The 138,704-nt window shown below is 42.4% G+C and overlaps 1 protein-coding gene across 2 annotated transcripts; it reads right to left on the reverse strand.

Annotated features, from left to right (window-relative positions):
• Positions 1–58,209: 58,209 nt before the first annotated feature.
• Positions 58,210–121,634, reverse strand: LOC143146380 (uncharacterized). 2 transcript variants are annotated; one of them, XM_076310622.1, is made up of 3 exons: positions 119,991–121,634; positions 91,469–91,641; positions 58,210–58,467 (listed from the first exon to the last, which is right to left on the reverse strand). In XM_076310622.1, exons 1-3 carry the CDS (start codon positions 120,880–120,882, stop codon positions 58,210–58,212), a joined length of 1,323 nt encoding a protein of 440 aa, XP_076166737.1. In that variant the 5' UTR covers positions 120,883–121,634. The 2 variants fall into 2 exon arrangements, with proteins under 2 accessions (XP_076166737.1, XP_076166738.1); XM_076310623.1 differs by lacking the exon at positions 58,210–58,467 and adding an exon at positions 64,405–64,513.
• Positions 121,635–138,704: the final 17,070 nt, after the last annotated feature.

Raw genomic sequence — 138,704 nt, forward strand, 5'->3', positions numbered from 1 at the left:
CGGACTTCGTAGACTATCCCCATTCTAGATGTCTCGGTGAAATCAGGATCTGTTTACTGAGATTCTGATCTTCTAGTCTTAGCTTCAAGTTGGATTCCCGATTGTATCGATGTTTACATAAATTGACCATCCGAATTCACTGGTACCATTTTGATCATCCTCCGGACTTCGTAGACTATCCTTATTTTAGGTGTCTCGGTGAAATCAGGATCTGTTTACTGAGATTCTGATCTTCTAGTCTTAGCTTCAAGTTGGATTCCCGATTGTATCGATGTTTACATAAATTGACCGTCCCAATCCACTGGTACCATTTGCATCATCTTCCAGATCCACGGTGCCACACCGGTAACTCAGCAGTTTTATCGGCAGCGTTTGAACGCGTCGGTTGGAAACCAGGCCCCGGTAATCCGTTCGTCGAGCGATCACGCCTGAAAGGCTTGGAAACACAATCCTCCTCGCGGACGCGTTGCGTTTATTAAAAATAATGACTGGTACGGCTCGAGACACCGAGAGAAGGAATCTTGGCAATTACCGACGCTCTCTACGACACGGATTGGACGCGACGATCGCTTTTATCCACCAAGGACGACCCTCTACGGTTTACCTCGACGTGGATCCTCCGCATCCGTGAAATTTTCCGGGAAATCGCGTCGATCGAGGAAACGAAGGACGATCGTCGAGCGGATACGTTGCTCGTGCAAATCGTCGCCGTGATTAGTGCACTGACTGACCTTTCGCTGGCTATTGCTTGCGCAATCTACAGTCGAAGAAGTCTATTCCAGTCGACGTTTGTCCTCTGCATTGTTTACTCGAGTTCACCGCTCGGTACTTACGGAAAGTTGAAACTTGAAAACAGAATCCTCCTTTTTTTTATTCCTTCGCTGTCTACTTTCCAAGTTCAACGAACTCGAGGACCCGAAGCTTCAGGATTCCTGTTTATTCGAGGATCTCGACACGCTTCCCGCTGACATATCCTTATCACTGAATCCTCTTCTCTCGAGGATGACCTCTTGCTTGTTACAATTCCAGATATCCAATTTCCATTCTCAATATTTTTCCTTCTAGCAACTGAATACTGGTACCATTAAATTTCTACGTTTCGAGAACTGTACAGTATGTTCGACCATTCGTAGATCGAAACGAAATGATTTTTGAACAAGTTGTTCGTAGATTCATCAATGACGAGGATTCGAATTATCGTCAACGATCGAAAATTCCATTCGAATAGATCGGAATTTGGAATATCGAAATTGCTGATGATTCTCGATTGCAAAATATTGGTGTTTTGGATTTATGGGGGGGAAGTCAGGTTCGAGGGTGAATTTTCCAAAGGTTTTCCAAGATGGACGAAGGAATGTCGAACTTCTCGTCCGATAGTAGTCACGAGGTCCGTTGGAGAGGCAAGGAGAACTTGATTCTTAACAGGTACGACGTCCCCTTGGATTTAGATGTCTTCGCCGAGATACGTTTCCACGAAGCAGTTTCGGATGGTCCAGAACCCAGAGACCCAGTGTGACGGACTGCGTTATGCGATCCTATCCCGAGGGAGATCTCGGTGGTACCGTTGCGGCTATGGTCTCTTTAGGGACGTGTTCGGCGAACAAATTACCTTTTGTTTCGGAAACTTAACGGTTTCGTGACCGTTCCGAGCCCGACGGTCCATGCGACGTTTTCGTTTCATCTACAACCCCTGACGAGAAGTGGTGTGTCGCGTACATGTAACAAAACTTATTTGCATACCGAAGATAAAATAAACATTTGTCGTGTTCTGGATCGTAAGGTTCAAGTTTCTTGTAAATTCTGACATGAACGATAAATAGAAATTGCATTAACGTTACATCGTTTACGAACGACAAGTGACAAATGGAACCTTCTAAGATAGCCCCCCCTTCCCGCCTGGAAAAGATACAAACTACAAAGAAATATTTTGCATCGAATCCGGAGGATATAAATACAATATTGCAAGTACGCAGAGGAGAAACTATCGAAATTTTAAAGATACTCTTCGTGGTACTTTGAATTAAAAAGGTTCCGGGGGGGGGGGGGGGGGGCATGAGGCATACATCTCGATTATCTAGCCAAAATGGATAAAAAAAAAATAAAATAAAATAGAAGAAGGAAATAAATAAAAATTGTATCAACGTTGTATCGTTTACAAATGACAAATGACAAATGACAAATGACAAATAACAAATGACAAATGACAAATGACAAATGACAAATGACAAATGAAATCTCCCAAGATAGCCACGCTTGGAAAAAATAGAAACTACAAAAAAATATTTTGCATCGAATCGAAAAGATATAAATACAATAATTTTATAGAGAAGAAACTAGACAAATTCTAAAGATACTCTTCGAGATACTCCGAAATAAAAGGGGGTCCGGGGGGGGGGGGGGGGGATACATCTCGATTTTCTAACCAAAATGGATCAAAGAAAATAAAATAAAATAGAAGATAACATAGAAGAAGAAAATAAATAAAAATTGTATCAGCGTTATATCGTTTACAAATGACAAATGAAACTTCCTAAGATAGCCCCCTTTGGGTAAGATACAAACTACAAAGAACTATTTTGCATCGAATCGAGAGGATATAAATACAATATTGCAAGTACGCAGAGAAGAAACTAGAAATTTTTAAAGCACTCTTCGCGATACTCTGAAATAAAGGGGATCCGGGGGGGGGGGGCATACACTTCAATTATCTAGCTAAAATGGATAAAAAGAATAAAATAAAATAGAAGAAGAAAATAAATAAAAATTGTATCAACGTTATATCGTTTACAAATCACAAATGACAAATGAAACCTCCTAAGATGCCCCCCTCCCCCCTTTAGGAGAAATACAAACTACGAAGAAATATTTTACATCGAAACGAGAGGATATAATACAATATTGCAAGTACGCAAAGAAGAAACTATAGAAATTTTAAAGATACTCTTCACGATACTCTGAAATACACCTCGATTATCTAGCTAGAATGGATCAAAGATCTCAAATATCAAAAATAAAATAAAATAAAATAAAACAACTCACCCGAACTCGTTTACGATCAAAATATTCTTTCGTCCCCCTTGAATCCCAAGTCCCCCGATTCGGGGGGTTCTAGCCCCCCACGTTCTGTAAACACTGTCCAGAACCTATCGTTGGATACTTTTCCCTGTCCCGTCCGTAAAAAACTCTCCGCCCAGTCGTGCCCCCCGTCTCGTTCCCCCGTGGTCTAGCCCCGTTCCTCTAGCCATAGTAGACGTCCCCTTATCAGATACCATTTATTTTCGTGATTTTTCCGCGCGTCACCGAGCGAAACGAGACTGTCGACGCGGGATGATCGCGCGCAGGTGATCCTCTCCATCGTTCCACGGACGATCGAAGGTCGGTCCGGTTGGCAGGCCGGGACGTACGAATCCCCCGGCCAACAAATGGTCCCGGCGTAGCAGATTGCTATCGTCTCGAGGCTCGTGGATATATTTATACGAAGCTCGAGTTGGTAATGTACCCGAAGAAGTGCTCGGACCCGGAGGACCCGTTCCCCAGGCTCTAACTCGGGACATCGTGTCCCGTCTGATTACCCTCGATTCTGATCCCGCCACCATGGGATCGGGTTACTCTCTTCTCGCCGCTTCTCGTATACCCCCACCACCTCCCAATCCCTTGCCCCCTCGGACACCATTGGAGTCCCCGCTCCGCCTGGATAGAGACGTCTAATTTGTGAACGCGATCCACGGGCGAGGGCAATCGCGCTGCGTCGATATCCACGGAAAATTAAATCCTGGACCAGTGTCGCTGCTGGAGAACCGGATCATCGAGTCGCCGTGTCGAGTCATCGGTGGACGATAAGGTGGGTTAGAACGACGTCGAGGAACGTGATTGGTGCCCAGGGTTGGAAAATCGAGGCTGTCGTTGGACTGGCTCTCTGGGATCGTTTCGCGGGGAGTTATTAGTCCACGATTAGACCTAGGGTAGACCTTTTTTTTCCGACGGGTCCAAGTGCTTTGGGGTAAGTGCCTCGGCGTGTTTAACGCGCTTGCGAGACGTTCGCGATGGCGTTGGATCGAATTGGACAGCCACGGGAGGACGGTTTAAGTGGAATGCGAGTCGATCGCGATTAAACGATCACGGGGGAGGGTGTCTGGGGAAGACGGTTTCAGAATTTCTTCAGGTACCGGTATTGGTAGGAATCTAGAGTCGGGAATCCTGTGAGAGAGTTCTACACCGCGATGGAAAACATGGAAAGTGGTTAATTTTAAATCGAAGACATTGCAAAGGGTTTTAGAGACGACTCGTTGACAATTTCTCGAACGTGGACCAAGGAATCTAGGATTTCGGAATTCTCCAGGGTCTCCAGGTGGCTAATCCCAAATTCCTCAATTCTAGGTTTGAGTTAGGTCTCGGTTAGGTTTATGAATTCTCCAGGGTTTCCAGGTGGCTAATCCCAAATTTCTCAAGTTCTAGGTCTAGGTTAGGTCTGGATTATGTTTGTCAATTCTCCAGGGTCTCCAGGTTGCTAATCCCAAATTCCTCAAGTTCTAGGTCTGGGTTAGGTCTGGGTTAGGTTTGTGAATTCTTCAGGGTCTCCAGGTGGCTAATCCTAAATTCCTCAAATTCTAGGTCTGAGTTAGGTCTGGGTTAGGTTTGTGAATTCTCCAGGGTCTCCAGGTGGCAAATCCTAGATTCCTCAAGTTCTAGATCACAATCGATCCTAGTACACCTAATATCACGATTAATTTTAGTGTGTTCCTTGACTCGTGATTTTCTTATGTTCTCCTGTGAAGTTAAAAATATGTATTCCATACATTGGGGACACTTTCTGCCCAAAGATCTTCAGAATGCACTGAAATAGAAAAACTCACAACCCTTTTAAGGTTAGATCTGGGTTAGGATTTGTGAATTCTCCAGGGTCTCCAGGTGGCAAATCCCAAATTCCTCAAATTCTACGTCACGATCGCTCCTAGTATTCTTAATATCACGATTAATCTCAACGCGTTCCTTGACTCTCTTAGCTTCTCTTATGAATTTAATAAATACGTGTTCCATACATTCGGAACACTTCTTGCCCAAAGACCTTCAGAATACATCGAAACAGAAAAACTCGCAACCATTTTAAGGTTAACCATTGAAGTTCCAGTATTCTCGAGGATCCGAATCTCGCCTGATTCTCGACACTCGATTTTGTAGAATCCGTTGATCTCCCCAGTTCCGAATCAAGATCACCCCATAGTTCCAAGTGCCATCGAGAATCATCGATTCAGAGTCCCGAAGCTTCGAGAGCCACGGATCGATCCGAGGCTACCTCGAGACTCCGTTGAACCGATCGACTCCGTGTCACGATTCATCCCTCGAACCGTTCGAAACCGATCGCGATCTCCCTGCCACGCCACGAGGCTCGTACAAATCGGGTCCCAGTGTACCACGTAACGCGCGATATTCCCCTGAATACCGATAAAATATACCCGGGGCGGGTATATCTCTCGCCGCGGTCGCCGCTGACCTCCGCCGGATCCGCTAATTATTTATCCGCGTTCTCCAGCCGGCCGAGGGTCATTGGAAGGATTCGAAATTGAGCAAAAAGGGTTCTCACTGTGAAACGTCTCACTCCCGATGCCCTGGGAGACGAAGAAACCCTGCGATGCTCGTGCAACGGCTGGAACCAACGTGGAACAGAGAGGGGCAAAGAAGAATACGACGACGACTACGACGGTGAAGAAGAAGAAGAAGAAGAAGAGAAAGAAGAAGAAGAAGAAGAAGAAGAAGAAGAAGAAGAAGAAGAAGAAGAAGAAGTAGAGGAGGCAGTAGAAGAAGAAGAAGAAGAGGAACCAAGCGGAGGCTGGAAGGGAAAGGCACAAGTGGTATAATCGTGATAAGCAGGTGATAGATGCTCCTCAGGCTCTGCACTGCCGTGGCTCCGCGCAGACAATGGCTATTTGTTTCTGCCTCGACGAAGAAACACGTCCTTCCCTCTCCCTCCTTCCTCCCTCGCGGTGCTCCCACCCGTCCCACCTCTCGCCCTCCCCCCTCACCGTTCACGGGGCACGTCCTTCGGTTCTCGCGAGACCGTTCTCTCGGGGCCCGGGGAACGATCTTTGGGACACCACCGTCGGCTAAATCGCATCGACAGATAATCACAACTTAATTTGCCCCCCGCGGGGAGAGTCCTGCTAGCCCCCCCTCTCGTCCACGAATACGGCCGAGTCACCCGAGCCCGCGTGGTTCCGTCAGATTCCACGGCGATTGCGTTCGTGGAACCGTCTGGCCCTCCTTCTTCTGTCATTGTATGCAGATGATAGCATTACGGGGAGGGTAGGCTGATAAGGGCTGGTCGACGGGGGTTGACGTTGTTTACCTGCGGAACGGGTCGGTTATGATTGAGGAGGAAGACAGCTTACGATTGTTAAGTGAAATTTCGGAGCTAGAATTAAGGTAGCATGTGCAAAACATAAAGTTTAGGACCAACCTGGGGGAAAAGAACCTGAACCTTCGCGAGTGTTTTGCGTTTGTAGTGTGCAAGGTCTAACTTTGTACAGGGGGAAGAAACACTTCCGGAATTGACTCAGTTTTTAAAAGTGATTCAATAATCTATGCTCGTAAGGCTACGAATGTAAAGCTATGGAGGGTTTGGATAAATACTTTAATAATCCGTGTACCTTCGTGGGGTTCAAAATGGTCACTTTGTATCACTGTGCTTGTAGATATCTGAACGTGTGAAGATCACAAGGGGATCTGAACAGTTCTGGCAAATTATATTGTAGTTACTTTGATGACAGAAGTACCCACTTCTAGGTAAACTGTGGTCAAGATTCCACGTTACTATTATACAAGTAGAAGGATAGCTAAAAGTTTCACTCGCAAATGGTTGACAAGCGATCATTTTTCCAATCACGTTGCTATCCCATAGGCACTAGAAGAGCTTAAGAGTCAAAAATGTAGAGTGTACAATCCAGTAACAATTTCTTCGATCGATCATCGCCTTTTACAAGTGGAAGAAGAGCTTAAAGGTTCGATGTACAGACAACCATCTCCTGATAATTTGTTCAAAGGTGTTGCTACTACCTCTTGAAAATAAAAGAGTGGTTTAACGATTAGAAGCACCATCGATTATCTAGTGACAATTCCTTCGATCGTCCTGTTATTACTTTTCGTAAGTGGGAGGATGGCTTAAAAGTTTGACTCGCAGATGGTTGTCAAATGATTATTTTTCCATGGTATTCATGGAAAATCACATTGCTATCGTATAGGTGGTAGAAGAGCTTAAGATTCGAACGTGTACGGTGTACAATCCAGTGACATTTTCTTCGATTGTTCATCGCCTTTGGTAAGTGGGAGAGCGGCTTAAAGGTTCGACGTACAGACGACGATCTGATAATTTGTTCAAAGGTGTTGCTGCCACCTCTTGAGAGTAAGAGAGTGGTTTAACGATTAGAAGCACCATCGATTACCTAGCGACAATTCCTTCGATCGTCCTGTCATCGGCTTTCGTAAGTGGGAGAGCGGCTTAAAGGTTCGATGCACAGGCGACAGTCAGCTGTTAATTTTTCCAATCTCGTCACTGTCGTCTCTCATACAAGTGGGAGGGTAGCTTATAGATTGCAAGCAACCATCGAGCATCCAGTGACAATTTCTCCAATCGCGTCTTACAAGTGGGAGATCGGCTTAAGTCCCCCGATGGCACAATCGTTGAAAATCGGTGAATTCCGGCGGGTGGCAGTTGCGTCACTACGACGAAAATCGTGACTTCTTCGGGAGACGGTGAACGAAGTCGGCCGAGTCATCGCCTCATTAACGTTCCGGGATCGTCATTAATCATGCATGGTTCCCATTGTGCCGCGAGGTGAGGCGCGAGGGCCCCGCCACTTTAGAAGAGAGTCGTCTCTTCTACGTTCGACGATTAGCATGGAGGGAAAAATCACGGCCGAGAGAGAAGGAACCTGGCCGTGAATCGGCGGCAAATGAATTTTAATGACGACCGGCCCCGATCGAGCCATTCGAATCCACCGTGATGATTGATACATTAACTATGAGTGGCGCGAGAATCGTGCACTCGGGTTCCTTTCGTTCGAAACACGCATTCACCGCGGTTACGTTTGTTTTCGCGTGGACGAGGGTGGAATCGTTCCTGACTTTGACTCGATTCGTGAAAAAATTTTACTTCGAGAGTCTCGAACATTGTGTCTCGTTCCCTCGTTGTCCAATGGAATTATTTACACTTGTTCGAGCAATTAAAGTAGAGATTCGCGAGGATTTTCGAACGAATTTAATCCTCTTGTAACACGGTACTCCGAAAAGATGACTCGGATACAACGGTGAACGGATCGATCGTGTTATAGGAGAGTCGAGTGTACGTGCAAAGAGGAACGGAACGATAAACGAACCCGCGGATACGAGGTACGTTATTAAAAACGTTTCTTCGCATCTGTTCGATCGACGCGTGGAACAGTTTCTTAATCCTCGCCTGGAATACCATGGAAAAAAAATTTCTTCTGTCATTTCGGTTCCCGCAACCCCGAATTATCCACCGAAACGTTAATCGTTGCAACGAATTTAATATGATCGAAGATCTCCAGTTCACTGTACAAGGGGAGACACGTGTTCGTTCTGGAGCAACGGAACGCTTAAATTACATACGTTGAGCATTTAAATTACAAAATGCTGAATAAATTACAGCGGAGCTGGCGGCTCGTTGTTCTTTTTCCCCTGTCGAGACTTTTGAACAGGTACCGGTGATTTTCTCAAATAGACGGCACGACGCGGACCACGGGATCGAGATCGATGGACGTGACGAGCTAAAGTCGAGCAAGGATATATCCACGGGTGTCCCGTATGAATAATTAAAATGTATCCACCGGTAGGCTATCTTTTAAACTTATCTCTAGATGCGACGGTAAAGACGGTTCGCTTACAAGATGAATCGCGGATAAAGATATACTCGACCGCGGACCCGAGAAAATCGATCTATAGTTTTGACAACTTCATAGCGATTCCCGCTGGTCGCCGTCAACTCGGGTGTTGCACCGAAATAACGCCCGATTGTCAAATACAAGCGACAAACGTCACTCGACTTTCCTTGACAACGGTTCCTCGAATAACGAACTATTCGAATAGTTACACGCTGCTACTCGAATAATTCGGGATACTTGATAAATGAATACTTCATTTATTCGCGTAACGATACTCGAGTACCGATACATTCCAATAGTGACGTTCAAATACTTAAGTATATTAGAATGTTCAACTATTCGAGTAACGACACTCAAATTTAAAATTATTCGAGTAACGATACTCGAGTACTCGAATACTGGAATAATTCGAGCAACGTTACTAGAATACTCAAATGATCGGGTAGTAATATCCAAATACTCAAATATTCGAATAGAACTACTCGAATACTCAACTATTCGAGAAATGACACCCAAATATTAAAATTATTCGAGTAACGATACTAAAATACTCAAATAATCGAGCAGTAATACCCAAATACTCAAATATTCGAATAGAACTACTCGAATATTCAAATTTCGGGATACTCGGTCATTCGACTACTCAATTATTCGACTATTCAATTATTCGACTACTCAATTATTCGACTAGTAAATTATTCGAGTACTTGCATAATCAAATATTATTCGGAATTATCCGAATAATAAATGCCACGAGAGTCCCGGTCCTACGTTCGACGATGATCCATAGATACGTGTAGTGGAACTATTAGAATTCCGTACACTTTTCACCGGACATCGTACGAAGTCTGGAAAGCCGTCGAGTGAAATGTTAATTCGTCGTCACGTTGACGATTTAATGCCACTTCCCCAATAACGTCCGTCCCGGCGAACGACCGATGCATCCGGCACCGTTAAATTTTCCGGGTCACGCAAATCGGCGAGCCACCTCGGGGCCGAAACGCAAGTCGTACTAACGTCGGCGAGCGATAATCACGGCGATACCGCGCGCGGTAGGTGATGCATCGTCGTGTTGCTATCGCGACACGAGTTCCAGGAAGATTAGAGCAGCTAATTAATAAAGCGGGGTTATCCGCGTTACATCTTCACGGTATTAGCCGGTCGAATGGCCGCTTCACGGAATCCGATATCTCGGTGGCCGATCGAGCTTTAATAAAGTTCTCTCCGCCAAGAGGATCTCGGAATTTCGTCGGTAGAACGTGACCCCTTGTATATACGGCAAACACGGGGGAACGAGGCGAGGAACGACGCCGCGGCTACGGTTGTCATAATTCAATACCTTCGCGCGAGGTTCCCGCTTGATAAACGATTTCGTGGTAATTGCCGATTGGATCGACGATTAAATTGGGGCCTGGAAGACGATATCGTTGGGAAGAGGATGGAAATTCGGAACTTTGCGCGATCCGAAGTGAAAAGATATCGTACCCGGTTAACCGTTGGGGGAGAATTCGTTGCTCGAGGTCTGCGCCGTATATTTTGGCCGCTCGAGGCCACTAGGAGATTACCCCCACTCTTACTGTTCGAGTATCGTGGTTCCGTTTCTCGTGAAGCTCGCTCTGACCGGTACAAGGTAAAATGATATCATTTCTTCGATGAACAAAAATCTATTGGGTTGTTCGAAAAGTCATTTCGTTTTCCAAAATTGAGAATATAGGTCTAAGGATATAACCCCCACTCTTACTGTTCGAGTATCGTTTCTCGTTTGCTTATTCTGACCACTATAAGGCAGAATTGTATCATTTCTTCGATGAATAAACATCCATTGGGTTGTTCGGAAAGTCATTTCGTTTTCCAAAATGGAGAATATATAATTTAATAAAATGTTTATACACTCTTAAAAAATCGTGTTTCATTTTCACTAAAAAAAAAAAAAAAACCAAATGACTTTCCGAACAACCTAATAAATTTACATCGATCCATTATATCTACTGATGTTTTTGCCTTGTATTATTTGGGAATTTATTATACAACGCAAATGAAGCTTCGTGCGACTCGAGTTAATAAGAAAAGAATAATGCGATGGGGAGGTTCCTACAGTGACCTTGACCGGTGAATTAATCTAGCCAGTAACGATATCAGGTCCTACTTACACAAATCACGCCCTTTTGAAAGCTTAACTTTCCCAGAGTTACTCGTAACCTTAGAATTCAAATGTGGACAGTATCTCTCCGGTGTAATATATCCTCAAACTCGATTCACCTAAATTTTGTTCCAAATTTGATTTCCTATCGAAACGCGGAGCCGAATGAAAAAGAGTCATCCTCGTGTCAGCAAACCGCGGACTATTAAGGGTCGAGCGGAGGATCGAGGAGGAAATCTGTCCAGGATTGCTTCAGGAGTACACCTGGACGCAGCTGAGAGCCCCTGATTACACGGAGGCACATGACGACTCTATCAAGCCTCCGGCATCGTATGGAATACCCGTAGTGCTCTCACACATCCGCGAGCCTCTTTGCCCCGTACACGAGTGTCTCGGATGTTCTACGCGCGTACGAGCGTGTACGCCGTTGAAAAATATACGCGGAGATACGCGGATGGTGTTCCCTGCCACCTTACAGAATCACTCTCTCTCCGCCAGACAGCATTAGAAGCGAGAACCCGTTTATAAACAATACGAGGGGGTGATCGCGCGTTCCACGAAAGGCTGAAACGAGACTCCAGCAGCGATTTTATCATAACCCGATGCTCCCGCGAGGCTTGCCATTCGTCGATTGATGATTTTTAGAACCGTGTACCGCGACAGGTGACGATTACTCCTGGGAAGAGGAATGTAGGTTCGGATAGGTGAATCGAGCACGTAGATGCCCGACCGAACGAAGGATCTGGAAGGAGGGTGGTTGTGAAAAAGAAATTCCTTTGAGTAACTGCTTCTACCATGAAAAATACATTCAACTGGCCAGCATGCATCAGTTATACCTGGGCATATCCTTGCATTCTCTCGAACGAGGTATCCATTCCTAGGACATCGTTCGAGAAAATCACTAAGCCGGTGATTCTGAACATTTTTACATAGAGATTCAAATGTAATCTACGGTTGCTGTCCAGAAATGCGCCCAAGGTCTCCTAGAACACGACGTGTGGTCAAAAGTCCTACCTATGCTTTGAACAAACATTTCATTTGAGGTTTCAAGATCAGTATCCACAACTGCACACTGCGATACTTTACCCAACATCGAGAATTCCTTGATATTCCAAGCTATGGTCAAAATTGCCACTAGCCACTCCAAACTATATCCAGAATGAACAGTTGAGTTTGTCAAGAACAACAAGATTCAACGTTCCAGTTCATCGGTAAAGGGCGATATTATTCGTAAAATGAATATTTAAATCTTTAAGAGATTCGCAAGCCAAATGTCAGATAAGAGTGCAGAAAATTCTACTTGAAAGCAAGGACCAAGTTCGGATGACAGAATTCGCAAGATCGATGAAAACGGTCAGCCAGAAGGGTTGGTAGACTGCATCTTCGTTACACAGCTGATCGTCCTTAATCTTCGAGCTCTCCCAAAAACCACGAAGACTCCGTCGAATTCAGAATGCAGTCAGCGGCCAGCTTGAATGCACCCCCGGTCCGGCTGAGATGTATTATTTATGAGCTACCAGTGCAACCTTGCGCGTGGACGTTGTGGACTCGGTGAGCGCAGTTTGATTAATCTAATCGGTCCATTAATATTGAACAGTTGATTTTTGGCACCGGGTGTCATTATCGGCCGTGTAAAGACCACGTCCATCGATGAATGGGGCCTGGCGAAATTAACGCGGCGACTGCACGCCCTGAATCCTAATCGAAGGATCCTCGTCGATCGGACGACCAGCAAATTGGTTGTTTAGCTACTGACCGGCTGGCCATAATTAGACTATCAATTTCCTCGTAACGTCGTGTAATTTACCGACGTCGTTCACTCTTTGCCCTCCTCCACTCGCGAGGATCGACGTCCCGCGCGTTCAGCCGGTTCGTCCGATTCTTCTCCGAGTCTAGCTTCGGTCTAGATTAGATCTGGGTCATATCTGGCTCTCGCCAAGATTAAATCTAAGCCAGGGTCTCGTCCGAGTCTGGGCTGGGTCTGGATCAGATTTTTATCCAGGGTAGATGATACCTGAATACGGTCTCTATTAGTAATAGGATCGAGTTTTAACATTCCTTGTTTGAAGTCAAATTTAGTCTAGATTAGTTCTAAATGTTGCTCGAATTTGAATTCTCGTGGAGCTCTCCTAGAGTTCTCTCCAAGTTCGAACTAAGTTATCTATATACCTGAGAGACCATTACCTGTATACCTATAAACTATAATCTAAGTTATCTTATAATAACTAAGTTATTATAAGCTACTTCGAGTCCAAGTTATCTACTGTGTACTAGATACCGTAGATCGAGTGATCCAGATCGGGTCTAAAGTTAGCGTTATTTGGATTTGAATCCAGTTTAGACGAACATTCTGAAAAGTAAAAAAATTGCAAAATCGTTCACTCACGAGCTAGGCTAGCATTACATTTCGATAAAAGGTACCTAGATTGTCTGCGTCCGACCAGTCACCTGTTCCAGGTTTGAAACCAAGAACGTGACAACCTAGGACACGTCACGAATGAACCACTCGTTTAATTACCTGCCCTCGACACAGGAACTGTTCCAAACCAGATCACCCTCCGACAAAAGTCAAAGCGATTCGTTGGTGCGGGTACTCGTCGGTACACGGGCGAAATTGTCGTTCCACGGACAAGCGATACCAACTGTCGCAGGAAAAAAAAAAGGAATAAAGACTGTCAGCCACCCCCCTGGCGGTGCGTAAGAGAGACTACAACTGCTCGACGCGTTTTTTTCCCACAGCAACGTTACCCGATCCCGTCATTAATTTAATAATGATAATGACGGTGTAACTCGATAGACCGAGCTACGTAAAAGATTCTAAAAACGGGACACCAGAGGAGGAGAGAGCCGGTTGAGGGGGGGGGGGGGCAGCTCGCGGAACCCTGGCCGTTAAACACACATTTTAGGTACCCAAGCCGCGGTGCCCGTTTATCCGTGCTTTAGTGGAAGTTAAACCGATGATTATGTTGTCAGGACCGGGGGTGGGTGGAGAGAGAGAGAGAGAGAGAGAGAGAGAGAGAGAGAGAGAGAGAGAGAGAGAGAGAAGTGATCGCTCACCGGTCGTTCACGCACGCGGCCGGTTCACGCACACGCGAGTCCCAAGAGCGTACAGCGCCGCTCTCGTGAACCTGCTTCCTCGAGGATATCGCGTTTTTGCTCCTCGCGCAAACCTACGCTCCACGCGGGAGGAAATTGCGAAACGCCTCGGTGCGCGTCGACGTGCCAACGCGGAGAATTTCCGCGGCTGTAATCGATCGATCGGGCCGCGGAATTTTTTTTTTTCACGTCGCGGCGACGATCACTCCGCCGACGAATAATCGGGCAGGAAACGAAGAGTCGCGACGAGACTCCACCGGGCAGACGTTTTTTCTTATCGGAGAGTATAATGACAACGTTGGCGTTCTAACCACCCGTCTGGCCCGGAGAGAGCTCGGTGCTTGAATATTTTCGTTCGATACGCGACGAATATAACCTCTACGCTCGTACAGCTGCGGCCTACTATCGACGAATAGAGAATCTTTACCAATATCCTCTTAATGAAAATATTATATTAAAATATTGTTTCGTCGTTTCCTTTGGACGTTTATTTTAAGATAGAAATTACTATTTATAGGTTAGGTAACCATCGATCGAGATGAAAGTACCGTGTTGTTGACTATCTGTATATTAATTTTGTACATTACCTTTGTACGTATATTTTAAGATAGAAATTACGATTTATAGATTATGTTGGTAACTATCGATCGAGATAAGAGAAAGTATCGTACTTTTTACCATTTGTATATTAATTTTGTAGATTAACTTTATACATTAATTTTAAGATAGAAATTACGATTTATAGGTAACCACCGATCGAGATAAGAGAAAGTACCATGCTGGTGACTATTTGTATATCGAATCGATGATAGTAGTTACTATATGTAGTGTACATTTGATATTAGGTTTAATTATAATTTTGTAATCTTGTAATTTTAATAACAAAGACTTTATAATACCAGAACGAATCACTTCTTTCGACCAATATCCAATTTCAAAATTGCACTCTTTTATAAACACGGCAAGACTTCCTGAATCGAAACAAGTAAAAAACTATCTATATACCCAATCGATCGATCTTCGTAAAAGTCCAACAACGTGTATCTGGTTCATCAAGAATCCTCTCCAAGAATCCTCGCCACCCGAAGGCGTCTATTTAACTACTCGACCATTTTAACGGGACGAAAGTTCAAAGACACCCGAGGATCCCTCCTCCAATCACCACTATCCGCGTGCAACTACGTGTCGAAAAACGAGAAAAACGTCCCCCGTGGTTGCGTGTCTCGCGCCGAACGGTACCGTCGCTGACGCGCCATCGAGATCGACCAACGAACGAACCATGACAAACAGACCGCATATTAATATCGATAATGGTATCATTTGCTCCTATCCGCGTTCGCAATTTATCTATACCGCCATCCTCGGCCGTTATCATCTCGCCAATAGCGGACGCAATAGAAATCTATGAAGCCAGCGTCAACGACCAATCTACATGGCGTAATAACCCGTGATAACGTCTCGATTTGCTTCTGTTTTTTCATCGATCCTCTAACCATCGGCTCCAGGAAGAAGGTAAGCAAGACAGGGGGGGACGTAGAGAGAGGAGGCGGTGGAAAAACGGAGAAGTCAATTACCACGGATAATTTACGTCGTGGTAAGTGCGCGGTCGCATTATCCCCGCTTTCTGGTCCCTTCGTGTCGTCGTCGCTTCGAGTTGTCGCACCAGGTTTCAGCCCCGGTAATGAAATAACCGCTCGCGGCCAATTATCTCGTCGTTGATGACGAGCCAGCGACAGTCGGATGACTGGCGACTGGGAAACGATCGAACGAGGGCAAATGATAAATTGACCCGTTCAAAAGTCCAGAGGACGGGATCTTAGGCGCCATTTTCAGGTGAAATTGATTTTTAACACGGGAGTATCTTATTAGCGACGTTACCCGATATTACACACGAGATAAAATTCTTCATTTTTTTTACTCGGCTCTATAAATCTTCAAAGTTTCATAAAAATCGGAGGGATCATCGCGGACACCGTTTTTTTAATTAGAACGAATTTTTAGCGGACGAGTATCTTATTAGCGACCGTACCTGCCGTTGCGAACGAAATCGCTCATTTCTCAACACGATTTTGCACATTTTCAAAGATTTCTCGGGAACTATTCGTCCGATTCGCTTGAAATTTGAACCGTATATTTACAGTAACGTGCTCTAAATATTCGCCAAAGGATTTTTTTTTATCTCTGATACTTTTCGAAAAAACTCCAAAAAATATCAATTTTTTCTGGAAAATTGTCTTTCTTCTCGGTCTCGCTGTTCCTAAAACGATCAATATTTTTTTAAATCCGAAACCTACGACGCTCACGACGTTCGTATAGTTTCATAAACCTTCGAGTTCATTCAATTTCGACCATTAGTCCCAGAGAAATCCACCTCGCGATGCGTCCAGCGAATTCGAGTAACTCGATATACACAAACCCTGATATTTTCCGTACAGGTTAATATTGTATAACAAAAATTGGCAAGAATATACATGAAATTGTTCACTTTCGGCACAAATACAAAACATTGATATCGTACGTTCGATACGATCGTAAAAAATTCCCCTAACGATATTATTTTCCGTTGGTAAACTCTTCCCTCTTAACACCTCGTCCGCTCGTTGTAATTTCTCAAACCGTTGTTCGCGTTGACGCACGTATCGTTCCCCATCGGTGCTCGCGCTTGTTATCCGCAAATTCGGTTGGACCCCGCGTCCTAGAATCCTCCTACCGGCAATTAACATCCCGAGGCGATTTATCGAAGATTAATCAGCCGTCGACACTACACGATGGCGATAAGTCATCGAGCCAAGAGGTACCAGGAGGGGCCGATAAATCGTCGTCGGATAATAAGAACGGGCGGGTGAATTTTTTGCATAAAATTCCGCCCCGTTTTCGGTAAGCAACGAACCGCCCGGTGATCGGCGTCGCGACGAGACGCTCGTCCAATTATCGTCCCGATAGATCGGCGCCGCGAACCCGATTATTTATCACGGCTTGTCTTACACGCGTCCGGGGGGCGAGATAACGAGGTAGTCTCGCGGTAAATTGTCCTTTGTCTAATTACCAGCTGACTAATTGTTTCATCGGGCGAAAATAATGGGGGAGCGTCACGCGCGCGAGCATTCGCGGCAACGAGGCACGCACCACGCGGCGCTCGCTCGCTCGCTCGCTCGCTCGCGCGTGCGATAGCCACTCGTTCTCACCGAATCTCGCCTGTCGCGATTGTGTTATTAATTTCTACGTTGTACGGGACAATTTTTCAACAACGTGATAATACGCCGGGCGCGATCACCGGGGTCGTTCGCCGGGGAAATAATTGTCGATCAATGACGACGAATATTGAACATTGAAGAGAATTCTCGTTCACCTTTGCGAGAAACCGTTTTCGAGAGCGCGAAGTGATATTTATTTTATTTTATTCGACGAGTATACTTCGCCCGTGTCGATGCAAGGAGAATAAAATGGACGTGAGATGCAGTAGTGCTTCGCGCGATGTTCTCGAATAGGAAGGATAATTATCAATACGCGAAGCAAGGGTAGGGAAAGTAAAAAGGGGTTACGTGAAATCCAAGAGGTCTGGCTAGTCGAACCTAAGTGTGGAAGACACTGATCCTGAGATTTGTATCTGTAATGTGTACTTATCGCTAAAGGTGTACTTATACGAGATAAAAATTTCGGAAGGAGATTGAATCCCCTCTCTGAATAATTTACAACGAATCGAGATAGAAATTTCGGATCCAGGATTCTATGGATGCTAATGCGTTCGTACGTACATTAATTATTAGTAATACATTGACCATCGCGTGTAAACGTTATCAAGATTTATAGAATTTATATCTGTACGCGTATTCTCCTCTATTCGTTTGTTGAAAGCGTTCCTCCCGTTGCGAGAGTATCGAAATTGTCATCGAAACGTTCAGTCGCGCATAATTAAACGCGACTACCGCGAAACTAAACGCTTATTTAAAAACGAGCGAAGATCGAACCGCGTGATACACCGCGACACTCGATCCACGAAACACGAAAGCTTTCTACCTTTTATTCAAATCTATGACGCGATTATCTCGGCAATTTCCGTATCGTTCCGCGATACGATCGCTCAATTACGTTGCACTGACTCGTTTAAAAGTGAGCGAAGTCGATTCGGGGAAACCTACTCGCGTGTCTATCAACGTGGAAAGAGCACCCGAATCTTCGATGAACGATCGCGGAGGTGACGGTCTCGCGAAAAGAAGAAAAAAAGAAAAAAAAAAAAAAGAACCGGGACCGACGGAATTCAGATAAACCGACAATTGATCCATTAATAACGTCTGGCTCGATTCATTATTAATGGTAATTAGGCCGATATAGAAATTGATTGCAACGAGCGGCGCGCTGCGCAGCTGGACGCTGCTAAATAATACATCGCGAGCCCGTGGCCAATGACGCGTGACAAACCCTCATTACAATGTAACGGTTGTGGCCGATTGCCGTGCAAACGGTGCCCTGCATTCGCCTCGATGCACTTTATCTCCCACGCGCTCGCACGATGCACCGTTCGCGCTCCCAAGGCCCCCCATTCTTTTTTCTTTCTTTTCTGCTTTTTTTTGGAAGAAAAAGTTCCAGGTGACTGACACGAGACTCTCCTGCTCTTCTTTCGCTCCTGAATTACTACAAATATTTCCTTCCAACGCTTCCATTTTAACTTGACTGTTACCGATAGTGCATCGGTTAATGATCAAACTTATTGCTCTCTTACACAATTATTCCCTCTTTCGACTCAAATACACGTACAGTGTTTTTCTTTCTTTTTGAGTATTCGTGAACTATTTATTTTACACGTTCGTAGTTCATAAAGTATGCCAATTTTTGGAATAAATACCTCGAATGTCGATGAAATTTATTTCTTACGTTCAGTATGCTTTCCTTACTTAAACACTCTTGTATAGTCTCTAAATATTTCCTAAACATTTTCTTCTATATCCATAGAACTCCATTATGTAAAGTTACTACAGTAGTGCCCCGGTTATTGATCAAATTTACCATAGGTGATTATTCCTACCACTGTGTTTACAATAAAGAAAATTCTCTGCCATTTATAATTCAAATTATTTTCTCACCCGGTACGGGGCACTACGAGTCGAACAGCAACGACTTCAACGAAACAAAGAGATTCAAAGTGATTCCCCGTTTCGCCTAAACGCAGCTCGCGCCCCTGGCGATTCTCCGGCCGTGTTCATTTATAAATAACGAAATTCCCGGTCATCGACTAGTCCCGGTCCAAACTCGCGTCAAATAAATTAAAAAAATCCCCGTCGTCCGTGGCGCGCGTAAAACAATAAAAAAGAGAAAAAAAAAAAGGAGAGAGAAACGGCGGCAAAAAATTGATCAAGCCCCCGCTCGTCGAACGATATTTTTCCCCGGGCAGATAAAAACGACAGTATTTACGAAAGATTTATGGGAACCCCCGTCCCCCCTGTGATCATTTTTTCACCGTATACGCGCGGTACCAGTTTGCACGCGCTTCTGTCCAACCCCCTACCCCCCTCCCGTGCCCCGGATGCTCATGCGGGCATGTCAATTGCACAGCAACGTGGACCACGATTGGGTAACACGAGGTCGCGTCGCTATATCGAGCTTCGATTATTGGTTCACCATGGGGTTGGTGGGCGAGGCATTTGCAGACCGGCGTTTCCTCTGCCCCCCCCCCCCCCACGACCCCCTCGGTCGACCTGTTCACTCCACCTTCCGAGCTGCAGGACCAAAACGAGCTCCCAATTAACCAACAATCCGAAACAATTTGGTCGGTCAGATCGTATCTGCGCTTTCAGCGGAGCTCCGCTCCGCCGGGGCTACCCTTTAAGCCGCGTTCACACGTGCTCGATATGTCGGTTGGGCCCCATGGGACCGCGGGAGACCATCGGTGTTCGATGTATCCTTTTCCGGACGTTACGCGGAGAAAGGTGTTAATTGATTCTCGATTCGTCACGGTAGCGGTAATAGGTTACGTAAGTCGAAGAGAAACAATTGTGGACAACACGCGTAAAACACTACGAATCTACCACACTGTAATAGGTGGTTCGATAAGTTTCGTCGTTCGATGAAGAAAAAAGAAACATACGTCTCTGATACTTATTACACTTCGCCCAAGTTAAGTCTAGTAGATTGTTCGATAAGTTTTGCCGTTCGATAAAACGTATCGAAAAGTATTAGGTTTTTCGGTACTGCTTATTGAACAATACTACAATGAACAGTAGTACACTGAACAGTATTGGTTGTTCAGTACTGTTTATCGAACAGTGCTACATTGAACAGTACTAGATTGTCCAATACTAGGTTGTTCAGTATATTGAACAGTAGTACATTGAACAGTACGATGTTGTTCAGTACTGTTTATCGAACAGTGCTACATTGAACAGTACTAGATTGTCCAGTACTGATTATTGAACAGTACTACATTGAATAATACTAGGTTGTTCAGTATATTGAACAGTAGTACATTGAATAGTACTGTTTATTGAACAGTAGCACACTGAACAGTACTAGGTTGTTCAATACTGTTTATGGAACAGTACTAGATTGTCCAGTACTGTTTATTGAACAGTACTACATTGCACAATACTAGATTGTTCAGTACTGTTTATCGAACAGTGCTACATTGAACAGTACTAGATTGTCCAATACTAGGTTGTTCAGTATATTGAACAGTAGTACAATGAACAGTACTAGGTTGTTCAGTACTGTTTATCGAACAGTGCTACATTGAACAGTACTAGATTGTCCAGTACTGATTATTGAACAATACTACATTGAATAATATTAGGTTGTTCAGTATATTGAACAGTACTACATTGAATAGTACTGTTTATTGAACAGTAGCACACTGAACAGTAGTGGGTTGTTCAATACTGTTTATCGAACAGTACTACATTGCCCAGTACTATTTATTGAACAGTACTACATTGCACAATACTAGATTGTTCAGTATATTGAACAGTAGTACATTGAACAGTACTAGGTTGTTCAGTACTGTTTATCGAACAGTGTTACATTGAACAGTACTAGATTGTCCAGTACTGTTTATTGAACAGTACTACATTGCACAATACTAGATTGTTCAGTTCTGTTTATTGAACAGTACTACATTGAACAGTACTAGGTTCTTCAGTACTCCTTATTGAACCGTACTACATTGAACAGTACTAGATTCTTCGGTACTCTTTATTGAACCGTACTACATTGAACAGTACTAGGTTCTTCGGTACTCTTTATTGAACAGTACCAAGTTCTTAAGTACTACATTGAATTATTACTACACAGTACTGTTCAATAAGTTTGATCCAACGAAAAAACTTATCGAGCAATCTAGTACTATACTGTTCAAGAAGTTTCATCGACCGACAAAACTTATTGAACAACCTAGTACTGTTCAATAAGTTTTATCGAACGACGAAACTGATCGAACATCCTAACAGACTTGACTTGGGCGAAGTCAAAGCTTGTAAGAAGTTTCAGCGACGTGTGTTCCTTTCTTCGATAAAAATGTAATCGTATCGCACAGTTACTAACCGATTATTGATTCTTCGTTGAGAATATGAGCGAAATCCGTGCTTGTAGATCCACGTAGTCACAGTCGATTACTGTATTGGGTCGGTTCAGAGACGTCCACGCTCCAACGCGGCTGAATTACGACTGATAACAAATAACAGTTCACCCAAGCCCGAACCGCGTCCTCGACTCGACGTAATAATCAACAATCGCTGGATTTCGCTACAAGGCTCGAGTCACCTCGAAGCAACAAATACACTAACTATATATATACAATGATTGAACCTTGTTCTGAATAATGTGCTACCTATCGATAGAAATTTTCGGTTGAGGATCGACTCAACGTATCGATGCTACCGTGAATCATTTTTCAGCTTCGAATTAAGCACGTGAATCTCAATAGGAAAGAAGTTCTCAGCTCTGATCGGTTTCAGACACGAGCAAACTGATCTTTGCTCCCTCTCCCAAAGCGTAAAACGAAGGTTGAAGAGTCCCGTGAGGAAAAAGCTAGCGACTTTTTCCCGCGTATCCACGATCGATTCCCGTACCATGGAATTAGAGAATGGAAGCTCGTAGATCCCGCGTAACAAGGACGAACGAGGAAGAGATTTCAGTGGGTGGAGGCGAGCACCTACTTCTGTTCAAGCGGGCTAGACGCCGGCTAGAGGCCGTCGGCGTTCTCTTTGCACGCTTATTACCCTAATGCCAGTACTTAACACACTGTTGCCCGGCCATATTCGTTCCATGCGCCAACGAGCAGCTTACGCTGGACCCCGAGCGAACCGTGATCCTTTTATACCACCATTTTGCATTTTTACACTCGCCCAATGGCGGGGAATTCGATTCCTACCGATGAAACGAAAAAGTACACGGTGTAAAAAAGATACCTACGCGTCACCATGACTGTTTGTATACCTATCGAGACATCCTCGGACGAAGATACGAAACCTTTTAACTTCGTAAATATCGACTCTTAGAAATTACACGCTCCGAGTTTATTATACTCGTACAATGATTGCACCTGAAGGGTGAACGGTAACGACGCTAAGATTATATCGATTCGAAGGTTATAATAGGCTTCTAAATACCGAACGGGGCGAGACGTTCGACACTTTTATCCGTAATATTTGCTAAATTGCCAACACGCCACAAATTAACCCACCGGTATGCTGGGCGAAGAGTTGTATTTTATCAATTTTTGAAACAACCCCGATCAATATACGGGATGTATCGCGACGAGCGTAACCGAGATTCTATACGAGAAATAAAATCGAAAACGCGAAATAACATTTGTTTTTAGTCTCAGCTTCCAAGAAAATTGTTTCTCGGTTCGTTCGGGGCACGTGTCTCGCCGAAAAATCCGCTCGACTTTCTCGTCGTTGCTTTTCGCGTTCAATTTGGGTAATCGGAGTTTACAAACCATTCGTCCACGACACTGTACGAAAGATTACGTTAGAGCGGGGATAGCCCCACCCCTCCGGATGTTCCCCCAAAGGTTGTGGATGTAGTCGATTCGAGTTCCAAGGAACTCTCTGGTCGAAAGAACAGGAATTATCATAACGTTACTGCCAATTTCGAGCGAGACGGTAGTACGAGCAACAAACAAGGAAAAGGTAAAGAGAGACAGGCTCCGAGTGACTCGTTCTCGAGGATGGTGGGGGACACTTTCGCTCTAGGCACCCGGTATATAGATCGTTGGTACGCGATGTTGCCCCAATGGCGTGGCGTTCTCGGCAGATAATTATCACTAACCATCAGCTATTTGCGAGGAATGGCTGATAATTGCTACGTTGTTGGGCCTCCACCGACCGATAACCCGCCTAGGACTCCTTTTAGACGAGCTCCACGCAGTCACTGCAATCTCCAGGGCACCTACAGTGAATCTTCGTCCTTTTACTCATTTTTTCGAGCTCGGGCTCCCTTCGGTCACTTTTCCTTCGCGCGGCCTATCTCGGACTCGATGGAAATTCTGTTTCGAGATTTTTGCGGGCGACCTGCACTCTCCAGAGTAGATTTCTACCGACCTTTAACCTCACCAACAACCAATATTTAGTTTACGAATAATATTACCCAATTACATTAAATACATTCACCACTGGATGAAATATTATATAATTGTACACTTTGGGATGCTTCCATCGATTGTACAATTTTGTAAATTATTCTTTCAAACGTATTGGGTTGTTCGCAAAGTCATTTCGTTTTACAAAATGGAGAATATATAATTTAATAAAATGTTTGTACAGTCTACAAAAATCGTGTTTCATTTTCACCAAAAAAAAACGAAACGACCTTCCGAACAACCCAATACTTTTTCATCGAGGGGTAGAAATTTTTATAAAATTGATATTACAACAAATATTTGGCACGGAGATTTTAGAGGGATGATAAAGTATTCTTACCCAACAATTTTCTTTTCAAGAACATATTTTTACAAAACAGTGACCGTATTTATGTATATACATACATTTTTATCGACTACTTTTGCGTGTTAGTTTATTTAAAACAATTCAAAACCAAACACGTAAGCGTATCTTACACCGCCCGGTTAACTGTAACTTAATTTTTCGTTCTACAACAAGTGCACAATCTCGGGGTATAAATTAATAGATTATCGATAGAGAATAACTCTGTTTTTACTTAGACTTGGAACGATCCGTGAATAAAGAAAAACTTGCAACTTGATTTCTACCGATCTTTAACCTCATCAACAACGAATATTTAGTTTACGAATAATATTACCTAATTACATTTACCACTGGATGAAACATATAATTTATTTGTATTATAACGATTATACACTTTGGGATGCTTCTATCGATTATACAATTTTGTAAATTATTCTTTCAAACGTACCCAACAAGAAAATTGTTGGGTAAGAATATTTTATCATCCCTCTAAAATCACCGTGCCAAATATCTCTTGTAATATCAATTGTGTCAAAATTTCTTCCCCTCGATGAAAAAGTACGTTTGAAAGAATAATTTACAAAATTGTACAATCGATAGAAACATTCCAGAGTATATAATTATGTTTCGTTCAGGGGTAAATGTAATTAATGCAATAGGTAATATCATTAGACTTCTCTCTGTGAAGATCGTTCATTGGACTCGACCAGTGCTCGAAAAGTTCTCGTTAATGATCTCGGTCTATAAATTATTAGATTATCGTTAGAGAATAACTCTGTCCCATTCCTTCAATATTGGTTTCTTTATCAGTGTTCGCAACGATGCAATCTTGTCAGATGCATTGTCTCGCTTCTTCCGTTCGTGGTTCTAAATTCGAGCAGTCAGGACACTCAACGACGGAAACTGAAATCCAACGTCACCTGTCGGCAAAGGAAAATTGACATTCGATCGAACACTTCGAGGTCAATACACCACTACAAACTTTGTTCGTTCCTTGCTCGATAAAGTTTCACTTTCTTCGTGTTTCCTCGAGTTTTCCCATCATCGATAATTACACTCTTCACCGGTGAACGATCCTAGAAAATTTCCATCCTCTTCGATTTTCCGTGTGTTCTCTATCGGATCTCTGGTCGAACTCGCGCGCGAAACTCTTCTTCTTTCCTTTACCGATCCGGCCACACCTTCTTCGAATGTGTGCAGAAGGGCGTTCCCGAAAATAAAAACAAGTTCCCCGTTAGTTGGACGATACTTCGAAAAGTAAGTATCCATCGATCGCGATTAATTTTCGAGTATCGGTTAGCGTTGAGTTATCGCTCGGTATCGGGTTACATTATTCTAAGCGTGGTCCCTAATGACCGGACACGCGGTCGCGATTATTCGACAGAAAAGAGATCCCCGATCTCTACGTGCCCACGGCACGCTGAACACCCTATAGCGCAGAGACACGCAACGTTAACGCGCGTGTACACTCGCGAGCCACTGGTTGGATAACTCTCTTATTGCCCTGTAAATCGTAATGTTACACCAGCAATTTAATAAGCCGGCCGCGTTCACTTATCCCCGCTGACGAGCGCTGGCTCACATAATAATGTTAATGGTAGCGAGTATATCTTCTGGGACAGCTTGGAGAAGCCGGGGTAGAGCGGTACGCGCCCGCGCATGCGCGTTCGTCCGCGTTCGCGATAGCGGCACCGGGGGATACGGTGAGCCCGTACACGTTCCCGTTTCGCGATACACCCGCGCCACCGACCATCTTTTTTAACTTATGGAAATTGAAGGAGCGTGACAGAGTTACACTCTACCGGTACGTGATAATTCACACCGGTGAGATTTATTGGGATTTTCGGCTCGTGAAAATCGAAGGAATTGGACAGAGTTATTCTCTAACGATAATCTAATAATTTATACACCGAGATTATTAACGATTATTAAACACCGGCCCGGTGCTCGTATAATTTCTTCGTTGTACGCGCTTGTTGTGCAACGAAAGAATTAAGTTACCGTTGACCGGGCGTAAGATACGCTTACGTGTTTGCTTTTGAATTGTTTTAAATAAACTAACACGCGAAAGTGGTCGATAAAAATGTGTGTATATAGATATATACGGTCACTGTTTTGTAAGAATGTGTTCTTGAAAAAAAAATTGTTGGGTAAGAATATTTTATCATCCCCCTAAAATCTCCGTGCCAAATATCTCTTGTAATATCGATTTTGGAAAAATTTCTTCTCCTCGATGAAAAAGTACGTTTGAGAGAATAATTTACAAAATTGTATAATCGATAGAAACATCCCCGAGTATATAATTATGTTTCATCCAGTGGTAAATGTAATTAATGCAATTAGGTATATTTCATCCAATGGTAAATGTAATTAATATGACTAGGTAATATTATTCGTAAACTAAATATTTGTCGTCGGTGAGGTTAAAGGTCGGTAGAAATCGAGTGGTAAATATTTCTTTATTCACGGATCGTTCCAAGTCTAAATAAAGACGCATCGATGGGCTCGTAGATCTCAGATTCACGGATCGTTACCCCCTCCCCCCCTCTCTCTCGATCGAGGATCCTCGAGGGAATCACGTCTCGGAGCACATTTCTGCGATCACTGGCGCCCGTTCGACGTTACAATGTCGTGGTAACGATTATAACGCATTCGATCGAGTTGTACGGACCCGGGACAAGCATTCTCGATAAAACACGATTGGATGTGCGCGTATGCACGGTCACGTAGCCGCGTCGAATACTTCCACGCGTTCATTATCGATCGATCGGACGCGCGTGTAGTTCAGTATCCGGCCAGAAGTCACTAGAAGTCCCCCGATTCCAGCCGCGACCCGTTCGATCTTCCAACAGGGAACTCGATCGCGATTACGTTTTAATAACGTTCTGCTTCACCTCAAAGAAGAATCGTATGCTTCGTGATCGATTGACTCGATCACGGACGAAATAATGGAGACATTAAACGAGATAAAATCAGTGGGGCGAAAACAGATGGGGGAGCAACAAGGTAACAAACCCCCGGTGAGAAAATTAAATAAATTCTATCGTCCTCTTGCGCGTTCGTAAAACATCCGTAGACACGAAAATTTAATTTGAAATTTAGGGAAGAATTATAGTTTCGAATAGGGATGAGAGATCGGTTTCAGCGATCAGGAAGGTGTCCTCTTGTGAAGGATAAAAATAATTTTTTTTTTGGTTCTTTGATATAGTTATAGAATATTAGATAATATTGATATTGGTAGAAATTGGGCTTGGAATTGTTTTTATAAATTACGAATGAGAGATCGATACCCCACGCCCTATGAACAAATAACAAAAATTTTCCAGCCTTTATACTCATTCACACGACACGATTTAGCATTATAAGAGAATGATTATTCTTATTTATAAATTCGGTTACGAACAAATCCCTCCTTTTACTCTCGTCATATGAAATTTCTAACGGGAGTTGGCATTGTTTTTATAAATTACGAACGAGAGATCGATAGCACACCCCCTATGAACAAATGACAAAAATATTCCAGCCCTTTTACTGGACGAGATGATATTGGTATTAGTAGAAATTGAGCTTGGAATTGTTTTTATAAATTACGAACGAGAGATCGATAGCACACTCCCTATGAACAAATGACAAAAATATTCCAGCCCTTTTACTGGACGAGATGATATTGATATTAGTAGAAATTGAGCTTGGAATTGTTTTTATGAATTTCGAACGAGAGATCGATACCACACCCCCTATGAACAAATAACAAAAATTTTCCAGCCTTTATACTCATTCACACGACACGATTTAGCGTTATAAGAGAATGATTATTCTCATTTATAAATTCGGTTACGAACAAATCTCCCCTTCTACTCTCCTCATATGAAATTTCTAGCTGGAGTTGATATTGTTTTTATAAATTACAAACGAGAGATCTATAGCACACCCCCTATGAACAAAATGACAAAAATATTCCAGCCTTTTTACACATTCACGAGACACGATTCAGCGTCATAAGAGAATGATTATCCTCGTTTATAAATTCGGTTACGAACAAATCTCCCCTTCTACTCTCCTTATACGAAATTTCTAGCTGGAGTTGATATTGTTTTTATAAATTACAAACGAGAGATCTATAGCACACCCCCTATGAACAAAATGACAAAAATATTCCAGCCTTTTTACACATTCACGAGACACGATTCAGCGTTACAAGAGAATGATTATCCTCGTTTATAAATTCGGTTGCGAACAAATCTCCCGTTCCACTCTCCTCGTATGAAATTTCTCGCGAAGAGGAAGGCAATTTTATCTCCAACGAGAGAACCATTTCCGAAAAACGCTCGTCGATTCCAGTTGGTTCTTTTCGCGATTTGTCACGAATCCACGCTTCACCATCGACGAGTTAAAAAGACCATACGAAAGACTCACTGACCTATGGCTCCACGGTTGCGAATCCCACTCGTAGCCCCCTCTTTCCACGAGAAAAGAGTTCCCCCATCTCGCGGTAATAATATCCCGAACGATGAAACGGTGTTCCGCGATCCCTCATCGAGATTAACGTTCCCGCGAATCAACGGGTGTCCCATAAAAATCCCACCGGCTGTATTCGGTATTAAATCGATGCATAGAAGTGCATCTAGCGTGCGCATGCGGTCGGTTATGGCCGCGGAACGGTCGTGGATCGGTCGAGTTTGCGCGAACAGCGGGCGATAAGTTCTCCAGAAGGAATGGAAACAGGAACGGGGTAACAAGGATCGTGGAAGGGAGGTCCAGGGGGGGAAGGGAGGGGGAGAATGTGTAATCAGTTTAATGAATAGTCGCCCCGCGTAATTACGGCCGAGCTCACAGTACACCGAGTGTACTCACGTTCGACAGAGCTCCTGGGGGAGGATCAACCAGAGGAAGAATTCGAACACGGTCGAGGAACTTTGATTCTAGATAGATGGTTTTCTTCTTTTTTATTTGGGTGTTGGCTGCTGATTGAGGTGTTCATTGCAGCGAAGAAAAAATTCCGCTCAAGGCTACGCGAGATCTAGGATGAGACCAATGTTGGTCCGGAATAAGTCTAGCTTGAAAAAGTAGGTCGAGTCTGGATGTGCATCATTTCTAAGTTGGGTTCTTACTTGTTCAAAGTGTATTGGCTAGAGATAAAAGTGGGCTTAGGATTATGCGAGATACAGGGTGAAACCAGTGTTGATCCAGAGCAGGTCTAGTTTAGAAGGCTAAGTCGAGTCTAGATGTATATCATTTCTAAGTACGATCTCTATCTCTTTTATCTCTATCTTGACTAGAGATAAAATTGAGTTTAGAACTACGTGAGATACAGAATGAAACCAGTGTTTCTAGAGTAGGTATAATTTACAAGGCTAAGTCGAAACTAGGTGTAATCTTAGCTGTGAAAAAGATGGAGCTAAAATCTGACCTGATAAGAGTCTGATAGATGTCCAGACCGAGACTGGAATGAAACCTTCGATTTGTGAATCAATCTCCAGCATTGTACAACGCGAAGGGAACGTCGAACGATCGAAATAATGCCGATTGCTACCTCCAATAAACGTATCTCATTCGCCGATAAACATACGGTGCCATACCAGATTCGAAATAGTTCCTCGTACGGCGCGTCGGTAAAAGTTACATCGTTAATGGAAAAATAACCGAAGGTGTTAAATCACGATAAGAATGTGCTCGAAACTGGCGAACTGACGACGAATCGGAATTAAACGCGCGCAATCTTCCGAGGAAAATTAAAACGAAAACGTAGAAAAGGGAAGCTGTTACCTCTAAGCGAGGCCTCGCGTTATTTTTCCCTTCTCTTTCTTTTTCGTTCAACGGATAACCATGTAGACTCAAATATGCGAGGAACTGGCATCGGTTCGAGCGGAATCCAGAGATGTTTAGCATCGGAATGTGGAATTCGACGATCGTTTTGCTGCCCGGAAGGTATTTATGCAACACACGCCACCGTATCCGCGAAGAATTTAATTCACCTGGTTTCTGATTCACAAGGAAGGAGGGGGGCAAGACGAGGCGGAAGAAAGAAAGAAAGAAAGAGAAAAGAACGAAAAAATACTTACAATCTTGCACTCGCATCGTTCCCCCCGATAGTACAAAAGCGTCGAAAATAAAATCCGCGCGATACTTCCCGTCGTTCGCTTCGTCAGGATCTCGCGTTGAAATAAAACGAGCATTACGTTTTCGTAATCGGGGAAAAAAATAAGTAAATGAATAAAAATGATGGACCATCGAACGACGATATCCATCGGTCTAATGGAAAATCTCTTCTAAGGTTGTAACGTCGTTTCCATTTTACCCTGAAGGAAGGACACGCTCGCTAAACTTCGAAGCGACTCTTCCGCGGTGGTAATCGGTAGGTTTCGAGTCAATTAGAACATGACCGTATTACGTCGTTGTAACGGTGTCCATTAGCCAGGTATCCAGGCATTCAATTACGTTCAACGTCGTTCACAGTAACTCACGGCTTTATGTAACCCCATAAGCGCGGTTTTAGTGGCGCCCGTTCGCCGCCGAGAAGTTTATGTTAATTTATGGGAACGATCCCCGCGTGTGTGCCCGCGGACGTCGGCGTAAACTAAAGTCGATCAGCTGCCGGGTGCCCGGCATTTTTATTGCACCTCGTTGCACTCCTCGATTCCGCTCGAGCGTTCGTCCCTCGGTGCGGCTCGCGCGGAACCGGTGTGCCCCGTAAATACAATCAAACGAAAGTCGACGATCGAGTCGACGATGAAACTCGCGAAATTCCATACGCGATTGTTCTACGTGAGCTGGGCCACGAATCGGGGGAAGATGACGCCCCGCCTCTGAGAAATTGTCGCTGGCACGGGTGATCATTACTCAGGGTAGGTAGCGACAGTTTGATGCTGGATGTACAAGGTGTGCCACGGTTTTCCGATGGAGTGTTTTTCACGAGTGGAAGTGACGAGTGTTTGATTTCTCGAGTATCCTCTTTAGGATCTGATCAAGTTTGGACCGATGGAGAAGATTCTGTTCGAGTGGGGGTATGTACTGTGAGTAGCTGGAGTATAGTCACCTGGATTAAGGAGAATGTGATATCGTGTGTAGGATAAATGTGAAGAGAAAAATGTCACAGTGGAAGGGACAAGTGTTTGATTTCTTTCTCGAGTTTTCTCTTTAGGATCTGATCAGGTTTGGACCGATAGAGAAGATTCTGTGCGAGTGGAGGTATGTACTGTGAGTAGCTGGAGTATAGTCACCTGGATTAAGGAGAGTGTGATATCGTGTGTAGGATAAATGTAAAGAGAAAAATGTCATAGTGGAAGGGACCAGTGTTTCATTTCTTTCTTGAGTATCCTTTTTAGGATCTGATCAGGTTTGGATCGATGGAGAAGATTCTGTTCGAGTGGGGGTATGTACTGTGAGTAGCTGGAGTATAGTTACCTGGATTAAGGAGAGTGTGATATGGTATGTAAGATAAATGTAAAGAGAAAGATATCACATGGATTGAGGAAAGTGTAGTGCTATATGTAAGGTGAAAGTGGAATTTTTCAGCTCATCATGGTATATATAGTCCGAGATTGGAAAGATTGCAGCTAAAGTAAAATCTCGTGGTGAACAGTAAACGATCAAGACACTCGCCTCGAGGAAGTCTTCTCTTACCAGCTGGGGACTTTCTGCTGGCGTGGAAAGAGTTCACGTGTCTCAACTGCATTCTTTACAAATGCGTACTATACATACGCGTGCCTATTAACGCGACAGCGTCTGAACGATCAAATATACTTCAAAGAAACTATCCTCGCTTCGATATCCGATTAAACTATGAACAAAATCAAACCTCGGATACCGATGGTTACCTCTTGCGGTTGTTGAAGTTCTTTCGATGTACATTGATTATTTGTAAAAATTCTGAAAAGTATCCCCGCGGAATCTTAAAGGAGATAGAATTTCGCACGAAACGATCAAGTGAACTTTTTCTCATTGATTAAATTTTACGATCGAAAAGCACGAATAAAATCTTTCTTAGTCTCTTCGTTGGATCACCGAGTTCTTCGTGGCTTCCACAACAGGGAGAATCATCGGTCCAACGAACCGATGACTTCTCAGGAGACAAGAGGAACATGACTCCCCCACCCTCTGGCGAATTAAGCGGACGATCGAGACCCCGTCCTCGGATCGATCCGGAAAGGAATCGGGGGCCCAAGTGGGTAGGTGTCCCGCAATTTTCCCCTACCGATCCATCGGAATCGAAGAATCGAACGAGTTGGAATTACACGCTGAAAAACGATCCTCCGTGCACGAGCAGCCCCGTGCTCCGAGCGGGTCGTCGTCGGCGACTCCGGGTCGCTTGTACGACGCCCAGGACGACCGTGTAGAAAGCACGGAAAAGGAAAGCCTGGAACGGGCGCGTAACGCCTAATAACCGAGTATCATCCGTACAGGGAGGGATTTCTACGATTCCAGATCTCGATTCGCGGATCTGTCTAATGTGGCCCAACCACGCGAACCTATCATAACCCGGGCCAACCTCGGCCACCTAACCACATGTTTGCCCAGCTAACCTCTTCTCTCCCCTCGATTTCCCTCTGATTTGCATTTCTACGAGTGCTACGTTCCCGCGAGAGCAACGCTCTCACTTGGATACCACCACCCCTCCCAACCGATCGAATCCTTTTTTAAAGGAAATAACAGGACGAGAATCGGTCTGATTGTCCGCTCGAATGTTCCCTGGGCGTGCGGAGACCGACTTGTTGCCGTTTTGTGGCTATTAAAGCAGTTCCCTGTTGCACCGTTCCTTTCCTCGCTGGAAATAGAGGTAATGAGGGTCGTCGAGCTGAGTCTCGTTGAAGCGTGCGTGTACCACTCGTTCGTAGCTCCGTGTCTCGGTTCATGGGAGATGATCGATGAAGGGAGGATTAATTGCTACCCCGAGACACGGAGGATTTGGTCTAATGCGACGTAGGATCGAACCGAGAGCCAACGAAGAGGCAACTTGGAAACGATTCGCTGGGCGGTTGAGGGTTCATTGTTGGGGTCTGCATTAACGATGGATTCAACACTGGTGAACAACGCGGTTCGTCCAAGTCTGTGCTATTTTTACCTCGGTTAGTGGAGTACTACTTACGCGAGCCTTGTAGGTAGTCATCAGCGCCTTTTAAGTAATAGTTGCCACAAATCGCAAAGGAAGTGCCTAGGTACCTCTCGGCATCATAGTTCTCGCGATACAAAGTATAGACTATTCAGAACTAGTTCTGAGGTTCGGATTAGAAATATCTCAACCAGGTTCCCAGGGAGCAGTTCTTAGAATCGCAACTGTTCTTCTTAGGACTATCGAGATCTGGATTCGTGAAGATCCGAACGTCTTCTCGACCGGAGAGGAAGGTACTTGAGTGGTATCACTCGGTATAGGTTTCTAAGATACAAACTAGACCATTCGGGACCAGTTCTCAGGATCAGATTATCAAGAAGCCGTTCTTAGGGTCGCAACTCTACTCTTTAAGCCTAATTACCAGGACATGGACTACCCAACCCTCAGGGTCTACAGTCACAGTTTACTGTCTGGATCCAGACCTCCACCAGAACCAGTTCCCACGTGAGCAAACTCCTTGGGACCAGTTTCTCGAAAGTCAAACGAAGCAACGTCGAATCCTAGCCCGTGCACCTCAATGTTTGCCACGATGGGACATCCTAGACAATCAACATAGGAAAAACTGAAGCAGCAGATTCTCAAATAGCAGTTCTTAGGATCGCAACTATACTCTTTAAGCCTAATTACCAGGACCTGGACTACCCAATGCCCCAAAGTCTACGGTCACAGTTTACTGTCTGGATCCAGACCTCCACTGGAACCAGTTCCCACGCGAGCTGATTCCTTGAGACTATATTTTCGACACTCAAACGAAGCAACTCCGAATCCTAGCCGGTGCATCTCAATGTTTACCACGATGGGACATCCTAGACAATCGACACAGAAAAAACTGAAATAGCAGATTCTCAAATAGCAGTTGTTAGGATCGCAACTATACTCTTTAAGCCTAATTACCAAAACCGAGACTACCCAACGCCCAATATATACAGTCATAGTTCAGTGTCTGGATCCAGACCTCCATCAGAACCAGTTCCCACGCGAGCAGACTCCTTGGGACCAGTTTCTCGAAACGCTGAATCCCAGCCCGTGCGCCTCAAAGTCTGCCACGACAGGACACCCCGGGCGACCAACACAGGAAAAACTGAACCATCAGAAAGGAGAACGCCCGAGTCAGTGGTTGGAGGGTGGGGTGGGGCGAGGACGAAAACACCGCGAAGGGAGACCCAGGGAGAAGAAGAGAGTGGGAGAGGGAACAGAGGAGGCGGGTGAAGGGCGATGCGTGTGGGTTCAACGTAGGGGTGTCGGGTTACCAATGAAATAGTGGTACCATTTTGTTTACAATATTGTCGGGGGTGTATCTGCCGGGTGGAAGAAACGCCGTAGGAAGGTCGGGGGCCCGAGTCGTATCCGGACACTTCCACGGCTCGTTGTTCGGCCCGAACACCTTGTGACTTGTCCGCGCGGAGAGTCATGCGTACAAGGTCCCACCGGGCCCCGAAGAATTATCTCTTTCTCTCCCGGGGCCCGCTTGCCCCCACCGGTCGAGATCCCGCTCGATTGGACTGATTCTTACACGCGCGACCAGCGACGAGCCTAAATTGCGAATTCCGTCGCGTTCCACACCGACAAAGCAGCGCGAGTCAAACGAGCTTGTTCACCGCCGCTGGATGACAGATTTATGGTATTAGATGGGACACGCGAATTTGTGTTTTCGGGCGAGTTCGATTCCTCCGATGGGCGGCTCTTCGAGCGGGGAGCCGAGGGTTACGGATGGCGTGGACTCCAGGCGGACCGTTTTATCCTCGAATCTTTCCCAGAGACATTTTTCCTACATTTTTCCCGATTTTCGACCATCCGCGAACTCGTTCAACGTTCATTGCGAAGAGTGTATCCGAGTCGATACTTGGAAACTCTTCGAATCTGATCAACGTAACTGTTCAGGGGACGTTGAGGCTCGAATCGTCTATTTTTACAAATGAAACTTACTCGCGAACTTTTAAGAAATATCTACGAATTATCGTCCCGAGATTGGTCTCGTTACAAGAATCCGGGGTGAGTAACTCTTCCCGAGCAAAGATACAAGACACGTCTCTGTCTTTCGTTTCGAAAATTCCTGACAAGTTTCTCGAACTTCGTCCCTCCTCGCTCTCCGATCGCCGTTAAAAAAAAGAAAAGAAAAACAAAGCTGGAATAAATACACACGATTCGATAAACAGCCGCGATCGATTTCAAAATCGAATTGGAATCCTCGAAGCCACCGTGGAGGCGCCAATGGTTGCATCGGAACGCTGGCACTCCGATGCAGGAAGCGTGGTTGGAAAATTGCAGCCCGCCGCGATTTCCACGCGGCGTTAAGATTCGCCGATCGATCTCGCCGCGAGTTCTCGCCTCTAATCATATCGTTGCTAACGTCTTCCTCGGTGTTGCTCACCGTACCGTGAACGACGATTCCGCGGCGACTCGAAACCAAGCGGATCGCTTGACCCCGTGCCACCGCCTCGTACTGGATTCCGAGGATCCTGATCCCCGCGGCTTCCTAGAACGCGAGTGAACGCGGTGAGCGAACACCGCCGTGAAAACTCGCGGCGGAGGATGCCTCTCGTCTACGCGCGTTCGCCTAGAATTTGCCTCGCCTATCGGCTTAATCGGCGAATTAAACGTCCCCCCTCCTTTCCCTCCCTAGCCCACCACCGGACCGCGCTCCGGCACTGACAGTCGGTAGGCGTTAACTGACACCGACTCTATCCACGCGGGATGTAATTCCACGAGCGGAGAAACACGCATCGATACCGGTGTTCGCGCGGTGTTCACCGTCGACGCTGAATACGAAACTGATGCCACTTTTTCACCGACATTGTTGCCTCTTGTCTTCTAAGCGGGGCGACGGCTGTCGTTGCCTTCTCGAAACGATACCTCGTATCGCGTTAACCGATATTCCTTGAGAATCGCGCACTCTTCTGGTATACAGTCTGTATATCGTCTCGTTTACAATTACGTTGTTTGGTAAATTTGTCGAATTTTGCGATTGGAAAGAGTGTATTTTGGTAGATTTTCACTGTATGCTGGAAGAACTTGAGAGATTCAAATTTATCGAGGGAGATTTTTGATAATTGTACTGTTCAAGTGTAATTGGAGAGATTCAAATTTAGCGAGGGAGATTTTTGATAATTGTACTGTTCAAGTGTATTTGGTATTGTGAAATATTTTAATTCACTGTATGCTGGAAGAATTGGAGAGATTCAAATTTAGCGAGGGAGATTTTTGATAATTGTACTGTTCAAGTGTAATTGGAGAGATTCAAATTTAGCGAGGGAGATTTTTGATAATTGTACTGTTCAAGTGTAATTGGAGAGATTCAAATTTAGCGAGGGAGATTTTTGATAATTGTACTGTTCAAGTGTATTTGGTATTGTGAAATATTTTAATTCACTGTATGCTGGAAGAATTGGAGAGATTCAAATTTAGCGAGGAAGATTTTTGATAATTGTACTGTTCAAGTGTATTTGGTATTGTGAAATATTTTAATTCACTGTATGCTGGAAGAATTGGAGAGATTCAAATTTAGCGAGGAAGATTTTTGATAATTGTACTGTTCAAGTGTATTTGGTATTGTGAAATATTTTAATTCGCTGTGTGCTGGAAGAACTTGAGAGATTCAAATTTAGCGAGAGAGATTTTTAATAATTGTACTGTTCGAAGTGTACTTGGTATTGTGAAATATTTTAATTCGCTGTATGCTGGAAGAACTTGAGAGATTCAAATTATAGTTCAAAGTGTTGCGTCATTTGGTGTTGCGAAATATTTTAATTCACTGCGATTTAAAATATTTAAAATCGCAGATGCATTCTTTGCAGCTGCCACCAGTACCGTGACGGTCAATATCTCCCCGAAACAATTTCTGGAGGTATGTTAAATATGGTGAATAATATTTTCCGTAAAATGAAAAATAGTATTATTTAGAACACACTGTACATTTTCTCGAAATTACAATTCCCGTCCTAGAGGAATACGTGCTCCGTTCTGCTCCACATTTAAACACGCCGCTAGATGTTTTATCCATCAGAGTTTCGCCTAAGTTTTCCTGGCTCGTTTCTTCGGGCATTGTTCTGTTTTATATTCCGTTTGAGCCTTATTTTCGGCACTCCCTATCTATGGACTCGATCGGTTCCTCCACTTATAAGTCGTTTAAAGGCAAACTAGCCAATTACTTTCGACAGTGGGAAAATTAAGACCCTAGAGGGACCATGTTTCGAATTGTTTCTAGTTTTAGTGGCACATTCTTAATCCGTGCTGCTACTGTCACTATTGTTCTCCACTTTGTACTTTATAAAGACTCTATTATATACAAATAAATACTTCTTGCGTCCATGAAAGATATTATCTCCTTGTCAATATTATACACACATATCTTCGAGGTTAAGTTCAATAAATATTATAAAATAAGCCAGTAATACTCTATTATATACAAATAAATATTTCTTGCGTCCATGAAAGATATTATCTCCTGGTCAATATTATACACACATATCTTCGAGGTTGAGTTCAATAAATATTATCAAATAATCCAGTAATACTTATATGCTCACTTCGCACTAGTTGATCGCTCCGAAAATCACTTTCCATTCTTCTCGCAACAATATCGAAAGAAAATATCTACAATCTGTCCATCACTGTTCCATCGTTACCAAACCGATCAATATTTTTAATTATCACGGAGAGCGTGGTGAAAGAGGTCGTTTAAAACGCTAAAGTTATACTTGCAATATTTTGAGCCTCTCACTTTCCGAGTCTTCGGTTTCCATTTGCCCCCCCCCCCCCCCCACACGTCCCCCAAGATTTTTTAGTTTTGAAAATATTCTTTTTTCTTTCTTTTTTTTTGGAAATAAAATACAGCTACCTGTATTTGAGATATGTGTATTTGAGCTATCAGTATTTTATCGTTATTTTACGGTTTGGGTTAGGTCTGGGTTAGATTCACGTCTCGTTTCTGCAGAATGCAGTTTTAGTTTTGAAAATATTCTTTTCTCTTCCTTTTTTCTAAAAAGAAATACAGCTACCCGTATTTGAGCTATCTGTATTTGAGCGAACCGTGTTTGAGCTACCTCTCGTTCGCTAAAGTCGGGCTTTAGTCGGTTCCCCCGTTAGATGGAAAACGATTTCGTCGAGTCGTCGCGATCACCGTGAAACGATTTACGATTCGTGCACAGCTGGAAAAGGAGAAAGTCGAATCTCACGGGGTAGGCGACGATCGATCGGTGAATTCCGTCCTGGCCGCTTAATCCAACTTTAATTTGGACTTTACGAGCGTCGTTACCTGGTCAGCGCGGTGGTCCGGGCCCCGTTTCACCTCTGTGTTCCGTGGATTTATTTCGTGGCACACATTCGTGGAAAAAGGTCGTGTCGCCTCGCGTGTTATTCAAATGCAAACACCGACTCTAACTCAGCCGGTGACTTATTGGCCGGACCGATCGGAAATACGCGTCCACGGTGATCGTGGATCGTGTGTCCTGTCGCGCGGGACAATTCTTTCGTTGAACGAGCAAGTTTCTTTTCGGTTGAAAACTAACGACAGAATTATCGAAAAATTCACACACGAAAATTCACTCGTCGAAATAAACGATGCAATTTTTGCGACGAGCGTCGCTCCGAAGGTGAATAGAAAATTCTTGGTACTGTTCCAGAAGCTGGAGAATTACAAAGTTTGAACGTATGAACGAGGTTTCATACTTTTCGAGGAAAGTTGCAAAATTTGAATCTTACGCAAACTTGTTTCTTTAAAAAATCTTGCGTGGAAAGATAACTCATTCGGTTTATATAGATTTCAATTTTATTTGTTTTGTATTATTATAACTGGAGAAACTTTCGCGATAATGTTTCTCTGTATAAATTAATTTATATTGGGCACCCTCTACTAGCGAAAAATTTCCTAATATTCACTCTATCTTCAGCCATTCAAGATACGGTATTCCTTCTTGACGAATGAAAATTTTACACTATATTTTCCGAGTACTTTGATACTTCACTTATCAATGGTAAAATATTTTCTTTTATTTAACGACTTTGTTCACTGTGCGAAAGGAATCCCAAACCGTAAAATAATGATAAAATATAGACAGCTCACATACAGGTAGCTCAAATACGATTAGCTCAAATACAGATAGGTAAAATGCGAATAGCTCAAATACAGTTAGCTCAAATACGAGTAGCTGTATTTCTTTTTCCAAAAAAGGAAGAAAAAAGAATATTTTCAAAACTAAAATTGCATTCTATAGAAACAAAACGTGAATCTAACCCAGACCTAACCCAAACCGTAAAATAATGATAAAATTCTGATATCTCAAATACAGGTAGCTCAAATACACATATCTCAAATACAGATAGCTGTATTTCTCTTTCTAAAAAAATAGAAAGAAAAGAAGAATATTTTCAAAACTGTAAATTGCATTCTGTAAAAACAAGACGAAAGTCTAACCCAGACTTAATCCAGACCTAACCCAAACCTAACCCAAACCGTATAATAACGTTAAAATACAGGTAGCTCAAGTACAGGTAGTTCAAATACAGATAGCTCAAATACAGATAGCTGTATTTCTTCTTCCAAAAAAAAAGAAAGAAAAGAAGAATATTTTGAAAACTAAAATTGCATTCTTTAGAAACAAGACGAAAGTCTAACCCAGACTTAATCCAGACCTAACCCAGACCTAACTCGAACCGTAAAATAATCATAAAATAGAAATAGTTTAAATACAGACAGCTGAAATGTAGGTAGTTTAAATACAAATAGCTCAAATGTAGGTAGTTTAAATACAGATAGCTGTATACTTTTTTCCAAAAAAAAAAAGAAAGCAAAGAAGAATATTTTCAAAACTGAAATTGCATTCCGCAGAAACAAGACGAGCCAGTACGTGGCGCAAGAGCGATATGAATTTCGAAGATTCGAATTTCGCAGACACAAAGTCGAGGGTTCCCTAGGTTTGCGAGTATCGTCGGGATTTTCCAGGTAAATTGCCCGCGCCCCACCGCGTCGAACGAACGAGCGTGAGTACCGCGACACGCACCGAACATTTGTCAGACACTTTAGGATCTGTCGGGGCATTGTTTTCCCCGTCGATTCCGAGCTCGGAAAGCACGGCTTTAACCGATGTTTTACACGCTCGATTCCTGGAACCGGATCCGCTCCATCTGGGATCCCAGGCTCGCGGCATCCGAGTTGCACGTCCGTCTGTGGAACGAGCGAGACGAGAAACGCTCGAGAAAGAGACACGCACCGACGAACGGTGGACGCAAGGGAGGGGGAAAGAGCAAAGAGAAGGACGGCCAGGCGCGGAGTGGGGGGAAGAGAGAGAGAGAGGGCCAGGTATACGTGGCCCGGGACTACGGGGCCCATTTCGCCTGTCAGGCCCAATTCCGCTCGGGCCCGGGAGCCTTGGGCTTTCTCCGTTCTCGTGCGCCCTTCTGTGGCTGCAGTTTATGGCCGTCATTACCTCGATCGGGCACCGGCTCGGATTAAACGATTTGTTCGTATGCACGGTCCTCGCTTTACCGGGCGCGTGTTTAAACGGGGACCGTCGCGTTCACGGACTGTTTTCTTTATTTCCGTTTTTCTTTTTTTTTTTGGTTTCTTATTCGAATCGCGGCGGAGAAACTAGGGAGATCGATGTTACGTCTGGTACATGTCGCTCACGATCGCGAGAATATCGATATTTGCGGCGCCCGAAGTATAAGAAGAGAAGGGGAAGATTAAAATTGAGAGGCAAATGTGAGTTTATAATTTCTGGGGATAAGGTCAACTTCAACGGGGAATGTACAGTACGCAGCTGGAAAGAATGCATTTAAATGATCGATATTTGCGGGGCCTGAAGTATACGGAGAGAGGAGAGATTGAAATTGGGAGGCAAATGCGAGCTTATAATTTCTGGGGTTATGGTTAATTTCGACAAGGAATGTACAGTACGCAGCTGGAAAGAATGCACTTGAATGTTCGTTAGGTGTGTTTGTTTTGAAAGTGTTATTAAATAAAGGATCGATATTTTATTATACTAGTCCACTTGTAATGAATCTGAAAGATTTTTGGTTACTTACAATTGTACGAATGTTGATACTGTACTTGTCGTGGTTAGGTTTGATTTGGAGCTTGAATGGAAGAAACTGGAGAGGGTAATACGTCGTCTGTGACGTCATTCACGATCGTACGAATATAGATACCGCATTAGGGATTGGTCCAAGGTTTAGATATTGAAACGATAAACAACTGAAAAAGTAAGATGGTGGTCATTAATAATGCTCAATGAAAAAAATTGTATAGAATATTTTTTTTTTAAATTAGTCGTCGAAAAGGTCTATACTATTGAAGTACAACAAATTTAGGTTAAGTCTGGAATAGATTGCCAAATACTTTTCCTCGTCCAAGAAGTTAGTACCCTATAACGTTCAGTGTAAAATGCAGTTACAGCATGACGTAAAAGACCCAATGTGCGATAAATAAATTCCAACCAGTCGATTGTCGCGTCTATACATACGATTCTGAAACCTGACGTGCTAACTTAACCTCCATCGCTTGCACCTGATTAGAAACCCAATAAAAACAATCCACATAAAATTCAACCAGCAAATTTTGCAGGATTTGCGCACGATGCTTCCTTATGAGGACACCTAATAGCCCCTTGCGAGTTCAGCTGCTCATTATTCAGTTTGAGTATTAATTAATTCGCGGATATATAAAGTTGGGCGAGGGGAAAGAACTCGTAAACAAGTTTACGCTTTTCCAACGTATAAATAAAACCGAGAAATAACTTCTCTTTTGAAAGGTGGAATAAAATACACGCAATAGAGAGCTAGGATTAATCTACTCTAAAACGTGCATCAACGACTCCCGGGCCTGTAATTACACTGGAACGCCATTTATTGAAGCGAAACTTTGATCACTGAACGAATTTCTATTTTCGAGATCCATTGTTAAATTGTCGTTCCAATTCAACGAACATTCATACAACCAGACAAATTAACCAAATCCGATCAAATTGTTGCTATAAGAATCGGTCGTAAAATTCTCGTCCTTGAAAATTCACCCTCTTATATATTATTAAAAAATCTTTTTAAATCTACCAAGATTATTTATTCATCGTTCCCTTCTCTATACGTAAGTTATTGATTCCGTACCACTTCACTGAGTAATACAATCGAAAATACAATTGTCTAGAACATACCATAGATGCTAGGTTGTTCGATAAGTTTTGTCGTTCGATAAAACTTATTGAACAGTAGTAGGTTATGTTAAGTGGACCCAATGTTGGGTCTCGGCTAGGTCTGGGTTAGGTCTATTGAACGGAGTTATCGAACGACAAAATTTATTGAACAATATAGTACTTATTGAACAATATAGTACTAAATATAGTACCTAGTGAACAATATAATACTAGATTGAACAATACAGTACTAGATATAGTACGTATTGAACAATATAATACTAGATTGAACAATATAGTACTAGATATAGTACCTATTGAACAATATAATACTAGATTGAACAATACAGTACTAGATATAGTACTTATCGAATAATATAGTAATAGATTGGACAATATAGATATAGTACTCATTGAACAACATAGATATAGTACTCATTGAACAATATAGTACTAGATATAGTATTTATTGAACAATACAGTACTAGACATAATACTCATCGAACAATACAGTACTAGATATAATACTCATTGAACAATACAGTACTAGATATAATACTTATTGAAAAATATAGTACTAGATCGAGCAATATAGCAATAGATTGAACAATGCAGTACTAGATATAATACTTATTGAACAATATAATACTAGATAATGGTACCTATTGAATAATATAGTACTGGATTGAACAATATAGTATTAGATAAAATACTTATTGAACAATATAGTATTAGATAGAATACTTATTAAACAATATAGTACTACTTCGAACAATACAGTACTATACATAGTACTTATTGAACAATACAGTACTAATTCGAACGATACAGTATTATACATAGTACTTATTGAACAATATATTACTGAATATAGTACTTATTGAACAATATATTACTGAATATAGTACTTATTGAACAATATATTACTGAATATAGTACTTATTGAACAATATATTACTGAATATAGTACTTATTGAACAATATAGTACAATATAGTACTAGATAGTACTAGATAGTACTAGATGAACAGCCTATTACTAGAGGAGGAGTCAGTGAACTCCCATTATACGAACTGTTTTTCCCCCGGCCGGGATGAATAGAGTTCCACTGTACCTCGAGACCATTCACCGGACGATCTATCATCGACTAACGAACAGAAACTCGTAATTAACAATCGAACCGTGCGAAGCATCCACCGAACGTAGGAAGCCGCTCCGTTTCCAAGGATTCACCGGTCTATCTATTCGTCCTGGATAGTTTCTAAGGAACAAATTTATCGATCGAACGAACGAAATTATTGGAATTACAGAACGGACGCGTCTGTCGTGCCCCGGGTCCGGCGCGATACAGCCGTTAGCGGCCATTAACGGGGACCACATCGCGAGGCGGTTTTCGTCCCTGTTTCGTCTAATTACGATCGTCCCGCGGTAAATAAGCGTTCGCGGCACGTGAAAACGGCACGTAACACTTTTAGGGCCGCGGGAGAGAGATTCCGTTCCGATTACCCCGGTCGTCAGAGAAATACTCCATGGACGCTGGCATTAAGCCGCTCCGACCGACGCCGAGGGACGCGGAATCGTCAATTACCCGTGCATCAAGCACTTCCTGAACGAGGGCCGGCTCGAGAGAGACCTGGCGTGTCCGAACTTCTTCATTCCCCGACGGTACGAGCCACTTATCCTCCCTAATTTACGTGCGTCGTTCTCTCCACCGAAAAACACCTTTTCGTGCCACTAAACGTGCCCCACCGACGATCGCTATGCCCCCTCCCTGCGCAACACTCTCTCGTACGGTTCGGTTTATTTGAATGACAATGAGACCAGGGGCCCCGTGTGCTTCCGTCCTGCTCCACCATGGAATTGTCCGAGGGGGTAATACCACAACGGCCTTTGGAAAATAGTTACTCGAAGAGGGGGGATCATGGGGATGCAGTTCATTTTTCGATACTTTTCCAAAGAGTACTATCGGTGGTACAATCGAGGGACGATGTGGATTTATATCGGGTTGTTCGTGGAGTCATTTCGTTTTCCAAAAGGGAGAATGTATAATTTGATTAAATGTTTAGACACTCTGAAAAAATCGTGTCGCATTTTCACCAAGAAAAACGAAATTACTTTCCGAACAACCTAATATCACGATTGGATTGTGATTTGGAATGTTGAGTTTTTTGGGGGATTTTTAATTCCCGAAGATCACTGTTTATTTAGACTGATTAGGGGGGCACGTGAGTGGATGTACTGATGCAGTTGTGAATTTTTATACACTTTTGGAAAAAGAATACCATTTTTTGGAAATTGTTTTTATAAGTATCGCACCAGTTTTTGGACAAATTTAATTTAACGATGTTTGAAATCTTTTGTTTCTGATTTACTTAAACGTTTTTCTAGAGCTCGATATAATTGGAAATGTCGAGACGAATCAACGTCGTCGTTACTTATAAACGACTGCTTCATTAGACTTCGTTAGCCGAAGCAACTATGATACAATGTCATTAGGATGCTGTAAGAACAATCTCACTTGCGCTGGAGCGTGTATAAATGCAGAATGTTCGGATAATAGACTGGAGTAACGATTGGATAAAAAGAGTGTATACAACAGCGGACTTAAGGTGCTTTTTCTAAGACGATTGAACACATTGCAGACTCGTGGTAGTCGCTAATCTAGATAAAAAATGGCGAGTTTCTAAAGGTCTTCGGGTCAATTCCGTGCGAAAGATTTTTTGTTTCAATAACGCGTGTAATGTGTTGCATGAATATTTTATCTAGTTGCTCGACTGGTTGATCGGAGACACCGAAGAGAATATCGATAAATATTTTAGCGGATTTGCTGCAATGGTTACCGAACACCTGTCATTGGTTTTTTGAACCACGGTATCGGTTTCTGCAACAGTACGAAGTTGAAAGATACGTATATTAAAGAGACAAATGGAATGTCTCGGTTAAACGATTCAAATAATAAAACGATTGAACAAGTTCTTGCAATTTTTCTACCTTGTATATTTTTCAAAGTAGAGTTTTATCATTTGAAGACCACGCCTTATGCAGCGTTCAGGCGAGAACAGACTCGAACCATTGGAATAGAAAATCGTCATTTGCTACGAAAGTATTTCGATTCACGGAAATCTTTTTAAGGGGAGGCACCTTTCGAAAGATTTTGCGACGCAGATACGCCCACGTTTTCGATTGAACGATATCCAGCCTCGTTGGTGCGCGTACACGCGATTTCTTTCGCAGCGAATGGCGCCAAACAGTTTCTACGACTTTCGTTGCATCGAGATATTCCACGCTGCGAAACGGAGGTAATGATACGGTATTCTACTCAATCATATCGACTCTGCGATGAGTTCCGTAATGGGCCAGTGGTACGCCAACCGGTTTCCACAGTTCTCCCCCCCCCCCTTTCCTTCAGTTCCAGCGATCCTCCAAAATAGAGTTAATGATATAGCATTTCATGCAGTTGTATTAATTTCGCTGGGACGCTGAATTTCATTAAGCAGCGTTCGCATCGATGGCCCCCGGGGGCAAGGAAACGCCTCGATATCGTTTCAACCTCGGATAGAACGCCACATTAATCGCAATGATGCCAATCGCGACGACCATCGTTGTCAAATTCGTTAAAATTCTCCACCGAGTGTATCCGAGAAGTCAGAGTACTTAAATATCAACAGTGTGGATTATTCCGTTGATTTCATTCGAGACAGTCAATATTTCTATGTTTCGCGAGTAGATGGAGAGGATATTCTTCTTTCCGTTGTATTCGAGCACTGAGAGCACCGAGGTATTCAGGTAATTCTCGAACGAGAATTTCGAATTGTGTACATTATGCAATGGAGAGTTGACACCTTTGAAATCTGCACAGTGTGCAGCGAAACCTCGATAATTGCATCAAGAGTGCATGTATCGAGGTAACCAATCAACCGAGGAAATTTATTTAAACACTACCTATGGTTGTTACTTTGCTACTTCCCACTCCTCGTACTTCGAACAAGAAATTATTTCGAATTGAATACATTATGGAATGGAGAGTTAACATCGAAATCTGCACCAAAAGTGCAAGTATCGAGGTAATAAATCAACCGAGGAAATTTATTTACACACTACCTATGGTTGTTACTCTGCTACTTCCCCCTTTTCGTACTTCGAATGACAAATTATTTTAAATCGAATGCATTATGCAATGGAGAGTTAATACTTCTGAAATCTGCACAGTGTACAGTGAAACCTCGATAATTATATCAAAAGTGCATGTATCGAGGTAATAAATCAACCGAGGAAATTTATTTACACACTACCTATGGTTGTTACTCTGCTACTTCCCCCTTCTCGTACTAGAGTGTAGACGAGTGTACACTTTTGGTGCAATTATCGAGTTAATAAATCAACCGAGGAAATTTATTTACACACTACCTATAATTGTTACTCTGCTACTTCCCACTCCTCGTACTTCGAACAAGAAATTATTTCGAATCGAATACATTATGGAATTGAGAGTTAATACTTTTGAAATCTGCAGTGTGCAGTGAAACCTCGATAACTGTACTTTGGTGCACTTATCGAGGTAACCAATCAATCGTGGAGTTCTATTTACACACTACCTATAGTTGTTACTCTACTACTTCCCTCTCCAGCTTCACTCGTTGCTAAGTAACCACCCCCTCCACTTACTAGCACAGTAAAGAAAATTCTCTTTCGCATTTATCGAGAGCCTATTTCATCTATTCGCGAAACATAGAAATAGTGACTGTCTTGAAAGAAAATTGACGATTCCGAAACTCGACCAAGCGCAAACCAACTGATCTAATAATTATTGCAACTGGTAATACACATTGGACTTTGTAGATACACCAGGTTGTTCGATAAATTTTTTCTTTCGATAAAACTGATCGAAGAGTATAGTATCAGATTACAACCTATTATTTTACCAGGATCGATGTTTTTCTCCCCCCCCCCCCCTCCGGAATCAATTTCATATTTTTCCCTCGCAGGACGTACTCGAGTGTAACGTTACTTTACGAGGGGCCTAGTGAATAATTTCCCGAAAAAAAGTTGGAAATTTTTGTACCCTACCGCTATTAGAATTCTAGCCTCCGAGATGGTATCGATAACCTTACAATTTTCTCTCTAGCTTGTTCAAGGGTGAACATCTAAAAATGCCACCTAACTACGTAGAGCGCTCAGGAGTCAAGGCGTTGTCGTCGCGGCAAACGCAATGAAAATATCCATCAGGCAAGGTTTTCATGCGGCTAAACATTGTACCCGGGGTACTCGCGCGTCGTTGAGTACCGGTTATGACGAACGACCGGCATGGCGGGGGTACCAGGAGGATCTCGTTCCATCCCGAGGGGCCGAGGAATCCTCCGTCTCTCTCTCTCACGGTCTCCTCGTCTCTTTCTCGAAGGAAGTAACAGTATCCGAGTGGATGGATTCCGTGCGAGGTGTGCAGGGACCGTGTGGATTGTGTGCAGAATGAACGCAAACTGTGAGGGTAATTTGCAACACCGGCAATTTACATAATTAGCAGTTCTGAACTCGCGGCCCTCGACGACCCCCACCCTTCCCGCAGCTTCTCCCTTCCCTCTGCCACCACCTTTCCTTTTCCTTCGACTCCTCTTCTCTTGGCTCGCTGCTCTCTCGTCCAGCCCAATGCTGGGTCTTGCTTAGAGAGGTTATCTGTTACGCTTGGGTGTCCTTATCGGAGGAGTTCTCGATCGATGTTCACATATCGGGGCTATATATAATACCAAAAGAAAACGAATGCTGGATCTTGTTTAGAGAGAGGTCTTGGTTATCGGTCCTGTTATCCTGAGGAGGTCGTAAAGAAAGAGAGTCACTAGAGTCTTCCTTAAATCGAGGAGTTGAGGTATCAGAGTGATCCAAGACAATAGTTTCTATTAAAGCTTCTGAATACCAAAAGAAAACGAATGCTGGATCTTGCTTAGAGAGTGATCTTGGTTATCAATCCTGATATGCTGAGGAGGTCGTAAAGAGAGAAGTATCCTCATTAAGAGACACTAGAGTCATCCTTAAATCGAGGAGTTGAGGTATCAGAGTCATACAAGACAATAGTCTGCACGAGAGCTTCTGAATACCAAAAGAAAACGAATGTTGGATCTTGTTTAGAGAGAGGTCTTGGTTATCGATCCTGTTATGCTGAGAAGATCGTAAGGAGAGAAATATCCTTATTGATACTAGTATACCGAGGTGCTAGGTATCCTTGTTAGAGTTCATTTTTTGAAGCTAGAGTCCTCGTTAATGATATCGATCCCAATAAGTGAATTCATCCATATTAACCAAGAAATTCAAGGATCTCAATAGTTTCTCAGTAGCAAAAAAGCAAACACTGGATCCAGTTTAGTAAGAAGCCTTGTTTACCAGCCAATACTGGTAGAAGCCGATACAATTACGCTAAGTCGAAGAGACACAATCCTCGACAATACTATTACACTCGCTGAATGGCCTTATCGAAGAATATTATATTCCCAATCTGGAAGAATCCAACTTGAAGGAGATTCGAGGTCAAATCTCGCCCAAAGGTACCGAATTCCTAGGTGAATTCGACCATGTTAACAGTGGAATCCAAGGGAACGATCACCACGAGAGTTTCTCAATACCGATGGAACGTACGAGGAACTAGAAATAATCCGACAGTAACGGTGAAACCTGGAAACCGGGTAAGCAAATTTAAGGCTTGCTTGGTTCTTCTAATTAAGCCGGACGGCTCCGTAGCGGTCTCCGTATGTCGTCGAACTCATTAAGGAATCTTGGTACACGAGATCGAACGATCCTCCGAAATACAGAGTTCGGTGGTTGTCTGTTACCTTTTTAGAATCTCGACGAGGTCCGATTTCAAGCCGGGACGAGAGATTCTCGGACGATAAAAAGGATCGATACGAATGGAACGGGCGCGCTAATTGCCAGATCACCGGGTAATAATCGATTAAGGAAGCCACGCCCCACGAATATTAACGAGACCGTGGGTCCGTGGTTCCAAGGTTCGGAAAACGGACTTACGAGCTGCCGACAACACCCGAGGATCCCGATGAACAATGAGATCTATTAATTGACGATCGTCGGCCGCGTCGATTTGACGTGCTCCCCCACTGGGCTTAATTATCGGCCCCTCGGTCAACGTTCCAATTAACGCGCTTAATTATCGCCCCGCGAACGATTCCCTCCAATACCCCGCCCCTACCTCTGCCGTAATTCCGATCGCCACGATTAATCGAGCTCCTTCAATTTATCGACGATCGTCGTGCAATTCGTCGCCGGCGACGTTTAATTATTTTTACAACGGGCTCACGATTGGAACGTTTAATTACGTACTTAACCAACGGACGGCTGAAATTGTTTTCAGGTGTAAATGCTTTCGGAATCACGATGGTGATTCGTGACTATCGAGATTATGGTCAATAGGTTGATTCGAGATATCGTATTTCACTCGCGTCGTATGTACGTTAATGAGAGTGAACGAACGTTTAAAAATGAATTGAAATTGTCGAATGGCAAAAGTAAAGACACTCGAGGTCTCCTTTCTCGATGTTCAAGTTACGAGAAAGAGTTAAATTTTTTAGAAAAATTTTCGATTTTACTAAAATCGAAGGGCACCAACAATTTAGCACAACTAAAATATACCAGTAAACGCTAAACATATTCCACAAAAATAATACCATGATGGTTCTTTCTTTTCGGTAGAAATCTTCGGGGGGGGGGGCACGATTCTACGCATTAAAAAATACTAATAAATCCTAAACATAGTCTGTGTCTTTAACACAACTAAAAGATACCAATAAACACTAAACATATTCCACAAAAATAATACCATGATGGTTCTTTCTTTTCTGATGAAATTTTCAGGGCGGAGGAGGGGGGGGGGGAGGCACGATTCTACGCATTAAAAGGTATAATACTAATAAATCCTATACATAGTCTGTGTGTTTAACACAACTAAAAGATACCAATAAACACTAAACATGTTCAATAGAAATAATACCATAGTGGTTTTTGTTTTTTGAACGAAATCTTCAGGGGGGCACGAGTCTACTCATTAAAAAATACTAATAAATCCTAAAAATAGTGTGAAAAAATAAAAAATCTCCAGATCTATGTTCGAATATCGGATTCGTACGATTCTGTGCCCCGATAGTTCGGGAAATGAACGAAATCTCTGGGGGGGGGGGGGGGGGCACCGTACCCCGGACAAGCCGCCATTATATTGTCAACCGGTAAGTGCACGTTAGGGGTCAGCGTTTGCCATGGGGCCCAACGAAATTCGCGCATTCGGGGTTCCAGCGAACGCAACACGACTCTTTGCAGCCCCCCCCCCCCCCCCCCCCGTTCTTCGTAACCGTTGTTTCGGGGCACGAAAGCAGACGCGGCCGCGCTTAATTACGGGGGACTAGCCGAGCCCATGGCTCGCATAATTATTCGTCCCGAAAGCGGCGATTATAAAGCGATTATCGACAAGGATCGTTGGTCTATAGAAGTAGCCGAGGCTCACGAAAGGACACTTCCGTGGAAACGATTTGTCAGCGGGGGCCCCCCTCCGCCCCCCTCTCGAACGCGTGCCAATAATCGCGGTCGCGACGACGCGTTCGCGTGCTCGGATTTGCACGAGTGGAGCGACTATTCGAAACTTGACGCGCCCACGGTTGGTCAAGGGGTGTATAGGTAATGAGGGGGTGTGCAGGGGGTCAGGGGGGTTGTTGTGGGTATGGACGAATTACGGTGGGTCCTCAATTAGCGTAGACATCGCGAGCTTCGTTTTCGTTGCGCTCAAACCGACCCGCCAATTACTCGCCAATACTGGGGCGATATCTTTTATCGTTACGATTAATCGCGGGGGGCCCCCTTTTTATCCGAGCGTCTCTCGAGATCGGTAATTTTCGTTGCCCTTCGTTCAATTCGAATACGAGTTCATTCTCTTTCGAGTCGCTCGAGTTCCTCGTTGCTCGGGGATTAAAGAAGAATCGAGGACATTTTGAGAAATGTATTAAAACTTCTATGGTAGAGGTAAACCTCGATAGTTGCACGTTCGTGCAACTATCGAAGTAACCAATGTAACGAGGAACACTACTACTACCTGTGGTCGGCATTACGAGATACTTTTTCCAAATTCTTTGCCCAATGACTCTTCCTCTTGTGGAGGCTGCTTGTACAATTATCAAGGTTTACTTGCTCGAGGGAAACAATTGCACGTCCGCAATAGAGACGAAAGAAGTGAACTATATTCGAAAGTTGCAAGAAAATTGGAATCGAAATTATAGTTACATTTGCATAGATATTTGTGCAACTATCGAGGTAACCAATGTAACGAGGAACACTCCTACTACCTGTGGTCAGCATTACGAGATACTTTTTCCAAATTCTTTACTCAATGACTCTTCCTCTTGTGGAGGCTGCTTGTACAATTATCAAGGTTTACTTGCTCGAGGGAAACAATTGCACGTCCGCAATAGAGACGAAAGAAGTGAACTATATTCGAAGGTTGCAAGAAAATTGTAATCGAAATTATAGTTACATTTGTATAGATATTTGTGCAGTTATCGAGGTAACCGATTCAGTGAGTAGTCCCATTTACAAAATACCCTCCCATTGCTCGAGGCCCACGCTCGCCCCCACCAGACCCGATTTCATTTGAAACGGAAGGCTTCCACTTGCAATCGCACGCGTTGCCAAGCGACCATCATAAATTCGACGTCGATCCATGGCACCGATAAGCGGCCCGTTAGTTAGGAAATTACTGAAACGATTGTTCCATTGAAGTCGTTACTCTTAATGGTTATCTATGGATTCGTATATCTGGCATGACTCGAGACAAGGAATGCGGAGATATGTTTGGTACTTCTCGACGAAAGGTCGAGATATTCTCAGCGGTTCTCTCACTTTCTACGTTCCCCGAAACGGACCACAACCAATAATTTGTTAAGTAGCGTAAATAAAACGAACCGTTTCCATCTTCCTCTTCGAAGTTATCACAACGATATATTACAATGTTTCCAGCAACCGGAGGTATATTACGACAGTACCGTCTATTTATCGAAAAATCTCTGATAAAACGTGTCCTGTTGAATACTCTCTCAGCAGTATACTATAGTTTCTTTCGCTGACTCAAAGTTACGTCGGCTCTGCACAAAAAGTACGATCTTCGACCTGAAAAATAATTACGAATCGTAATCAGAAACGAATATCTACGTTTTCTAGTCTCCTCGAGAGTCACCGATCGGCAAACCTTCGCATACTACTGAACACCGGTGTCCAATACATCCCACGTTTCTCAGGGACTAACTCCGTTCCGAAGACTGGTGAATGAAACGCACACGTGTATCGTGAAGAGATGATATAATTTATTTCGCTATATCGTTAGAACACGAACCGAATCTTCCGATGATCGTACAATCCTACGCCTTTGCACGTCGAATAAAATCACAATTCTTTTATGTACAATGTATTTACAAAGAACCGGATCCCCTGGACGCGGGAGGGTGGTTGTTCGTCGAGATTTGGAGCGGAGGGGGGATACGTATCGATCTAAGACTCGAGAGTTTCGCGTTCTCGGTCTTCCCTCCCCCCCTCTCCTCCACGTCTCGTCACAGGATTCCCCAGTCTCCTCGAGGAGGTGGCACACGATTCGTCGAAGAGACCGAGGAACGACATTCGAAAAAAATCGACAAACACCTCGGTGAACGATCTCGTTCTCGCCCATCGCCAACGCCAAGGCTACCCCGTTAAACGTTCTATCGATACAATAATTTAAATCGTCGGTACATATCGGAAACATCGATCGACAAAGGTGGTGAGGAGAAGGACGAGGGAAGGGGGAATACTGGTCGCTCGCGGGACAACGACGTTAAATACAATCGCAAGTACAACTCGAAGTTTACACTGGGATTCTTCTTTCTCTTCTATTGGGGGGGGGGGGGGGGTATGAAGTTTGGCACTCGCTTTCAGCGTCTTCCTCTTCCTATACAGGCTCGCATACACACTCACACACGCGTACACCCACGCATTCGTTTACTTCCATCTCGTCTCTCGGGCTCGCTCGTTCCTGATCGGCTCCGTTCAATTATTTACACACGGGCTCGAACTGAGGGTGAGATCCTCGTTTGGTTCGGTTTTTTCTTTTTCATTCTTTTTTTTTTCTTCTTCTTTTAAGCGAGGCGCGAGGGGGAGGGGGGACGGCTGATCCGCCATGGATCACAGTCTACGATTCTTCTCGATATTTATTTACAGGATTCGACCGGGGATACGGACTGTTTTATGGCAAGATGCGAGCGCGCACGCGCATCGACAAGAGGGGAGGGTTCGAAACCCCTTTCTTTTTTCTTTGGAGCTTCCTCGGTCCCCTCCCCTGGAAAGAAATTGCGAAAGTTCCAACGATCGGATGGATTTGTTTGTGAACAAGTTTCTTCGCGACCACGAATAATATTTATTAGTTACAGGGCTTGGAAGAATCATTTTTTAACTTAGGCACGGGGAGAGATTCTTACGTAAATTACGAATGGAAAGAAACAGTTGGAACTTGAATTGTAGAATGGAGTTGTGTGCCACGTTGAACGAATTGCAATTTATTTGAATGCAACTAGTCCAGTGAATAAACGTGGATCGTTGTTCGACGTTTTCAATCTTTGTCTATTGTTCTTGGAAGAATAATTTTTTAACTTAGATTGGAGGAGAGATTCTTATGTAAATTATGAGCGAAAAGAAACAGTTGGAACTTGAATTGTAGAATGGAGTTGTGTGTCACGTTGGACGAATGACAGCTTATTTGAATGCAACTAGTCCAGTGAATAATGTGGATCGTTGTTCGACGTTTTTAATCTTTGTCGAAGGTCGAGGATTTCAATACAATCGAGAATGATGAAAGGATTGATGCAGCGAAAAAATGTAGATGTGGGTAGAAGTAGAAGAAATAATCGAAGGAATTATGCGCTTTTAGCGCTAAGTACATTCAAATTATTTTCGTACAATTAGCACACTTCGTTCGATCTTGCATTTAATTTCCGACCTTGCAGAATTAACTTCGACATTCCTGAGAATTATTCTTCCGCGTTTCCATTCTACACCGAACAATAAAACGTATACTTCACCGAAGCACGTGGCACTCTAATTTCAAATTAAATCTTCCTTGTTTACATTACACTCAGATACTTTGCTACCACTTTGTACCATTCGTGTGTTTATTTTATCGTAATTATTCAACGAGTACGTTGTTTCTCAATATTTTTATAATCTACACTCTTTGAAGAGGCCCAGAAAAACAACCCGAATAGACAACACGGTGAAGAAGAAAAAATTGATTAACCAACTTTCGTAAATTATTCTCCCAAATTGTTCAACGCCGATGAAAACGTACAACTATTGAATATCGTTCGTGGAACTCGAATCTCGGAGATTTGTCAACAAATCGGGAAAGAAAAAACGCGCGAGAGAAATTTACTATATTTTCCCCGGAAAATATAAAATATTTTCCCTGGAGAGATGTCTCGGTATCTTTTTTTCTTTTTTTTGGAAATCCATTGAGGAACTATGGTGAAAAAGAAGGGGGATGAAACGGAAGGAGGTCGCGATTCCATTAGAGGGGAGGGGGGAGGGGGATCGCGGATGGAAAAACAGGGGGGTTGGACGGGCGTTCGAAAGACTCGCGGGTCCCTGACGTCGCCGTTTCCGGCGGAAACCCCGACCGTTTAGCTTCGCCGAGCCCCGAGGAACAATGCTTCCATTATCCGGCGTTCGAGGTCTTCGAAACCTCGCGCGACTTCCGTCGAACGAAACTCGGACTCGAGGAAACCCGAGCAGCCTCGTTCCTCGATCGTTTCGACGCCGCGGAACACGGAACCGGACACAGAGACCAGGTTTGCCACTTGGCCAGCGGGAGATCCGTACGATCCTCGATCGCGTCGATCGTTCGAAGTCACTTATTTCTAATCGTTCGCACTCCCGTTCGATTCGACGCACGCTGGAATTGTTCACACCAGCGATTCTCGTATCTCTCGGTTCTCTCTCAGTCGGTTCCATTTCTGGCCATTCTCGCTTGCATATCTCTAATCAATCTCGCGTCCCGATCTTTGGAATTTCACGTAATTCCGACGATTCTCCGTTTTAAAATTAGGATTCAAATCTTAAAAAGGAAAGAAAGATATTTATATATGTGTGTGTATATATATATATATATATATACATATATATATATACACATATAGCGGCAATTTGATCATTATGTATATTATTATTTGCGGTTTCTCTTTCGGTAATATTTGGATTCCGTGAAACGAGTTTGCGCGGGTTTGGAAAAAAAGAAAAATACTTTTCTATTTCTCGTGATCGAAATATTACTATGTCGGAGAAGAACGAGGTTGGAACGTTGAGTAACGATACGAGTAATGCTCGAACTGACTCTATATGTCTTTAACTCTGCGCGTAGGTGTGCAATATTTCCGTCGATCGGACCTTGGCATCTTGGCTCGATCCGCCTCGTCGAACAATTCCCGGCACGCGCGCAATTACGCGGAGTTTCGCCAATTGCGCGCGATTTTTCCGAAGAATTCTCCCATTTGCCGGAAGAGGACGTCAACAACTTCCGGCCGATACGCCGCAATTCCGTGAATCACACCGATCACTGTCCCCGAAGTTCCCGATTACCCGGCAATTCCATCAAAGACTCTCCCCCCGTTTTTCGACAATTCCTGGACTTGTCCTCCCTTAGGGGAACTCTGGGCCCTCGCTGTCCCGCGCAATCTTTGGAAATCTGTAATAAACTAATCTCTGATCCGACAATTCCGCCCTGGAAGGTCACCGCGACGTCGTCCGAAAATTCCAGGCCAGTTGGAAAATCCTCTCGAGACGATTCCGGCCGAGTTGAGTTTCCTCGGGGAAATACTGCTCGACGAAATTCCGATCGCTGCAACTTTATTCGACCCGATCTCCCTCGATGCAATTCCAGTCGCAAGGGATTTCCCGCAGTTACAACCGACGCAATTCTACTTTGCGCAATTCCGATCGCGGAAGAAAATTTTCATCGGGCAATTCCACTCGAGACAATTCCGACGGAAGGCTTCCTTGGTGCAATTTCCACTCGAGACGATTCCAACAGAGGTCTTCCTTGGTGCAATTCCACTTGACGTAATTCCCATCGTGGAAATTCTCCTCGATGCAATTCCACCCGAAAAAATTCCCCCTCGAGATGTCTTTCTCGGGGTAATTCTACTCGAGGAAATTCCCATAGAAGAACTTTGTCAAGGTACAATTCCACTCGACGCAATTCCCATCGTAGAAGTTCTCCTAGGAGCGATCTTTCTCTGTGCAATTCCAGTTGTAGCAAATCTAATCACGGCCATTCCACTCGACGCAATTCCCATCGTGGAAGAAATTTTTCTTATCGAAATTTCATTCGAGACAATTCCAATGGAAGTCTGCCTTGGCGCAATTCCAGTCAACGTAATTCCTCCCCCGGTGCAATTCCACTCAAGAAAATTTTCCTCGGGGAAGTCTTCCCCGGGGCAATTCTACTCGAGAGAATTCCCGTAGAATATTTTCCAGGTACAATTCCACTCGACAGAATTCCCATTGTAAGTTCTCCTCGGAGTCATCTTTCTTTGCGCAATTCCAGTTGTAGCAAATCTAATCACGGCCATTCCATTCGACGCAATTCCCATGGGGTAAGAAATTTTTCTTATCGCAATTTCTCTCGAGACAATTCCAATGTAAGTTTTCCTTTGCGCAATTCCACTCGACATAATTCCCATCGTGGAAGTCCATCCCGGCGCAATTCCATTCGAGAAAATTTCCCTCGGAGAAATTTTCCCCGAGGAATGAATACTCGACAGAATTCCTGTAGAATTTCTTCCAGGAACAATTCCACTCGACACAATTCCAATAGAAGTTCTCTTCGGAGCCATATTTCTGTATGCAATTCCAGTTGTAGCAAATTTAATCACGGCTATTCCATTCGACGCAATTACCATCGCGGAAGAAATTTTTCTTATCGCAATTCCACTCGACACAATTCCAAGAGAAGTTCTCCTCGGAGCAATCATTCTTGGGGCAATTCCAGTTGGAGCAAATCTACTCGCTGCCATTGCACTCGACACAATTTCCATCGTTAGTTCTCGTCGGAGCGTTCTTACTCGGGGCAATTCCAGTTGAAGCAAATCTAATCGCGGTCATTCTACTCGTTGCAATTCCCATCGGAGAATTCCTTCTCGGAGGAATTCCATTCCCATCAATTTCCACCCGTACGAACCTCTGGACGCAATTCCACTCGCGACAGTTCTCGTCGAAGCAATCCTCCTCGAACCAATTCTACTCGCGACAATTCCTGTCGGTGCAACTCCACTCGAATAGTCTGAGCAGATCCGCCCGAGACAACTCAGATCACACTCGAAACGATCCGTGTTGGTCGAACGCCCCTCGTCGTCGCAGTACTCGCAGCCGGTGCAGTCGATGCAATTCTTGCAGCAATTCTACCCGAAACGATCACAGTGACTGCAATCGGGACGTGTACCCGAAAAAATCGAGGCAACTCCAGCTGCAGTTCTCTCCAGCGAGGAACAGTTCTTAGAGGTGTAGCAGTTGTTAGAAATCCAGAAGCTGTCGTGGGTAACGGAATGGTTCTTGTGAATTGTCTCTTCGACACTTTTATCGATCGTTCTTGTCTTCTCGGCCCTTCGGGACGATTCGCACGGGATTTGGTCGGGCGATTCAATTCCAGACTCTTGCCGGAATTGCTCGACAATTTCGTCGAGTTGCTCCTCGCACGAAAGCTTCGAAGACGGTAGCTGCGTACTCTGGAGTCCATCCTCGGCGATGGTTCCGACGTGGCGGTGATGACCAGAGTTATGACGTGCTCATCGAACGATCTGACGTCGTCTAGGATATTTCTCGTCGATTGGAACGACACTTCTGGCGCCTTAGTCCAGACAGAGAACGTCTAGCTACGCTTCGGAACCGCTCGAACACTCCTCGGCCTCCGGATCGATGTGCTCCTCTTCCTCCTCCTCCTCGTGGTGATAGTCACCGGTCTCCTGCTGCCACTTGCTCACGTGATGGGTGTTCTTGTTGTTGGCGTTGTTGTTCGCGTTCCCGCCCCCGCCACCCCCACCACCACCACCCGATTGCTGCTGCGCCTTCGCCTCCTCCTCCTGTTGCATACGCTTGTGTTTCGTTCGCCGATTCTGGAACCAGACCTTCACCTGCAACCAGCAACACCATTTCGTCCTGGTTAATTTCATTGTTTGCAACAACATGGATTAATTTGGGAGGAGTATGTGTAAAATACAGTGCACGAGTCCAAGGATTCGTTCCATTATTTTATTTTCACCCCACTGTTCGAGCAAACACGAACGAAAGGAATTATATTATACAGAGAGAGACCGTTTCAAAATAAATACCGTGACTGTACACCATCGTGGAATCATCGATGACGATCGACTCCTCCGCTTCACGGAAAGCCCGAGATATCGATCGATAAGTGCACGTGAACCTAATCGTCGCCCCTACGTTCCCCGTTTTCCATGGAATTCCATTACCCATCGAATACGATCGCTATAGTCCGCGTTTATAAACAGTTTCCACCCCATCGCGAAACGATCGGCCGCATCATCTCCCCCGACAGAGGCTAATCCGGGTCTTGTCAAAACCACCTTGGATCCGATGTTAGGCAAACATCCGTGCCCTCTGTACGGATCTACCACCACCACCACCCCCCGCCCCCCTCACACGGGGTCACAATGCCGATTTTACGCGTTGATAGTTCGAAAATGGAGCCCTTTCAACCCTTCTCTCCCGAAGAAGCGCGTCGAGGACAATGTGTATCTAACAGTCAATTCGAGGGACAATGGTTCTGGCTTTCAGCCCTTCCCAACCAAGGATCGTTTCATCCCCCTTTTTTTCATCCGTGGTGGGGTTCCGCGTCACTGACACGGACCATTGTAACCGGATACACCCCGTTTAGGGGTGGTTCCTTGATACACTGGGGCGGCTTATAACTAGTTGCCACTTAATTTGGCGAGTCTCGCAGAGGTCGAGGGTCGGGGCACCCTTCCCTCGGGAGACGGGGATTCGAGCCGAATCGATAGTCGAACGAAATGACGCGCGCTGAACCGTTTACGCTTTATCGCTGCGCGGATTGCCCGCGTCACTTGGAGAGGAACGCTTCTAGAGGAATTTCTCGAGGGGTTGTTGCGTTTCTTCTTATTCTTCTTCGTCTATTTATGCGATCGATACCCGAGCCGAGAGCATTTCTCAACAGGAGAGCAAGTCTTCCAGTTACACCGATTGGTAGTGATCTGTATTAATTTACGGAACAATGTTTACTCGAAAAATCGTGCAACGTCTCTCGTAACGTAAAACACGTGTGTATGTAGGAATTATTTAATAATACCGGTAGTGGTTATTATGATACAAAGGTGAACAAAGTTCTAGGATATGCGTGCATCGAATGAGGTAGTAGGAGGAACAAAACATTAACAAAGCACACCATTAATAACTACGCTGACTACGCTGACCACGCTGACTTCGCTGACTATGCTGACTACGCTATTTAAGCTGACTACGCTGACCACGCTGACCACGCTGACCACGCTGACCTCACTGACTACGCTAACTACGCTGACTAATCTGATCACGCTGACTACGCTATTCTTATTTTACGCGATATGACACGCCTCGAAAATTTTCCAACAATGACTGCTGACCACGCTGACTACGCTATTTACGCTGACTACGCTATTTATGCTGACTATGCTATTTACGCTGACTACGCTGACTACGCTGACCACGCTGACCACGCTGACCACACTGACTACGCTAACTACGCTGACTAATCTGATCACGCTGACTACGCTATTCTTATTTTACGCGATATGACACGCCTCGACAATTTTCCAACAATGACTGCTGACCACGCTGACCACGCTGACTACGCTGACTACGTTATTTACGCTGACTACGCTGGCTACGCTATTCATGCTGACTATGCTATAATATTTACGCTGACTACGCTGACTACGCTGACCACGCTGACCACACTGACTATGCTAACTACGCTGACTAATCTGATCACGCTGACTACGCTATTCTTATTTTACGCGATATGACACGCCTCGACAATTTTCCAACAATGACTGCTGACCAGGCTGACTACGCTGACTACGCTGACTACGCTGACTACGCTGGCTACGCTATTCATGGTGACTATGCTATTTACGCTGACTACGTTGACTACACTGCCTACGCTGACTACGCTATTTACGCTATGCTTTCTTCACGCGACACGATACGCTTCGACAATTTTCCAACAATGACTACTGCCCTAAACACTTTTCTCTCGCGCCACATAATTAATAACTACATTGAGCACGCTGATTAGGCTGACCACGCTGATCACGCTGACTACGCTGACCACGCTGACCACGCTGACCACGCTGACTACGCTGACTATGCTATTTACGCTGACTACGCTATTTACGCTGACCACGCTATTTGCGCTGACTATGCTGACTATGCCGATTACTATGACTACGCTGGCCACGCTGACGACGCTGACTATGCTTAGAATAGCATATTTAAATATGCTATTTCACGCGATACGACACGCTTCTACAATTTTCCAACAATGACTGCCCTGAACACTCTTCTCTTTCGTTCTAATCCTTAACCTCTCTCACTCCAAGCATCTGGTCACGTTCGCCCAAAACTTCCCAGTCTGGCGCCATCACAATCGCTCTTTTATCACGCCTCGAAAACACTTCACTCGCTCGTTTATTCCAAACACTTTAGATTCTCTCCCGACCACACGCAATTCCTTTCATTCACGCGCATTACCACCTATATAAAAAACAAAAAGATTTCGATACGGGGGACCTCTCTCTCTTAAATCTGGAACATAATTCTCAGATCAAAGATCGAAAACACAGATGCATAAAATGATTCCTACCCGAGAGTAGATTTCCCTTCGAAAGTTCCATTTTGTGCAATGTTTCGTGGAAAAATCGTAATCTTCTCAAAGTTTATACGTGACGATTGCAAAATTTCTCGGACACCCGGTGCATCCGTAAGTTAGAGGCAGTCGCAGCTTTCCCACGGACTCGTCGGTGCCGAAAATTCGGTACACGGTGCGATAAAACCCGGGCGGTCGAATAAAACCGCGACGGCGCGTTGCGTCGCGGCATAAATCGTCCAAGCTGCTGGGAAGCTTTTATGCGATTTTTACAACGCGCCCCCGTAAAATACTAGCGTCGATGGAGCGCGGGGTTGACGGAGGGTAAACTCAGTTAAACCGAGTGTAAATCCAGCTGGCTGGAGTGTGTAAATCCAACACCGAGGGTTGGTCGCGAAAGAGCAAGAGAGACGGACAGACAGACAGAGAGAGATAGAAATAGAGAGAGAGAGAAAGAGAGAGGAGTATAGAGGAGAGGGGTTGAAGAGGGTCGAGACGTCGAGCTGATCCCGGGGAACGAGCCACGTATAGGACGCGGAAAGGGGTGGCCGGGGTTTCCGCGTGCGTGAAGATCCGCCAATCGGGTTTCAGGACCGCCCGCGGTCTCCATGGCAACCCTCGGGGACAGAGGGTGATTACGAAATGGGGGTAACTCGATTAAACGCGCAACGAGGGTCCTGCAGGGAGCGTTAGGAGAGGAGTACGGTGGGGGACCCGGTTCCTGATGGTGGGGGATGGGGGTGGATGGAAGCTACAGAGCAGTTAACGGGGGGTGCTCTCTATTTGCCCTCTTAATCATCCGTTAAGTGCCACAATCCTCGAAAAGTTCCCTCGGGTACACGATCCACCTTGCTCTCGCCGTGAAATTTCGCTTCGCCATTAATTCCGGGGGCTAATTGCTCGCGTTGTCCGACAGACCGCTCGTTTCGGGACGAGATTAACCGGAACGAACTACCTAGCTTCGTCGAAACGTATTTACGCCCGTGAACGTGATTACGTACGATGATCCAGATCATCACCAGATTTACCCCGACGTTCGCGCGAGATCATTCGATCCGGTCAGTGACGGACGTGGGCTTTACTAACACCGCTGGAGTTTATTCTTGGGGAACGATTTCGTTTATTTGTATTTTTTTAGTTTTTAAATGATCGTTTTTCTTCCTGGCCGGGGTGTCGTCCTTTGAAAATAGATTCATACGGCCCTGACTGTGTAGTAGATCTCAAAAGAAAGTTAACTTGCTCCGTACCTTTTTATATCGAGAATTTTCATTTTACATCGCGTTTTGGATTATCGGAGCGCCCCCCTAAATACTAAAGGAGAATATTTCTGTAAACATAGCGAGTAGTAGATTTCCGACTTATAAATATATACCGTGCAAATATATTTGACTTTTTAGCAAAGCTGTGAGTGACATCCTTTTCTGCGAAAAATTATTGTCGAGTTTGTTCATGGAAGATCGATCGATATAATTTTAAAGCTAACCAGGAGACGATGTGAACCTTTTCGAAAGTGGGGGGTGCTACAATCTCAAAAGATGAGAATGAAAATGTTTAATACAGGAAAATTTGGATAACTGGAACATTACTTTTTTGAAAATCTTCTACTCACTATGGATACAGAAATATTCTCCTTTTGTGGTTAGGGGTGCGCTACAAGATATGGGAATGAAAATATTTCATACAGAAAAATGTGGATAATTGAAACACTACTTTTTTGGAAATCTACTGTTCACTGTGGATACAAAAATATTCTTCTTTTGTAATTAGAGGGGCACTACAATCTGCATGGGATGGGAATGAAAATGTTTAATACAGAAAAATGTGGATAACTCGTACGTTACTTTTTTTTAAAATCTACTATTCACTATAGATACAGAAATATTCTCCTTTAGTATTTAGGGGGACGCTCCAATAATCCAAGGGCAATCTAAAATGAAAATTCTTGATATAAAAAGGTAAGGGGCAAGTTAACTTTCTTTCGAAATCCACTACATACTCAGTACCGTATAAATCAATTTTAAAAGGATGACACCACGTCCAGGAAGGAAAATTTAAAAACTGAAAAAAATACAAATAAACCGAAGCATTTCTCTCTCTTATAAACTCACCACTCACCACGAACGCAAAAGTATCCTTTTCCCCATTGGATCGTTCCGCTGAAAAACACACTCCCTGAACACACCGTTCCAGTAGAGTGCGTAAACTCGAGAACGGTGGTTTCGAAATATTGAAAAATGCCCTCGGGGTCCCCGGGTCCTCGGGTTCGTCGAGAACGCGTCTCAAGTCCCCCCAATTACGCCCGCAGCCGTTATCAATCGTCGGAATTTCCGAAACGCAAATATGGAGTGGCTGGTGAGCAGAGCTGGTCCGGCGAGCGGACTCCTTTCCCGACGAGAGAAGCGGTTGCGCGCAGGTGCCGCGCGACGAAAAGGACGATCCGGGCGTTCGTGTCCTCGCGCACCTGTGCGTCCAAAGCGGACCGACGCCGAGCGCGGAGGACCGCGTACGACCGTCACGAGTACCCCGTTCCGCGTATAAGGTGTTTCACCTGTCACTTAGACGCGTTCCGGGAACAGCTTCAATTACGCGGCTCCCGCTGGAGGCTGCGCCGCGGACGTGATCGCTTTTCCCGTGGATACACGCGTACTCTCGTTATCTACCGGCGAGGATCGACGTGTACACGTTTCAGCCCGCGCCGACGTCCTCGCGGGAATCGTGAGCGCATTTTTCGCGATGTTAACGCGCTAGGGGCTCGTTCGTTCCGCTCGTACGTCGGTACGCTCGAGCGCAGGCGCGCGCGCGAGCGAGCGAGCGACGGAGCGAGCGTTCGAGCGTTCGAGCGTTCGAGCGTTCGAGCGTTCGAGCGTTCGAGCGTTCGGCTCGATCGCCGTGGATAGATATTAACCGTAATCCTCGCGGTAATTCGATCGATCGGCCGCGCGAAACGCCGCGACTCCGTTTCGTCGATCGGTTATCTCGATCCCGCGGCGAGAGCCGTTCCCATGCCATTATTTTTGCCGAACTTCCAGACGCAGATGCCTTTACGGAGTAGGTAGAAGTGTATATACAACGGTTCGATACCACTGCTATCGAGGTGGCTCGTGGTAGCTACGAAGACTTACACGGCCATTGGAAGCTGATCCGACTTCCAACGAAGCGGGTTGGGTTTCCTTGTGTCCTGTAACGCTTCGTACCGCGAGACGGATTCCGTGATCAATGGGAAATTAGCGATTCGCGAAGTGGATTTTAATCGTTAGTTCTTCTGTGATAAATATACTAATCTCCTGATCCGAATTCTCCTGAAATAGAAGATTCGTATATTTTGAATTTAGTAAGTAATTTGCCAAGTTCTTTGTGAAAAATATACTTAATATACTATATTTTGAATTTAGTAAGTAATTTTCCAAATTCGTTGGGAAAAATATACTAATCTCCTGATCCGAATTCTCCTGAAATAGAAGATTCGTATATTTTGAATTTAGTAAGTAATTTTCCAAGTTCGTTGTGAAAAATATACTAATCTCCTGATCCGAATTCTCCTGAAATAGAAGATTCGTATATTTTCAATTTAGTAAGTAATTTGCCAAGTTCGTTGTGAAAAATATACTTAATATACTATATTTTTAATTTAGTAAGTAATTTGCCAAGTTCGTTGTGAAAAATATACTTAATATACTATATTTTGAATTTAGTAAGTAATTTTCCAAGTTCGTTGTGAAAAATATACAAATCTCCTGATACTAGATATACTTGTATATACTTATGTACAGTAATTTTTCAAATTCAATGTGAAAAATATACGAATCTCCTGATACTAGGTACTTGTATATACTTATATACAGTAATTTTCCAAGTCCTTTGTGAAAAATATACGAATCTCCCGATACGAGGTATATATACTTATGGTACCTTCGTTCCTGAGGAGGACAGTTTTTATATACTATAGTGTATTTAAAATACGAGTACATGGACGAAAAACCGATTAAAGTCCCCTTTAGTAGTAGACGAGGAGTGTAAAATTGTTTCGAGATATTTTTTCCAAGTAATTTTTCATAAAGATTTTCTAACGGGGAATTAAAACACTTGAGCAACCGATGGTATCGAAGGTGTTGATGCAAATGTTTCGAATAGAGGGGATAGTAATTATTTATACCGTATAATGTCCCCCTCCGTAGCAGAGAATTCTTCTAACAGTGTATTATTTTTTTTACATCTTCGGTGATATTCATGAGATACTGCGCGAGATATATTCCATAATGAACGGGAAATTGGCGATAAGAGGAGTGGCTGTAAATCGATCGCTAATTTCCCAAGTCTATCCGGAGGATTTTCTAACGGGGAATTAATATACCCGAGCTACCGACGGTATCGAGAGACGATCTTGTAAATGTTCGATACGGAGGAATGGGGAAAATTATTTATATCGTATAACGTCCTCCTCCGTATCGAACAATTCTTCTTTTACGCTTGTAGTAAGATAAAATATTGACCAGTGGTATAAATATTTTTGAAGCGTCGAAAAGACTTAGAATTGGTAAAGTTCAAGGATTCGAAAATACTAAGAATTAGTAAAGTTCGAAACACCGAAAATACTTGGAATTAGTAAGTTGGAAACATTGAAGATACTTGGAATTAGTCAAGTTCAAAGCATCGATGATTTTTGGAATTAGTAAAGTTCGAAATATCGAAGATTCATCATATTAGTAAAGTTCGAAACATCGAAGATACTTGGAATTAGTCAAATTCAAAACATCGAAGATACTTGGAATTAGTAAAGTTTAAGGAATCAAAGATACTAAGAATTAGTCAAGTTCGAAACACCGAAAATACTTGGAATTAGTAAAGTTGGAAACATCGAAGATACTTGGAATTAGTCAAGTTCAAAGCATTGATGATTCTTGGAATTAGTAAAGTTTAAGGAATCGAAGATACTAAGAATTAGTCAAGTTCGAAACACCGAAAATACTTGGAATTAGTAAAGTTGGAAACATCGAAGATTCTTGGAATTAGTAAGGTTCGAAATATCGAAGATTCTTCAAATTAGTAAAGTTGGAAACATCGAAGATACTTGGAATTAGTCAAGTTCAAAGCATCGAAGATTCTTGGAATTAGTAAAGTTGGAAACATCGAAGATACTTGGAATTAGTAAAGTTCGAAACATCGAAGATTCTTCAAATTAGTAAAATTCGAAACATCGAAGATACTTGGAATTAGTAAAGTTCGAAACATCGAAGATACTTGGAATTAGTCAAATTCAAAACATCGAAGATACTTGGAATTAGTAAAGTTTAAGGAATCAAAGATACTAAGAATTAGTCAAGTTCGAAACATCGAAGATACTTGGAATTAGTAAAGTTCGAAACATCGAAGATTCTTCAAATTAGTAAAATTCGAAACATCGAAGATACTTGGAATTAGTAAAGTTCGAAACATCGAAGATACTTGGAATTAGTCAAATTCAAAGCATCGAAGATACTTGGAATAATTCTTGGAATGAAAAAATTCAAGGAATTGAAAACACTTGCAATTAGTAAAATCGAGGGCATCGATGTCACCCGTGTAACCAACGAAGCAACAACGTATTACAACCTCTTCGAAGCGCGGCCGATAATGAAACTCACGGAGGATCCCCGAGCAACGCGATAAAGTTTCACGCGGCCATTTTCCCCAATTTATTGGAACTTCGTTCTATAAATTGCGCGAACGTCACGTGCTTTAATTATAATAAAACCCGTCGGGCTCGCGTTTCGAAACGATCCAACGGCATCGAGATCGACGAAAAGGGAAATAGTGAAGCACAATCGTGGTATTAATTTCCATTAGCGAATATCCAATTTCCTGCGGCAATAAAAAGAGCCAATCGGCGCGCACGCCGGCAATAAACGTAATTATATTTAACAGCGGACATAAAGGCTCCGATAGATTAGGCCTCGACACCCCCCGTTGCCTTTCTTCTCCTTCTTCCACCCTTTTTTCCCCCTCTCGTCATGCCTTTGACGCTTTGCGCGATGAAACCGTAACGAGACCGACCGGACGTGGTCGTAATTAGGGTATCAATTATCAATCGGGTTTAATTGAATCCTTGTACCTCGTGTCTCGACACGACTCGCATTAGGAATACATTACTCTCGCTTTTTATTCGCAACGTTACAGGGTTGACTAGCTTCGAATATATTTCATCGATAATTGTTTATTCCCGTCTATCGGATCTCGATAACATTAGAGATATTTATTTCGATGTGCTGCAATTGAATCGAGAACATGCGAGACTCGTCGATAAACGCAAGGTGATTTTAAAATCGCGAGGGGGATGTTTTTCTAATAATATATCTCCTTAAGTAATTGATTTCTTTTAGACTCGCTGCATTAACATCTGTACTACAAGAGGCTGGAACTTCATTTACAATTCTAATTCACGCCTCTGATACGCTTCGAGTATTTCATCCTATGCGAGTACATTTGCACCAGTCGTTCACCGTCAACATTTATAAACCTCTTTCTAACAATTCTCCTTCTCCAACAATTACAGAAGTTGTAACAATCGTTTACACTTACACCAAATCTCTACCAAACAATTTTTCTCGTCCTTCCGTTTCCACGTTTGTATTATAAAAAATATTTCACCTCCCGTATAATAAATATACGAGTTATTCGCCCGGAATTATTAATATTCGCAAATCACCGAACCCAAGTTACGAGCCGTTTCAATTAATATCTTTGCAGCAATAATTAATACAAGCTGCAATAAAGCTTTCGCGCCCGGGAAACAATTCCTCCGACGCGAGCACCGACCAATTAAGCGAGCCCACCGCCCCCTCCGCCCCCCGGACGTCGCGCGATACAGTTCGAGCTGTACGATAGAAAAACAGGGCGGACGAGGGGTGGTCCTCGGCTCGTTTTTTTCCCCCCATTTTACGGTGCCAAGCCCCGAATAAAATCTCCGGGGTTGCATCCCCGGGCCAATCGCTGCGGACGACGACGTCCCCGTAATCCCTCGGGGGCCGGCCAGTCACGCTCGAAACATTATTTTTAATCCCCCGTGCCCCCAACCCCTCCCCCTCCCGCTGCTCCCCACCTCCTACCACCGGGTCCGATCGCGCGGCTAAATAAACTGGACGATATTATTTTTCAATTGTCGACGACCACGCACACGCGCCTCCAACGTGTCGTGTTTTGTTAGGACGAAATTGAGCGTGATCGCGCGACGAGGGGAGACAATTCCGCGCGGACCTGGCCACCTTTCGGCGCGACGTTTTAGCGCGGAACAACACGGAGATCGATGGTACCTCGCTTAATGTTCGAAAATCAGCACCGACGACCGTCCGTGAGCGAACCATTGGCGGAGAGAGTTTTTTTGAAAGAGGACTACGAAGAGAAGTTTTTGAAAGAGAACTATGAAGAGAAGTTTTTGGAAGAGGATGGTGAAGAGAATTTTTTGGAAGAGGTTGGTGAAGAGAATTTTTTTGAAGAAAACGGTGAATAGAATTTTTCAAAAGAGGATGTTGAAGAGAATTTCTTTTTTGCGGGAAAAGACGGTGAAGAGAATTTTTTAAAAGAGGACGTTGAAGAGATTTTTTTTGGTAGCTGAAGAAAACGATGAAGAGATTTCTTATCGTAGCGGAAAAAGACAGTGAAGAGGACGGTGAAGAGAATTTTTATCATAGCGAAAGAAGACGGTGAATAGAATTCTTTTTGTAGCGGAAGAAAACGGTAAAGAGAATTTTTTGTAGCTGAAGAAGACGGTGAAGAGATTTCTTTTTGTAGCGGAAGAGGACAGTGGAGAAACTTAAACAATGTCGGAGGATATCTCGAGCGGACATTTTATCAAAAAGCCAGGTAAAAAAAATTTTTTTTTTTCAGAGAAGAAGCACAATGAACTAGTTAAAGAAACGTAAAGTGTATCAGGGATTACTCCTGAGCAGAAATTTTATCAATAACCGAGGCACTATTGTAATCGTGTAACAGAACGGAGTAATTGGTCACGCGAAAGACCTTTTTATGAATCTTGTGAAATCGAAGAATCCTCGTATTAATGGCTGCAACGAATCCCCTCTCTTTCCTTGTAGGGTGGATCCTTTCAAAGAATTTGAAACGCGTGCTTGATGACGTCGTTATCACGGTTCACTGCTGAATCGACACGCGAGAATCGTATCGACACCCCTTTAGTGGTTTTTTGTGGATTTCGAGATTTTATCGTCTCTAGAGAAATCTGTGACGGTGTTGGACCATTTTCTGTGATTTTTTTCGTAGACTATCTTCACCTTTCGTACACAAGGGAAATGTTATTTTTCTTTTATTAAACATACTGTTTATTTTAAACGCAGAACAGGACCAATTGTAAAATTAAGAAAAATCTTTCCGAAGACTCCAAGTACCGAACGAACAAAATTTCTTACTATCATTCTTCTCCAAAATGGAGTTTTATCGATCCCAATGGGGATGCAATAAAGATGGCTGCCTCGCGAGCCACTCGTCAATTTTGTCGCTGGAAAAAAAAACTGCTTTCATCGCGGAGAAGGTAGTCGATTGATCGAGCGTCACGACCGTGGAGGATGGGGTGAGGGGGGGGGGGTGAATGGCAGGGGTGGTAGGCACGTTTCGTTCAATCGAAATCGAACGTCACGATGGATGACGGGGATGCCAATTCCGTCGAACGTACAATTTTATTCTTTTTTTTTTTGCCGACCGTCGCGTATTTACCAACGGGCCGTGAGTTTTTTTCGTCAATGAAAAGCTTGGATTTCCGCGGGGATTAAAAAAGGGGGATGATGTTTTGCTAACAAAATGCCGAGCGTGACGTTTCGAACGAGGGCGCCATACCTGTGTGGATTAGCAGGTAGGACGTTTGTAGAGAGAAAACACTGGAACCAATATGAAAGGAATATTGATTAAATATTGTTCGTCGAGGTCCTGTCGCTAATAACGTAGATACGTGTACGCGAGAATATTTCAGCAAAAATCTGGAAGAATAATTATTATTACTTCTGGGTCGTTTTTTCGCAAACTGGAGTAATTTTCCGAGCTAATTTCAACTGAGAAAATGAAAACTCGAGTTATATTAATGTTCGTTTAGGAATTACACCAGAAGCTTTAAAAGTGATATATATATATATATATATAGATCGGAGAACATTGAACTACGATGATTTGCTTCATTTAAATTGAGACGATTTATTACAAGTAAAATAATTTAATTCGATGTTACAATTTCCATAAAAACTATTATGCACTCAAATGTTCATGCACGACAAAGACACACTTGCAAATCAAGTACCCAGTTGCCCCAATTTTGATAAAATAAATCAAACACCTAGAAACAATTTCGTTTCTACTCTTTCTCTTTAATTATTCTTCAGTTTATTATCAATCTATCGAATATCGTCGTAGAAAATTTGAACGAAAAATAATAATCGAGGAGAAAATTACGAAGAAATTGCACGCTTGTACGGTCATTTATGGGGTTCGATGGAGTCGTTATGGAACTCTAAGATTCGAAAACTCTAAGAACTTCCAAGATTTACAACGCTTGATGCAACTCCAAAATTACAGACGAATTGCACAGTACTTGAATGCACGCGGTCCCGGAAGCGTCGAAAATTTGCCAAGCAACGCTTACTAGCTACTCGACAAAGAGCCATATCCCAGCAGAGAATGGAAAGCTACGATCGGCTAACAGCGAACGCAATTCTCGTCTGGAAGTGTAACGATTTCTTCGCTCGATCTCGAATCAACTCGAGGAGCTTCCTCGAGAGGCCGAGGCCGACAGTATGCACACGAAGTCGACGACACACGACAGTGACATGCCGGGATCGTGACGAGAAAACCAACGTCCTCCCCTCCGCGTCGCCTCGTTCCAAACCAAAAGGGATGAGGAGCGAACGAGAGAATCGGCTTCGAGGACGAGCACCGCGCCTATCGTTTACGCCGATCGTTCGAATCGGGAATCGTTCGCGTTTCGGTTCGCTTTGACCAACGGGGTGGACCCTTTGAATTTCGCCGATCGTTTGGAGACTCTAAACGCCCCCCATATTCGGTGCAATTTCTTTCTAGGAGTTTTTCGAAAACAGCTCGAATAACAGCGAGTTCGAACACGGAAGAAGAGATGTTTTTTAATTAGCGATTTTTCTGTTAATTTTGCGCGACACTGAGTCGATGTTTTCAACTCCGTTTTGCGCTCGAATTATTCACGTAACACGATTTACTATTTAATCGATGGTAATCGGTTAGTTTTTCAGGTGATACTTGAAAGTCTATTTTGAACTTGGTAAAGGACTGAAGGAGAATTTTTAAATTGAGTTTATAAAAAGTAATTTCGGTACGAGAACAGAGTGTCGGAAAATTAACTTTAGAATTCTGATGCTTTAAAAAATGGCACTTTCGATTAAGGGTATAGAGAATTCATGGCTTACGAATTGTAAACTTGAATTTTTTCCTTACAATTTATGCCCACTTCGTTGTAGAAACCACTCGTTTGAAAAAAATTGAGAATTGTCAAAAATCGAAGAAAACTACAGGAGAATTTTTAAATTGAGTTTATAGAAAATAATTTCAGTACGAAAACAGAGTATTTGAAAATTAACTTTAGAATTTCGATGCTTTAAAAAATGGCACTTCCGATCAAGGATAAAGAGAATTCATCGCTTACGAATATATATTGTTCATTTGTAAACTTGAATTCTCTCCTCTACAATTTATGCCCACTTCGTTATAGAAACTACTCGTTTGAAAAAAATCGATATTTCTAATCCCTCGAAAATGACACTTTTGATAAATTGGGGGAGGAGAATTTATTATCGTCCACGCACAATCTGTCACGTTCTTTTTCTTTTTTATCTAGCTACTTTCTTCACCAGCGCGTTAATAATAATTATCAGGCGCGCCTTATGGTCGCGGCTCCTCCCGGAGACTTTAATGAAAGCACTGGGTCCACGCCTGTTCCCCGCTCACCCGCGCGTAAACGCGTTACGGACCATAGCGATTTGCATCTGTTCGCGACTAATCGCTACAACGTATTTACTAGGCATTATCGAGAGCTGCTCGTGTCGAGTCCGGTTGTGCCGTGAACGGTTTACGAGCTCGCTTATCGTTCCGCAATAAAAACCGATATCGCTTGTCTCGTTTCTACGCTTTGCTCGCCATCGGAGGAGGGAACATTCGGGAGAACAATGGGTAATTAAAGCGATGGAATTTACGTGGCAAATGTTTCCTCCTCGCCCGCGACACCCATCCTTCGTCTTCCATCGATCATCCAACGAGAAAATATACACCTCGATGATCTCGTCTGGAATCGAAGCTTGGAGATAGAAAACAGAAGAAAGAGAACGATGAACGAGTCTTTCTCTGGATCGAGAGAATTATAAATATCGAGACATACGGATTTCGATTCGAAAGAAAATCTTTTCAATTTTGAAATGAGACTTTTTCCGTTAAATGGCGATATTTGTATTTACGAGAGTTTCGCGGGCAACAAGATTACGTTAGAAAGAGATACAATCGAGATTGGTAGCTTGATTCGCTAACGTGATCTAGGACTTGAGCAATCGCACTTTCGATACGCAATGTTGCGGAAAAATATCGGTGGACTTGAATATTCTACATTATTCTGCTTCTCTGGAGTTTATTGCACCAAATATTGGAATATCAATGTGCAAACGTAAGTGTGGTATCGATGAAGATAAATTTCAACGTTCAACACTTCCAAATAACCTGTCGTTCGATGAAAACTGAGATTATCTTGACTTTCACACGGTACCAGCTACAGTTTAACCATCGAATTCAAATTAACGTCTAAGGGTATGTAATATAACAGAAAAATGATTTGGTACTCTATGATACGAGGATAAATATGGTACAAGGGGATAAATTGCAATAGTAACACTTAACTTCGATATAAAATATATATCTTGACTTTCGCATAACACTATCTACAATTTACCTATTGAATTCAAATTCAATGTTACCTAAGAGTAACGCTTTTTGTACGTAATATAAAAGAAAAATGATTCGGTACTCTACGATATGGGGATAAATTGCGATAGTAAAAATGAAACTCAATACAAAATATATTATTAGGTTGTTCGGAAAGTCATTTGGTTTTTTCGATGAAAATGAAACACGATTTTGTTAGATTATATATACACGACATTTTATTAAATTATATATTCTCCATTTTGGAAAACGAAATAACTTTCCAAAGAATCCAATATATACCTTGATTTTCACACGGTACCACCTACAATTTACCTATCGAATTCAAATTAACACCTAAAGGTATGCAATACAAAAAAAAAAAATGATTGAAATGAACGCTTAAAGATTATCGCCTAAGAGTACCCAATCGGTACTCTACGATATGGGGATAAATTGCAAGAGTGAAAATTTCCAAAGGACTTAAATTCGCTAAAAAATTATATACCTGGACGTTCACACGTTGTCACTGACAGTTCACCGAATCTAGGCTCGCGTTGGACGCTCAATACGAAACGAGCTAACCAGTAATGGCACGTACCTACGCACGAGCGGTAACGAAAATGATCGACGTCCATCGCGAGGATGCTTGAACTTTGCCAGAAACAGGCACGAAACGGGGCACGTTGAAAAATTCGCCGGTCGACCGGTTCACGCGTTCGCGGAATACGTTTACGTTCGCCGACTCGCGCGATGAATCACCGCTGGTACCGTTCGGTTCTCGAAATTCCGCGTTCCTGTGTTCGCCGCGGCGATGAAACGTGGACGAAAAGAAAAAGGCGAAAAGAAACGAAAGTAGAGAGAGAGAGAGAGAGAGAAAAGGAAAAGAAGAAGAAGAAGAAGAAGAAGAAAAAGAAAAATTACGCGGGAAAAAAACGAGAAACGGAAATAAATATGCCAAGAAGGACGTAGAACGCGATATAATATCAAGAAGGGGGTTCAGAGGGGGGCCTCGGTGGCGAGGGAGGGGGTAGGAGGGGACTGTTATTCCCGTCGAATCGCGTACCCTTTCGCCCAAGCGTATTACGCTGGCCGCGGACGGTAATGGAAGAAGTATTTGCATATTATGCAGGCCGCGTGCGGATTCTCTATGCATAATGAGGCGTGTCGTCGCTGGACTAAGAATAAAGCATTGCGAATGCGCTGTCATCCGATATTGTATGTGAACGTGGCCTCCTCTTCCTGGCGCAATTATGCGACCGATTCGCGGACTGCCCCCTCCCATTACACGCTAATTATAGTTTCTGATTAGCGCGTGGAATAACTCGAGGGTCATCAACTGTCCGGTTGCGAGACTCGGTTAAAATATACACGGACGTGTAACGTGATACGTGAAAAAACGCTTCGCGAACTGTGTCAACGACGATCGAAAGAAAAAAGAAAAGAAAAGAGGAGGAAAAGAAGCGCGTACCCTTCGGTTCGGTCGGTTTCTTTACGTCGAGACTCACCCCGGTTATACGGAACCGATGATTCCCCCGGTGAACTCGATTTAAGATCGATACGGGGGAATCTAGATTTCCAAGGTGACGAGAGTTTGTAATAGTGTTTATAGTAGCGTTTGAGAATTGTTATTCGATCGACGAATCGAATAAAAAAAAAAAACGAAGAGAGGAGGAGGAAAAGAATCGCGTACTCTTCGGTTTGGTCGGTTTCTTTACGCGTCGAGACTCACCCCGGTTATACGGAACCGATGATTCCCCGGTGAACTCGATTTAAGATCAATACGGGGGAATCTAGATTTCCAAGGTGACGAGAGTTTATAACAGTGTTTATAGTAGCGTTTGAGAATTGTTATTCGATCGACGAATCGAATCAAAAGAAAAAACGAAGAGAGGAGGAGGAAAAGAATCGCGTACTCTTCGGTTCGGTCGGTTTCTTTACGCGTCGAGACTCACCCCGGTTATACGGAACCGATGATTCCCCGGTGAACTCGATTTAAGATCGATACGGGGGAATCTAGATTTCCAAGGTGACGAGAGTTTGTAATAGTGTTTATAGTAGCGTTTGAGAATTGTTATTCGATCGACGAATCGAATAAAAAAAAAAAACGAAGAGAGGAGGAGGAAAAGAATCGCGTACTCTTCGGTTCGGTCGGTTTCTTTACGTATCGAGACTCACCCCGGTTATACGGAACCGATGATTCTCCGGTGAACTCCATTTAAGATCAATACGGGGGAATCTAGATTTCCAAGGTGACGAGAGTTTATAACAGTGTTTATAGTAGCGTTTGAGAATTGTTATTCGATCGACGAATCGAATACGTAGTGTTTGTAACGATACACGGAATTTCATCGACGTTAATTGAACTATGTTTGAGAGAAGGTGTCCTGAAAATAATTTCCTATCAGAAAGTTAAGTTTCGAGAAAGTTTTCCAGTAGGTTTCAACCGAAGATTCTTAAATAATCTGCAGCAGATTTTAAGTTATAATTATATATAATTATTTATTTATACTTATACTTATATTTGTATCAATATAAGTATAGAATATTTAGTTTTAATCTGCATTTAATCTGCATCGATGAAACAGCCCGCAGAGCAGAGGACGACAAATAAACAAATTGCCCCTGTGGATTTCCACCCAGGCGAATAATAATACACAGAAATACGAATACAAAAGAAAAAGCTGCTCCTCTTTATCCGAAGATATTCGTATCGCGCGACAAGTACACGAAGCATGATTTTGAAATGCATAGTGATCTCGGTTGCAAGGAAAAGCGGGTGGATCGGTGATTTTCGAATCCAATTCTAATAATAACGCTTCACGTAGGTATTCGTTACGATATTATGACACTGACTCGAACGGAACACGTTTAGCAATCGACGCGTTTCAGTTTTGAATTGCAAACGAACGCGAGACGCGTACTTTCTTGGGTTACTGATGAACGCTGCCACGGGTGTAATGATTCGATGAACGCGATCTTTTTTTTCTATACGATCCATCACACGGCGCTCGATCACATTTTAAAGTAATAAAGTTTACCGGCGAGCCGCATTGTTTTCCACCTTGGCCGCTGCTTTGCATTCAAGCGGGCTTGACGATGTTGTGACATTGTTTCTCAACGCTACAGTCATCGTATCGAACTCGAAATCGATTTGCAGCCGTGGTAGATCGCGAACTCGAACACCACTCTCGATACGGAACGCTTTTGCGCGTGAATATTAGCAACTATAACGTCGATACACGGGCAAAAATCAATTCACAGTTTGGAAAATCGTTACAAAGGCGTTAAAATATTGACCAAGCGGATTAAAACTAAACATTCTATACTTGTACTTGTACAAATATAAGTATAAATAAATATTTACTTAAATATAAAACTTATACTTATATTTATACTTATACTTATGTTTTAAATAATGGCACTTATAAATATAATTATTATATTTATAAGCATCCAAAAATGGATCGATTGAATATTGATACGAGACAATGCGTAAACGTAAAAAAAAAAAAAAAAAAAATAATACATGCATTCGAATACTTTTGCGTCTCAGCACATGTTTACAATGAATGCTTAATGAATGCATACCTTCTACAAATACCATCCGATTCAATTCAAATTTTATATATATGTGTATATATATAATCTTCGTAGTTGTCTTACAACGGTGATAATATCAGCTTCGAGATTCGAGTCTACGATGTATATTTTTATTTTTCAATTTTTCAATAGTCACCGTTCGTAGATGTATTCTTGTACGAAAAAATAAAACTGTAAAAATACCGATTGTTATTCTCGCGTAAATCTCGCGTCGCTGCAAGTTACGGGGTAGCGCGAGCAACTTTTGTTTCTACGCGTCTGTGCCGTGCAAAAACAAACGTTGTCAAGAATAAAATCAATGTCAAGAATATTACTATCAGTTTCGACGTACCGTGGTCACTATAGTGCACTCGTTTCGTAATTCAATGTCCCGCGAATAATTGAGCCAGGTGCTGCAGCTCGTTAAAAATTCCAAAGACAACGAATCTCGAATTTCATCGAAGGTAAACAAACGTTAATTATTTCACCGTACGATTAATGCTTCACGGACACGAAACTCCCAGTTTATGGAAAATGATACACGACACTCCCCGCATTTTATGCAAAAGTCCTCACCGACGTGCACCTCGTTCGCTATCGACAACGTTAAAGAACCTAGTTACACGCCACTCATTTAGTACCAATGTTGGTCAATTACGCGCGATTGCAACGAACGTGGTTATTTTTAGCTCGAGAGCCTTCTTATTCATCGAACCATTATGAAATCGTTATACAAAACGTTGTTCGAACAACTTCTGACAAAACTCGCTCCAGGAACGAAAGTCTTCCCCAGAAATCGACGAAACGAGCATTCCCAAACGATGTTCCACTTCCGCCGCGGTATCTCGATCGTCGAATTACCGAACAATTTACGAGTTGCGAACCGACAATTTCATTTCGGCGTTTAATGTGACAGATCTTGTCGATCCGCGATCCCAATTATCCGCGATAACGACCGTGAAGAATAACTTTTACCGTATGAAAGAGCTATCGTTAAATACAAACGACACTAATCGATCGCCAAACACACCAAACGGACGTTCGGTAGGTGTAACAATATCAGTGGAAAGTAAAAGGTGAAACAAACAGAGCTTGTATTTGTTACAACGAAAACGATCGACCTCGAAGTACCATGGTAAAATTCTTTTTTATCCAGCTAGCCTGTTATCATCACCAATTTGCACCGTTGTTCGACAACCGAATTATCGTTATCATTAAACATCTTCACGTCGCTGAAAAACGACACTAATCGATCACCAAACACACCAGACGGACGTTCAGTAGGTGTAACAATATCAGTGGAAAGTAAAAGGTGAAACAAACAGAGCTTGTATTTGTTACAACGAAAACGATCGATCTCGAAGTACCATGGTAAAATTCTTTTTTATCCAGCTAGCCTGTTATCATCACCAATTTGCACCGTTGTTCGACAACCGAATTATCGTTATCATTAAACATCTTTACGTCGCTGAAAAACGTAAATAAAGTTCACGGATTCGGTTACAGAAACGCTCAAGAGTCGTTACCGAAACCTAACCTCGCCTCGATTAAACGCGAGGGGGCAACAAAGGCGATGGAGTCTCGCGGAAAACAATATTCTCGGTGTTCACGAGAAGAAAAACAACCGAGTCGCGAAATTATACGGTTTGTTAACGACGGTTCTGTTTTCTACCAAACCCGATGCAAATTACGGGGTAACGTGCAGAGGCCCGCTGCTAATAACCTTGCGGGTAAATATCGTCGCGTATTTTCCTGGGATTGTTACTCTGACCTCCCGAGAAGACTCGAAAGGAAACACTCTCCGCATTTACTTACTCTTGAAACTTGACACACTGTTCTCACTCACATTCGCGTACACATCCGTCCAAAAACCATAGCACACCCATTTTAGCAAACAGTTAAGATTACTCGTCTATTTAATTAAACCGAACCAAGTGCCACGAGTGCACTTGAAGATGAAAAAAAGCAAGCACTTGTACTTGAAGATCGAAATAAAGAGAGAAAGAGTTCGAAGGTTTTCGAAAGATTGAAAAAAGAATGTCCGATATCGCGAAACGGAGAGCCGTGGAATATTCTACGAGATGAATTTATTTCCCGATAGTATTGCTCGAGAAATTATAAAAAAAGACTAAATTGGTAGAAGCGGTGGGTAAAACACACGGAGAGTATACAAACGAAAGATAAGATCTGTTATTAATGACGTTGGCGAGACTTTGTGCCAATTACTGCACATATTCTTTCCTGTAATTTTTTTCACACCTTCGTGACATTTATCCGAGTATTCTACGATTCTCGAGTGAAACATTGCTAACTTTTCGATTATTGGTAAAGGTATCGAAATTCGTACAGTCTTCTAAAATAACCCTGTATATTTAATACAGGTATTTAAAGAAAAAAAAAATATACATATAAAATATATATACATATAAAAAAAAAAATATATATATATATCTTCTTTTTCTTTAAATATATATATTTCTTAAAAAAATATATACACATAAGAAAAAAAATATACATATATATTTTTCTTTTCTTTAAATATTTCCTAAATATTCCTAAATATTTCCTACATATTCCTAAATATTTCCTAAATATTCCTAAATATTTCCTAAATATTCCTAAATATTTCCTAAATATTCCTAAATATTTCCTAAATATTCCTAAATATTTCCTAAATATATATATTTTTTTTCTTTAAATTCCTGTATTAAATATTCTTAGCTACAATTTTTATATATATATAGCTAAGAGAAACGTATTTCGAGAGGGAGATGCGGCCAGTGTAGTGTGCTGCGCAAGCGCACGCGCTCAATTTACACGGTTCGTTCGCGTCTAGCGCCAGCTTGTTCGTTAATCGGCTCGAGCCGCGATCGCTCGAGCGCCATTGTCCGTCTCGCGGCCCCGCGACAACGCGAAAAGACGTTTCTGTCGTGCGCTGATAAGCGGCAATTAACCGAATGATTTACCGACCAGCCGCGGACCGGTGCTTGGCCATGCTCGACCGATTATTTTGTAAACGCCAGACAGGTACAAGAACGACAAAGTCTGATTTACTGTTGACCTTCTTTTTCGTGCTGGCCCGCGACCGATGTCTCGTTAATTACGCGCGTTAACAGAGCTCGAGGATCCGGGCTTCGGTGTTATTGGACACTAGAGGACGATCCGATAGGTCCTTTTTTGGTCAACAACCATGGTTTCTCGCTCGACTAATTTTCATTCGAAAACTTGTACCAGAGACCTTGTAGGTTTAACCTCCAAGTCTCACACTCCGTGTCTTTGAGCGCATTTTGGAGGGAGTTGAAAGTATCGAGAGTATAGGGTGGTTCTGAGAGTTCCATTTTTAACTCTACAGCGTTAATCTTTCGAGTATACACTTGGGTCTTTCGATGTTTATTTATTATTATGAGTATGTAACTTTGATCGTATAGTAGAATACATTGCGAAGGTAAACTGGGTATAAAAAGACCCCATGCACCAGACTCAAATCTCTATCGACTTCAGAGACACCGAGGATCATTCTACTCGAGTAGAAGTGTCTATGGCAGTTTTATTTAGGTTAATTTATACTCTACCGATAAACCTGCAAACATGGAGACCATTGGAGGCTTGAATAGAAATACTGCTGATGCAGTTGAACTATGACAGATCTTTCTCTGCGGTTTTAATTCGAACGTGAAAATACTGGAGATCATTAGAGACTCAAGTCCTACTAATGAACAAGTTAAACTTAGCGACCCAGAGTACGCGATATTGTATATACAGTTCCTGACTGTATCAAACAAATGAATAATAATAACTGTACTTGAATAATCCCAAGTCATCGTGCAAACTTTGCAATATTACTCTATATATCTGTCCACATTTCCAAGAACTCCATTCTCCTGAAGAAGACTCGCGGCCAGGATCGAAACGCTGAGGAATTATTTACACTGGATATCGCGGAAAAAGAGGAAGTACTATTATTATACTCTCAATGATCCATGAGACTGGACTCGTATGTCCTGATAGTCTTGAAATACAATTCTCTCTGCCACGCATTCCATCTGAAACTAGCTCTACAAGTGGAACAGTTCTACCGTGTGTTATTAATTCGATAGATCCTTGGAGTCTTACTATTCTAGAATACTTTTTCTGCTTCACATTCCATCTTGAACTGGCTTCGTTTACGAGCGTGTAACAGTTATGCTCCGCATTATTAATTCACTGTCCTGGCCGTACTAGGTCACCGATGCTACAGAATCCTGCACGGATCTTCTGGGACTTGTCTTCTCGATTGTTTTGTGGTCGTTCGTTATCTGATTCACGAACTCGTAACAATTCTCGCTAGTTCGCGTTGTTAATTGTGGTGTCCGTGGCCGAGCAATGGAACTCCACTGTCTTCGGTACTGAAGAGCTGGAGCTCCCCGTCAGGGTTTCCTTTTAGTTTCTTTTGGGCGTTGTCGATGTCAATCACTCCTGCTTGAACTGGTCACTTGTTTCTGATTTATAACCGTGTAACTGTCTCGTTGCTCGCGTTGGGGCTTCTAATGGTTCGAGGACAAGCGCGTTCTTAAGTCAGAATTGCACGATGGGTGGTTCTAGTACGCGAGCGAACAGCTAAAAGAACTTACAGTAGGCTACCCGAGATACCTTTCATCCAGCGAAGGAATCGGTGTCTTGCTACACAGTCGAGCCATTTAATTAAACGATCGAGTAATGATCATTTCAGATCATTTGGTACTTGTTCCTTGGACTTCAAATCTCAACGAACTATAATACTAACGCCACAAAAAAGTTAAAAATCCTCCTTTGGGAGCAACACGTATAAAATCCTGATCAAATCCCGAGTTGTCGATGAAGTAGTTTATCTGTGAAACTAATACAAAATAATTTTTATTTATTGGAACGTGACTATTATGGAAAATTGTAATTTACGGAATTATTTAATATAATAGTAGTTTTCCATATAATTTATGGAGAATTTAAGGAAATTCACGAAATGTAATTTTCATTAACGAGTTGTCGATGAAGTCGTTCCTCTGTGAGACTAATACAAAATAATTTTTATTTATTGGAACGTGATTATTATGGAAAATTGTAACTTGTAAAATTATTTAATATAATAGTATTTTTCTATATTAATTTATGGAAAAATTGATGAAATTACTTTTTCACCGTCTTGGAACGATAAAAACAAATCGATGATTTGATTTTATTCGTGCAATGAATGCAAAATTGCCCGAAATGTAATTTTCATTAACGAGTTGTCGATGAAGTATTTCCTCTTTGAGAATAATGCAAAATAATTTTTATTTATCGAAACGTAATTATTATGGAAAATTGTAACTTGTGAAATTATTTAATATAATAGTATATAATAGAAATTATGTAATATAATAGTTAATTTTCCACATTAATTTATGGAAAAATTGATGAAATTACTTCTTTACCGTCTTGGAACGACAAAGACAAATCGGTGGTTTGATTTTATTCGTGCAATGAATGCAAAACGTTCGAATGATTTTCATGGAACGAAATTACGACCAGGCGCCAGTAAATTCATGAAATGTAATTTCCATTAACGAGTTGTCGATGAAGTATTTCCTCTTTGAGAATAATGCAAAATAATTTTTGTTTATCGAAACGTAATTATTATGGAAAATTGTAACTTGCGGAATTATTTAATATAATAGTATTTTTCCATATAATTTATGGAGAATTTAAGGAAATTCACGAAATGTAATTTTTCCATATAATTTATGGAAAAATTGATGAAATTACTTTCTCACCGTCTTGGAACGACAAAGACAAATCGGTGGTTTGATTTTATTCGTGCAATGAATGCAAAACGTTCGAATGATTTTCATGGAACGAAATTACGACCAGGCGCCAGTAAATTCACGAAACGCAATTTTCATTAACGAGTTGTCGATGAAGGGACTCGACAATACGGGTAGCCGAGAAACTCCTACTCCGTCAGGTTTGCCCACACGATTCAGCGGAAAATGTTTCGTAGTCGCACGGCACGCACGATTAATGACTCGAATCATTTCCCTTCCGAGCACGCTTTTAAAATTGATACGACGCTGACGACTTTAATTGATTACGAGGCAGCCGGAAGACGATAAATCTACGTGGCTGGATTTCGATCAACGTTGCGCCTATGATTAATGCCGATGTTGCTATACAATGTTGATGATACGGCCGCGGACACACGATGTGTCGTTAGAAACGAATCCTCCTGTGCTTTCTCTAATAAATCCACGACAACGACGCCGAATAAACGTATCCAGTTGGTATGAAAAAATTGATTAATCGCTCGCCGTAACGCAATAATAACGACGCACGCGGAACGGAGATACACACCAGGAAACTTTTTACACTTATCGATATCAATTATTTGCGCGTAGAATCGCAAAATATTCTCGGTTGTACAGCTCGACCATTGAGAAATGATCCCTCGTGGGCGGGTGCAGAACTGCTCCGCCCATTCCCCCACCTAGGCTCTTCGTAGACTTTCACTTTGGCTCGTGACGATATTTCGCGCGCGTTTTTATTTATTTTTCTTTCTTCTCCGTTAGAAACTTTACAAAATTTCAAACCAATTGCGAGAAATGTCTATTTTGAAGAGCGACCGAAGTAAATTTTCTTTCAATAACAAATATTAGAGAATCCGGAAACAGTAGCGACGAACACGAATGATCAACGACCATGCATCGAGCGTTAAAATCGCATTGAATCGACAAATTTCGTTTCAATATCGTCCCAGATCGCTATAAATTTAAAAGAAAATGGCACGATCGCTCGTTCCGTCGGACTTTGGCCACTCCCCCTGGGGTAGTTTTTCTCACTTCGTACCGTTCGAGGTATACACTCGACTGTAATCGATCAGGAAACGATTTCTCCGGGAAAGAATAAGAAGCGCGAGCGACAGAAACCGGGATAAGGTGGTTCCCTCTCTCTCGTGTCGTTCGTTTTTATGGACTAGGCGAGCCTGGTTCCGGCCCGTCCAATTATCCTCGGTTAGTTGTTCCGTTTTTACACGGTGGAAAAATTAAAAGTGAAGTATCTCTTCCCCTTTTTGTTATCGGCCGTGGCGGAATTGCACCGGGGGCAAGAAAGAGACTAATTGTTCGGCTGGGCGAGATCGCGCATGCGGAAAAGGTTCGTCCGAGGGACCCGGAGATGCAAATGCGCTTTTATTGCATCGCTCGTCGGCACTTTTTATTGCCGCGCGATGCAGCCGAGCTTTCGCGTCGCAATTAGCGGGCTGGCGTGCGCCGCTCGTTGCGTAATTACGAGACGCCTTTTAACGAGAAGGAGAGATGAAAATCGAACGATAGTTCCCGACGGACAGGTGGACAATAAAGGAACTGGCGAGCGATTCGCGCGAAATAAACGCGTTCAAGAATTAATTCCGATCGCTGAACGAAAATATTCGTCCGAAATGTGAAACCGAATTTGCGAACACACGACAGGAAGATTTTCCAAATCGAATCATCGCTAAACGAATACCACTCAGGATTATGTACACGAATACGTGAATGATTCGAAAGCCTCACGGGGAACCGGATGCGCGGTAATTACGCCGTTTTCTGAGCTCAACACCGAACTACCAGATGAAACGTCGGTACACGTGGCAGAACTAATGGCTGTTAAACATGCGGTGAAAATCGCCCGAGAAGGACCAACCTAACGAATAAAAGCCCTCACTGACCCTGGAGAGTCTCGAGAATCTGATTCGGAAGCCACGTTCCACGGAAAGTGTTTTCATTTCGATCGAAATTCTCTCCAGGTGCGATCTTTCGTTCCTCGTACGATACATTTGGTACGCGATCTTGGTTTCGAAAGGTGATCGAAGTGACACTTTTCCTTCGCGAGAAGAAAGCGACGAAAAGGCTTCGAATGCAATCTTCTCGCACGCGTACTATACAAACGTAATCCAGAACTACTCTAAAAGTTTAGAAATTTATAAAAGCCTAAGAAACACCCCTCACGATCGCTGAAAGAACAAGGCCCGCTGTAACTTCAAATGCAATCTTTCCACCCGCGTACTATACGAACTCACTGTGCTCTAAAAATCTACCAGAGCCCTGAAAAAGAACAAAACCACCCCTGAAGATTGTTTCGATTCTCTGGATCACAGTGATTAAAAAATACTGTACGAGAACGAGGTATCGAGTGATCGACAAACGTTGCCCGTACCGATAATGAAATTACCTTAATCTCCGATCGAAACACCGAAAAGGGGGCTAGGAACGGAATCGAGGGGGCAGAAAATAATGTACGGAAGGTTCGCGCGAATGAAAACGCACCTGTTCCGAGTGAACTCATCCGGGAGCAGAGGATCGACGATTAAACGATATCAATCACCGTGGGGCCCGTCGTCTCTCCAGAAGCCAATCAACGTTCGCGAAGGCCTCGTAATTAGCGGTTGCATCGTACCTCTACCGTTCACCACGACAAACAGACGAGCGCCGGCCCGAACAAACCGACGCGCATCAAGCACGAGGCGTCTTGTTCTCGCGCTTGTTAAGATTCATAAAGCGGAGCGTGCGTTACACGCGACCCGGTGGCCCTCATTAGAGGCCTGATTACGAGCGATTAGCCCGGCAATTACCCGGGGAATATATTACAACCGAGTCGGGAGACGACGAATCGCGATCGCGGCGCGTCGTTTTCGACGACGACTTTTTCCACCTGAGATGTATGCACTTCCACGGTCCAGCAACGAGGGTGCAGACTTACCCTTTCGAGTAAGCATTTCCACACGGAGCGTATCTTCGCACACGAGTACTCACAGGCCGCGCAAAGTGGCGTTCGTAACCGTCGATAGGAACGTTGCTGAATCGTTTGCATAAGATAATTAAAAATAGAAGGATTCGATTTAGACCAGTCGGATTTTAACGATCTTTTGTAGGGTGATAGAGTTCCTTGGGGGGTTTCTTGTACGGTTTCTTGTTGAAATGGGTAGAATTTTGGAAGTAGATACTCGATAGTTTTAAAGATATAGGTAATTAAAGTTTATTAGGTTTGAAGTCATAGCTGTGATAATATATAATAGAAGCGAAGAATCTATAAGAAAAAATACTATGTTAAGTGTGAAAATTGACACACTCTCGTATTTACATATTGACAATGTATAACGAAAATTGAATACAGAACTTTAATCATTTATGTGCAATAATTAAAAAAAAGGATTCGATTTAGACCATTCTGATTTTAACGACCTTTTGTAGGGCGATAGAGTGAAAATATAGAAGCGAAGAATCTATAAGACAAAGCACCACGTTAAGTGTGAAAATTAACGCACTGTCATACTTAGAGATTGACAATGTACACCGAAAATTAGGTACAGAACTTTGATAGAAACATAACAATGTATAGCAGAAATTAGGTACAATCGTTTACATCCAATAATAAAAAGAAAGGATTCGATTTATATCATTCTGATTTTAACAATCTTTTGTAGGGTGATAGAGTGTAGGTTTCTTGTTGAGATGGATAGAACTTTGGAAGTAGATACTCGATAGCTTTAAAGATATAGGTAATTAAAGTTTATTATGTCTGAAGTCATACCTGTGAAAATATAGAAGCGAAGAATGTATAAGAGGAAGCACCACGTTAAGTGTGAAAATTAACGCACTGTCATATTTTTCAAATTGACAATGTATAGCGTAAATTAGGTACAGAACAAGGTACTAGGTTTTTTCACAATTATCGAGTATCTACATCCAGCGTTCCACGTATCCCAAACTGGTACCTATGTTCTATCACCTCGTAAAAACGTGAACAAATCTAAGGGGTACAGATTGGGTATCTTCCAAAGTCGATCGCTCGGCACAATAATTTTAATTTGATGTCTCAGTAAGCTCGAATAAATTCTTTCCAGCGACATTAGTGCACACATCGAAGGCACACTCACGAGTACACTCGCGTGTCCCCCAATCGGGCGTGCGATTGGCGATCGAGGATAACTCCTACCAGTGTACCGTGCTACGAACGCCATGCTAGATGATCCAGGAACGTCTAAAAGGAGCCTAACCTTCATCAGCGGCTGGAGTCGCGAACAGGCCCATAACCCGACCAGTGAAATTCGAATCCCTCGGCCTATTAACGACGCCCTGGCCGCGATACCGATTCTTCGGCAACGCTCGCATAAACCGTCTTAGGGATACGCGCGATTCCGCGACGCGGAAGCGTTTGATTAAGAGGATCGTTAGGCTGTGGCCGTGGATGTGTTTTATGGTCGAGCCATCGGCGACCGGTGCTGCAACCTCGTCTGTGACGAATTGGCTTTCGATGAGTCTTTCAGGTGGTCCCTGTGCTAGCTTTCGTCCTGATCGTATCTTTCTTCTTTTTATTTGAAAACCTTCGATGGGAAATCCTGTTTCACCGCGTGGTTAGTCGTCCCGGTTTACAATTATTATTCCGTTCCTCGATGTGGTACAAATCTTTTAGAATACTTCGAATTAGACTATCGAAAGCAACGAGTCTTCTGTTCGATTGTTTTTTTTTTTTAATTATCTGACATTCGACAGTTCGAATTTCAAGTCTCGAGAAGCAATTTCACGGTTCAACGATACGAAAATTGAGCGAGCAATTCCAAAAATTAATTTCTAACCCTTGGGGGAGTAATTTAAATCCGTTTGTGTCGATATGTACAGTTCGAGAGCGGAAAGTGTGCATCGGATGCTTTTTCTTCACGCGCGAACTGTACATACGCGATGGAATAATAATTCCAGGAATAATGGGACTTGCAATCGTCGAAATTCTTTACATTTCGCATCAGTGTAGTTAATGTTGTCTTTCCTACGCGCGCGTTTAATTCACAGATATCCTGCTAATAAGTTAGAATCCGTGTAATTACTTCTACGACATTCAACGTTCGCCGTAACTCGGCTTTCCCCCATCAAGTACCGGTTGTTGGTTCAGCGGCATAATTTTCAATTAAATCCTCGCAACAAATGAAGGCAATTTAAAGCATTAAAAACACCACGCGGCGGAGAGAAGTTTAATTGGTATAAAGCAAGTTCTCGCGGAAGGAATCATGTGACATCGGTAATCACGACGCTGTAGAATGCGGTGAATAAACTGATTTAAATGTTTACTCTACTTATCTCGTATAAATTGCAAGCGTGCATAATAAGTTTAATTAACGTTCGAGTTAAGGGCCGGCTTATAAAACGTGCAACACGCAACTGGCTGCGCCGTGTTTAGAGGGTCACTTATTCATGCGGGGGATGTAAGTGGTGGTTTCACTCGAGTTGCTCGATGGTAATTACGCTGGAAACACAACTTTAACAGCCTAATGATGTTTTCTAATCTCTAGCCTGTGTGTGTGTGAGAGAGAGAGAGAGAGAGTCGAGTAACCACCTTTTCTTTTTCCTTAATAGGAAACAAAAGCAAATAAACGATACGAGGTTATTATTCCTAGAATCGTTCGATTAAAGATACACACGGTGTAGCAATGGTTTTCAAACCCCTTAGAAAAGAAGACAAAAAAATGTTCGATCGCTTTCGGTGAATTTAATAGATCAAATTTTTGGCTATCGACACTTGCAATTTTCTACACGCCATAATTTAGAAATGGAGCATTTATTAAACGAGCTTCTGAGATTGTTAAACTCCGACAATGAATGCACATATTAACCGAAAAAGATTCACAATTTTCGTTAGAAATTTTCTAACTTGCCCCCTTTTGATAAGGGATTTCTACATTGAAGAACTCAAGCGTAGACTCGAAAGTTTCAAAAGTAGTTCAATTCTGGCGATCGATGCGTAAATAAAAAGAGACACGGACTTTTCTGCGTTGAAAATGTTCCTACCCCCTTCATATAAGATATCCCCTACTTTGGCGTAGAGATTCGATAAATGCCTACATTCTTCCCAAACACAGAACTTGCATCATTCTGCGCAAAAATTGTTGCTTAAAATTTTCTTCGGTGAAAATTCAGAAACGGAAGCGTACATCAAAATTTATTTCCACACTCGTTGAACTCTAACTTACAATTGCAGCTGAGAACTCTACTCGCGATTCTCTTCGTCGAAAATTCAGGAATGGAAGCATTTATCAAAATATATTTGCGCACTTGTCGAAAACCGGGCGTAAATTTTCGCTTCGATTTCTCTCGAATTCACTCGAACGACTAAAGACGAGTTCGCGCCGTCCTTCCAGAGAATCCAGGATGCTCGTATCGACGTGCGAACGCGAATCGAGTTCAGATTCGTCCAAAATTTCCCTCTCGAAGCAAGCTCCGCGGACCGAAAAGGAAGCGACGGAGAAGAGGACACAGCGAGAGCCTGTTTCCACCGCGGCACCAAGATGGCGTCGAGGTTGGCTCCTCCATTCTCCCGACTTAATTCACAATACCACCCTCCTCGAGTCCCCCCTCTGCCTCGCTCGTTCGTTCGTTCGCTCTCTCACTCTGTTTCTTTTTCTCTTTCTTTCTCTTTCTCTCTCTCCCTTTTTTGGTGCGCGTTACGCCCATGGAATACGTAACGCGACGCGTGTGATATATGCACGTAATGCATCTGGAGCGTCCAGCACGCACCTCTGGTGCACACGCGCTCACCAGCGAGCGTATCGCGTGTGTGTACGCGCAGGGATATCGCGCAGCACCCCTCGATCGTTCGTATTAGCATATCAATCCCCTCGTTATTCGGCCCTTTCGCGCTTACTCGGTCTCCGCGTACGCGCCATTAAACGCCGAACGAAGGCTACTGTTCCCCGATTAGGGACCATGGAAACTGGCGGCTGTACCGAGAATATCGAGCGGCGTTTTCGGAGCCACCCGGTAGGTTACAACCCTCCGCGAAAGGTAGCAACTCGCGGGAAAAGGTAGCGGTGACTATCGAACGCGATGGTTTTTAATTTATTCATTGGTTCAAGGGATCGGTTTAAGTTTGTTTCGTTGTTGCACGAGACAAGTAGACAATGGAACGATCAGTTCTATTTCGTACGCGGAGGTATCTTCCAAACGTTTGGTACACGAGAGAGAATAGATTTTATTTGGTCTAAGTACGTACTCTTGCATTCGTCTATTTTCTATGTATATTTATACGTTCGTATACAATTAAAATGATAATGTACGTTTCAATGTATTTTACAATTTGGACTCTTTAAGGAGTCATTCGAATGAAATTAACAGTGTCTAACGGAGACAAAGTTCAACAAGTGCGGAAATATATTTCGATTAATGCTTCCATTCCTGAATTTTCGACGAAGAAAATTGTAGGTAGAGTTCTCAGCTCTAATTGTAAGTTAGATTTCAACAAGTGTAGAAATATATTTTGATGAATACCATTTCTGAATTTTCAACGAAAAGAATTGTAAGTAGAGTTCTCCACTGTAATTGTAAGTTAGAGTTCAACAAGTGCAGAAATATATTTTGATGAATGCTACCATTTCTGAATTTTCACTGAAGAAAATTGTACGTAGAGTTCTAATTGTAAGTTAGAGTTTGACAAGTGCAGAAGTTAGTGCAGCTCTAATTGTAAGTTAGAGTTCAATAAATGCAGAAATATATCAAAATATATTTGGGCACATTTATCAAAATAAATGCTTCCATTCGTGAATTTTCACCGAAGAAAATTGTAAGTATCGTTCACGAATCGAAATCGATAAAAGCGAACGATGTTTGTTTAGAGAGGTTCGAGTAATCGTTCGAACACGTTCGATGAGCGAAAGTGTTGATTCAATATTGGTCCGAGTTCGAGTATCTCGAACCACGATTGGTAAAGGATCGATTTCAAATGCGGTGCGTGAGATAGGTGCAGGTTTTTTGTGCAAGTTCTTGAATAATTGACTGCTCGTTCTTTTAAACGATGTAATTTGATGTCGACTACAGATTCCTCGCACCCTCGCCTCCGAGTGTAATTACAGGTTTAATTGTCGGGCAATTACCTGCGGCGTGATCGAGACTGCGAATGGCTCCTCGCTTTATAGACACGACTTTTGTAGAATATTTTAGCGCGAACTTAGCTAAATTAGCAAGGTGGATATCAAATGGTTTCATAATCTCAGAGACAGAGACAAGAAAGGGTTCTTTAAAGGCCTTTTGTAAAATTTTCTAGGCTACCAATTCTAAATAATTTCCTTCGTCTTATATACTATTTAACTTTCGAAACATCGGATAGTTTTATAATCTCAGAGACAGAGAAAAGAAGAAGTACTTTAAAGGCCTTTTGTAAAATTTTCTAAGCTACCAATTCTAAATAATTTCCTTCGTCTTATATACTATTTAACTTTCGAAACATCGGATAGTTTTATAATCTCAGAGACAGAGAAAAGAAGAAGTACTTTAAAGGATTTCCGTAAAATTTTCTAAGCTACCAATTCTAAATAATTTACTTCGTCTTATATACTATTCAACTTTCGAAACATTGGATAGTTTTATAATCTCAGAGAGAGAGAAAAGAAGAAGTACTTTAAAGGATTTCCGTAAAATTTTCTAAGCTACCAATTCTAAATAATTTACTTCGTCTTATATACCATTTAACTTTCGAAACATCGGACAGTTTTATAATCTCAAAGACCGAAAAAATAGGGATCTCCGTTTCTTATTAAATTTCCGAAGTCACCAATAATTCTCCTCTTCTAAATCTCCAAGAGGATTAAGCGAGCTTGATTAACTTCTAGGTTAGAAGTCAACTGGACGCGTGCTCCAACGTCTTTGAAACTCGCGATGACGATCAAAGTAGCAAGGGTCCAGTGTTCGCAGACTAATTTCAAGACTTTCGATTAGAAGAGAGAGAGAGAGAGAGAGAGAGAGAGTGAAACATACCTGTGTTTCCGTCAGCGAAAGGGCCTGGGCCAGCTGCTTCCTTTCAGCGCCGACCACGTAGTGATTTTTCTCAAACGCATGCTCGAGCTTCAGCAATTGACTAGGACTGAAGGCTGTCCTTATTCTCTTCGGCTTCCTGAACGGCTGCAGGAGGAACCCAGGGATGTCAGGACCTGAAACAAACTCATTTGCATTAATAATGTTCAATGTCGACGTATCGGACAGTTTTGAAAATAATTCATCCTGGAATCCTTTAAAATTCGAAAGCTACACGTATCGATAATCAATGTACCATCACTGGCTGTTCTTTTCCCAAATTATCGACTGCCTGATAGATAAGATAACTTATTACGAGCTTTCAGAATCACCTAGTACCATAAACACGAGTCGATAGAATAATGAAAAAGATCGACTCTCTCTAACAATAAGTTCTCTAATAATAAGTTCTCTGATAATAAGTTAATCCCTGATAATAACAACTTCGATAACACGAGAGAGTCCGCGCTCAAGGTCGATCGTTTCCCGTGTAGCTATGTCGCGAGGAGTCTCACGAAAGCGTGACAACGGCCGATTACGGACGGGCAGAAATTTCATCGCGCGATTCGTCCGCCGCGACGAAGATGCGAGACGATAACGCGACACTCGCGGGATAATTCATTAAGCTCCGATTAATTTTTAAACGACGTCATCGTCGGTCCTGTCCGCGCGTCGTCACGAGGGTGAGTAACGACACGCGAGCCCGATTCGCTCATGAGACGACCTGGTATGCATAAACGAGGAGAAAACGAGTCGCACGAAGTGCGCTGGTTACCTAGAAGTCCGCTCGGGTAATTGAGTATTCTACCTCGAAAGAGTCATGTCGATCGACCGATACCCACGTCTGCCGGAAGTCGAGCGGGATACTTCGGCCGGAAAGCTCGCCACGATAAATCGTTCGATTCCAGTCGTTGGCTCGCGGCTCCCGAGCAACGCAACTGCGATCCAAATTGAAATTCGATATTTTCCGCGCCAAGTTCACCAGTCACGTTACGAGTGGAACATCGAACGACGAACGGTAGCAATCTCGTTGACTGGTATCGTTACCGAAGATACTGAAAATATCGCGCGTGATATTTTTTTCATTCTCCGGACGATTGATTTCTCTCCGTTGTCTGTTGTTCGAACATTCTTAAGTGTTTGAACAGATGCGCGAATACAGTGGAAACTTACCTCGTTTGCACCATCTCGAAGAGATGCGCGGTAAACTTCGTGGAAAAGCAGTCGCGGACACTTGTACAATCTCGAAACGTATTTTAACGTTCGTTGATGTACGATCGATATTTATCACTCGCGAAAACAGAGGAGACTGCGACAAAATTGATATTATGCGCAGTATCGACGCGACCGACTTCTCGTCCGGTGTACGATCGTCTGTTGGTCTACGACTCGCGCGAATTAGATGTTTGGTTTGCGCAGGGGAACTTTAAAGGACGCAGAAAATATTGCAAAGTGTAACGATACGAGAAATCTAAGGATGATGCAATCGATGTGACCGTAGCGTAATAAAAACATTTAGCAGGATTCAAAGCGCGTTGAGCGTTAACGCGAATTTTCTTTCGTACGTTCGTCTTAAAGCAATTACTAGTATTTTCCACTACCTTTGACTGGAATTTTTGATACTTGCGATTATTTAGGCATTTGTTCCGAATACATTTCTCGAACTTTTTTTCTACGTTCGTCTTAATGCAAATATTAGTATTTTCGACTACATTTTCCGATACTTGCGATTATTTAGGCGTCTATTTCGAATATATTTCTCGAACTTTCTTGTAAAATTTCTATTGTACGTTCGTCTTAAAGCAAATACTAGTATTTTCGACTACTTTGATTACATTTTTCGATACTTGTGATTATTTAGGTGTTTATTCCGAATACATTTTTCGAACTTTTTTTTCTACGTTCGTCTTAAAGCAAATACTAGTATTTTCGACTACTTTTGACTACATTTTCCAATACTTGTGATTATTTAGGCGTCTATTCCGAATACATTTCTCGAACTTTCTTTTGTACGTTTATCTTAAAACAAATACTATTATGTTCGACAACTTTAATTACATTTTCCAATACTTGCGATTATTTAGGCATCTATTCCGAATACATTTCTCGAACTTTCTTTTGTACGTTTATCTTAAAACAAATACTATTATGTTCGACTACTTTAATTACATTTTCCAATACTTGCGATTATTTAGGCGTCTATTCCGAATACATTTCTCGAACTTTCTGTTGTTCGTTCGTCTTAAAGCAAATACTATTATTTTCGAATACTTTTGACCACAATTTTTGATACTTGCGATTATTTAGGCGTCTATTCCGAATACATTTCTCGGTCCAACGATCTATAATTAGAAATGATTCCTAAGTTACGGCGTCACGTTTTTAAGCTAGTCGAAGGAAGATAAATGATTTTCCATCAATCTTTCTCGCACCGAGACGTCCATAATACCTCGTGTTGTATGTCAAGGAATGAAAGATTCATTTTTCTCCTCTCCACTATTTAAAAACCACCGAGTATTGTCGCAGCGTCGAGGATTTGTTTTAAAAATCGGTGGAAAATAATCTTCCTTCTCCTCACTGTCTAAAAAATACAGTTTCAACGAAACATCGTTTCCAAAATCGACGAAAAATAAGTTCTCTTCCTCGCTATCTAAGAAAGCTTCATTTCCAAAATTGACGAAAAATAAGTTCTTTTTCACACTATCTAAAATACGTAAAATTTCACCGAAGCTTTATTTCCAAAATCGACGAAAAATAACTTCTTTTCCAAACTATTTAAAATACGTAAAATTTCACCGAAGCTTCGTTTCCAAAATCGACGTAAAATAATTTTCATCGTCCCCTTACGCTGTCCAAAAATTGATAAAAACTAATTACGCTTTTCCACCAGTGATTAAAAAAACGAGAAATTTCCAACAAAGCTTCGGATAGCGATGTCGTCGTCGATCGAACGTTCGATCGTATCTGCATACCGAAAGAAAGCGAGCGTAATGAAAACGATCGAGGAAACGCGATCAGTAAGCCGATCGATGTCTATCCCGTTCCCGTTCACGTTCTCCTCAATGATCACCGCTCGCGTCGCAATGCAAAGACTCGGTAAATACTTGAAATGTTTAACTGGGTCTTTAGGCGCACGCACGATACGCGTATCTTCCAACGGAAGGTCGCCAGCAGCCCCGCTTTAATGGCCACATCACGTATGCACGCGTAAGCTTAAGTAAGATGCGTTTCCACGTGCGAGCATTCTTACGACCGCGACGCAGCGTAAGTTACATCTTGATGGATCGGGCTGCCTTGGCCGCCTGTAAACAATGCTTCGACCGCGATCAAACGACCACGATCTACGCTCGTCAACGCGGCGTGGATCGATCGTGTTCCTTCCTCGACTTCGTTTCCGTTCTCCGTTCCAATTCGCCGACGACTAACCACTTCAGCTACCGATTTCTCGCTTATGAGAAAATACACGAAAAGTTACAAAAAGATATTCTTTTACCCAATGGATATTGCACTCTTACGTTTCATTTTCGAAGACATCGAATATACCAAGAAGCAAAAGACACACGTTTCAAAAATTTCGATTAGACGCGGCAGAATTTATTTTAGAAAGTGTACGTATGTTTGAATACACAAAACGTGGAAGGCTGGCAACTTTCGGTTACCGCGATCTACAATATAACACGCGGTAAGGTGTTACATTTACGTCGCATCGTGTCTGCGAACGCAAACCTTTGAGTAGTGCCCTAGCGCGGTGGTAGGGTCTTACGTATAGAATTTTACACGGGTACGAATAAATATTCCCAACAACGATAACATTTTGTTAATTAATGATCTACTTCTGTATGGTAAATTTCAAAAGATTTTGAAATACGTAATGACACAAGGCATTACCACATTCCTTCCACTCCCAAGTACTCTCGTTGCTTTTTTCATGTTTGGCGCACACGGGTCTGCAAACGCAAACCTAAGCAGTGTCTTAACGTGTTGATAGGATCTTCCGTATAGAATTTTACACGGATACGAATAAATATTCTCAACAACAGTAACATTTTATTAATTAATGATCTACTTCTGTATGGTAAATTTTGAAACCACATTCCTTGCCCTCCCAAGTAGTCTCGCTGCGTTTTTCATGTTTGGCGAACACGGGTCTGCGAACGCAAACCTTTGAGCAGTACCTTAGCGCTTCGATAGGGTCTTCGCGCTAGACCCTAGACCTTTTTATGTGAACAATTTTGAACTGTTTCTTTTTTTTTTATTGTTACTACGCTAGATTGTTATTACGTAGATTTTCATTTTGTTACGTGAATTATTCTTTTAGGATAAAGTGGTCTGATTGACGAGCAAAAATAATTTCAAGAGTACCCTCTTTCGAGGAATATTCGAGGTTTGTAATAGGTACTCAGTGTACCTGGGATTCAATAACTCGACGTATAGAATTTTACACGGATACGAATGAATATTCCCAACAACAATAACATTTTGATAATCAATGATCTACTTGTGTATGGTAAATTTCAAAAGATTTTGAAATACGTAATGACACAAGGCATTACCACATTCCTTCCACTCCCAAGTACTCTCGTTCCTTTTTTTATGTTTGGCTCACACTTTACAACGTTTTTGGGGATTTTTTTTAGCTTCTGTGGGTGGACTGTTCCTTGGAAAATGGCACGATTGTTTCGATTGGAATCGAAGTGGTGTATCACTGGTGGACAACCTTCCACGCTTTGTGTATTCAAACATACGTACACTTTCTAAAATCTGTTCTGCCGCGTCTGATCGAAATTTTCAAAACATGTATTTTCTGCTTTTTGGTATATTCGATGTCTTCGAAAATGAAACTTAAGCATTGAAAAGTGCAATATTAGTAATAACTAGTTAATGCATGCCAGAAGTGCATTTAATTGAAAAAATATCTTTTTGTAACTTTTTATGTATTTTCTCATAAGCGAGAAAGAAGATAAGTAGCTATCTTGGTGATCTACTTCATCCATGCCATTGTTATACTCAAACACGATATTGAGCTTTTATAACAGTGATATTATTTCTCCATCTCTTCTTCTCCACTTCCATCGTTTCAATTCTTTTACATTTCGTGGACAATAAATATATATCTTTTTTATCGTTCCACTTTGCAGCTAAAATACCTTTGCACGATCTTGAAATATCTCCTGATATTCTCAGCTTTATCCTTGCGAACTCTTTCGGCATATACTCTCTATTGCATCTTACCGTCCCTATAGGCATCGATACGCATGGATTGCAATTTTTTAAACACGTTATTCAATTTTACAGCTTTCTAATAAGACGTATCGCAAACTACACGAATTTTCCTGTAAAAAACAATCCGTACAACCTACCGTATCGATTCTGATATATTTTATGAAATATAAAATTACGTGCATTCTGGAACCGTAGCTCGAATAATGAACGATCGAACTGTCATTCGATGTGACAACGTGACGAACAGGTCATTTTTGTTTCTACGAGAAACGTCCATCAACGTGGTACAAGCATCACTGGCGGTTTTGGAAGAAAAGTATCTCGACTTTCGTTGCACGTCTTAACAGCGCAAGATCTTATCTAGCTCGCTGGATTGTTTTCAAAATCGGTAAAAAATAATCTTCCTTCTCCTCACTGTCTAAAAAATACAGTTTCAACGAAACATCGTTTCCAAAATCGACGAAAAATAAGTTCTTTTCTACACTATCTAAAGAACATAAATTTTCACCGAAGCTAACTAACATCCACTCTTGGGAAGCTTCTCCTCGATTCTGAATCTCGAGTTTCTCGAATTCTTGACTGTACCTAAGTGTGAATGCATAGAATCGATGTTTGTTTAATTTTGATGGTAAACGTATGCGAGTACAGACGCTCCCGAGCCTCTCCCGTACACGATTGGAACCGATTGGAACCGATACGTGTCGAATGGACGTTTCAAGTTTATTTCGCGTCGTTACTTCGCGCCGCGGTGGAAAATAAACAACGCTTGAAAAGATTAAAGAACGAAAACAGAAATGCAAGGAAGCTGGAAATACGAGGGGGGTGGTAACATTACGTCAGAATTTTTCAATAACTGGACCGGGCTCCTGCAACGCGTGCGCGACTCTTTCGCTCGACGTTTATCGGCCGCTGTCACGTACGCGTGATCTTATCTCGCTCGCTGGATTATCGTTCACTCTTGGGAAGCTTCTCCTCGATTCTCATACTTGAGTTTCTCGAATTCTCGACTGTACCTAAGTGTGAATGCACAGAATCGATATTTGTTTAATTTTTATGGTAAACGTATGCGAGTATCGGTAATATTGTAACACTTTGAACGCGTAAGAACAGCGTACAAGTTTTTATCGCGTTGGAGAAAGGAACCATCAAACGCGGGAATTAATTGCTCAAATTCGAAACATTTATCCATCGTAACGATAAACGTTTCGAACGCTGTCGAGACACTCGAGTTTGAAAAATGGTTGAAAAATTTCTCCGTTCTTCCTTTCACCCGTGCAAACAGTGCGTAACGTACAATTTGAAATAAATAAATAATAACAGGAAACTATCACGGGCAATTTTTTCCACGGTGAAATCTACGCGTTGAATTCCATTTGAAATGAAATCGAATCTCGGTGATAATTCCAAGTGGAATTCCTTAAAACACGAGAGACGTTGGAATCGGTTGCGAGAAACGTCTACCCCGTAGGAGATTACCATATTTTATCAATTACTGTTCCCGCTGGCCCGATACGCGACGCAATAATGATCGTCGGGGGCCCCTCTTCGTGCTAAATCGCGCCGGTTATTCCAGAGCCGCGTGAATTATGATTCAACAATCTATTAATAATTGCGGGCATTATTTGATAAAATCTGCGGCATCATTAGTGTCGTTGTTGCGCGAAGAGAAGCGGCTTTTTACGCCGAACGACTTGAATAGGAAACCGAGTGCATTCGGTTGCAACAGTCTCTGAATGCACGACATCTGTCGCGCGTGGCGACGCATACCCGTGGACGAACAATTGCATCGATTCAATAATTAATCAGACAAGGAAAACACCTGGTGAGAATCGAACCGTTCTGAGAGGGAGAACAAGAAAACAAGAACATGGCGCGGTATTGTTTCTTCTACCAAATGTTTCGAGTACGTTAAATTGTTCAAATCGAGAGAGAAAAGAAATAAATAATGGTGCGGTATAGATTCTTCTACAAAATGTTTCGAGTACATGGAATTGTTCAAATCGAGAGAGAAAAAACTAAAAATGGCGCGAATACGTTGAATTGTTCGATTCGAGAGAGAAAAAATGGCGCGTTACCGTTTCTTCTACCAAATGTTTCGAGTATATTAAATTGTTTCAATCGAGAGAGAAAAAATGGCGCGTTATCGTTTCTTCTACCAAATGTTTCGAGTATATTAAATTGTTTCAATCGAGAGAGAAAAAATGGCGCGTTATCGTTTCTTCTACCAAATGTTTCGAGTATATTAAATTGTTTTAATCGAGAGAGAAAAAATGGCGCGTTATCGTTTCTTCTACCAAATGATTCGAGTACGTTAAATTGTTCAAATCGAGAGTGAAAAAATGGCGCGTTATCGTTTCTTCTACCAAATGATTCGAGTACGTTAAATTGTTCAAATCGAGAGAGAGAAAATACAAAAAATAGCGAGGTATCGTTTCTTCTACAAAGTGTTTCGAGTACGTTAAATTGTTCGAATCAATAGAGAAAAGAAACAAAAAATGGCGCGGTATTGTTTCTTCTACAAAATGTTTCGAGTAGGTCGAATTGTTCGAATCGGTACTCCCGTAAAAAAACAGATATTGCAAAGTTACACCTAATCGTTCGCATGTTGCAAATTATCGACGTATTCTCGACTATGGACGATACTGGCGAGTAGCTCGTGCAAGTCTCTACCTTCGATGTTGTTAGTTAGAAGAAAATTGCCGTTCTCGCGAGTTTCGACTTTCTTCGTGGACCATTTCAATAAAATTTTAATACTACCCGTGCACGGCAGGCGGTAATTTTACGCCACTTTTTGCAACGCGGCCAGATTTCGAGAAGCGGTTTAATGGGATAAACGAAGCCGTTTCGAGGAGTTCTGTTTCGTTAATTTTCACCGTATAATTATACGATCGTTTCTCAAAATGAAACAAATCTCGAGGATAGGGGGACGCTTAGAGCTAATTATAGCAAATTGTGAAACTTTCTTATTTTTTTCGTTCAGGTAACTTTTCCCATCGGTGAAGTAGATTTTTCTAAACTACGCGTGATGGTCATGGATATTTTTAAACGATAATAAATTGATAGTTTAATATACTTCTCTTTAATTTCTATAAACTTCCTTGTTTTTCATTATTTTCGTTACTATTATTTTTTAAACTTCTGAGATTTTTCTAAGTTACGCGTGATTGGTCATGGATATTTTCAAACGATAATAAATTGGTAGTTCAATATACTTCTCTTTCGTTTCTATACGCTTCCTTGTTTTTCATTATTTTCATTACTATTATTTGCAACCTTCTGAGCTTCACAGTCTACCTTCGATTATACTTAACGCTATTTTCCGATACATCGTCTCTTCTTCAAAACATCCCCTTCGATATACTCACTCCTACTCTAACCTCCACTCGATTAGTCAGAAATACAAATTAATATTTTTAGATAATATCTAGCAGATTTCGAGTTCGGTAAATATACTTTTACTTTCACCTACGAAAAGACTATTTTCCAACCCCCTCTTTATAAACATTCCAACAGTAGTCTCTAAACATTTTCATCGTACACCTATAGGCCTTCGATAATACTTGAGGCAATTTTCCGATTCGTCTCTTCTTCAAAACATCCCCTTCGATGTACTCACTCCTACTCTAACCTCCACTCGATTAGTCACAAATACAAATTAATAAATATTAATTTATTGCTTATGCTAGATAATATCTAACAGATTCCAAGTTCGGTGAATATACTTTTACTATCACCTACGAAAAAACTATTTTCCAATCCCCTCTTTATAAACATTCCAACAGTAGTCTCTAAACATTTTCATCGTACACCTATAGGCCTTCGATAATACTTGAGGCAATTTTCCGATTCATCGTCTCTTCTTCAAAACATCCCCTTCGATGTACTCACTCCTACTCTAATCTCCACTCGATTAGTCACAAATACAAATTAATAAATATTAATTTATTGCTTATGCTAGATAATATCTAACAGATTCCAAGTTCGGTGAATATACTTTTACTATCACCTACGAAAAAACTATTTTCCAATCCCCTCTTTATAAACATTCCAACAGTAGTCTCTAAAAATGTTCTTCGCACACCTGTAGACGTTCGACAATACTTAACACAATTCCCTAATCCCCCGATCTCTTCTTCAACGCCCCCTTCTCGACGTCCCCCTGTTAATTTCTGTCTTCTTCCCCCCCATCCCTACCCCTCCACCGCCCCTCAATAATATCCTTCCCTATTTCGATCATCTCGCGACAGACACCCCCGCTCGCAACTTTGTCCTCACCCTCCACTTAACCCGCTTCAATTCTTTATCTATCACTATCATTTCCCTTGGAAATCGGCCCCGGGGGATCCGTCTCGCGCAAAAATTCGCGTCGTTAGCGAATCTCTAGGCGATTCCTAGACGTCGCCCGGGGCCGTCTTTGGTACCGTGTTCCCCGTTCAAGAAGAAGAACGAGTCGGTTGGAAGGGAGCTACGAAGCTAGACGGCCTGTAATTACGCGAAAGGCTGTGCTCGCGCGCAGTCGTGCCGCCCAGAGCGACTCGAAATTACTCAAAAATAAGACCAAATCGCGAACGTATCAAATTATATCCACCCCACTCCTCCTCCTCCTCCTCCTTCTTCTCCTCCTCCTCCTCCTCCTCCTCCTCCTCCTTCTCTCCGTCCCGTGGCGAGAGTCCGGTCTCGACGCCGGTCAGCGTTTCTCCGCGGCGACGTGAAACCGCCGCCGTCGCCCGTGTGCCGTCGACCCCGCCGCTAATGCGTTTTTAATTGTTCGAAACGCGTCCGTAAACGGCGGGACGCAACGTGACCGGGGATGCAAATGCGTTCGCGATACACTCGATAACTTGGGGATTATTTTTTAACGGGATTCGCGGGACCGCGATCGCGATCGCGCTAACACACGATCGCTTTACGAGAGAAAATATCACCAACGGGGTATGTATTGTAATTGTTTACTTCTAATGGAATAATAGAGTTTTGTAATAGGTATCCAGTGGAATTAGGATTCAATAACTCGACTTACCTATTTGGGTTAGGTCTGGATAAGTTTTTATCTGAAGAGTTTTGAACTGTTTCTTTTTTTTTTTTTTATTGTTACTACGCAAGATTGTTATTACGTGGATTATTCTTTTAGGATAAAATGGTCTAATTGACGAACGAAAATAATTTCAAGGGATCCCCTCTCTCGAGGAATATTCTCGAGTTTTGTAATAGGTATCCAGTGTAATTAGGATTCAATAACTCGACTTACCTATTTGGGTTAGGTCTGGATAAGTTTTTATCTGAAGAGTTTTGAACTGTTTCTTTTTTTTTTTTTTATTGTTACTACGCAAGATTGTTATTACGTGGATTATTCTTTTAGGATAAAATGGTCTAATTGACGAGCGAAAATAATTTCAAGGGATCCCCTCTCTCGAGGAATATTCTCGAGTTTTGTAATAGGTATCGGTGTACTTGGGATTCAATAACTGGACTTACCTATTTGGGTTAGGTCTGGATAAGTTTTTATGCGAAGAGTTTTGAACTGTTTCTTTTTTTTTTTATTGTTACTACGCAAGATTGTTATTACGTGGATTTTCATTTTATTACGTGGATTATTCTTTTAGGATAAAGTGGTCTAATTGACGAACGTAAATAATTTCAAGAGTCCCCTCTTTCGAGGGTTTATAATATTTCCAATATTCGAGGTTTGTAGTAGGTACTCAGTGTACCTGGGATTCAATAACTCGACTTACGTATTTGGGTATTATCTGGATAAGTTTTTATGTACAGAATTTTTAACTGTTTCTTTCTTTTTATTGTTACTACGCAAGATATTACTTGGATTGTTATTACGTGGATTTTTATTTTATTACGTGGATTGTTCTTCTGGAACGAAGTGGTCTAATACCAATCTGTATTCTGGTTTTGATCGATAATCCATTCTGTGGATTATTCTTTTAGGATGAAGTGGTCTAATTAGCGAGCGAAAATAATTTCAAGCGAAAATATTATCTGAATAAGTTTTTATGCGAAGAGTTTTGAACTGTTGTTTTTTTTTATTGTTATTATGTTGTTTTCATTTTATGGATTATTCTTTTAGAATGAAGTGCTCCAATACTAATCTATATTCTGGTTTTATGGATATTAGACTGTATCGAGTGTGTGTTTTCTTATAATAAATCATTTTTTTAAGAATTATAATTAATCATTAGTTACGATGAATGTTAATCAATTATTCAAGTTATTGAATCCCAGATACTCGTAAAATCAATCTGTGTTGTACCTTTCTGTGATATTGTAAGATAGTACACTAGTTGGAACGATGGTTTTTAATGTAAGGACAAAATAGTTCTACATCTAGTCTACTTTGCATTATTATTAGAATATCGACCGTGTTTTTCATTTGTAAATCTCTTTCGGAGTGTTGGGTACACTTGCATAAAATGAAATACGTTAACGCGATTATAGAACAGTTTCGAAACCAATTATTGGAAGTGTTATTCGTACACTTTTCTACCTTCGATTAAGAAGCCCCCTCTAAAATAAATGTCTACACCCGAACTCGTATATTTCTACATCGACGCGCAAGCACGAATCTAAAAAATGTCCAAAGTCGTGGACAACGGTGCATCTACGGAGAATGAAATAAAATCGAATTAAGAAACCGTTTTCGATCGTTTGACCCATATCGAATTGAATTTCACCGCGTTCGACGATTCGTGCTGCACGTAACGAACGTAAACACGCGAATTTCACCGTACGCTCGGCGCGTGTATCGATTCGATCGCATTGTCGTCGATCGGTGCTCGTCCTCGATGAAATATCTATCGGGAGCCCCGAGTGAATTACGCACTCGACCAAACAATTAAGAAGCGCCAATTACGGAATTAAGAATGCAAATCAGCCGCCGTATATTACCGACCGGCTTCGTAATTATGCAAATCCGCGACAACAATCGACCACTGCGCCGACCAAATACATGACAAGGGACAGAAAAAAAAAAGAAAGAACCGGCGGCGTGTCGGTTAAGTTATCGCTAACGCGTTTCCACCGACTCTGCCCGCCAGCCTATTGAAACTTTCCAGACGCGTGTAACACGCGGCCAGACAACGGGGAGACAATGCCACGGAATTACCATCTGAATCGACCGACTCGGGATCACGATTAATCGCCGCGCCAGTTTCAATTCTCTGACGCGATTTCTTCTTGGAGAAAAAATTTGCATTTGAATTTTCGGTGAATTTTCCTCAACTCTTTTTACTTCCCGATTATCAATTTTTGGTCAATGATCGATTAACAAGGTAGGAAGGGAAAAATTTGCTTTTAATTTTTCGGTGAATTTTCTTCAACTCTTTCCTCCTCGATTATCAATTTTTGGTCAATGGTCTATTAACAAGGTAGGAAGGGAAAAATTTGCTTTTAATTTTTCGGTGAATTTTCTTCAACTCTTTCCTCCTTGATTAGCAATTTTTGGTCAATGGTCGATTAACAAGGTAGGAAGGGAAAAATTTGCTTTTAATTTTTCGGTGAATTTTCTTCAACTCTTTCCTCCTCGATTATCAATTTTTGGTCAATGGTCGATTAACAAGGTAGGAAGGGAAAAATTTGCTTTCGATTTTTCGGTGAATTTTCTTCAACTCTTTTTACTTCCCGATTATCAATTTCTGGTCAATGGTCGATTAACAAGGTAGGAAGTGAAAAATAAGTTCTGGTCTCTACTTTGGTTAATCTAGCGTAGAAATTAAAAATCTTGAAAATTTATGTAAATATTTCTACAGAAAGTGTAATTGTATTTATACTTTTATCGTTTCTTTTTATATTGTTATTTTGCAAGAAAGGATCCTGTTGTTAATAATAAAGGGTTACTATTGTTATTGTTATTTGGAAAGTCTCCACGAGTTGCTACAAACGCCCCATTGTCAGCATTATACAGCATCATTATCTTACGTTTCCGTTCCCAAGTCACACACGATCATTATTATTATTAAGGGGAGTTCGTAGGTTGGAAATAAAGTTGATTTTTGGAACTTTCACCACGAAGTGAAATCTCTATTCATAGTGTAGTAGAAGTCGATTCTTTGGAGTGTGATTACAACAATGTTTATGAATAAAGCGTTCACGAATGACTACTACGTACGAAGCGCTTCGCTTCGCTCCGATGAGTTTATCACTCCACATGCAGCACATTTTCTGCATGTTGTTTAATTTTAATTTTCATACGTGAAATTATCTGTCTAATCTACATTCATTATAAACACTGGAATGCAACTTCCGTCTTTCTATTATATTTCTATGCAAACTTGGAGAAAAATATGATTCGAACACGCAGCAGATACCATTTAATTTCATTCTTTCTTTACCAGAGAAAACAGAGGAAAAGTTCACTTAACATTCTTACTTAAAATTTCATTCTCTCGAAGATTCGATAAACACTTCATTTTTTTTTAATTTTCACAAATACCGATTATACAAGAAGTACAACTATCATTGTCTATGGATCGATTGCTCCGTAAAATAACACCAAATTTTGAGACGAGGATATACCTATTTTTTCACACTTGAAACGTGACCGAGCAAAATTTCTCCAGTACACATAAAAATATGTATAGATAGGAATATTTGTGTCAAGAGATTAAAACAATTTTTCAAATATTTTCAATAAGCAATATTACCAATACTATAATATACAAATAATATAACAGTTTCCGAAGGAAACTTCTCGAGTTTCGAACACATTTTCTCGCAAGGTAGCCAACGACCCATGGGAACTTTGAGTCTCGTAATACGCAAAGAAACAACGCCAGAATTAGCATCTGAATCGTGCAGGTCGCTTCAACGATCAATCAACGAGGATTCATCGAGTGGAACACGCACCACTTGCGAAATATCCAACTCGGTGGATTTTAGCCTAATTGCTCGCTCGAGATTTCTTTTTCACCGTGGATTAACGATTTACCTCGATCGGCTACCGAAACTGGTTGCCTCCGTGCACAGACGCAGTAACAACGTTATACAATTACTGTACCATTACACCGGCTGGCTGAATATCGTCGACGACACGTCGTCCACCGATGCCCGGATACACGGCGACCGATTTCTCAACGCGCGCGGAATCGAAAACGCGATTTGCATACGCGCCGCTCGTAACGCTTCTAATCACCGCGGGACGAGCAATTAGCGAAACATCGACCAAAGCGTGCAAACTTCTCCTTAATTCGATTTTTTCCACTTTTTAATTTCATGTTAACTTTGAAGACTTTCAAGGAAAAATTCTAACGTAGTTTTCACGTGAGAGAATTGTTTTCATCTCGGAGAATACTGTGAAAATGTTTTAGCGATGAAACTTAATTCGATCCTTAATGCGTCCTTAATTCGATCTTTCTTTTTCACTTTTTAATTTCTCAGTTAACGTTGAAGACTTTCAACGAAAAATCTAGCATAGTTTTCATCTAAGAGAATAGTTTTCATCTCAGAGAATACTAGAAAAATGTTTTGGAGGGTAAACTTGTCCTTAATTCGATTTTTTCCATTTTTTAATTTCTTAGTTAACGTTGAAGACCTTCAACGAAAAATCTAGCATAGTTTTCATCTAAAAGAATAGTTTTCATCTCAGAGAATACTAGAAAAATGTTTTGGAGGGTAAACTTGTCCTTAATTCGATTTTTTCCATTTTTTAATTTCTTAGTTAACTTTCAAGACTTTCAACGAAAAATTCTAGCATAGTTTTCACGTAAGAGAATAGTTTTCATCTTGGAGATTACTGTGAAAATCTTTTGTGGGACAAATTTGTCCCTAACTCGATCTTTTTTATTTTTTTATTTTTTCTTAACTCTGAAGACTTTCAACGAAAAATTCTAGCATAGTTTTCACCTAAGAGAATAGTTTTCATCTCAAAGAATACTGTGAAAATGATTCTATGACGAAATGAATTTATGACGTTTTTTACATTACGATCATAATGTAAATTGTTGAAATGAAAATTACAAATATTGTAAGTTGGTTGGAGAGTAGTTGGAATTATTCTACTTGCAACAACTTCTTCCTTTAGAATCGGTAATTTTATAAATTAGATACTAGATACTAATTTTGGAAAGTTTATCCAAGAAAATGAAAATACTTTATATTATTTATATTAGAATAAAAATGGCGGCTACTCGAGGGAATATTACCGTTCCTTTTCCAAAAAAAATGTTTCGATCGTTAAAGTAACCGACGTAGGATAATTTACGAGGATCGTTTGTATTTACCAGAGCGACGATACTGTAATTTAAATTCAATGCACGATAGGGGATGCTGGTAGCCATTAGCAGATGTCCTCGTTGTCGTTTCGTCGTACACGTGTATACCAAATTAAAGACAAAATACTCCAACGAACAATATTCGCGTTAATTTACCTGCAAAAACAACGCTGGTATCTATCGTAACGCTTACATGAAAACTGAAGAGTCATCGCGGTAAATATTCTTCGAAATTATGCGAAATCGTTCCGCCGGTGTTTACGAAAACGTCAAATATTCTTCGACTGGGTGAAAAGTTTCATTTGAGAAATAAATCGAAGTCGACAGAGCTCATTACGTTAACAAAAACGATGACCCGTCAAAAATGAACAAAGCCACGGGCCCCCGACAGGCCGAACACTCTCTATCGCTTTAATAATCCATTAAAGACTCCACTTGGACGATACAACAGCAGAAGTACTCGACGAAACGATAACAACACCGAACAGTGTGAAGTGTTTAAAAGATCATCGGATCATCCGTGTGCTCGGTTTAAACATCGTGCGAATCTATTGATCGCGATGAACGACGATCGAGGCACGCCGATCGAGTACGACGATTCGGCTGAATGAAGACGTCAATCGGCCCCCACAAAGGAACGAGTGAAAAAAATGGCCTGTCATTGTCAGCAAACGAGAGCGCCAAACGGAGTGTCTTTTTCGCGCGACGAGTCGAACGACATGAAGAGAGAGAAAAAAGAAGAGGAGAGAAGAGGAGAGAGAGAGAGAGAGAGAAAAGAGGAGAGAGGAGAGAGAGAAAAAAAGAATAGTATTCACAAAGGGAAAAAATGGAGACGAACACGGAGGACCCGTGAAATCGACGGTGCCGCTTAAAAAAATGACGGGGGGCTACCGAGCGCCATTGTTGGCGGCAGACACCCCACGGTGAGAACGTCACAAGGGTAAACGGCGCTTTAATAATGCTGATTAACTCGGCTATTGTCCACGAGTTTCCGATGATGGCTACGTAACGCCTGCGCAATCCCCATTGCTCGCTTTCCGCTCGAGTTTCACTCCAGCCTCGCTACAGTTGCGATTTCTGCCCTCTCCCCCCCATAAATATTGTAAGTTAATTGGAGAGTAGTTGGAATTATTCTACTTGCAACAACTTCTTCCGTTAGAATCGGTAATTTTATAAATTAGATACCAGATACTAATTTTATAAAAGTTAACCAAGAAAATTAAAATATTTTACATTATTTATATTAGAATAAAACCAAGACGACTACTCGAGGGAATTGGCGACCTGCCAATTTCTGAACGGGCCTGTACGCGAACGGTGCCATCGCGCCATTTTGAATTAAACTGAGCGTAAGATAGCTGGACCATTTCTTTCTATTAAATGAAAATTAATTGTAAGAATTAACTGTAAGGAGGAAAGTTTTAATTTCTTTGGTTTTCGATGGGTACCATTATTAATTGTATCAAGTAGATTAATCTCTTCTTTACGAAAATTAATGGAATTAAGTCAATGAAGATGAATTGTTACAACTGTAAAAAAGAAAGGTGCAGTTTCTTTAATTTTAAACGAATATTACCAACAGTATTAAATGCTTTCATTTTTCTTTACTCCTCAAAGATAAACCGATCGCAAGAATTTTCCGCGCGATTATTTACATCTGCCGTCTTTCCACTAGATGAAAATTAATTCTCAGAATTAACTATAAGGAGAAAAGTTTTAGTTTCTTTGATTTTTCATGGTTACCATTATTAATCGTATTAGGTAGATTAATTTGTTCTTTATGAAAATAAATGAAGATAAATCAATGAAGATGAATTGTTACAACTGTAAAAACGAAAGGTGCAGTTTCTTTAATTTTGAACGAATATTACCAACAGTATTAACTGCTTTGATTTTTCTCTACTCCTCGAAGATAAACCTCCTTATTTTTTACTCCTCAGTATTACTCCTCGAAGAATTTTCCGCGCGATTATTTACATCTGTCGTAATGTTTCGATCCGACGTGGGTGGTACTTTTCGCGAACGTTAAAAAAATGAATAAAAACCGTTGAAAATGTTCGAAAGCGCGCGTCTGTCGTATTTTAAATACACCAACGAGCGAAATCCAGAATTAACGTTAGGTTTCGATCGGCAAGTTATGCCGCTTGTATATTTCCCCGGGAAAAAAGAAATGAACCCTGTACTGGTCTTCGACGGTACATTACACCATTTTCCACGTTCAGCTTTCTCAGAAATGTCTCGTCGTGGCAACTTCCTGCAAGATTAGCATTTGCGAGCCGACCTCGCGTCTCTTAACTCTACGCAAACGTTTCTGAATCGTGCCGTTCCGCATCCGACAAGTTTCGCTCAACAAAAGCGTAATTACTCGGAATGGTTAATGGTAATTGCTCGTGACTTAACTGCAAAGGTAATTCCCTTTCGTAATATCAATTCTCCGTAAACAGTGTCGACGCTGGAATAGCGCGATTCGCTATCACGTTCGCGACATTTGCGCAACCGCGTATTAGAGGTAATTAGTATTGCAACCGTTCGTTCGTTGTACGAAGACGTCATTAAAACAATCGTTCGATGGTTGCTCGTATATAGCAATACTAAATATAAACATGCGACAAGTTTACGCCCACGTGAAGTCGTCAACTGTCGACCGTCGAGCTCGATACGTAATAAAAAATAAATCAAAGGTCGCGGTAAATAATGTTTAATTACGGTGAACACGAGTGTTGCACCAATACTGTTCAATTACTTAACCGTGATTCATTAATTACGGTATTAATTAAGGTACGAAAGATAATTAGAAATCGTGGGATCATTTTCGCGCCAAAATTCTATTGGGTTCGTCGGAAAGTCATTCCGTTTTTTTTTTTTTTTGGTGAAAATGAAACACGATTTTTTTAGAGTGTATAAACATTTTATCGAATTGTATATTCTCCATTTTGGAAAACGAAACGACTTTACGAACAACCCAATACTTTTCGATTTCAATGTTATTCGATGATTCGTTAAGTATCGTCGTGAAAAATTATTGATGTAATTTTTGAACACCAAAGAGGCCTCAAAATGGAGGTAGAAGCTTAAAGAAAATATCCTTGGTTCGATTAATGTTTATTGTAACTGTAAATTTTGTTGTTTATCGTTGAACGAAAGAAAGGTATTTTTGTTTCAAATGTATCCTTAGGCGTCATTAGCCCAGCAGTAATCGTGCGCGGCATTGAAATCTCCAATCCTCTACACGGAAACTCATCCCACGTGAGGACGAGAAATGTTTGAAAAAGAAATATATTTGGTAGTCACTTCGACGAGAATTATCTATCAAGATCCGCGAGATAACGGAAGCTGAGCTCACAGCGTTGACCATACAAGCGCCAACCGAGATAAAAAAGAACAGAACCGAGGAGAACTTCTTCCGCGATAATAATAACTCACGGTTAATCGAGATCACCGGACCTTGATTTATTTCTATCCCAAAACTCCTCCCACTCACTATTTCCTGAAAATCCGAAACAATCTTTCCAAGCCCCTAACGTCGAGAGTACTTAAATTCTGACTAGCGTGGAGATAGAAAAAAATATTTTGAGTTTCCTTTCTTCAAATTTTCTTTAAGACTCGTGGACACTGTTTATTTCGATACATCGTTTCGACGACAGAAATTATTTGTACCAGAATAATTTTTACATCCGAAGAGAATGTTTCTTAAATATTCGTGGCACTTTTTTGTGTACCACTTCGACGAAAAAAATTATTTATACCAGAAAATATTCTTACATCCTAAGAGAATGTTTCTCAAATATTCGTGGCACTTTTTTGTGTACCACCTCGGCAAAAAAAATTATTTATACCAGAAAATATTCTTACATCCTAAGAGAAGGTTTCTTAAATATTCGTGGTACTTTTTGGTGCACTACTTCGACGAAAAAAATTATTTATACCAGAAAATATTCTTACAGCTCGACAAAAGATATATATATACGTACAGTATTTAAAATTGAAACAGTTTTCTTGAAAAAAATCTCCTAAGAAAAAAAATTACCATTTCAGATATTAATTTAATTTAACCCGAACCCTTATTTTTAAGGGTTCAAATTGTGCAAATCGGTGAGGTGGGAAAGAGTTTTGGAGCTTCTTTGGCGCCATTATGAACCACAAAGAGAGACAACGCCACGATAGAATGGATTACAGGAGACGACTGGTGAATTCCTTATCGGAACGGTTCCACGACCTTCCCATCTCGCGCGCGTGGGTCACGCACGTCCGTGTGTCTGCGAGGAAGAGTGGAATGGACGTTCCGCTGTTGTTCTCTGCGCTAATTACCGATACCGACTAATTGTCAGATAAGCGGTTGCCTTTTCCACACAAGCAGACGATCGGTCGAACCGACCGCTTCCACGAAATCGTTTCGCGTGAAATACCGCACGATCACTTTTCCTCCAATAACCTAACCTTACCTAACCCAGACCTAACCCATAGAGTAGTTATGAGATCTTTCGAGTAAGGTTAGGTCAGAAGTAACACATTCTAACCGCACCTCTTTCCGCAGAATTTACCTAACCCAGACCTAACCCATCGAGTAGTTATGAGACCTAACCCTGACCTAACCCATCGAGTAGTTATAAGATCTTTCGAGTGAGGTTAGGTCAGAAGTAACACATTCTGACCGCACCTCTTTCGTACAATTTACCTAACCCATCGAGTAATGATAAAATCGTGGAAGTAAGGTTAGGTCAGATGTAACACATTTTGTTCGTACTTCTTTCGTACAATTTATCTAACCCAGACCTAACCCATCGAGTAGTTATGTGATCGTTCGAGTGAGGTTAGGTCAGAAGTAACACATTTTGTCCACACCTCTTTCGTACAATTGTCAGAATACTTGTTTTCTCTTCTTACGTATCTACCTTTGGAAACCGTAAATAAAAATTGAAAAAGAAATAATTGGAGCAATGAATCTGTACTAGAATCAGAGAATTTGCAAAACGATCCGTGACAATTGAGGTTAAGTTACGAAAAACAATACACGTAGTACATCGAGAGTACAGTCGAAGGAAAGAACGCAATTACCGTGGAGTAAGTTCCTACATTTGAACTATAATGGGTTAACTATCCACGTTTGCTCGAGTTACAGCGCAACACGGATCCCAATCAAAACCCGCGAACAATCGCGCAGGGTGTGCACGCCGCGGCAAACATGGCGACGATTCTTTTTCTGGGGTGAAACTAGTTTCTGACGCGTTTCTCTACCGGGTGGCGAGTACCTGCGCCGTATACGCGCCGATCGCGGTAAATTTATGGTAATTGTCTCCTCGGGGCCGGAGACGTTTCGCCTTTTCTCTCGTTTCCCGCTGCCAGGCCGCGTGGAACTGACCTCGTAAGTAACTCTGTGCCTCGTGATGCCTGATTGCCGCCCGATTAGGTATCGCGGTGTCGCGGAAACGAGCGATCCTGAAAACGGGGCGACGTTGCCCGATACGAACAAAACGGAAACCAGCCGGCTGTGCCCGATTTTCCGAACGAAAAACCGCCTCGTGATTTTTCGAACGGTCGATGAACTCGAAAAACAAAAGAAACGACTCCTGAAAGGGGATTGAAACGATTTCGAAAATCATATTTTTGAAAATTGTCACGCGTGTCAGTTCCCATCGGAACAATTATGGAAACGAAAGAAATATCATAATTGTCGTGTATCGGTTCTGACACGCACACACGGCAATGTCACAATTGTCGTATACCGATTTTGACTGGATATTTATGAAAATTGAAAAAACGTCGTAATTGGCATTCGATATCGAAGAAATTTTGTTGTTTCAAATTATTTCCCGACTCTTTAATTATACGTGATTTTTGTTGGTGTTATTCGATCGTTAATATCGCGGTAACGTTATTATTGAAAATCGTGCGTAATTTTCGCTTCGAGATATTTCAACGAGTTCCGCGCGCTGAGGAATCATCGACCGCAAAGGGTCAATCTTCGTCCGGGGCGAAAGAAACGAAACGAGATATAATTAAGAGCGAAAATTTGGTTCCCACCTTGATTGCACCGCACGACACCCGACGATAATGACGCGAGCTAATAACGGTAATAACACGGCCGAGATTCGGCGCGGCAGATTACCCGCGATGGAAATTATCGGTTGCGTAACGCAGAAATCACGGATTCCGCGCCGTGGATGCTAAAAAGGGAGAGAATCTCTCTTCGTCGAGCTTGTCACGGTGCGTAGATTTTTTTTGCCCCCGAGCGCCACTGATAACAGCTTTTTCAAGCATTGCGCATTCATTTGTAGACGATCCAGTGACACGTGTATCTTCATTACGCGTGGAAATAAACATGGCGTCACCATCGAGACGCCTTGTAGAGAAATAGGGGACATTTTGCGAGAATGAGAAAGGGGGACTTTATTTTTAATGGAAAATGTTTATTTTGTATATTAATCGTATGGGAGAAAAATATCTTGAACGTCTAAAACTTCAGTCGAGAAGAACATCTCCTTCGAGGAAAATAGAGAAATTGTAGCGCGAGCAAAGGCAAAGAGAAGACTTTCTTTTTAATGGAAAATTTTTATTTTGTATGCTACAGAAAAATTGTAACGTGAATGAGGACAAAGAAAAAACTTTCTCTTTAATGGAAAATGTTTATTTCGTGTGTTAATCATGATGAAGAAAAATATCTCGAACGTCTGAAACTTGAATCGAGAAGAACATCTCCTTTGAGAAGAATAGAAAATCTTCTTCAAGAAGAATAGAAAAATTGTAGCGCGTGCAAAGCCAAAGAGAAGACTTTCTTTTTAATGGAAAATGTTTATTTCGTATGTTAATCGTGGTGAAGAAAAATATCTCGAGCGTCTGAAACTTGATTCGAGAAGAACACATCCTTCTCGAAGAATAGAAAAATAGTAGGGCGGGCAAGTGCAAAGAGAAGCTTTGTAAAAATTGATCGACGTCGTTCAATGTTTTCGTTCGAAATCACAGTTCGTTAACCCTTCCAGCAGAACGTGCAATTTGCGTCATAGCCTAAGAAGGCTTGCAGTACGAACGTGCACGTACATTTTGAATTTAGTACCGTGGCAGTAGCCATTTACTTCACGTCCAGCCTTGATACTTATTCGCGTTACTATTTTCCCATTTGTTTATTGCACATCGGGGTTATCGTTCTGTGACGTGTCCAGCGCCACGGAAACCTCTCCGTACGTGTTAACAAGCTTACGCAGAAGCGTCAATAACGTTTAATTGTTTCACAAGCCGCGAAGATACGGCGCCGTTTCGAAAATTCGTATCGTTGGGAACGTAACTCCCTCGACAATTTTCTAAACGTTTATTTACAACGTTCGAAGCGCGCCTCGGCGTCTCGTGGAACTTTTTCGTGCATCAATGTCGACATCTCCCCACTACTGCACCAATAATACTCGTATCTCCCCAGTTTACGCGCACCGATTTCAAAATATGTTGTTCGGTCTCGACGACGATGCTCCGTTCGATCCAATGTTCGAAACTCGGCCGGTGAAAAAAGGACAACGAGGAGATAGAACGAAAATGGATAAAAGAGAACAGAGAAAATGTTGTTAGGATTATAAATCATTGGCACTCTGTTACGGAAGACCGCGACGAGGCTCGAATGCGCGTGTGCTTTCTGAAAAACACCGCGATATTTCATTCCACGTGTGCACTAAACACTACGAGTTACGGTCAATAAACAAACGAGCATCCCCTGGAACAGAATTCCATCGCTAATACCGGGACCATTACAAGTTACGATTAATGATTTATGATCGAGTCCGCGATCGCAGATAAAACTAACTGGCAGTCTGAGATGAACGAAGCGACAAGCCGTAAAATTTCAAGTACTTCGAATCGTTACTTTATATATCTCGCGTGCGCGCGAGCGCACAAGCGAGCGAGCGAGCGAGCGAACGAACGAGCCCGGCAAAACGAGCAATCGGTGAATTTATGAAACATTGTCATTTTTGCGATACACAAGTATAAATAAAACCGCTATCGCATTATGTGCATCGTCGTTAATTAAGTCCCATTCACACCGTGGCGTACAGAGCCGGCAAGAAATAGACAACCGTCGTGTAAACACGTTTCCGATTCAACTATTGACGGCTCGTGTCAACAACAGGATCGTTATCCTTCGTTATCAATTTCTTTGCCATTTTTATTCACTTTTTATTGCCACTCACTCGACCGTTTGTAAATATTTTGTGGACAGGTCGACAACTCTGTTTTTACATTCTTCGAGGTCTTGGGCTATCTGCGAGCGAAATTTCTTGCAACTGTTATTTTCCTACGATAGTTACACGTGATTTATTATACGTACACCAAAGTGTTCCTACGTCTGTTGAGAAAGTATCGTTATTCGGACATTGAATAAAGTTTTTTTACGAAGCATATGTCGATTATTAAATACAACTCATTGTACGGTGAATGTATTCCGAGGGAAACGAAAAATTAATTTCGGAATCAATAAATTTCGTAAAATTAAGTAAACTTCGAGGTCTTGGGCTATCTGCGAGCGAAATTTGTTGCAACTACGATAGTTACACGTGATTTATTATACGTACAACAAAGAGTTCCTACGTCTGTTGATAAAGTATCGTTATTCGGATATTGAATAAGGTTTTTTTATGAAGCATATGTCGATTATTAAATTTTGAAACTCATTGTACGGCAAATGTATTCCAAGGGGAACGAAAAATGAATTCCGGAATCGATCGTTTTCGTAAAATTGAGTAAACGTTAATCGACACTGTTCACATTCCTTTCGTATCACGACAACACATTTTCCTTGACTGAGAAGGTATTTTTCTTTCTCCGTGGAATGACGTTGCACTTGCATAAACTTTAGAACGAATTATCCGCGCGAGTTGACAGCCGTATTGTATTACGAGATACTGTTTGGTGTCGAGAGAAATGTCATCAGACTCGAGATATTCTTACTCGTCACGAATAGTACAATTATTCAAATGCTCGCACTTTTTTTCAGCTCGTATGACAAATTCCGTCGTTCGGGAGTCAAATAATTCACCGAATTAACTTCAAAGCGACTCTTCTCCGCGTTGCACGCATAAAAGACACGTACAAACGCTCGTTGCAACGTTAAGAAAAATATTATCGCACTCAAGTTGTTACTTATCGTGCTAGGAAAACTACTTCCACTCGTTCGTGCGACATTTCCCCGCAATAATTACATATCGTTTGCATCGATGTAGCCGATTTTAGATATTTCGAGGGGGAGAACGTATAAAATATGCACTCGTAACGTCAAGAACCGAGGATATATCGTCTTCAGAGTACTCTAGATATCGTCTACGAAGTCCCAGTCAATATTCGTCGCTAAAAAATAAAGAATCTACCCGGTAGATTCCATGTCCCCGCTCCAATGTTAGATACCAGTCGCTAACAATGTCTGAGAGACATCAAGTGACTCGAGTTTCCCCAGAGTTTCCTCAGAGTTTTGTTAGATTCGTGACAACTCGTATGTATCGTCCTCAGAGTACTCTGAGTATCATGTACGAAGTCTCAGTTAATATTTTTCTCTAAAAAATAGAGAATCTACCCCGTAGATTCCATTCCTTCGCTCCAACGCTAAATATCAGTCGCTACCAATGTCTGAGAAACACTAAGCGATCCGAATTTCCCCAGAGTTTCCTCAGAATTTGGTTAGATTCGTGACAACTCGCATGTATCGTCCTCAGAGTATTCTGAATATCGTCTATGAAGTATTAGTCAATATTTGTCGCTAAACAATAAAGAATCTATCCCGTAGATTCCATGTCCTCGCTCCAACGCTAAATATCAGTCGCTATCAATGTCTGAGAAACACCAAGCGTCCCCAGTTTCCCTAGAGTTTCCTCAGAGTTTGATTAGGTTCGCAACAATTTGCAGATATCGTCCTTAGAGTACTCTGAGTATCGTCTACGAAGTCTCAGTTAATATTTGTCTCTAAAAAATAGAGAATCTACCCCTTAGATTCGATGTCCTCGCTTCATCGCTAAATATCAGTCGCTACCAATGTCTGAGAAACACCAAGCGACCCAAGTTTCCCCAGAGTTTCCTCAGAGTAGATACCAAGAACGACACGAGTACTCGAACCGTACCGGTAACCCCGGTACACGAAATTTTCTATCCCCCCCCCCCCCTTCCTGGTTCATTGACGACGCGTCAAGACGATGACTGGATGGAACTCGCTATCTCCTTGGATTACGATAGCTCCTATCGCGGAATAATTCATAATTGGACGTAACCGAGCGGTTATCGCTGCCCGAATGAATCAATTACGTCGCTACGAGGGGAAAAGCCGGTTGTTTTGCTTAGCCGGGGGCCCGGAGAACTCGTGGGCGATAAGGAGATAGCGTGGACAACAACGTTACAAAACCGTCGTTACGAAATCTTTGCGTAACGTCTTTACTACAGGGGACCCCGACTCTTATTTACCAACTCGGGACGTAATTGTTGCGCTCGCGCGAACGAGGGAACGGACGTTTTCTTCGTTCCTGGCGGCTCGAATCCGTGATCCCACGGTGTCGCGAGGAGACGCCGCTGTTTACATCGAAACGTATCGATATAACGTATCCGAGAAGGGAACCGGTTGCCCTGTTACAGCCAGAGAGACACCGGGGGTTTATTAACTCCCGCTGAAAATGACGAGCCGGCCACGCGGATCCCGCTTATCTCGGACAAACGCGTCTAGTTAGGCTTGATGTTTTGATCGACGCCGTGTCGCGTTGCAACGCGATCGCCTTTTTCTGGCCCCTCGTTAAAACCGGGCAATTACCCGACCACCGCTTCGAAACGAATTTATCGCGTATCACGAGCTACTCCACAGCGGGAAACTCTCTTTCGGTGTCTTTCGTACACGCGACTTTCTTCGAATCGACCGAAGAAATCTCGCTGCGGAGAAAGCGACTGGTTAAACCGTCGCTGGTTTTTCAACCGCGTGTTGTTTAGACGAGAAAATCGAACTGGAACCCCTTACACGCGTTGCACGGGGTAGATTATTTATTTTTTAACGAAAAATATTTACCGAGACCTCGTATACCGTACCCAGAGTAGTGTAAGGCGGATACATGCGAGTTGTCAGGAACTTGACTAAAGTCTGAGGAAACTCTGGGGAAACTCGGATCGCTTGGTGTTTCTCAGACATTGGTAGCGACTGATATTTAGCGTTGGAGCGAGGACATCGAATCTACGGGGTAGATTCTCTAGTTTTTAGAGAAAAATATTGACTGAGACTTCGTATACCGTACTCAGAGTACTCTGAGGACGATACATGCGAGTTGTCACGAATCTAACCAAACTCTGAGGAAACTCTGAGGAAACTCTGAGGAAACTCTGGGGAAACTCTGGGGAAACTGGGATCGCTTGGTGTTTCTCAGACATTGGTAGCGACTGATATTTAGCGTTGGAGCGAAGGCATGGAATCTACGGGGTAGATTCTCTATTTTTTAGAGAAAAATATTAACTGAGACTTCGTAGACGATATATAGAGTACTCTTAGGGCGATATCTGTAAGTTGTCACGAACCTGACTAAACTCTAAGGAAACTCTGGAGAAACTCGGCTTGCTGAGAATAAACTACTGGTGTTTTTTAGATATTAAAAATTGGTATCTAACCTTAGAGAGTAACGTGGACTTTTTAGAGTATTTTATGCACAAATTTTTTATTTTGTAGTAAGGAATATTTATGTATTCATAGACGACAGTTTGGAAGCTAAGACACTTCCAGATAGATGTCTGTCGCTCGTCAAGAATCTACTCAAATGTCTAACTCTCGAGAAAATTCGCGAAGGGATACGATAAAAAACGCGAGAATAAATTGATAGCGAGAGTTATCTAGCGTTATAGCGGGGACATTGACTCTTTATTACATTCTATGCGCCATTTTCCTATTTTATGATAGTAAATATTGATATTACAGATCATTAGACTTTATGACAGTAAATATTGATATTAGAGATATTAATAGATTCTATCTTTCACAATCGATAGGTCACTCGTTAGGAGCATACCCAATCGTCTAACTTTCGAGACACGAACTGTTATTGTTTTCGTCATTGTTAACATTCTCCAACCTTACAGCTTGAACAGTCTTTAGGACATTCTATGCGTAAATCTTCTACTTTGTAACAAGAAATATTACACATCGTACAAAGATACGATTCTAAACGATAGCCCCGAACCTAAAGCCTATTGAACATCTCGCTCTAAAAATCACCAAGACAAATCTATTTGAACATCTAACTCTAAAAATCACCAAGACAAGCTATTATTGTTTCCCAGTCATTAGACCGAGAGAGCTCGGACACAGACTCCTCGAGACACTATCGTCAAGAAATATCGATCGCTGTTCACAAACCAATAGCCAAGAACCTAACCACGAGAAGGATGCCACTGGTCAAGAACCTCCTCAATGATTTACCTCCCGAGAAACACAGGTTCCTAGTTCGAACCAGACAGTGTCAAAAACCTATTTGGACATCTAACTCTAAAAATCACCAAGACAAGCTATTATTGTTCCCCAGTCATTAGCTCCGGACCGAGAGAGCTCGGACACAGACAGCTCGAGACACTATCGTCAAGAAATATCGATTGCTCTGCAGAAACCAATAGCCAAGAACCTAACCACGAGAAGGATGCCACTGGTCAAGAACCTCCCCGAACATTTATCTCCCGAGAAACACAGATACCTAGTTCGAACCAGACAGTGTCAAAAACCTATTCGAACATCTAACTCTAAAAATCACCAAGATAAGCTATTATTGTTCCCCAGTCATTAGCTCCGGACCGAGAGAGCTTGGACACAGACTCCTCGAGACACTATCGTCAAGAAATATCGAACGATGAAGAAACCAATAGCCAAGAACCTAACCACGAGAAAGATACCACTGGTCAAGAACCTCCCCGAACATTTATCTCCCGAGAAACACAGGTTGCTAGTTCGTAGCAGATACGATCGCCCCGGTTAGGATCTAAAGCCCGGACTCCCGGTCAGAATGTTCCGAAATCCTTCGACCTCCAGTTTCCGAGAAAAAAAGAAGAAGCAACCGTGTACGTACCTCCGGGAAATCTATGAGGGAAGATCCGTCCATGCCTGGATAGCAGCCAGGGGTAAAGCGGGTAACTGTCTCTGGGCGGCTGATGAGGATGCGGTGGCGGATGGGGCCCACCGGGTGCACCGCCGTGAGGGTAGGGCCCGTGCGGCGGTCCATGGGGCGACGCACCGTGATGCGCCTGAAGGGCAACTGCGAGATTCGCCGCTTGGAAGTGCTGGGCCGCGGCGAGATTCGCGGCAAGTGCCAACTGTTGTGTGTGATACTCGTTCTGTCCGGTTTGAGGACCCGCGGGACCGTGGCCAGGTAGCCCGTAGAGGGACTTTAACTGTTCGGCGGCTACCGCGGCCGCGGTGGCTGCACCGGGTGGCGGTGCGAGATAGTTGGGACTGGGTCTGACCACCCCGGGTGGCGGCTGGGGATGACCACCGACGGGAGAGTCACCGTGGGATATCCTGTGAGGCGGACTGGGGCTGTTGTTGGGCGTCGATCCACCGCTGTGACTGTGCACGGTCGTACGGCTAAAGTCCAAGTGGGTCGCGGCTGACAGGTGATGATGATGCCCGTGATGGTTCCCGTGATGATGATGGAGACCCGGGTGCGAGGGTGTACGCCGTGAATTTGGATAGGACTCGACGGAGGAGCTCCGCGATACGGGTCTATCGGAACCCTCAGAATGGGCGCCCGGTGATCTCGCGGTGACGCGACGACTGCGTGGCGATGATGACCCTTCCACGTCCATGGGACTGCCATCGTCCCTTTCGATCTCGACGCGTTCCAGCCGATCCAATCGGTCCTCGCGTCCCTGTCCACCGCCACCGACGATCGAGTCGATGCTGAAGCCGATCTTCGGCTTCGAGGGCACCGGAACGATTGGCGTCGGCGCGAGCGGCATCATCGTACGATTAATCGCACGCTTGGCCACCACGGATTTTATCCCGCTGAGTCAGGACGGGAACAGACGACTAGGTAACGCGTGGAAGTCAGGTCCGCCGCATCCCTGCGCGACCACCTTCGCTGCTTCGAGGACCTCTCGGGTTACCTCTTTGGACCTCACCGCGCGAAACACTTGGAACTCGCGAACACACTGATAACTCCTGTCCTCGGTGGGGGAGGAGGAGGAGGAGGACGACTCTATCGCCCGGGGGAAAGGCAACTCTGTCTCTCGAAGCTGAGATCTCAGCTACTGTAAGATCACCATCGTCCAAGGACCTCGACCCCGGGTATTTGCCGCGCGAGGGATCGCTTCAGACGGCCTCCAGGGCCACTCTAGGCACCGGTAACCAGCGCCACGATCACCAGAGTAGTAGCAGTCATCGTTAAACACGCGGCTCGCAATGTCACCAAGGGATCACCCAGTCCACGATGATCCCCGATCATCAGACGGTATGTCACCCACACGAATCGCGAGGGATTTCGTATCGGCGCACAGTCAGCCGTGTTTCGCGTCACTCACAGGCATTCCGCGACCGCGCCTCTTCTCCATCGAGTCTTCACCACCCCGGTTAACGAACGAACGATCGACGCGTACGCCGCGATAACGGCGATTGCATACGTAACACGGGGAACAACGTAAAGGATAACTGAGAGAGACCCACGAAGACCGAGGTCGGCGCGTACTCGAGACTCTCCAGCAGGGGCAGAGCTCCGCGGCTCTGACGGATGTTTCTGGCACGAGAGCTTGCTGGTGTTTGAGCAAATTACAGGCTAAACGAGGCGCTCTTGGACGGTGGTGGGGGTGTTCCGGAGTTGGCTTCCATCCCCACCTGTGCGAACGCCGGCGCCCGCGGTGGGGGTAAAGATCGACCGGGGGTAGGCGGTCCGTCGCGGCACGAACGACGATGCTAGGCGTGCACCGGCCGTTACCTGATTGGTCGACGCGACGAGGTGGAAGCGATCCGGCTCGAAGCCGACCTCTCCGCTCCGATTCCACGCGGTAAACGTAGAAGCTGCAGTGGGGCGACGCATTAGTCGGCGATGGGCGTTAAACTCACGTTTTTGTCGTGCGATGAAAATGAGTCGTTTAATTAATACGTCTGGGGGCTCCAGCCCCCTTACCCTCCCGCCACCCTGCCCCCTCCCCTTCTCTCTCTCTCACTTCTCTGTTACGTTCGCGGCGGCAGCGACGACGACGACGACGACGACGCCTCCTTGCCTCGTTTCTACGTCTTCGCGTCCGCTTTCTTTTTCTCCCGTGCCCCGGGGGCCGGATCGAAGAGGGGCGGAGGAACGGAGGGAAAAGTGTCCGTTCCGTGATGTTTCTCTCCGCGACTTTGTGTATTCCTCCGCGTTTGCCGCTCGGAGAATAAAAGTCCCCCGAGGTGGGGGCGAGGAGAACCACCGAGGTGAGGTCAGAAGAGCCTGTAACGTTGTTAAACACGTTCCCGGGCGCCGTGAATCAGCCTCTCCTTTGTGCGATACGTTTTTTGGTGGCTCGTAACGCCGACGAAATTCGTTTACGTCGTTCTCTTGTCACCGTTTCGGCGGCCACGGTGCCTCGGGAGGAGGCAACGAGACGGCTAGTCAGCCGCTGGCTCTGATTGGCCGTACCGTGATCTTCTCCTTATACATCTTCCATGACGGGATGGTAAAGACACGTGTATTTTCGTTCCTTGACGAGAAGTTGGCAATATGAATAATTTCTCGTCTCCGCCAAGTAAAGGGGCTACGTTGGCTTCTTCGAGAAGAGGTCTGTTATATTCTTTTCCTTGTGTAGCTTTTCTGGCACAATCGTAAGGCACGTGTATTTTTATTTTTTGAAAAATGATAACAAGTACTAGTAAATGTTATGTACCATGGTTCTTCGAGAAGAGGTCTGAGTTAGTGCAGAGATGGGAAATTGGTGGCTCCGATTGGTTATATTCTTTTCCTTGTGTAGCTTTTCTGACACAATCGTAAGACACGTGTATTTTTATTTTTTGAAAAATGATAACAAGTACTAGAAAATATTATTTACGATGGTTCTTCGAGAAGAGGTCTGGGCTAGTGCAGAGATGGGAAATTGATGGCTCAGATTGGTTATATTCTTTTCTTTGCGTAGCTTTTCTGACACAATCGTAAGACACGTGTATTTATATTTCTTAAAAAATGATAATAAATGCTAGTAAATGTTATTTACGATGATTCTTCGAGCCTAGATACTGCACAGTGACGAAAAGTTAATTAGCAGTCTTAATTGGTTATCGCATAGTCTCTTCGGTATAGATACAATCACAGAACACAGGTATTTCTATTTTTGAAAGAAACAATCATACGAAAAAGAACTTCTCGTCTACGTACACTAGATCCTACATTGTGAAGAGATAAGAAATTAATCAATGGATCTGATGATCTTTAACAGTCCTTTGTGTCGCAATCCCAAATGACAGATATTACCAATTTTGGAAGAAATAATCATACGGAAAAGAGCTTCTCGTCTATGTACACTAGATCCTAAATTGTGAAGAGATAAGAAATTAATCAATAGGTCCGATGATCTTTAACAATCCCCTGTGTCAAAATCACAAAAGACAGATATCTCCATTCTTGAAAGAAATGCTACAAATGATACTCCCTCGTCCCTACACAGCAATTGGGTTTCTAGAGAAGAGGTCTAGGCTAAATATTGTACAGAAATGAAAAATTAACCAATAACTCCGATCGATCGTAACGTAATCTCTTTCGTATGGACAGAGCCCAAAAATTTTCGTTCTCGGAAGAAGTATAAAAAACAGTGTAACAAATCGGAGTTCTCATCTCCGTACAGTAGTTAGATCTCTCGAGAAGACGTCTACGGAGACGAAGATATACCTGAAGGTTGCCGCGCAAGATTTTGCAACCACCGTGCTCCGACTTTCCAGATCGACTCTAATCGATCTCCATCGAGCCGTGCTAAGAGGCAATTACCGGGAACAGAACACCGCGCAACCCGATCGACGTAATTGCGCGATTAAGGTGTCCAAGTTGTGCACGGTGACACTTTCTTCGACCCGCGTTGAACAAAACCCCTCGAGAACACGAAGCGACGTGTCACGGTTAATGTCTGTGTTTAGGCCGCGCCTAATGATCGCCTCTATGCCAGAGATCGGTGTCGAAACGACTGGATAGGCGACGTATTGCGCAAACGTTTCGCACCTGAACCAGTTCTCAATTTCCAACGAAATTGTTTCGTGAAAAATCACGAAACAGTGTAAAGATCACCGACATCTGACCACTTTCAACCATCGTTTAAAGAATCACGTTCGTTCGATTACACCCTTGACGAGAGACCACTTCGACGGAGATCGTTGGAAAAATGTCGAACCGCGTAAGAAATTCTGTAATTTTAGTCTCGGTTCTGTAATTGGCGAACGATGGCCAGTGTTACTAATGGATGGAAAGTTTCCCTCGAATTCGAACCGTATCGGAAAAAGTCAAGTTCGATAATTGACGGCTACGAGACGGCGATTCGTGGAATCCCGGTCGACGTATCCTCTTTTCCATCCACGCACAAATTACGCCTCGAAGTAGCCGTTTGATTAGGTTTTTTGCTCGGATGAGTCGCTCGCGGTTGTCACGTTGTAATTTCCTTGATTAGCGCGTCGTTCTTTTTTTTTTCCATACCGACGGTCGATGGGTCCCTCTCGTTCGATAGTACGACGAAATTGCGTTGAGCAGCCCGACACACGGTTTTCAGTTAAGTTCCAGTTTTTATAATCGAGTTTGTTAAATCGGCGAGGGTTTAATACGCTCGATTCGAGCGTAAACGCGTCGTGTCTTTACAATTGAGGCATCACGTATCCAACACACTCGAACGTACAATTTCTTTCGAGCGGTGCAAATAAAATTGAAAAAAGTTGTATTACTCGTTGTAATAAGTACGCTGGGAAATAAATTGATCGTAAACGTGCGCGCGTTGCGAGATTGAGGCATCACGAATCTTTATCGTTTCGTAATATTAACAACAACGAAGACAGTCTCGAGAGAATCCGCATTGGGTAATATCGAGCCAGAGTCGATATTTGGAAAAATATCGAGTTATGTTTCCGACCTCCAGACTGAAGCACTTCGAGAAATATTAGTCCAGTTATTTAATTTCTTTAGAAAGATAAAACCATTTTTATCTTTCGGACTAAATCGTCTTTCAACGACTGGCTCGATAAAATTGCTTCAAATACCCCATAACTCTCATAAAAAAAAAGCTACCTATAAATAACAATTAATTTCTTCCTACAAATTCCTTTCGAAGACTATATCGACCCGTTCGACTCCAAAGTAGACACTAAGAAAAATGAATATCTACTTCGATGTCTACAATAATTTTCGACGATATTAACAACGATAGTAATATTTCTACATTTGAGAAAATAAGTTCCAACCACTTGTACCAATTCCTCGAAACATTTGAGAAAATAAGTTCCAAACACTTACACCAATTCCTAACAAAAGTTAACGTCTACTTCGATGTCTACGATAATTTTCCACGATATTAACAACGATAGTAATATTTCTACATTTGAGAAAATAAGTTCCAAGCACTTATACCAATTCCTCAAAACATTTGAGAAAATAAGTTCCAAACACTTACACCAATTCCTAACAAAAGTTAACGTCTACTTCGATGTCAACGATAATTTTCCACGATATTAACAACGATAGTAATATTTCAACATTTGAGAAAATAAGTTCCAAACACTTACAGAAATTCCTCCGTAATTTCAACAACTCCAAATCGAAGTGGAAAGACTCTGTGAACTCTTTGAACTCCAAAAAACAAATTAAACGTGTTCTCGTGCAACCATTGCGAACAATTCCTAAGCGGAAGACTCTTTCGGGCAATTTCGCTGGCAAGGAACGCAGAGGTCTAAATTCCGTCCCAACCCTTCGAAGTGGCGTATTTTTCGTGTTGGGGTAACACGGTGCGCCCCTCCACACCCTCCCCCCTTTGGCGAATAACCAGCCCCCATGGCGGAGCCGCGCGAGGCCCGATTTCTCGCCCTACCGAAGACGATATTGCGACCGGTATCGCGTTTCCAACACGTGTGTAGGTGTACGACACGTGGAACGGAAGTGGGGATATTCAACATGGCGACTCTGCACACATCGTACACACCGGTGCACCAATGCGCGAGCAGCGAGCACGCCCGTCCGACGGTTCCCCTTTCCTTTCTTCTTTCTGTTCCTGTTCGCGGCTACCTCGTTTTCTTCGTTCTCCACCTTCGCTGTGTCGGCTTCCACATTCGCTCGTTCGTTGCTAAATACCCTCTCCGTTTCACCGGTTTCACCCTTTGTCCCCGTGGAACGATTTTTTCTCCTCGGTCGGAGCACGTGGAACACCGAACCTCCGTGACTTCGTGCATTTTTAAACCATTGGTTCCGTGGCGCCTAGCGATCTACTCGACTCACTTTCTTCTGATTTTATTTTCAATTAATCAAAGCGTTCAACGATCTGTAAACGTCCCTTTCTGTCGAGGGACTTTCTTTTATAATTACAGATCAATTTTAGTTCGTTCCTAAATACCTCTCCATTTCACCGGTTTCACCCCTTTTTCCTTAATCGGAGCACGTGGAACACCGAACCTCCGTGATTTCGTGCATTTTTAAACCATTGGTTCCGTGGCGCCTAGCGATCTACTCGACTCACTTTCTTCTGATTTTATTTTCAATTAATCAAATCGTTCAACGATCTGTAAACGTCCCTTTCTGTCGAGGGACTTTCTTTTATAATTACAGACCAATTTTAGTTCGTTCCTAAATACCTCTCCATTTCACCGGTTTCACCCCTTTTTCCTTAATTGGAGCACGTGGAACACCGAATCTACGCGATTTCGTGCATTTTTCAACTGTCACGAGTCGAGTTTTATGGCGCCTAGCGATCTACTCGAGTTATCTTGTTGTGATTTTATTTTTAATCAATCAATCGTTCAACGATATGTAAACGTTCCTTTCTGTCGAGGAACTTTTTTTGTATAATTACAGATCAATTTTAGTTCGTTGCTAAATACCCTCTCCCTTTCACCGGTTTCACCCTTATTTCCTCGATCGGAGCACGTGGAACATTAAACCTCCGTGATTTCGTGCATTTTTATATTATTGGTTTCATGACGCCTAGCATTCTACTCGAGTCATTTTCTTGTGATTTTATTTTTCATTAATCAAGTCGTTCAACAATCTGTGAACGTCCCCTTCTATCGAGGGACTTTCTTTTATTGGATTGATCGGAAAATGATTTCGTTTTCCAAAATGGAGAATATATAATTTAATAAAATGTTTATACACTCGAAAAAAATCGTCTTTCATTTTCACCAAAAAAAAAAACGAAATGACTTTCCGAACAACCCAATATAATTATAGATCAATTTTAGTTCGTTGCTAAATACCCTCTACGTTTCACCGGTTTCACCATTTTTTCCTCGATCGGAGCACGTGGAACACTAAACCTCCGTGATTTCGTGCATTTTTAAACTGTTACGAGTTTTTTACGGTGCCTGTCGATCTATTTGAGTCATTTTCTTGTGATTTTATTTTTAATTAATCAAATCGTTCAACGATCTGTAAACGTCCCTTTCTATCGAAGAACTTTTTTTGTATAATTACAGATCAATTTTAATTCCTCTGAAAACGAACCTCGACAATCTTGAAAATAAAGTACACGAAAGAATCTAAGCGTCGCTTGGTATTACTAAATGCTCGTTGATCCTCAGTTACAATACGTAGAATGTTTGAAAAATGACAAATGAAATTTGAAAAATTATTTCACTCGCCACGAGTAACTAACGAGTTTTATATACCGGTATATAAAACCATCTACGTGTGAACGAAAAATAAATATTATGCACCTATGTATTCATATGCATTCGAAGATCACGGAGAAGTACGTTTCACTTCGAGACGCTGTTCGCCGGAAATGAAATTCCATTTGCTAGATGCTGGAGAAAGCAGTCTGGGAAGGACGGTTCCGTTCCAGGTATTCTCATCGAACACAGAATCGACTCGTTAATAAAATGGAGGCTCGAAAAGCGCGCAACGTGTCCCAAGAATCCCAATGTTCCCTTAGAAAATGCGTGTAACGCGAAGGGTGTGCTGGGAGCTGGTGAATTTCGGAGGCAATTCGAGTTTAATGCGTTTCGAATTTAATATCGGGCCCGTGGTGAACAAAGGGGGGGAGGGGCCCAAAGGCCCCGTAGCTGACCGCGAAACGATCGACTCGGACAAACGAGCCGAAATAAAACGGCGGACGTCTCCTTTAGAAAATTTGCATGCACTTTGTACAACCAGGAACCGAGCCAGCCGCCGTGTCCCTTCACGTGGTACGTCTACACGAAGGGTCGCACCTGTAAATCCCATTTTAGGCCCTTTGAGACCACGGACGCCCGCCGAGATGATTTTTACGGGGCACCGCGCGTTCGAAAAAAACCACCAACCCCGACTCGGAGATTTCAACGACACCTTCGACCCGTTAAAGAGGTTAGGTTCGTCCGATTTCACTGCGATCGAGTGCTGTTCGAGGATGAAGGAATATAACGGTCGAAACGAAAAAAGTCGGGATTAAAAAGTCGCCGTGAGATTCGTTAGAGCGTCATTGTCGCTGGAAAAGTAGAAAAAAACGAAAAAAAAATAAAAAAAACACGAATACAACGACGACCATTGTGACCGCCATTGTTTGAAACCCTCCTTCAACAATGAACTCTTTCACGTCGAGTACTCTCCGCGCGAATTTTACCGAACCTAACGAAATCGTCGATTTTACGACGATCGACCGAACGATTCGTACGATCTTCTATTTCTTTTTTGCCACTTCTTGAATTTCTGGAGCAAAAAAGAAATTGTAAAGGAATTTATCGTTACCGTTCTTTGTACGGGTACAATACGAAGTATAATTGAACGGAGTATGAAAAAAAAATTGAGATCTAGTTTCACAAAGGGTTCTTCGAGGAGAAGATGAAAATGGAGAATTTTGGAGCAAGTGTTTCGGTCGTTTGAAACGAAGGGTAGTTGTATCACGATATGGAGCAACTGATGAAAGTAAAAAATTTATTTAAGAGTATAGTTTTGCTATCTTGGTGTCTTCGTAGGGTATTCTACCGTATTGAGATAAAATAGACACTCTGTAAAGTTAATGGAATGCTCGAATTTTAATTTTTAGAAATTTGAAAATTAGTCTTCGTTTTTAGACAATTTTTAGAAATTTGAAAATTAGTCTATGTTTCTAGAAAATTTTTAAAAATTTGAAAATTAGTCTTCGTTTTTAGAAAATTTTTAGAAACTTGAAAATTAGTCTTCGTTTTTAGAAAATTTTTAGAAATTTGAAAATTAGTCTTGATTTTTAGAAAATTTTTAGAAATTTCTGATTTGAAAATACACAGAACGATGAAAAGTATTGATTTACCATCGGAAGCTACGCGCAACGAAAATAAGAGAACAGAGGGGGGTAATGGGGAATACAAAATTGAGCTGATTAACAAAAGTAGCGTGATTTCGCTCATACAGCGACGCGACGTCTTCTTCCGCGATGTTGCGTGCCCTGAAACATGAATAATCGAGCGGACAAAAGCGGTCCAAGTTTAATCCTTAGAAATGATCGACGAGACATCGCGTACGGTGCACAATAGAAACGAAAGAAGTCGACGTACGCTTAAAGATTACATTACAGGCAAAATGGCGTGCTTAATCAGGCCATTTATTCGTCGAGCAACGGGCAGTTCCCGATGTGAAAAGGGAAGGTTTTGTGATCCCGAACCCTCCCCGCGGGCAGCCTCGTATTTCTGCATTGTGCGTACCGCTGCCATTGTCGGGCTCGCTGCGCGCGTATCGATTACACGTTACAATTATAATAAGCTGGTAATGCCGGCATAATGTCGCTTCACGGCACGACTTGGAGACGAAAACCCGTGAAAACGACGATTTTCTACGGAAATCTTGTCAGGTCGACAGTTCCAGCGAATCGTGAACAAATCGTGATTTAAAAAGATCTTTGACGACCGAGATCGTTTTTTTTTTTTGGAATTTAACTTCTAGGCTCAACTGTGATCATTGTATGCGATAAGAAATTTTTCTAGCGTGATTAAATCGTGGTCTGAAAATATCTTTGAGAACCGAGTTAATATTTTGTAATTTATTTAATTTCTATTCTTTTTTTTTCACTAAAATTTAAACGATAGAGTCGCTTCAAATTTTTTAAACGTTTTAGTTATCATTACTTCGTTTCAACTATTTTCCATTCGAACCGAGTTTCAATTTTGTAATTTATTCAATTTCTATTTTTCGTTCTCTTTCAATTTCTTTTTTTCACTAAAATTTAAACGTAACACTCGTTTCAAATTTTTGAAATGTTTCAGTTATCATTACTTCGTTTCAACTATTTTCTCTAGGCTCGATGTTTAGAGTTCGTATAATTTTCAAAGTCTCCCTCTAATAATCGTAAAGAATAACAATTTTTATTTTTCTTACAATTTTTCATTACGTGCATAAATAATTTTATCCAATAATTGCAGTTGAATTAGAGTCAGTCGACGATCGTTTATCTCGCTAAACGCACATATGTATTGTACGCGCGCGAGAAGACTGCATCTGAAGATAGTGGGTCTTATAACGAACAGGTATTGACACATCGTATTCGCGCACGATACGCAATAATAGTAAATTATTTAATTTAATTGCAACTGTATTGCACGATATCATATCAAATATTGTATATTACATAATAATCTCTTTACAAAAATTCTAATTGCTGTGACGAATAAAATATCTACTTACAAATGATCAGAAGCTAAGCAAATAGAATACAGGTTCTTTCTTTGCGTTGCCATGTCACAAGTAATATAATAATCTCAAGTATATAATAATCTCTTTATAGAGATTTTAATTACTGTGATGAAAAAAGTATCTACTCACAAATGATCAGAAGCTAAGCAAATAGAATACAGGTTCTTTTTTTGTGTTGTTACCTCACAAGTAATATAATAATCTCAAGTATATAATAATCTCTTTATAGACATTCTAATTGCTGTGACGAAAAAAGTATCTACTCACAAATAATCAAAACCTAAGCAAATAGAATACAGGTCCTCCCTTCACGTTGTCACGTTACAAATAATATAATAATCTCTTTATAGAGATTCTAATTGCTGTGGTGAAAAAAGTATCTACTCACAAATGATCAGAAGCTAAGCAAATAGAATACAGTCCATCCTTTGCGTTGTGACGTGACAAGTAAGCATCTACAGAAATCCTCTATCACCAGAGATAGGCTTGGAACTGAACCGCGTTGACACTGTCAAGTTCTTGCTAGCAAGGTTGTGTGCTCACAGAGAAATAGGAACGGAAGAAGTCGACGTACACTTGGCAATAACACTATAGCCCCTCTGCCAACCGTATACATTCCAAAGATTGTTTATTTAGGAAATTTCAAGACCTCGATGTGCTCAGAACACTTTCGGAGAAGCAAAAGGTAGCGGTACCGAACCACGCGAACGCAGGACTACATTTTCAGTCGAGGATGAAAAACACTCATAGGTTAGAGGTAGTACGAAGGTTAGGCTGACATTCAATTATCGTCCACTTACCTAGGCTAGGTTCCATGTATACATGCATCCGCTTGATCTGGCCATTTTCAAGCTAATCACCCTTAATAAGGAATCTTGAACACGCCGCTGAAGGGGGTTTTCTACTCGCAGGTTACGAACCGGAATCGATATCCTCGTGCCTTTATGATACTCACCTTCTGAACAATACATCAAAATATTGTAGAATACATTTAATAAATAATCGTCGAATTACTTCGTACAAAATATCGCTCTTCGTAAAGGATCGGAAGAATGAACAGATATTTGGTTCGTGATAGTGAGTGTTGGATGGATGTGGACAGTTTAAAATATACATTCAATTTAACGATACATGGTAATCATTTGTGGAAATGATAACAACTAAAAAAAGGTAACCTAAGACATGATACATATGGCTTTCATTGTTATATTATCTGGTAATTTCTATCAAATATTAACGACCTGAGAAATTATTGTAGCTGAATAAACATTGATTAAGCGTTATGCCTATGTAAAAAGAATCTATATGTAGAATAAAATTCAGATGTTTAAAAATTGGTACAATTATATCTCACGATCAGTCGTAAAACCATCGTACCCGGATAAATGATAAATTGTTACTTCAAGCTATTAAATAATATCAAATATTAACGACCTGAGAAATTACCGTAACTGAATAAACATTGGTTGAGAATTCAGATTATATAAAAAGAATGTGTATGTAGAATAAAATTCAAATGTTTAAAAATTGATACAATTACATCCTACGATCACTCGTAAAACCATCGTATCCGGATAAATGATAAATTGTTGCTTCAACCTATTAAATAATATCAAATATTAACGACCTGAGAAATTACCGTAACTGAATAAACATTGGTTGAGAATTCAGATTATATAAAAAGAATGTGTATGTAGAATAAAATTCAAATGTTTAAAAATTGATACAATTACATCCTACGATCACTCGTAAAACCATCGTACCCGGATAAATGATAAATTGTTACTTCAATCTATCAATAATTATCCCGAAAAGAAACTCAAACCCGACAAGCTCTAAAAAAAAATAATTGAACCATAGTAATCCGTTCAGTAACCCAAATACCAATAACCCGAAAGACTTATTACTTTGTAATTAAAAAGTTATTATATTCGTACAGTCCGTTACTATAAAAAAGAATCGTTATAATCATAAGCTCATTTACCGTAAAAAATTCATATATTTACGGGATCCTATTTGGCGAAATAATGATTATACTTATACGCTCTTTTTCTATAGAAAAATTACTATACTCGTACGCTCCATTGCCGTAAAAAAAAAAATGATCACTCTTTCTTATCCGATCCCTTACGGTATACTTCGAGCTGTTACCGCTCGACGAAAAAAGAAACCCGAGGAAATCGAGTTTCATCGGCGCCGGCTGAGAGTCACTGACTATTCGCGGTCTCAGTATCTTAAATAACCGCTCGGCACCTATGATTTTCTCGGAACAACTGACGGCCCGATTAAATTGATTCGCAAGCTCGAACGCTCGGGGGAGAGAGGGGGGAGGAAGAAAAGGTGGGGGGCAGCCAAAGGAGGCTGGCACAAACGAGGCCGGGCACCGTTTTGCCCCGGTAAGTAAATAAGTTTAAATGAGCGCATGACGACACGACGTTAGGTTCCGCGATCCTGCGAACTGATTCGCCATACCATGAGCGAATTGTATCGTGGCACGGAAGGAAACCTTTCCACGCGAGATGTGCTCCAGAACGGGATAAAGAATCTCCGTTAAAACCCCACAGAAAGATCAATCTTCTACGAGTTATTATCGAAATAGTCAAATAATAGCCAATATATAATTGTAATAGCCATGGAACGTATAAAAAGAAAATACTTTGAACGTGTAAAAATAATCGAAAAGAGGTACCAAATTTTCCTATAGAGACTCCACGAGGAAGAATTTATCTTCTATCGGTTAATATACCACGAAAAGAGGTACCAAATTTTCCTATAGAAACTCCACGAGGAAGAATTTATCTTCTATCGGTTAATATACCACGAAAAGAGGGACCAAATTTTCCTATAGAAACTCCACGAGGAAGAATTTATCTTCTATCGGTGAATACACCACTTTAGTCGAGCGAGAGATTCAATTTTCCAAAGTCGAGTTCGCGAGTAATCGAAAATGAAAAAGAGAGGACCGATCTGATAAGAAAGGGGTGTGTGTTTAGGAGGGGGTAAAAATTTCCAAATTCAGTGGGCAGAGAACGATCAGATCCAAGACCGGTTGATTAACAGGTCCTTCGACTCGACGACACTACGGAGCGCATACTTATCGGGGCGCGTTATTAATCCGTCCCGGCGACAACGACAATCTCGTCAAATCTCATTGAACGACGACGAAATTAGTGCTCGGCCGCGCGTTATTACCGTACTGTTCTGTAATCATGCTCAATATCGAGCCGTGGATCGCGGACGAGCGGGTACCGGGGGTAATCGCTCGAAATTAGGTGACACAGAGCCATTATCGTCGGTGGGTACAATGTATGTATACCCCGAGAGAGAGAGAAAGAGAAAGAAAAAGAGAGAGAGAGAGAGAGAGAGAGAAGCAAGGTAGTTTGATACCGCTGGAGCGAAACTGGATGAAAAAAAGAAGAAGGAGCGATACGTCGAGAAGCGCAAGGGGGTGTGGCGCGGGAGGGGGAGGGACAAGGGGAATGGAAAGAGGGAAAACGGGACGAAATCGTGTTCGAGGCCATCATCGGCGATTACGCATACTTGCCGAGCCATTATGGCTCATTAAAGGGGCCCGATCGGGCTTATTATGTGCCGCCAGACCTCCTCCTGGCTCCCCTCCCCACCACCCTCTCCCTCCTCTAACCCCCTCCATCGTCGACGGCCCACCTCCACCGGGCGAAATATAATTTTCGACAAGCACGAAGATAGTAGGAGTGCATCGACCGAAAATTAACGACTCTTTAGGGCCAAATTGATCGGCCGTGTTCGCACTCGATTTTTCTCTACCCCCACCTGAAAATTGCCAGAGGAAGGGAGGGGGGAGAGAAACGAAAGCGTTCTCGGGACGATCGCGAAGGCGGAAGCGCGAGATCCACGATCGTGAGAAGAGTCTGCGATCTTCAGGCCGAGATCGGTCAGAGACCCGCCCCGGAAGGTCGCAAAACAGAGATCCTCGCTAGTGTCTTGTTGCTCTTTGGACGATATGTGAGCCATTTTTTTTTTTATCATCACGGAGGGAGGATGATGAAAACGATTTTTCGCGTGGCAGAAAAATCGGAGACTTTTGCTCGAACCGAGAACGGTGAAGAAGAATGAGTTATAAGTTATTAGAAGTGTGCACGAAAATTGCAAATAGAATTGAAAGGAATTATTTTAATTCTTCTATCGCACTATAGTATCTAGTACTCGGTAATATCTATTTAAAGGAAAAATAAGTATGTCGGAATTTTGACTGTGAGTATAAATATACGTTTAGTAGTGATGTAACGACAAGGGAGAGAAAAATAGAGCAAAAGACAGATGGCGAATGGAATTGTAACTCCAGTTGCCCTGGGGGTAATGTCCCCTCCAAAAGTATTTGTCCAAAAAAATACAGGGTGCACAGAGAATAGAGTGTAGACAGAAATGTACAATACGAAAGAAATTAACTGAAAGATACACTGTATATGAGAAACATAAAAGAGTGGAGGGAGAGATGTGAAGATAGGTCATCGGTACACTATAAAATTTGTGTACTTATGACTTTTACGAGTACAGAAAACTTACTAAACCTATGTAAAATGTCTGTTCCTTATGAACGATACACTAGCGTTATTATACTACTCGATTAAACATTTGCATACATTTTTCATGTGTTTCTCATATTAGCATACCTGTACGATAAATGCATCGAATCTTATATTTGCATACCTACACGATAAGTGCATCGAATCTTATATTTGCATACCTACACGATAAGTGCATCGAATCTTATATTTGCATACCTACACGATAAGTGCGTCGAATCTTATATTAGCATACTTACACAATAAATGCATCAAATTTTATATTAGCATACCTACACAATAAGTGCATCAAATCTTATATTAGCATACCAACACGATAAGTGCATCAAATTTCATGTTAGCAAACATACACGATAAATGAACCAAGTCTAATGATCAAAAAACGAGGGACGGTGGACGAATCGAGTAGCAGGACGTACAAGGGAAATTTTAAGTAAAGTGTCTTAAACACGAGAAAAAGGAGCAAGAAATATTGCTGATGAGCAATATTCGGGAACAAATGAAAAAAGACACAGAAAAGCACCAAGTCGATGATCAAAAAACGAGGGACAGTGAAAAAGGACACAGAAAAGCACCAAGTCGATGATCAAAAAACGAGGGACAGTGGACGAATCGAGTAGCAGGACGTACAAGGGAAATTTTATATGAAATATCTTAAAACACGAGAAAAAGAAATAAGAAAAATTGCTGTTGAGTAATATTCAGGAACAGGTGAAAAAGGCACAGAGATGCAGCAAGTCGATGATCAAAAAACGAGGGACAGTGAACGAATCGAGTAGCAGGGCGTACAAGGGAAATTTTAAGTGAAATATCTTAAACACGAGAGAAAGAAGGAAGAAATATTGCTGTTGAGCAATATTCAGGAACAGGTGAAAAAAGGCACAGAATTTCGGAAATAATTGAGAAATTCAATTTCCATTGCCCGACACGAAAGAGACGATAACCTCCCATCGTACAAAAAAATTGTTAATTCCGATTCGTGTAATGTATCCGTATAATCGTTTTTGTTTTTTTTTTTACTCGTCGATACCGAACGCGATACACGATCGAGCAATCAGACATCGATGTTAACGCGAATGCGACCAGACCGTGGTACAACCCCCTCCACGTTCCCCTCTCCGTGAGGATCCATCGGTGTAATTTGGCCGCCGTCAATTCCCCATAATTGGCCGTCTTTTTAATTGATAAACATCCGCTGTCACCGCGATACGACCGGCACGACGCTTAAATTATAATTAAAGATATTATTACGCGAGTCCTGAAAGCGTACCGGTTTTCACGAATCGCGCGAAGAGGGGAACAAGCTGGAGGCGGAGAGGGGGGTGGGATTGCGTCTGGTCGCGAAAGTGGGGCTAACTGCCGGCATAATTAACGCAGCTTGGTGTGATGCAACGTGCTCGCGCGTACTTATGGTTATTCATAGCCCATAAACAACCCGTGGAAGACGTTTGCCCGTCTTCGTGCACGTAGCGCGGGTTTTAGCCCATGCTACGTCGACGCCTAATTGAAATCGAGCCTGGATAATTAGCCACAGTGGCCGTTTACGCCTAAAAGTCGTCGACGGTTTGCTTTATTGACCCTGTCGAGGGGGAATAGATGTGGCCCCCCCTTGGAAAAGTCTCCGAGGGGGCCGGTGGAAAGCAACGCGTTGATTTATGAGTCTTCGGGAATTTCCGGAATTTGGGACGCAGGATTTAATTGCCCTGGCCCGGCTCAGTCGTTTTCTCTCTCCTGTTTCATCGAGAGTACTCGGAAGAGAGGAATATTCTCGACACAAAAACCGTGAGAATCCTTACTGCGATCAACCCTCTGAGAACACAGTGCGAAAATTACAACAGTCCTTCTGTAACACAGTTTCTTGAACAACTCTTGCTTGGTAGGATTCCCCCGATTTTGATTCTGGGTTTCGATGCAACACGAATCAATCGCGTTATAAGAGAGTTCGGTGTATTTTTCTTCGATTTATTTCGAAGCATCTCAGAAATAAAGAAAAATTTTACATCGAACAATTGACATTTCTATTAAAAATTCTTTTCCGAACCCCCCTTGGAATCAAAGTGCCCCCCACTTTGCAAAACACTGATACGAAGGATCAAAACGAAATTAAAAATATTATTACGAATTCTCTATATAGTATTGTTAATATTTGTATAATTCACGAATGAAATAATTGTTTGCAATACTGTCTACTTAAATTCAAACGAAAGACTTTCAAGTTACACCCCACTCTGTTCTATCTCTGTTGTATCTCTCATCTAATCCTACTTGTATCTTAGATCGGTAGGAAATAAATTATCATTACAAGCTTCCATTAAAACACTTACCCGCTCGTTGTACCTAAAAGTTCACTTACGAATGCACGAGGAAGGACTTTGTCCGTTTATTTATCCATCGCTCGGTTTCGAGGAGCTATTATCTCCAGGCCCGATTCCAAGCGTAGTCCAAGGCCCGAAACTCGAAAACAGTCCGATAAGGCCAATTATAATCGATTATCGCCCAGGTAAGCGTGTCCCTCGGGGTTCATGGTCCAAGGATCAGTCGGTGTCCACGAAAGACGTTACTTACGGTCCATGAATATCCATGGGATCCGGGGAGCAAATCGTGTGGCTGGCGTGTTCTGATGATAGGTAACCATGTGTAATGGAGTGCTAACTACCGGCCACCTCGCGAACCAGCACACCTTCCTTCGTCCATACGGCCAGCGGGAAAGAACGAGGGAGGCAAAAGGCAGGGAAGAGAGGAGGAGAACCTGCCTGGAACAGGGGAGAGACACCGATAGAGGATCCCAGGCCTGACGAGAAAGGGAGGAAAGAGACGGCCGGAGGTGGATTCTGACGGAGGAGCAAGAGAGAGGGGTGCACAGGCCGGAGAAACCGTGCAGGCATGCCTGGCCTCTTAGTTTCTCAAACAAGGGGGCGGTACCTCACAGACCAGTGGCAGTCAACCGGCAGAGAACTATTTGCGAGAGCTCGACTCGAACCCCCTTCGGTTGGGCGACTAGTTTCATGGGGAGGTTCATCCGCTTAGGGGCTTTCGCGTTAACGACGCGAGACTGAATTAATCAGGGATCATTTTTAGGGAATTTCGAGCGGGGTGTTGCGAGATGCCCTGGAGACAATTGCCTCTAGCCGTTGCTAACTCCACCACTATCTCGACTGATAGGACACGGATGAGTGTTTAGATTACAAAGGACACCCATAGGTGTCTGTGTGGATTGTATTCTTTCTCAGTGTTAGGTAAGTGCCATACACTCGCAACACTACGTATTTAAGGACTCTTGCTATTAACCCTGGAGTGGTAACGTTGAGTCTAAGAGACTATTTGCGAGAGCTCGACTCGAACCCCTTCGGTTGGGCGACTAGTTTTCTGGGGAGGTTCACCCGCTTATGGGCTTTCGCGTTAACGACGCGAGACTTAATTAATCTGGGATCAT

Source organism: Ptiloglossa arizonensis, chromosome 4 (genome assembly GCF_051014685.1).
Source record: "Ptiloglossa arizonensis isolate GNS036 chromosome 4, iyPtiAriz1_principal, whole genome shotgun sequence".
In the NCBI taxonomy this organism is placed as follows: domain Eukaryota; kingdom Metazoa; phylum Arthropoda; class Insecta; order Hymenoptera; family Colletidae; genus Ptiloglossa; species Ptiloglossa arizonensis.

Bases quoted from the DNA above. Each gene is read 5' to 3' on its own strand.
- LOC143146380 (XM_076310622.1), bottom strand. From the start codon at position 120,882: ATGATGCCGCTCGCGCCGACGCCAATCGTTCCGGTGCCCTCGAAGCCG. The intron at 91,642-119,990 runs GTACGTACACGG...AGTTTGTTTCAG, and splicing joins CCCTCATAGATTTCCCGGAG to GTCCTGACATCCCTGGGTTC. The intron at 58,468-91,468 runs GTATGTTTCACT...TGCTGGTTGCAG, and splicing joins TTTCGCTGACGGAAACACAG to GTGAAGGTCTGGTTCCAGAA.